General features: G+C 43.0%; 1 protein-coding gene across 4 annotated transcripts; it reads right to left on the bottom strand.

Moving 5' to 3' along the window:
• Positions 1-34,323: 34,323 nt before the first annotated feature.
• On the bottom strand, positions 34,324-120,674 carry ENAH (ENAH actin regulator). 4 transcript variants are annotated; one of them, XM_035111432.2, is made up of 14 exons: positions 120,267-120,674; positions 78,395-78,560; positions 73,970-74,147; positions 69,146-69,230; positions 57,616-57,971; positions 52,160-52,924; positions 49,169-49,461; positions 48,123-48,256; positions 47,737-47,791; positions 46,581-46,629; positions 45,341-45,407; positions 43,206-43,284; positions 40,357-40,414; positions 34,324-39,133 (listed from the first exon to the last, which is right to left on the bottom strand). In XM_035111432.2, the coding sequence occupies exons 1-14, from the start codon at positions 120,269-120,271 to the stop codon at positions 39,096-39,098; spliced, it is 2,328 nt and encodes a 775-aa protein (XP_034967323.2). In that variant the 5' UTR covers positions 120,272-120,674; the 3' UTR covers positions 34,324-39,095. The 4 variants fall into 4 exon arrangements, with proteins under 4 accessions (XP_034967323.2, XP_034967324.2, XP_034967325.2 ...); XM_035111434.2 differs by having other exon boundaries at positions 34,517-39,133; positions 52,160-52,273; positions 120,267-120,662; XM_060272972.1 differs by lacking the exon at positions 52,160-52,924 and having other exon boundaries at positions 34,517-39,133; positions 120,267-120,662.
• Between the last annotated feature and the right edge of the window lie 431 nt (positions 120,675-121,105).

Raw genomic sequence — 121,105 nt, 5'->3', positions numbered from 1 at the left:
TGAAATAAGTGCTGTTTATGCATGCAAGTTTTCCTCACCTCCTGTTCCCATGCTATTGTCACAATCAAATCCCAAATGTAAAAACAGCATGTTACAGCTGCAGTCACTGCTGCTGTGGAAGCTTGTTAGTGCATATGGGGTGTGTGTAATAATCATAGCTGCCAAGTTATCCCTTTTTTAAAGGGATTTTCCCTTATGCTGAATAGGCTTCCTCGCGAGAAAAGGGAAAACTTGGCAGCTATGGTAATAATAATAATAATAATAATAATAATAATAATAATAATAATTTATTTGTACCCTGCCCATCTGGCTGAGTCTCCCCAGCCACTCTGGGTGGTTCCCAATCAAATATTAAAACAATACAGCATTAAATATTAAAAACTTCCCTAAACAGGGCTGCCTTCAGATGTCTTTTAAAAATAGGATAGCTGCTTATTTCCTTGACATCTGTTGGAGGGGCATTCCACAGGGCGGGTGCCACAGGTTTAGCACATGTGATGTTTCAGTGAGTGGCTTCTAAGGCTACCACAGCCTACTTATTTGCTTGTCACCTGAGTACAACCTAACCATTTGGTTTCTGGCGGCCCATCAGGAAACATTCTGGGCACTCATAGGTTTACAGTGTAAGTCCTGACTAACCTTCATTAGCTCAGCACCTAAATATGTTATTGAACTGGCCATTGGTGTGCTAAGGCAGATTAAAATGTATAATCTAATTATTTTGAAAAATAAAATTTAATGTTATGGTTTAGGATTGTTTTCATTTTGAATTACATGGTGGTGGCACCATAACCTTTTCAGTGCTTGGTGCCTCTAAAAGCCTTCATCCAGCCGGTGTAACAAGCAAACATTAAAGACAGTCAAGCAATACACATGGCATGAAAACAAAAGACATGCAATTCTTTAAAAAAATATTTAGCAATGATATATTGTTGGGCCTAAACCTTGGGCCAAAAATCCTTCCTATTTCAAAGATGTAACTAACATGACTCTTTTGGATGAGCCTTTAAATACACTTGCCTTCTTGGAAACTTTCCCAAATTGTTAAAAGCTGCTTATGTAGATAACAAACAAACACTTAGTGGCTGGAGCTGCAAACAGCTTGTGCAATGAAACCTTTTTTTTTTTGGTTGTGCAAACTTGTGCCTTAGAATTTGTAATTTGAATTTGAGACTCTTTAACAAGCTGCAAAAAACAAAACAAAATCATACTGCAATATGATTACAATGTTCCAGTCTAGGTGCTTGTGGCAATTGCCCTTTCTCTATTGCAACTGTGCATTTGTAACACCCTGTTGTTGCATAAGGGAACTTTGTGCAACCCTTGTATTCCAGTGTATTATGATAAGATATACATGCTATAATACCTCTCCAACAAGCATTCAGCATTTTCTCTTTCCATGCATTGCTCCAGTTACTGATCCCGTGAGAAAATCTATGGATTTCATGGGTAGGAGGGAGTCCAATTGCTGGTGTGCGTGTATGTTTTCTAGATTAAAGACTGTTGGAGAGCCTGAACTATTTTCTTAAGACATTTGAGCCAGCATTCTTTTAAAGATGATCATTATACTGAGAATTATGAAATGTTAGGTTGCAATCGCTGAGTTTCTAAGGCCTCCAAGTTTTTCTTTCTTGTTGCAATCCTCTTTTTTAAAAAAAGTGAAAAACCAGTTTCCTCTATCTCAACTGCCTGTATTATTCGATTCATATTTTTGACACTTTGCAAAGCAAAAACTAAATTTAAAAGAAAAAACCACTTATGGACAACTGAAATATAAGCAACTAGATTAAAGAGAGGGTTTGAGACTGCTTCCAAAGCCGTTTCCTGCATAAGCAATGCTGCTTTATTGCCATGCACAACCAACCATTGTGATGTCCAAGCTAGTTGAGGCTAGCAGTGCCACAGACTTGATGCTTGTGACCCCAATCAATACCATATTTACTCGAATCTAATGCTCACCCTTTTTGGCCAAATTACGATGTGAAAATTAAGGTGCACATTAGATTCAATGGCTTCTTCTTCTTTGGTGATCACTCGTATCCGAGTAAGATTGTCTTCCATAAACACGGTTTTAACAGTGGGTCTGTAAAGTGACTGTGGAGGCCAATTCTGGATCCACACGTCCTTCCACAGTGGGGACATTGGTTTCCAGGCGGGAGTTGATCATGGTGTGGATTTGCCAAGCGTGCCTTCCTCTTAGCACATTTCTCCCTTGCATCCTGAGATCAAGTTTCTTCAAAGCCCATGACACCTTTGGTAAAGGCTGTTCTCCAACTGGAGCACTCGCAGGCCAGTGTTTCCCAGTTGTCAGTGTTTATACTACATTTTTAAAGATTTGCCTTGAGACAGTCTTTAAACCTCTTTTGTTGACCACCAGCATTATGCTTTCCATTTTTAAGTTCGGAATAGAGTAGTTGCTTTGGAAGACGATCATCAGGCATCCGCACAACATGACCAGTCCAACGAAGTTGATGTTGAAGAATCATTGCTTCAACACTGGTGATCTTTGCTTCTTCTAAAGGTAAAGGACCCTGACCATTAGGTCCAGTTGTGACCAACTCTGGGGGTGCGCGCTCATCCTGCATTATTGGCCGAGGGAGCCGGCGTATAGCTTCCAGGTCATGTGGCCAGCATGACAAAGCTGCTTCTGGCAAACCAGAGCAGCACATGGAAACGCCGTTTAACTGCCCGCTGTAGCGGTTCCTATTTATCTACTTGCATTTATCTACGTGCTTTCGAACTGCTAGGTTGGCAGGAGCTGAGACCAAGCAACGGGAGCTCACCCCGTCACAGGGATTCGAACCACTGACCTTCTGATCAGCAAGCCCTAGGCTCAGTGGTTTAACCCACAGCGCCACCTGGGTCCCCTTGCTTCTTCTAGTACACTGATATTAATTCGCCTGTCTTCCCAAGTGATGTGTAAAAATTTTCGGAGACACCGTTGATGGAATCTTTCGAGGAGTTGGAGATGGTGTTTATAAGTGGTCCATGTTTCACAAGCATATAGTAAGGTTGGCAGTGCAATAGCTTTGTAAACAAGCATTTTGGTTTCCCTGTGAATGTCCTGGTCCTCAAACACTCTGCACTTCAATCGGGAGAAAGCCGCACTCACAGAGCTCAGGCAATGCTGGATTTCGGCCTCAATGTTGGCCCTTGTGCACATTTACATTCACCAGCAAATGCTTTTTTTGGTTTCAAGGTTCTGAAAATTGAACGTGTGCATTATATTTGATGGTGCATTAGACTTGAGTAAATACAGTATATAGAATTTAGTATCTCAGGTTCCATACAAACAGCAAAGCACTGCATATTTGCATAACACCAAACCATGCCACTCTAACTGCACTTGCACGCTCTCTTTTAACCAAAAACCTCAGATATACCATGCATGCACAAACACATGGCTGATTTCTGGTAATGAGGAAGGAAGAGAGATCTGGTCTGGGATGAAGCAGAGTCATTGGTAGACCCTCCTGACCATATGCACCAACCCTTAGAAGTTGAGATCCCTTCGCCCCCCCTTAAAATATTTGAGGGTGCTGCCCCCCAAAGCTGATGGACATTGCCATTCAAATGGTGTGTGTGCACTGTGTTTTGTGATTGATGATGTGGGGTAGAGCTTACCTCCCCCCCATTTTTTTTATTCAAGTTGGCACAACCCTGCTTCTGATAGGCCAGTACTACCCAAATGTGCCACCTTGTGACATTGGGCATGAAGGCAACTGTGTTCTTTACTCTCTGAACAAGCCTGGCTCCATTCATTCATACAATAGCAATCTCTCATGTAGATTGCTGTAACAAGCTCGACGTTAGGCTGTCCTTCAGTACAGTTTGGAAGTTTTGATTAATGCAGAATATAGTGGCTCTCAGTCTAAACAGGAGAGAGCACAGCACTCCGACTTATTTATTAGTTTCTATCATCATCTTAAGGAGTCTTATGTTAAGTCATTGGCAGCTTTGATTCTGCATGCCAACTCGTGCACCTTCTGCCATGGGTGCCATGTGTTTCATGGTATTTGTTAATTATAAAACAAAAATTATTTTTAAAAACCCCAAGCTGGGAGTTGTTGTTTTTTTTGCCACTGTTGGCTGCTGGTCTACTGCAATTTTTGATTAGGCTATGTGTTTTTACTTTTAAAAGTGGATGTGGTTTTATTGTCCCATTTCAAACTGGCTCAGAAATTTTACAAATATATGGAACTTCAAAAGCCTTTGAAAGAGGTTGTGCGAAAGTATTGAGTGTTGAGAGGTACTGGAAAATCCCAGTAACAAAACACCTGCAACACACAATGTATACAAGTTCTTGAGAACAATCTGCAACCCTTCTGACCTGTTTGTGTCATTCTAAGCAATTATTTATGTGCCTGTTGCATTAAAAAGAAGTAGTGTTCTATACGTTTCACCGAAAGGTTTTGAAACATACATTTAGATTGGTATAATGCATGCCTCTAAGGTATACCAGTAAAAAGCTATATGACTTACCACACCTGTTTTTCTTACACTGTCTTTAGTCATGACCTGAAAGGACTTGTGTAATGCTCATCTTCTAAGAGCTGGACTAAATCCATTTGTTGTTGTACCCTGAAAGCAGCTATGTGCCATCTCGTGATCAGCTCCTCACTCAGCCTGTGTTCTCATTGTTAGCTGAGAAAGTGAAGGCACTGTGCCCATCTTCTAATCCAATCTGCCATCTGGATATAATTAATATGCAGAACTATGTTTCCAACAGCTATATCAGGCAATCATATCTAAGCAACAAACAAACAGGTATTTTAGAATGAACTGTAAAAATTGTTAGCAATTTAACAGGAATATAAACATACATCTCCTATTCGACATAACTATGTGAATGAATCATTAACCTGAAGAAATTATTAACATCTCCCAGTATTGTCGCATAGCGCAGAAAAACAGTTTAGATACTTTCATGATCATGAGGAACAATTGTGTGGAGGAAGAAGGTGGGGACATAAAAAGTTTCTTTTAGCCATCACAAAATCAGGCTAGGCAGGGCAGTCTCGAGCAGGTCGCCCGCCCTGGCGCTGAGGGGCGGAGATCGCTCCGGCGCCCCCGCCCTCGCAGGGCGCAGCATGGTTTCCGCACGACAAAGCCGCGCGGCGCCAGGCCTACCGGCCCGGCGCCCTGGCACCCTGCGCCACCGGGGGTCTACCTAGAGCCAGCCCTGAGGCTAGGCCAGACATATTTGATAAGAAGATTTCATCTACACCTTAGAAAACATTCCTAATGGTAAGAGCTGTCTGACAGTGGAATAGAAGACTTAGGAGGTGGTGGGCTCTCATTCACTGGGTCTATTTACGCAAAGGCTGGGCAGCCATCTCTTGGGCATACTGCTGTTGCATAATACAGATTTGGATTTTCCATAGGAAGGGGAAATCTTGATTAAATGTTAAAAAAACAGCAGGGGCTGGTATTTTGATCATACAGTAAGTGGGGTGTGGACTAGGTGACTCATACGGTCCCTTCCAACATTTTAATTCCAATATCCTGTTTGCACGGAACACTAAGCTAAACCATGGCTTCACACAAATGGGCAAATGTGGATTCATGGAGAGAAGACTACAGCTGCTTTGCTTCTTCTCTGCTCCTGATGCTGCCACCCTGATGTGATCTAAGCCATGATTTGGCTTAGCGCTACTTCTGAACACAGGATCATTGCTTTTTTCACTCCAACACAAGCAGTGGCCAAGGTTTGTTCTATGGTTTACCACTCGTTGTTTGTCCAGAGAGAGAAACAACAAGCTCAGCTTCAGATGGAATGCTAAGCCAAAACACGGATGAGATCAGAGCAGCCATGTGGTGACAGGACCAGGAGAGCAAAACAGCCACAAACTTCTCCCCAGGAAGCCAAACATTTTCTCGTTCATGTTAAGCCCTCATTTGCTTAGCATTATGTGTGAAATGGGCCTTATGATTCTGTAAGTCATGGCCAGCCCCATGGCTGATCATAATCATTATTAAAGGAGTGTTTAGTTTGACCCTTTCCCGCATTTTATCAATTCAGACTTTTCATAATCCATGAAGGACTGGGTGCTAATTGAAGATGTATCATAATTGAATATTGTAGTCACAGAACATTTGTGGGACATGTGGTAATCATCTCCCACTGAGCTCTATGGAACAACACAGACCAACAGGTCTTTCCTTCTCTCCTCCATTATTGTACACACAACAGTAATAATGCAATACTGGCTGTGAGATTGAGGAGGTAATCTTTGCTTTAAAGAAGACAAGAGAGTTAACTTGAACTGACAGTGGCATCACAGCTAAGCAGCCTTGCATGAAAACAAAGATGTTTCCTGCATATGGTTGAATAATTATGTCCCCCTGCTGATTAAAGAAAGTGTTGTCATTTTGAAGTACACCAGCAACATTACGCTTAAGGCAAAATACAGATGAAGGGACAATTTTCAAAAATGAAATCTGTATGCTTTTTGTTTGACTAAAACTACCCTTTGCTGGAGAAGGAGATCCATTTGGGTTCTATCCAACTTAGGTCCCTTAATCTCAGTGGGTCCACTCGTGAGTAGAATTTAAATACAACTGACAGACTATAGAGCAGAAGGTGGAGGTTTTTTTGCCATTTCTTTTTCAAAAGATTTTATTGTAGCTTATTATAATACAATAAGATATAAGGAAACTAATCTAAATAAAAACAGAAACACAGAAAGAAAGAGAAAAGAAAATGCAGAGTCCTCTCTCAAAGGTAGCTCTATAACATTTGTCACCCACAGTCAAGGTGGCGGTTCCCCCCCCCCTGTTGGCGGCTATATTCCCCTTTGGGACCAGATGCTGCTGGTGGGTGGGGCCAGAAGCAAAAGGGGAAGAGCCACCCCCTTGCCTCATTCTTCTATCACCTGCATCTTTCTTTTTTTCTTTCTACCATCACAGGGGTGATGGGAATTGTAGTCCCAAAACAGCTGGAGACCCAAGTTTGGGAAAGCCTGGCTTATACTGACTGGCAACAGTTCTCCAGGGTTTCAGACTTGGGTCTCTCCAAGCCCTACACCTGGAGATGCCAAGGATTGAATCTGGGCATAGGTGCCAACTCCCTTGGGCCCTGGGGACCCACAAAATTCCCCACGAAGGCACCGGGCACCCACACATTTCAGTGCCAACTTGGCCCTGCGACTGTTGGTGCCCAGGGCCATGGCTGCCATGCAGCATGCATGGCACCCATGGCCCCGGGCACCAACAGTCGCAGGGCCAAGTTGGCGCTCCTGAATCTAGGGTGTTCTCCATGCAAATAAGATACTGTGCAGCTGGGCTACAGCCTTTACTCCTGTTCATTCTCTGCTGTGGTAGAAATTAATAAATTAAGGCAGCAAGGAAAATGACAGGAGCAGACCTAAGGATAGTGTAGCTCAGTCAACCCATGCCAGCACAATCATTAAGGAGGCATTTGACTTAGATCTCTGTATCCACAGGGGCGTCACAGGTGTCATGCCTGGGGGGGGGGGTTTGACAAAAAAAACCTGGGCAGAGTGGCGTGGCGGCATTTGCACCCCTGGTGGGCAGATGTGCATGATCAGTGGGCAAATTTTCACAACGGCAAACGCGCCAATCGCGAAAACCCGCCTGCTGGGGATGCGAGCACCACCCGCTGGGGCGTGCCAGCCTGGGAGGTTCCCGCCGCTGGAGCACCTCCACTGGCAGCTGGCTCCGCCCCCTGCTTTGGGTGCTGGATCACTTAGCTCCGCCACTTTTATCCACACTTTATTGTGTCTTGAAAAGTTCTGCTGGGAAGAGGATTGTGTCAGGGTCCGGTCAGAGGGCGGTTGAAGCCCTGGCTGAGGACGTCAGGACCAGAGGCAAGATGGTGGTGTAGAAGCAGGAACAGGTGCAGGGCTGAGGGTCCAGCAGCATGCAGTCGCAGGGTCAAGGAGCAAGGCAGAGGCGGAGGCCTGGGAGTCAAGGAGCAAGGCGTCGGCAAGGCAAAGGTCCAAGGGTCAAGGGTCAAGGCGTCGGCAAGGCGAAGGTCCAAGGAGCAAGGCGTCGGCAAGGCAAGGGTCCAAGGAACAAGGCATCGGCAAGGCAAAGGTCCAAGGGTCGAGGATCAAGGCGTCGGCAAGGCAGAGGTGTCCAAGGAGCAAGAGGCAACCAGGCAGGGATAGTGTTGCTGTGGCAAAGAGCTGAAGGGAAATGCTGAGCTTTTATCCCTCCCAGCTCCTGCCACCAGGTGCAGTGAGATATCAAGTGGCCTCACCTGAGTGACCACTCCTTGCTTCTCCAGCACACGCTGAGGCAGGCCCCAGTCCTGCAAAGCACTACAGGCCCCAGAGCCTGACTCCTGCATAATAATAATAATAATGATAATAAAATAATAATAATATAATAATAATAATAATAATAATAATAATAATAATATATTATTTATACCCCGCCCATCTGGCCGGGTCTCCCCGGCCACTCTGGGTGGCTTCCAACACAATACTCCTGACAGATTGGAAGGGAAGATTCCTATAAGCACTCTTTGACTTCCATGAGCCTCTGCACCAGCTCCCAGATGTTTTTAATACAGATGTTGCAGTTCAGCTGCTCACTACATCAACTTCAACTCGGCAATCACTTGGATTAAGTGTGGTGTTAATAAGACAGGTGAAAGTCAAAGCACTGGAACGCATTATTCATTTCTAAAATTATTCCAGAAGTTTATTCTATATTTGTGAAATCAGGGAGCATTTGAACTAAAATATACTTGAGCAGTTAGACAATATGCATCAACTACAGAGGTGCTTTCCTATAAGAAGGATGGCTCAGCAGTAAACGTTTGCTTTTTAAAGGCAATGTCACAATATGTTTTATCTTCTGTTGGCATACTGAAGATGAGCAAACTACACTGACCATAGGTGGTTAGGCAAGGATTTGTTTTAAATATTTCAGAAAACCAGTCCATAAGTGGGGAAGCTGTGGGATTTCCATAATAAAAGACTTATTTTTCACTATGAAACACCACTAATGACTGAAAGTAACCCTGCGTAAAAAAACAAACACACCCACACTCTCACACAACATCCCCCCACCCTACCAGGGGCTCAGATTCAGCCAAGGAAGTTTCAAATATTATTTGAAAATGGGTATTGCTTTGAAGTAGAACTTTCCTTGTTTGGCTTCCTGTGCACAGCTGCCAAGAAGCCTTTGAACATTCACAAGCTCCAAGGGCCTCCCTCTTTCAACATCTGCACCCCCCCTTTTAAAGGTGTGTTCCCTTCTTGCCCCAATCATTAAGGGTGTTAAATTTTTTACCTATACTTTCCCATTTGTTCTTCAGTATCTCTTCTTAGCCTTGGAGAGATGTTCAACATACACAATTTCCCCTTACTTCAGAAACAGAAAGCTGATCAGAATGCTATTTCCTTTTTCAATCTCTTTTGCAGCCGAGCAAATTCTTCCATAGGATAATGAAAGATGAAAGATCTCTTTCCCATACTACGCAGAAGAGACCCTGAGTACTTTTCAGCACACGTTTTGTGCAATATTTTGGATATCGGTATGTGCTGCACAGCAGGGTTCATGTAACTGAGACGAGAGCAGAAAAAAGCCAAGGTCACATCTAGCTCTTCCTCTGCCAATATCGGATTTCTTCTCTGTTCAGATATCCTTGCTTGATTAGCTTCTCATCCCAGGGCCTATATCACATGCCTTCATTCTTAAAACACACAGGCAGAGTGAGCCGGATCATCAAGGAAGCAGTAAGTTTTATTTCGGCAATACAGTGGGGGCCAGCCAAAGCTAAAAGAATGTGAGGCAAATTCATGCAGAAGAGTGCTGCTATGGGTGGCTGCTAGGCACAATAGCTATATAGTGCCTCCACAGTTAGAGGCAGCAATGCATTTAAAAAAGCTGCTGGAAACTACAGGATGGAAGAGTGGTCTTGTGTTCGAATCCTGTTTACAGGTTTCCCACAGGCACTTGGTTGGCCACTCTGAGAACAGGATGCAGGGCTGAAAAGGTCATTGGCCTGATCTATCAGGCCATTTTATGTAGACACAGATAATGTACACCATTTCCCTCTACAAAACTATCTTCTCCCTTTGTCATATTTTATATAAGCATATCCTCTTATACCTCTATTTAAAAAGGTAAAGGTACCCCTGACCATTAGGTCCAGTCGTGGACGACTCTGGGGTTGCGGCGCTCATCTCGTTCTATAGGCAGAGGGGGCCGGCGTTTGTCTGCAGACAGCTTTTGGGTCATGTGGCCAGCATGACTAAGCCGCTTCCGGCGAACCAGAGCAGCACACAGAAACGCCGTTTACCTTCCCGCCAGAAGCACTTTGACGTGCTTTTGAACTGCTAGGTGGGCAGAAGCCGGGAACGAACAACGAGAGTTCACCCTGTCGTGGGGATTCAAACCGCCGACCTTCTGATCGGCAAGCCCTAGGCTCTGTGGTTTAGACCACAGCGCCACCCGCGTCCCTCTATTTAGCTATTAATTCCAGGAAAGAAGTAATTAGGTTCTCTCCACAAGGCACAAATGACTTGTATTATGCCACATGTGACTTGTATTATGCCAATGCTAGAATATCTGTGCTTACGATGACTGTTTCTTGTGAATGGTTCCCTGCCCCACCAACATCATCTCAGCAGTTATCACCAATCTGCTTCTCAGAAAGATTGGAGGTGTTCCCATTTTAACATCTGTTTAAGCTCTAATTATCACTGACTGCAATTTTTAAAATCTCATTGCTGTTCAACCCGCACCTCATCACTTTCTCCTTTACGCCCACGAAGAAGACTTCACTTCGTGCACCTGTCGAAATGGTCTTGAGTACTGTACATGAAAGCTTCTGCCATAGTAAATTTGTTAATTTTTCAGGGCTGAAAGACTTGGATTGTTTCTAGAGCCAGCAGTGACACTGGCTAAGGGGCCAGATTGGGTTTTGGCACTGATTCAGGAAATCAGACCACTGAATCTGAGGCTGGTTGGCTGGAAGGCAGGAGCTCACCGAATCAGATCACAGAGCACCAGGGCCCATATACCCGGAGCAGGACACTCACACTGTCACACCACTGACCCCCCAGGCCCAAGAAACTAGGTGCCTCCCACACTACCTCCCCAGTCCAATGGCGGAGAGTGTGTACCACAAAATAGGATAAATGGACATCTTTAAGTGAGAGCGTTTACCCTTTAGGAGTCTCCAGCTTTCCAAAAACAGAGTATATGAAAGGCAGACTCAAAAGACCTCTAGTTACAGGTAGGTAGCCGTGTTGGTCTGAGTCGAAGCAAAATAAAAAAATTCCTTCAGTAGCACCTTAAAGACCAACTAAGTTTATATTTTGGTATGAGCTTTCGTGTGCATGCACACTTCTGTATCTGAAGAAGTGTGCATGCACACGAAAGCTCATACCAAAATATAAACTTAGTTGGTCTTTAAGGTGCTACTGAAGGAATTTTTTTATTTTGCTTCAAAAGACCTCTGTTCGCTTTCAGGCCTTGTTGGAGGACATTGTTCCTTGGTTCTGCAGCAACCAACTTGCTTTGCTCCATGAGACCAGAACAAGGTTAAAACGGCAACATATTCATTCCCAAGAAATAAGCAGATTGGACAGCCCTTTCTCTGCCTGCTACATTATTGGTTGATAGATTAGCAGCATGCCTTCCAAGTGCTTATGAGGTACAGTTAAGTCCCCTTAGATTATCACATAAGAGGAGGAACCACAAGCAGAGTCAGATAAGGTCAGCAAACAAAAACCAAGGTTAAGGGAGTGGAATGGTGCCGGAAGCAGCACAGCTCATTGAGTCTTTGCTCAGTTTTGGAGCACAAAAATATTTGGGTATGTAATGTCACATGGGTTCTCATGACAGGAAGCTCAATGTGTCTTAGAGACTGGGTGTTCCTTTCACAAGCTAATTCCATTTAGGCACCCCATAACATTTAAACCAGATCACAAAGTAAATTTGCTATCCAGCACTCCAGCTGAAACTGGGCCCCTTCAAGTACTGAGTGTGCACCTAAAATATATCAGATAGGATTAATATGTGGCTGAGTTTTTTATTGTTTTATTGGTTGTTGTATAGTTTGTTTGTTTTTAAGGGGTGGGATCAGGGCTGCCTGGGAGTGGGCCCCAGCCAACAGAATGGCTGGGGCAAGTTCCACAGGGGGAATGCACTGGGACATCCGATCTCAGTGATCATGGGTAGGAGGAGGAGTTATGCTAAGGCCAGACCATGTCATTGCTGAGGAGGCAGGCGTAATCGTTGTTTGAAGACTATAACTGCCTCCGGGTCTGGTCTTGACCAGATGGATACTGGAATCAACAAGGGAAACCCACATGACCTGAAGGTGTTGCTGTGCAATGCTAGGTCAATGATTCATAAGACCACTGCCATCCACGACTTGATCATGGATGGAGGACTTGACCTAGCATGTGTAACAGAGATTTGGTTGGATGAAGCAGATCATCTAAATGCAGCCGTTGGGAGAGATCATGAGGGGGTTTGGGCTGGGTCTTCATCAGTGTGCGGATGATACCCAGCTCTACTTCTCTTTTAAATCGGAACCAGTGAAGGCAGTGAAGGTCCTATGCGAGTGCCTGGAGGCGGTTGGAGGATGGATGGTGGTTAATGGATTGAGGTTGAATCCTGACAAGACAGAAGTACTGTTCTTGGGGGACAGGGGGCGGGCTGGTGTGGAGGACTCCCTGGTCCTGATGGGGTAACTGTGCCCCTGAAGGACCAGGTGTGCAGCCTGGGAGATTTTGGAGACGCAGGTCAGTTCTGTATCCAGGGCAGCTGTCCACCAGCTCCATCTGGTACGCAGGCTGAGACCCTACCTGCCCGTGGACTGTCTCGCCAGAGTGATGCATGCTCTAGTTATCTCCCGCTTGGACTACTGCAATGTGCTCTACGTGGGGCTACCTTTGAAGGTGACCCTGAAACTACAACTAATCCAGAATGTGGCAGCTAGCCTGGTGACTGGGAGCAGCCGCCAAGACCATATAACACTGGTCCTGAAAGACCTACATTGGCTCCCAGTACGTTTCCGACCACAACTCAAAGTGTTGGTGCTGACCATTAAATCCCTAAATGGCCTCGGCCCAGTACACCAGAAGGAGTGTCTCCACCCCCATCATTCTGCCCGGACACTGAGGTCCAGCACTGAGGGCCTTCTGGTGGTTCCCTCACTGCAAGAAGCAAAGCTACAGGGAACCAGGCAGAGGGCCTTCTCGGTAGTGGCACCCGCCCTGTGGAACGCCCTCCCATCAGATGTCAAAGAGATAAACAACTATCTGATATTTAGAAGACAACTGAAGGCAGCTTTGTTTAGGGAAGTTTTTAATGTGTGACATTTTAATGTATTTTTAATCTTTGTTGGAAGCCGCCCGGAGTGGCTGGGGAAACCCAGCCAGATGGGCGGGGTACAAATAATAAATTATTATTATTATTATTATTATTAGTAGTAGTAGTAGTAGTAGTATATTTTTTTAACTCTGGGGTATTTCTTGAGTCATTTTCCATGTGCCTTTAGACAAAAAGCCCTATTCGGTTCACCAATGAATACGTGAAGGAAGTGGGTTGAGATCATGACTGAGTCAGCATCCTCCAAAAATGCATCTGGTCTTCTCTGCAGGGATGGGACACCCCAGGCTGAAGGGTCAAAAGCAGCCCTCCAGGCCTCTCTATCCAGGCCTCAGATCTCTTCCCAGGTCACAGTCTCCCAAGCCACACTCTTCACCAGCCCTGACTTGTACCTTCCTTGAGTGTTTTTGCCTGACTGGCATAGGTCCTTGAATTCTGACAGTGCTTCTTGCTTGCCTGGATGGTGCATAGGACAAAACTATGAATCGCCTGAGAGAGCCCTTTCCTAGGGCTGCTTAAGAAAGACCTGTGTGGCCTGAGGGAAAGCAAAAGTGAGGTAACTCAGGCTAGGGAGCACACATACCATCGACTCCTGGCAGAACCAAAAACCAGTGGCAGCTATATGTGCAGTGCTTTTTTTCTTTAAAAAATGTGTAGGGGTACTCTCATTTTGACTCAAGAAAACCACCATTTTATAGTTCAAATCGGTGGGGGGGGGATACAGTAAATGGACAAAAGTACAAAGATTCACAAAATGTTTAGGGGTATGTGTCCCCCCGCGTCCCCCCAGAGGGAGCCCAGAACAAGGAGCTTGTGCCCTCAGCTCCCAGTTGGACTGAGGAGACTCTGTCACTGCTTTTTATATAATGTTTATTTTTAGTATTAAAAAATTGTAAACTGCCTTGAGTGCCTTGGCAGAAAGGTGGTATATCAATCCAATAAGTAAATAGAGAGGGAAGTGCAAGTATGAGGAAGCTAGCCAATTGTACAAAGGTAAAATTAATATTTGTTGCTCTGCCCTGCCGACCTTTGCCTCTGGCCTCACTCAGCACTGGCATGCGGCCCCTAGAATATTGCACAGAGGGGATTGTGGCTCTTTGGGCTAGGGAAGCTTTCCCACCTAGATACAGAACAGCAGGTGAATCTGCAAGTTCAGGCGATGGGTTCTCAACCTCCTACACATTCATGTTGTCTAAACATGATTCATATGAATGTTCCAGTATTTAAATATGGCAGCAGTGGCAAGCGTGGAATAGACCCTCTTTCTAATCTAAGTGCATAAAGTCAGCTAGGTGCTGAGCAAAGCTTACTTGAGAAGAAATGCAGAGCAGGAACATAGGTATCTTCAAAAAGTATCAGGATCAATTTTCCTGCCCATGTTAACTGATTTCCCACCACAAATGCCCAACACCTCAGCCACAACATTAGCAGTGCATGTTTGTGTCACAGTGCACACAACAAAAGTATGGGTTTACCTTCATTCTTCTCTCAGCCCCATTCATTTCACCCATATTTTAATGCTTTAATTTCAGTTTATTTGCCTCCCCGCCCACTCCCCCCACTCCACTGGTTGTCTCTTTAGCCTTTTTTGAGGTACTGTATTTGCTCCATTTCACAAAACAGCCATAAGTGCCTTAGGCAGTATTTGAATTTAATGGTGGATGTTTTCTGCACAGACAGGTTAGCCTAATTACTACATCATCTCTGTCTCTATTTAATTAAAAGGCAGCCAAGGAAAGTAGTTTCTCCTTTAATTAAAATTTTGTTACAAGTTGCAGATGTTACCACTTTCTCCATTGAAACCTGAGTTCGTTTTGGCCACTGTGGCATTTATGTTGAGTTTTCAGATCAAACTATCAAGGACAAGAGATTCTATGGAACTGGAATCTCTGGTAAAAGTGAGGTGTGTCCCCCCCCAAAAAAATTAGAGATTAGATGTTTATTCAGTCAGGAACAGTATTTAAAACAAGGCAGAAGGGATCATTATAATGATGGCAGAGCAGAAATGAACAGATTTCTGATATAAAAAACACCAAAGCTGACAAGCATAACAAAAATGTATATACAAAGCTTAACTGTCACCACAGAACTCCACAGTTCTGTTAATTCCAGAGTTAACAAGTGAATTCTTTCTTTCTATTACAAATTGGTCCCTAAAACACCATTATCATCCCAAAATATTCTCCCCTAGAACTGTTCTGTTGATATTCAAATCAGAACAATATCAGTCTCAGGATCTTTCCCCTTGTTCAACATACATCTGATTCAAATACCTAGTCTGTCTGCTAAATAGTTTGATACTTGGTCAATTGAAAAAAGATCCTACCTATAACCAATTGGGTTTTCTTTCTTTCATTCTTTCTTTTTGTACCAATGCACTTTATCTCCCTATTTTTATTTAGTGTCCCAGAAGAAAAATATAATGGTAACAGAACTTGAGATTTGTGTATCATTAATCAGGTTTTCTCATAACATTTCTTGCATTCATTATTTTTTTTAAAATGATATTTATTCATTTTACACATTAAAAAAATAACACAAAATACAAATTCAGCATACAAAAAAGAAAAAGAAAAAGATCCCCCTACCCCCCCCCAAAAAAGGAAAAAAGGAAAATATAACAGCAATAAAAATAAAAAGAAAAAAAATCAATCTAATAATCTTATATCATTCTCATAACATTGAGACTTCCCCGGTTCCCCCCTCTTTGATTCCCTAATTTACTTCCTCGTAGAGCAGTTTTCACCTTATACCAGATAATTTTTAATTAATTAACATTTCCTCATTCATTATCACCATTTAATTATATCTATAAACTCAATTTTTAAATACTCATATTCTAATATATCTCCCCAACTTAGAATTTTTACCAACAATGAAACTGCATTTTAATACTTCATTCTCCCCCCCCCCTTCCCCTGGACCCAGATTCCCTAGATACCTCAGCAAATTCCATATTTCATACCAGTGTCGGACATTTCCAATCAGACCAGCCTAAATTTACATGATTAAACATTTTATCCCACTCCCACCCTTTCCAAAAACTTCCAGCAATATTTTTTAAAGCCACTCTGCTGTCTCCACACTTTCCTTGCTGTTTCCCAACACCCCCCTTCTTCCTTCCCCTCAACCCAGAGCCTTCCCTGCACACCCTCTCTCACTGGGTGTGCAGAGACCCCCCCTGGTTCTCCGTTGGAGAGTTCTTTTTTTAAGACCAAAACTTGTCCCACATCTCCCACTTGTGGGGCTTTTTGACAGTCTTCTTCCCTCTCTTCTTTGCAATTTTGAAGTTCTTCTAAATTATCATTAATGTCTATCATTTTTATTTCTTCCTCCGTGTTGTCTGCGCAGGTCAGTTCTCTTCCAGAATCCTTGTCCATATCTCCCTTCGTGTCCTCAAGTCTGTTGTTGATTTGTCGCACTTGTTCATTGTTCTTGACCAGCTGTCCCTTGATGTATAAAAGTTCCAAATAAATCTTTTGGTACTGTAAGTCCTGTACTGATGTTGAGACTGCCATCGTCCTTGCTCTCAAATCCCGTGGGAAAGCAGCAGATAATAAAACCGGATGTGACAGGTGTCAAATTCCCAGATGGAGTCCATTTTAAGTCCAGTCCTGGCTATTTCGTTAATCCAAATATCAATAACATAGTCTCTTCTTAATAATAGCAGAATATCGATCCATTCACTGATCTCTCCAGGGACCTAGTTCCAGTCTCCTGGAGGGTTTTAAGAGTCTGATTCTTGGTAAATTAATTACTTCCTCTCTCTTCCCCTGCTGGGGATCAGGTTACTGCTTCACATAACAATCAAAGTGGGAGACCGACCATTTTTATAGTCACCCACCGTGTCCAAATTTTTTTTTTAAAAAATATTGCCAATCAAGCTTTTTTACTCACACTGAGTTTTGTTTTTTCCTGATCGTTGCTTTTTACGGAAGGAATCCACCGCTCTCTGTGTGAAGACTCGGGACGTCACTTCTGGAGGTAATGCTGGTGCCCAAAATGGCTCCCGCGACTGCGACTCCGCTGACTCTCGGGGACTCTGCTGGGCTCCCCGGGCAGCGGAGGAGTCGCGTCAGGAGCTCTGCAGGGCAAATTTGGCCCCCGGGAAGCTCAACCCGGGGTTCTATGGGGATCCGCGTGCCCCCGCGGTATTCCCCCCCTCCGCGAATGCCAGAAGCCCCGCAGCTCCGGGCTTCTGCGTCCTCACAACAGCGCAATAGACCGGAAGTCCCCTTCTTGCATTCATTATTTTAAAAGGCTGCATGCAGCTTAATATTATGGTTCAGGTAAGAATCATAGAATCATAGAGTTGGAAGAGACCACAAGGGCCATCCAGTCCAACCACCTGCCAAGCAGGAAACACCATCAAAGCATTCTTGACATATGACTGTCAAGCCTCTGCTTTAAGAACTCTGCTTAAAGAAGGAGACTCCACCACACTTCTTGGCAGCAAATTCCACTGTCGAACAGCTCTTACTGTCAGGAAGTTCTTCCTAATGTTTAGGTGGAATCTTCTTTCTTGTACCTAAACATTAGGAAGAACAGTGGCACAGTGGCACAATTATTTGAACGATAATGTTTTATTTTCAAGCTGAAAGCCCCAGTTTTTAGGCAAAAAAGAAGAAAGCAATAAAATAACAAACCTTATTTTGCCTTCTTCTTTTTAAATCACATTAGAAAACTGAATTCTTCATGGTTTTTTAAGTTAGGCAACTCCCCCATTTGCGTGCGATCAGCATGTGCCCTCCCACAGACATACGTGGCATTTTCAGCGCCAAAAGGGGACGGGGCAAGGGAACAAAACCCCCACGCAAGTGGGGGCAGAGGCAGAGCTAGCAGGGGTGGGGCTAGCTGCCCGTGGTGAGCGGTGAACGTCCTGGGGGGGGGCAGTGTGGCGATGTCAACCCCCCTCAGGGATGACAACCGGGGCAGACCGCACCCACTGCACCCCCTTCCTCCGCCAGTGAGTGGAGAGATGCAACTAAACTATGGGTTGAATCAGCATATACCAGTTCAATTCAACAAACCTTCATATTTGACTTAGGCTGTAATCCTAGGCACACTTACCTGGGAATAAGTCCCATCAAACATACAGTAAATGAGATAATTGAATGGCTTTTTCATTTCTTGCTACAACTGAGCATTACAATATCTATGACTACTTGTTTTGCAGTATGATTGTATGGGTATTGGGAGGGACTTCCCTATATCCCTTGTCCCTCACATCAGAAGTCTGACTAGGATTGCAGCCCTGGGGTAATAAATGTTTTTTTATACAAAAACAAAACAAAAGGAAGTCTAGATATAAGCAAGGAAAACTAAACATTCTTTAAAACCTTCCGCAGCTTTCTTCTGATCTTAAAATGCTGCCGAGCCAAATAGATCTCTTGTATAAATTAGAGGAACTGTGCTTAACAGAATTCAGGAAGCAGGCCTCAGATTTTTACATCAGTGCTGTATCCTGTGCCGGCATATGAGGAAATGCTCCCTTGACTAGAAATAATTCAGAAACGGCCAATCCCCAGAACATTTGGGGCATGATATGCAGGTTTGGGCTGTTCCAGACAATTTCCCCCCCATAATGTAGATGCGGAGTTGCTATTCACTTAAGTCTTATTATACCCCAACTGTTCACTTTACAAGGTAGTAGACAAACTAGCATACAATTTATTGTGCATTTTTAAATAAGCAACTGACCACTGTAAAGCAGAACAGAAGCCACCCCATGAATACCATAGCTGTACATGGTCAGTCGCTGGAGGCCCCTGAATCAGATCTAGCCCTCGGAGAAGTGCTGTCCTCTGGATACCCTGTAGCCAACTGAATCCACAAGCAAACGAAGAACTGAGGTTAGGTTTGGGGATAATGGAACTTGGCAGCAGCTGTTGTTGTTTGCGGGGGGGGGGGGTAGGTAATCTCAAGGCCTTGGCCCAAGAACCCCAACTTCCTTCTCAAAGCACCATCTTTTTGCTGACATTTAGACATTTTCTCTCAAAACAACGCCCACATTTTCAGACCACCCCGCTATTATACTTTGTCTTTGGGAGAATGCTGTTCTTCTCTTCCTCCAGATAGTAATATAACCCATTGCTATTATGAGTACCGACAGCATCACTGACCTAAGTGGAGATTTATTGTGAACAATGATGAGTCACAGCTGCCTATTTTGTAAACTCTTCTTAAAATAAAAAATTGGAGGGCATTGCAGCATTTATTCTGCACTTTTTGTTTTTGTTTTTAAAGCAGCAATTAAAACAACAACAACAGACTAGTGCTTTCTACCAAATTTAAGGTAAAGGTAAAGGGACCCCTCACCATTAGGTCCAGTCGCGGACAACTCTGGGGTTGCAGCGCTCATCTCGCTTTATTGGCCGAAGGAGCCAGTTTCCGGGTCATGTGGCCAGCATGACTAAGCTGCTTCTGGTGAATCAGAACAGCGCACGGAAACGCCATTTACCTTCCCACCGGAGTGGTACCTATTTATCTACTTGCACTTTGATGTGCTTTCAAACTGCTAGGTTGGCAGGAGCAGGGATCAAGCAACGGGAGCTCACCCCGTAGCGGGGATTCGAACTGCCCACCTTCTGATTGGCAAGCCCTAGGCTCTGTGGTTTAACCCACAGCGCCACCCGCATCCCTTCCACCAAATTTATTTAGTCTTTTAAAAAGGGAGGTATCAAGCAAATGAGAACCCATGGCTTCACCTCAAAAAGGCATGAGGTCTCTGAAAAAATCAGACATGCTTTGGTGAAAACAGGAGCAGCATTTGAAAGGTCCAGCAGGGTCAGTTAGAGTTAAACTGATAGAGACAACCAACTTGATTAGGATTTCTAAGCACTAGCTAAGAGACATCCTTGACCTACTTTGCTCTTGCCATCCAGCCCCTCCCCAAGCATACCTTCTGCTAAACAGAATACAGTTAAGGCCAACTCTCAGAGGGTGTTGAATTCTGAATGATGACTTCACCAGTGGGTTTTCATTAGCAATTAAAATAGCTTATGGAGAAATTATGCATTCTTAATAATGTGACTATTATTGCATTGGCTTTCAAGAGTCTGTGTTGTATTCACAAAAGCAAGCTAGTGTGTTGATTTACACTTCTTTTGTGATACACGTGTCTGTACGTGATTCTGTGAATGTCAAAAACGGTGAACCTTGAACAATCGCAGGTGAATTTCATTGGTGCCCAAAACCAAAGATATATTCCCCATATGTTGAACATCCAGTAATCAATGCTGACAGCAATACCTAAGAAGCCCAACATTCACTGATTTTATTTTTCAGGTATTCACAGCATTTGTGTGGGATTGTCAGCTGATATTTACCAAAACATATCTGTAAACCATGAACATATCTTGATCCTATAAGATAAGCAGCACCATGAGATGGACTTAAGCTCTAGAGAATACTGGATAATTACACTAAATGCTTATCAGGATTTAGAAAAGCCCTTTCCCCCACATCTAGATTAGCTGATGTTGTGTGAAAGATCTGCAGCTGCACTTTCCACCCTGTTATTTTCTTGTTGCCATTTTGCCCCATGATGAATCTGAAAATCTTCATTCTTCTTTTTCTTTTCTTTTAGCTGTGCTAAATGAGAGCTTTTCTTTTGCAGGCGCACACAAATACACACACATCTGTCTCAGAGCTGCTGTGGTTTAGATCATTTCCTGTCAGCGAGTTCAGCCTGTTGATCTCTTGGCAGCATTGCTAAAAAATGCACCAGCAAGACTACGAAGGGCTTTTGTCAAGCGAAGCAAGCAAATGGGATCACAGTCTCTGCAAATTCTCGTTCGAGTCCAAAACAGCTGAAAAGGCTCTTAGAACCAGTTAAACTTAAAGGGCGCAAATAACTTTCTCATCTGCCCCAATTTTATGGACTTGTATGTGAGAGGCAAGGGTTGCTTCAAATCCCCCCCCCCAATCCCCTTTCCAGCTAGAGTCTTCCCAATATCCTTGCATTTGTACTGATATAAGAAACCTGGCTGTCAGGTGTTTGGGCAGCCCTCTGCACAGCAGTTCCCAAGGGGCTTGGCTGTGTGATCAAGTTCCCCACAGGGAAACTGGTTGTATAAAGTGCGTAGGCTACACCAGTAAGAAAAAACAATACAGTGGTACCTCCGGTTACAAACTTAATTCGTTCCGGAGGTCATCATCATCATCATCGCTCTTTATTCGACCATCAGTCAGGAAAGATACATTTCTCAGTACAAGATTAAAACAAGACACCTAAAAACTAAAATTAAAACATGGACAGCACTAATAAAGCTATAGAGATAAACCCGCATCAATACGGTCGTTCCGGAGGTCCGTTCTTAACCCGAAATCGTTCTTAACCTGAGGCACACTTTCGCTAATGGGGCCTCCCGCTGCGCCGCCATCACACGACTTCCGCTCGCATCCCGGGGCGAAGTTCGCTACCAGGAGAACCTAATTCCTGGTTAGCGGAGCTCGTTACCCGAAGCGTTTGTAAGGAGGACAGTACATAACCCGAGGTTCCACTGTAATGCACTCAATATTCCACTGTAATGCACTCAATTTGATTCCCTTTCCTAGTATGGTAACTTTGCCCCCACAGTTTTGAAACCAGACCAGGGAGTATCATCAATACAAAACAATGTTTCACTTATTGTAATACTGAAGTCACAAAATTTTTTGGGGGGGAGTGGGAGATTCACCACAACATAATGTTTCTGAACAAACTTTTAAGAGGCAGGCAAGTTCTGAGCAACTGCAAGGGTACGTTTGATTAGAGACTGGCATGTAACGGATACTATCTGCATGTTAGCAGAATAAGCACTGTGCCAACCACACAGTTGAGAAAAAGGAAATAACCTCAGAGCAATAACCTCAAGGCCATCATATACTAATTTAGGGTTCACAGTGGCTCAAGGGAGTGTGCTTTTTAAAATGGCTATTCGTTCTGATTTTCATTGTAGCCGTTACCTCATAACAATGCTAAGGGAAAAAGTTACCATAAAATGCCCGTGAGAACAATGAGCAGTAACAGTTGTCCTTTGTCATTGTAGGTGCCATACGAGAGTGTAACAAAAGTGAGAATAGATTTTATGCCATTGGATTTTTGTGTGTTGAATCTTGCTGTACTGATTATATTGTTATTTTTATTGTATTTTATGCTTTAACAGAAGCTGCCTTGGGGACCCTTTGAGAGTTGAAAGGCAGGGTGGTTGTGTTTTGCTTTCATTTTTAAAGTCATTGAGAGCACCTAACCACCCAATTCCAACCTTTGAGAGTCAATAGTTTCCACCCTCAGCCTCTGCTTACAGCTCTAAACTTCTGTGATGAAGGAGAGTGCACCACCTTCCTGCTTTACTGTTCAACAGCTCATATGGTCAGGAAGTTCTTCCCATCAGATGTCAAGGAAATAAACAACTGTCTGACTTTTAGAAGACATCTGAAGGCAGCCCTGTTTAGGGAAGTTTTTAATGTTTGATGTTTAATTGCATTTTTAATATTCTGTTGGGAGCCGCCCAGAGTGGCTGCCAAATGGGCGGGATATAAATAAGTTGTTGTTGTTGTTGTTGTTGTTGTTGTTGTTGTTGTTGTTGTTGTTGTCGTCATCAAAATTCCCATTAGAATTCCTACCCTCTGAAGGAACTGAAAGCAAATTTGCTCCATCATCTATGTGGCAGTCCTTGAAGATGGCTATCCTATTGTCTCTTAGTTGTATCTTCACAAGGCTAAACATCTTCAATTCCTTCAAGCTTTCCTTGCAGCAACTGCACACATTTTTGTTGTCGTTTTGAAAGAAAAGAGAAAGCTAATCAGGAGGGTTTGAGAATGAAAGCCATACCAAGCCATCTATAGGGAAGAGCCCACATATTAGAATCCTGGCTGCCACTCAACTGTACAAAAATACTGGAGGGAACAATGAAAGACAAAGCACTGCCAAAGACGTGAGCAAAACCAGCTTCAGTTCAGACACAGTCCAAGACTAAAAAGATCTCTGGAGGTTGTCCAAAAGTCAGCTTTCTAGAATGATGACTGAACTACAATATGGAAAGCAGCTGGTGTAGTTATGTGAATGTCTAGCCACCTGGAATGCATCAGACATATATTGAAAGAAATACTGTGTGAAATTAGGCAAGGGTTATGGCAGATTTTGCTTCAAGTAATAATGGCCTATCTCACTACAGCTCATTTAAAGGGTCCACGCTCTGGACAGTAGGATTGTGCAAAAGGATTATTTGACATCCACCACTGTACCCTATCCCTGTTCTTGTTCAACTCCCCCGGTTAGCATCTACCTATTGCCATTCAGATAGTATTGTAAACTATCAGTAAAAGTAACAATAAAGTGGCGTTGGAGCTTGGGGTAGGGATGGCGAGGGTTAAGCAGGGTCTTCCCAGTTGGCACTGTTGGAAGAGATCTCTCTCCTCCTACCCCTGTGGCACACCCTATATCGTTCCTAGAAACAACATTATGTGAACATACTGTGCGATATACAGGGATAATATTGTATTTTAATATTTTGTTGGAAGCTGCCCAGGGTGGCTGGGGAAACCCAGCCAGATGGGCGGGGTATATTATTATTATTATTATTATTATTATTATTATTATTATTATTGGGCAATATTTACTTTGAAAAAATTCTAATCTATCTTTAAAGAAGTTCTTTCAAGGTTCACATCAGATCAGAACAAAACACAACTATATATTCAAAACAGTGCCTTTATGGGACGTCTCACCAGTCTCAAAGCTTTGTCTAATAATCGATTATCATCCTTGCAGAATCTCTGCATTGTAATAATGTCAGTGAAGTGGAAGAAACACCCTTATTATGTGTGTCACTTTAGTTCCCACAGGCTCTGCCTCCCCTCACATATTACATACACATCATCACATAACAGCAACAAAATCATCAGGCATTGTTTTTACTAAGGGGTTGTGGCTTTCACACAAATTCACACATTTTTGCTCGGCTGTCAGTATGTTTTCACTGAACCCCCCACAATTTAATGCACAGGGCACAATCCTTCAATAAAACTTACTTTTCCGAACTTACCATTTTTTGAGGGCCTCCATTCAAAACAGGACATTTCCCAAAGATGCTGGAACAGATAATAACCACTTTGTCTTCTTCTGCCTGGGGGCCTGTTATACTGCTCTCCTTTGTTAAACCACTAAAATTATGTTTCTCAACCTAACCTTTGGAAACACTACAGTTTCTGAACAATTATAAAGAGCTTGCTTTTCTAAAAACACAGTTGCCCTACTGCTGGATGATCACAGTCAGCATAATTTTTTTTCCTTATTGGCTGAGATCCAAATAGCTACTTTAGGAGCACCCAAGAGCTTGGTTACGGGGCTAATGGGATTTTCATTTCCCTCTTTTTCTTTTGACATCAAACTTCTATGCCATGCCGCAAATTGCTTTCGAGCGCTCCCTCTGTTTTAAAGTGGTTTGCCATTTTGCTTGTCGGACGGGCTGTTGTTCAGGAAACTCAAGACCAAATTCCCCAGTGGGCATGCAGAATTAACTGCGGAGTTCTTTGGACCCCATAATAAGCCAAAATAATTTCAGAACCAAACAAGGCATAAAATGTGTTACGAACTGCTAAACTTTATAGGGATAGATTTTCAATCGTATGAATATGAGTAAATAAACAAGCCACCAAGGAACAAACATGTCGAGTGCGATTCAGGCACGAACTAACTCAGGGGTGACTAATCCTGATTCAGGGCCATGATCCACTCGACCCACCACCCTGAAAATCTTTCTGACCCACCAAGACCCCCAAGCAATTTTGGTGGTGATAGCATTTTTTTTTAAAAGTAGACACAGTGCTAGAGTGAGCTGAGCGTAGTGCCCTAATAGAGATGCAAATTTCCTCCTCCACTCTCCATGGATCAGCTGAGGGAGAGGGCTATGTGTTTGCCTACCTTTGCCTCTGTGTAGGTACTTAGGTGCGTGAGAAAGGACCCACTTTTGGCCACCGTCCATGACTGGCAACCCCAGAGGGTTGGCTAAGGGTGAATGTGGTCCTTGGCCCAGATCTCTGATCTGCAGGAGGTGGTTTGAAGACTCCATAAATTAGACTACTACACCTAGTGTAAAAATAAATAAATCAGGTTGTAATGTAGCAAGGCATGCTAGGAGGGGTAGAAGAAACAAAAGCAACATTTAGCAGTGCCTTGCAGCTACTTTGAAGTCTCAATTCCTTCTCAGAGGGCAGGCAGGGAGAGGCATTGCTATTCTTTCTGCAGCTGCTCCTACTGCTACCTGTTTAAGTTGCTTCAGGAAAGCATAGCCATGCTGAGAAGGAAGGGGAGGAGTACCGGTAGCAGCTCTAGGGTGGCTTTGCAAGACACTTATCCATGCTGGTGTTGCTCACTAGCTGCATAAATTGTTGCTGGGGAGCAGGCCAGCAATAAAGCACCAGTGTCTGTGAAGTTGACTCTTTATTCAAAGAAACGTGATCACAGCAACTCTTCCCAGTAGGTCTTACCCCAATGAAGCAAGGTCCCTGCCTTCCCACCGCTCTTCCTCCACAGGTTCCTTTCCCGGCGCCTAAGGCTCTGTCGGCCTTGTATCTTGTTGTTCCACCCTCTTCATTCCTCTTTGTGTTCTGGGAGACCAGGTGGAAGGGCAGCTGGTGGCAGCAGGAGGGGGGGGGCCTCCCTGGCTTCTTCAGCATCCTGCCTCCACTCTGCCTCTTGGGCCTCCTCTGCTTCTGCTTCTGCTTCTGGACTGCTCTCTGCCACAGCCTCTTCCTGCTCACCAAACCCTGTTACCTCTTCAGCTTCCGACACCACCGCCTCCCAGTCTGCTTTCTATGATCATTGTCATCCCAGCCTGGCTCTGAGCCATCTTCCCCTGGAGGTTCCTTCGGGGGTTCCCAAGCTGGTGCCTCCCCCCACTCCTTTGCATCCAGCCAGTCCATGACAATTACCGTATATACAGTACCATGGTGGAGGGAACTTGTAGCTCAGTGGCAGAGCACAAGATTTCATGGAGGTCCCAGTTTCAGTGCCTAGCAGCAGTTTCAGGGGCTGGGAAAGTCCTCTGTTGGAAACCTTGGCGGTTAGCAGACAATACTGAACTAGATACACCAAAGGTGTTACTTAGTCGAAGACATCTTCAGTTAAGGCGATCAGTCTATTGGACAATTTTAGATGCTCTATGCCTTTCAAATAATTAAAATACAGTTGTTTTAAAAATGTTGAAGGGAGAACTTCCTAGTTCAACCAACGCGAAGCCATCCTTGTTGTAACATTGGTCCCTCTTCAGGCACCTTGAAAAATGAATAATGAACCTGCCTTAAAAGGCCACAAGATGTCACTACTGTGCTACAGATAGAGTGCTAAGGCAAATCTAAAAAGATGTAGTATAAACACCGACAACTGGGAAACACTGGCCTGCGAGCGCTCCAGTTGGAGAATAGCCTTTACCAAAGGTGTCATGGGCTTTGAAGAAACTTGATCTCAGGACGCAAGGTAGAAACGTGCTAAGAGGAAGGCACGCTTGGCAAATCCACACCGTGATCAACTCCCCCCCCCCGGAAACCAATGTCCCCACTGTGGAAGCACGTACGGATCCAGAACTGGCCTCCACAGTCACTTACGGACTCATTGTTAAAACCGTGTTTATGGAAGACAATCTTACTTTGCTACACGTGAGAAGAAGAAGAAGAAGAAGAAGAAGAAGAAGAAGAAGAAGAAGAAGAAGAAGAAGAAGAAGAGGAAGAAGAGCAGCGCTCTTTAAGGCCTCTGTGAAAAAGAAGTTGTATTTCCTTGTCCTCCTTTTTTTTAAAAGGCTCCCCAAGCAGAATAGGCTGCAGCTATCAAAATGAGTTACAGATAGATGACCCAACTAAGGATACCCATGATCCAAATATGAACACATAGTCTTTGCAAACAAAATAATTTCAAAACTAAAACATGCATCCATTTCTATCCTCCAAAGCAAAACTTTGCATGGCTGGACAGATATTTGCTAGCACTACCGTGTTTCCCCTTTTTTAAGACACCGTCTTACAACTTTTTTGCCTCAAAAAAACACACGGTGGCTTATTTTCAGGGGGTGTCTTTTTTTTTTTTTTAAGTGCCGGCACAACTGGGTCCCACTGGCTCAGGACGCTTGGCGCTCTCTTCCGCACGCATTTTCTGCCTCTTCTATTCGTTTCCCCTCCTCCCCATCCTGAATCAAGGGCTCTCCTTCCTTGGAGGCTTCTAAGCAGAGGCTGGATGGCCACCTGCCTAGGAGACAGACACCTCACTCTGTGAGGTGGATTTAAACCTTGTAGGATGCCGGAGCAGGAGGTATACACGAAGCTGCCCACCTTCATGTCGGTGTAGGTGGGACTGCGCTGGTCGCAGTCAAAGCACTTGCGGTTGGGTGGGAGCACTGGGAGGCTGCTCATCTCCCATGGCTTCGAAGGCGGAGGCGGCCGGGTGTGTGGGTGTGCGCGCGGAGGTATAGAGGCTGCTCCCCAGGCTCTCTCATGCTGGCTGGGGAATGAGGAGGGAGGCCGGGACCCGTCCCGCTCCGAGACGCTCGTGAGGGAAGCGCGAGGGGGACGAGGCTTGGGCCTGCGCCTCTGGCGCGCGCTACCCCAACTGACAGACCGACGGAAAGAAGGGAAGGGAGGGGGAAAGGGAAGGAGGGGGAGAGGAGCGGCATCAGCTCTCGGCGAGGAGGCCGGGGCAGCTGAATGACAAGCCGAAGAGGAACCTGCGTGGCACCTTTTCTCTGTCGGGGGGGGGGGGGAAGAGACGCGATCACAAACATACAGGGGGGAGAGAGAGAAAGACGCACGGGTAGGGAGAGAGAGAGAGACGCGCACACACACACAGAGAAAGGGGGGGGAGAGAGAAAGACGCACGGGGAGGGAGAGAGAGACACGCGCGCACACAGAGAATAGGATGGACACGCACACAGAGAGTGCGGCGCTGCTTCGCGCTTTGTCAGCGCTGCAGCCGCCGCCGCTTCTGAGCGCTAACCCGACCTGGCAGGCTTCCTCCTCCTGCCGCGGCCGGCATTGCAGGAGCTGGGTCCTGCTGGCTTGTGCCCTCGGTGCTCTGTGCGGCACTGCTGCACGCTTTATCGGCGCTGCAGCAGCCGCCGCCGCTTCCGGGCACCGACCCAACCTGGCAGGCTTCCTCCTCCTGTTGTGGCCACCGTGCTGGGTCCCGCTAGCTGGCTGGGGCGCTCAGTGGTCTTGCTCCGCACGTCGCGGAAGTATGGCTTATTTTCAGGGTATGTCTTACATTTCTCAAACGATTAAAAACCCTGCCATGCCTTACTTTTTGACTACGTATTAAAAAGGGGGAAACATGGTACTGTCAAGCAGAACAATTTTTGCATGGCAAAGGATGGCAGCGTTTGTTTAGCACACTTTCCCCCTGGAGTTGCCTATGTTCCTAAAATAATGTTTGCTTTTAACAAGAATGCAAATCCTGGGCAAGCTTACAGGGAGCAACTGAACTGTGGTGTGACTCATTTCTGATTAGGCATGCATAGGATTGCACGTACCGACAGCCTCTCCTGACTTCAGTGGTCATGCCTGAAGAGCGTTTATTCCGAAGAATAAACTCAGCAAATGTTTGGGCACTGTGTGTGTGTATGGGAGAAGAAACACTCCCCATCCATTTCAGATTAAGTCAGATACTAGAACATTTTGTAGGGATGATGTGGGAAACCTCTTTAAGAGAGTGAGGCTGGCTAGCTAAAATAGAGGGGGGGGGGTTCAACCTTCACACATACTTGTATGGGGGCATTCCCATGCCACTGGGAAATAGGTAACCACATGGGTTAGTAGTGTGGTCTGGTTCTAACGTAGCAATGGATTCAGACCTTCCCCAGTGATATTCCATCTCCTTGCAGAGCATACAAACAGGCCTATTACTATGGGGGGGGGGGAGAACCCCTCACTTAAAAAAAGGTCCAAGTGGAAGAGGAATGGATCATTTCAGGTTTGAACCGTTAGGAAAGAAGTCGCCATTTGCTATCCCTGCATTTGGAATTACACCGCAGCGTTCTCTAGAGAGCCATACACTTACATCACTCTTGGGGTATTGATACCTTTTCACGCAGCTTATTATGTAATTTTTGTATAGTATTTGGACTTGAGAACGCCAGATCTTTGTGGCAATGGGGGTGGGAGTTCCAATTGTAATATAAAGCTTTTAGTGTACAGCTCATTACACAGTAGTTTACTAATTTATTTTAAGGCACAACTTTGGCTTGGCGAGTTGCATTTTTACTCCCCTGTTAAGAACGTTCAACAAAGGAACTCAAAAACAGTTTCAAGTGAATTCTAACTGATTCAAAGGGGAAATGTGTATGAGATCATTATGCCATTTCTCCCTTTGGAACGATTATACATTTTTGGGGTGTGTACCTAAAGATATGTGTGATGTGATACAGGCACACACTGCAAATAGGAAGAACAATGGTGAACAGCAGCATAACTGTTCTATTTGGATCAGTTTAATTTCTTTCATAATTGCAAAATATAATGTTGTAACCCACCTGGGACGTTATGCTGAAGAGCTGGAAACAAATTTTATGAATAAAATAACTTTTTAGGAGGATTTTATCGTATATCTGATCACAGAGTTCATAGTAAACACATTATGGTACTGTCATTAATTTTTTTATTTCAAACTTGGCAGCCCAAGTCATTAGCCAACAAGCAGAATGTGTCCTGACTTGTCAGCAACAACTCCCTTGTTTTAGCAGAATCAAACATACATCAGAAATTCTGGTTGACTATCATCCATCACAACTGGGCTGGCGCCTGCCTTGGCAGGTCACGAGTCTTGCAGGCATTGTTTCAAAAGTGCTTTTCTACATTTGAATCGTGTATCAGCACTGGACTGAAGCCAATTTGTTAGCCAGCATCTGAACCATCGATGTCTATACTTGCCAGTTCGTTTCCAAGCATAATTCAACGTGTTAGCAACTACCTTTAAAATCTCTAAATGGGCTAAGTAAGATTGCCACTTTCTAGATCAGGGTGCTCCAACATGCAGCCTAGGGGCCTTCAATGCCCTCTTTGGCAGCCCTCAGCAACATTTGAGTCCTCCTCACCCCCAGCCCTTGTGCTGCCTGCAAGATGCTAGGCCTTGAGACAGAGGCGTGAAGGCTCTGGCAGGGTCCTAGAATCCACCAGCCCCCTTCCCAAAGCCTAGTTAGCACTTTCCCAGTTTTGGGAAGCAGCCTGCAGGTTCCATGTCAAAGGACTTTTGAGCCCCACTTGATATGAACAGTTGGCCCACCCTGTTCTAGATCATCCTGTCCGCTTCCCAAAGTCTGGTGCTGACTGCAGAGGCCCTTTGTTGGGTCTGACTTTTGGGAGATGTGCAATTGGCTTGGAGGAAAGGGCTCTTACTGGACACCCTCATGCTATAGAATACCTCCGCCATTGCCTCTTGCTGTCAGTTGGCAAAAACATTCCTGTTCCAGCAAGCTTTTGCTGTGCTGGGTTTGCAGAGCCTGTTTTTATATTGTTTTCATGAGCTGTAGCATTTTGATTGTTGTAAGCTGCTCTCGGTAACGTGAATGGATTTGGAGGACAGGATACAAAACTTCGAAAAGAGAAATAATCGAGCAAACAGAAACTGGTTTTTCCTTGTGCTTAAGGTTATGCCCTCTTTACAGTCTGCCAAGGATGGTTCAGTAGAGCTTTGGATGGGGTAAAATAATACAACGTTCACTTTTTTTAAACATAAGATTAACTTTTATTTCATAAGGTAACTAGATACCAAGTGGCAGAGTAAGAAACAATCTAGAAAACCAGCAAAGCAAAAAGAATGGACATGATGGAAGAACTAGGACAGAAGAAAGCAACCTGATTCCAATGATAATTATTTAGGCAGACTTACATATTAATGCCATGCACATTAGGTATAGAAGTGATTACAGAAAATTAGCATGCATTTCATACAGTTTTAATGTGAGATTAAGGCACTTTTGCTTTATAGAGAACACACACTGTGTTTGCACTCTCCCCTCCCCCTATTTTGTCACTTTGGCAGAAAACTCCTGTCCCAGTTAATGCTACAACTGGAACTGAATTATATTAAAAGCAGAACTTAAATCAATTCATGGATATTTTACAGATTAGTGAAATATACACTTCACACATATATATATATGCACACACTAAAATTCAGCAATGTGAGCTGTAACTGGTTTTTACAAAATTAAGCTATGTATTTGTATGTACATTTTATCAAATCTAAGTCTTGAATTAGGTACTTATCAATATAAAAACTGAATTAATTTACTCAACAGCCCCCCCTTACTAGGTTATGTTAGCATCCTATCTTAGTGGTTTGCAACTTTAAGACAAATTTATGTTAGACCACAGCAGCTGCCAAGGAAAAGAAATGCAGGTCTAGAGTTCATTTTATTAAGCGACACACAAGACGTTAGGTGCCATTATAACTATAGCTTAGATTGGGTTTTATTACAAATGCAAGGGCCAACAGCAAGCCAAAGACCACCTTCCCAAAACTTGCAAGAAATTATTGCTGTTAAATGAATGTATATATAAAATTAAGCGGGGAATGAAAGGTTAATACAAGAATGTTAAGTACAAGCAATGGACTTGAATCTGATACTAGTAGAGAATTTCGTAATACCAAGCTACTTTCATGTTTGTCTGACTTGCCTGCTCTGATTTACAAGGAAGCTACCGTATCAACTTAGGTTGCAAAGGTTCTCAGTAAGCAGTCCGTTGTAGGCAGCACCATCAGCAGCAGTTATGGCATCCAAATAGTGATAAATAGTTGCTAAATGAAAGGACTTACTACTTTTCAAGTGTTGTTTTGGTTTTGTAGGTATATGGTACATGAAGTCTTAAACATAATGTAGATGGCACAGTAGCTCTCTACTGTTAAGCAAGTTCCATACAAGATGCTTTCTCAATTGCGTCTGATTGTGAAAAACTAAAATATTACTTTTCTCCCCAGATTTTGCCTGTCAGGATGAAAACAGATACTTGTGGTTCCTATTGTTGGAAAGTAACTGAAGACAGTTATCCATTTTCATGTCATTTAAATATTTTAAAACACTGAACTTCTAAAATTCCACTAGGCTAGCCTTCCCCAACTCGGTGCCTTCTAGATGTTTTGGACTACATTGGCAAAGGTTGCAATAGACCATGTGGTCGCTTATTTCTTAAACCATTGCTACTTTGGTACGTTTGTGCAAGGAAAACACTCAACCTTGAAGGAAAACGAAGCAAAGACAGGTCTTGTGCTTGAAAAGAGGGGTTGCTTTTGTTTAATTCTAAATTGGAGAGTTTTATTAAGATCTTGAAAGTGGCGATTTCAGAGAGATCCAGGTGGCATGTATGAAATTTCTGCCTCTTGAGGTTAAATTTCTCAGATAACTGCTGCCTTCCTTGTGCCTGGGTGCAATGCACTTGCTATAGCTTTTTCTTGATCTCATTTTGCTTCAGATATTGTTAAATTTTCTATCAAGCCAGATCTGCTTTTTGAAAGTTGCATGGAGAGCCTTGGAAATTAAGTGGCAGCACGAATCTCTCCAAGTGGAACATGTGCTGTTCTGTCAGCCTGGTTAAGCCAAGGTCAAGATCCAATATTCAGTAAGGGGACTATCAGCTCTATTTATATAATGTGCCTTGGAAAGTTGAAGGCAGCAATTGTCTCTCCTGCTTCCTTCAGCCTCCCTGACTGTCCAGAACTGAGAGGTGTAATGCCTTTCTCATGGGTTTCTGTCTGCCCTATTAGGTTGGGTCACACAAATCATTCAACCCAATATAAAGGTAAAGGACCCCTGACAGTTAAGGCCAGTCACAGACGACTCTGGGGTTACGGCGCTCATCTCGCTTTACAGGCCGAGGGAGCTGGTGTTTGTCCACAGTCAGTTTTTCTGGGTAGGGGAACAAAAAAGTGGGCCGTTTTCCTCACAGGGTTCACAGTCCAATCACTTCCCTGCCACCCAGCACCTGCACTCAGCCCCAGTCAAAGTGATTCTCCCCACACTCAGCCCAATGCAGTATTTCCTGTCCCTCTCCAGGTGGTTTGTCCATCCCTTTTTTGTAAACAAAGGGAGGGAAACCTGCAGCCCTCCAGATATTGCTGGACTCTCTCAACAAGCTCAGCCAGCACGTTCAAGGGTGATGGAAGCTGTAGACCAGCAAACACTTATCAAGGTCATAGTTTGCTCCATCCCTGTTGTGAACCGATCATCATGGAATCTTACAATGTTCCTGCCAACATATGTTTCTCTTTTTTCTTTCTTTCTTTCTTTCTTTCTTTCTTTCTTTCTTTCTTTCTTTCTTTCTTTCTTTCTTTCTTTCTTAAGAAAAGAATTAAAGGAATTTAATTCTGCCTAGACTCATTCAATGCTGAGCTGGTTTAGAGAACGCTTTAAGAAGGCACTGCTAATGTGAAGAACACATTAAAGGCCTTTACAAGAAGAAGGTGATCATGAAGCATTTGCGCCTGTCATGACCGAGATGGAAAGAAGAATCAAAATAACGACACTGGCTTTGTTCACCAGCTGCTAATGATTATACCATCACCCTTGGAAATGCCTCAAAGAGATGGCAAGAAGAAAAGGATGTTAAATGCTACTGGGCACAACAGCTACGGCACAAGCAAATCTGGTGACCTTGTGTTTTCCCATGGTGGCTGTGTGGATCAACACACAACTGCTAGCGCCTGCCAACACCATCTGGCATAATTGAGCAAAGGTGGCAGCAGCAAGAACAGGACAACCCACCTACCAAAGAAGAGCTGCATGAGTGACAGAAGTGGGGAGGGACATTTGCCATGAAAAACTCGAGAGCAATGACTGGATCCTGGGAAATGAACCAATTGTGGAGGCAATATGGGGGAGTGCTAATGAGGAAGCTGCAGGAACAAGGACTGTGCTTCTTGTGCTTCATACCAAAACCTTGCTGTATGTGGTTCTTAAGAACTTTGATCATGCTGACATGGTATCATTCTGCTCCCCAAACTTACACAATAATTTATATGCAGTGCACTAAACTTTGATGGGATTGGTGGCTTCTCCCCCCCCCCCAGCAAGTGACAACAGCCCTCCCCTCCTTCATGGGAGATGTATGATAGCTTGGCAGCCTTTAATTACTAGGACATAATTTTTGAAAATGAAATGTCCCAGTGTACCGGTAGTTATTTGCATAAGGTGATATCCAGTGGTTACTCATACTCCAAACAGACTCTTCAAAGTAAGATAAGTCCATTTATTTCCAAGTATGATTTAGTTGGACAAATATTTCTTTTGAGTGTATAAAGTATTTAAATCCTATTTATGGAGCGTCACACTTTACTTGTTTTTAACGAACTACCTCATGCCTATATAGTTGAAATTCCAACAGTAGTCAGCAGAGGGAAACCTAGGCTTACACAATCCAATGACCTCAAAATGCTGTTTCCTAAGTGAAAGGCATATGGTTACTTACTTAAGTGTTTTAACAATGATCCATCATACTCCCTTTCCAGCCTCAAATCAGATGTTTATGCTTTTACTGTCCCGCCTCCTCTGCTTCTGTTTCCTACATATACCAGCAACTTATCCCCTTTCTAATGTCACTGTCAAGATACCCACATACTCTCCACTTGATGGAAAAGTGCTCCCTGGTGCCATTTAATTAATGAAGCCCATAATTTCTCTTTGACCTCATTAATGTCTGATCTTGTCTTTCGAATTTAAACAGGGAGCTTTTTATGATCTAGTCCAGGCATGGCCAATCTTGGCCCTCCAGCTGTTTTGAGACTATGGTACAACTCCCATCATTCCTAGCTAACAGGACCAGTGGCCAGGGATGATGGGAATTGTAGTCCCAAAACAGCTGGAGGGCCAGGTTTGGCCATGCCTGATCTAGTCCAGGCACCCCCAAACTTCAGCCCTCCAGATGTTTTGGACTACAATTCCCACCTTCCCCAACCACTGGTTCTGTTAGCTAGGGATCATGGGAGTTGTAGGCCAAAACATCTGGAGGGCCGCAGTTTGGGGATGCCTGATCTAGTCTGCCAAATCACATAAATGACATTACCTAGAAAGTGAGAAGCGATTTGAGTGAAAGGGTGGAAGCTTGACAAAGCAAGCATCACAAATCACTTTTGCGTCATATCCAACACAAGATGTTAGCAAAGAAAAAAAAGGGGGGACTAATGGGTTAAAAGAAATGAAACAAAGGAACAAGCACAAACAACTGTTTGGACAAAATGTATGGTGTTGCTTTTGTGTAGCGTAATGTAGTGTGGTGGTGGTGTGTGTTGGCGGCGGCGGCGGCAGGGGGGGTGTATGGGGAGCCTGGATGGAGACAAAACAAAGCTCAAAAGCAACTTCAAGATGAAATAGAGCCACTTCCTTGGATTCAGCAGAAGTTTTGAATTATGAGCGTTATTTGTTACATTCTTTGTGGAGGTAGCATGTTTAGTATGCTACGAATTTAGGACAATAGAAATAGATCAACGCCAAGGAGGAGGAATCAGTTTCTCATTATGACATCAAGTCTCATAAACAATAGCAGCAGCATGTATATATTGCAATTTTATTTCATCTGCTCAAACAAAACAAAGTTAGCATTTTAAGAAATTTTAAAATGACACAATATGGTAAAAATAGCAGAGAATTAACTGAAAAAGAAAAACTCAAAAGGAGGTAAAACTAAATGCATGAAAATTCAACATTCATTAGTGTTTCATCTTCAGTTTTGATTGACACTTGATGCTTGCAAACTTTTTGAACAATGAACTTTGTTTCATGACAACTCTGAAGAGATTTCAGCACCAGCACTAAGATTTGTACATTCAGTTTGTTTGCAATTGACTTGTTAGCCACTTGTGTATGAATAGGACAGATTTATCACAGATCAGATCACAGTGTTGAGGAAAGCAATACCTTCCTGGAATTAAAAGTGATCCCCTAAAACATATTCAGCTTAAGGCATCCGCTGTACAAAAGCACAGGAACCATCATAACATTTTTTAAAAGAACAGTAATTAAAATAACCTAAGCTTCCTCTGTAGCTCATTTTAATTACAGGACTATCTAGCAATGGCATAGCTGTCATTAAAACAGCCTTAATTTACAGTTTAACTAAAATTGGATTTCCTGGAACGGTCCATTTCAGGATCACATAACTATGCATGTAGAAAGAGTACAAAGACCTGTTTCTTTTTTCCTTTCGCACAGAAATCATGTTATTTTTAGACCAAGGCACAAAACGTTTAGTGCATTAACCAGTTTCGTTCACAATCTAGTAACTCAGTTTTCTTACCTTTGGACCACTTACACCTCTAACATTCTGCTAGGCTATCTCTGAATTTTCTTTACAAACAAAATCAGACATGATTTCTGAAAAGAGTAAGCATTTAGGGTTATACTGTTTAATCAGAAATTACTTTTAAAAGATGAAAATGCCTCCTCTTAATTTGAGAGCAACATCTGTTTGCCTTGTTATTTTTAAAAATGCCTTCAACTAATGCATGCAGATAACACTTAAAAAAATGTAACCACTGATTTTTGGATCATATTTTATATGCCATACTTCCATCTTACAGAAAGAGGGGAAACAGAGAATGTCCTCAATGAAAACTTTAAGCAGCAATAAGCAGCTGTTAATTTGCTTTGGTGCCCAACACTTGGGAGGATATGGTAAATAAAGCTTTCTTATGAACTAAACTGGATGAACATGAGTAATTCAAGAAAATGAATAATTCTGTCCATAGCCACAAGTTGTTGTTTTTCAAATCAGCATAGCTCACAAGATAAATATGGCACTATTATAGCATGGAGAATTTAAGAGGCAGTGGGAATTATAGATCGTTGCACATTATTTGCCGAATTACAACATTTAAAATTGCAGGATTCCCCACCCCATCCCTTTCTGGAAGTCTGCATGGGATACCTTAGTAAAAGTTTGGACACTGGAATAGGAGATGGAACAAAGTGAATTTCATCTTTGAAGCATATGTTGTTGCCACCACTGTTCTTAAGACTTTCCATCGTGTGACTTTGTGCATCAGTATTTGACCTAGACTACGTAGGCCAGACTTGGCCCTCCAGCTGTTTTGGGACTACAGTTCCCATCATCCCTGGCCACTGGTCCTGTCAGCTAGGGATGATGACAGTTGTAGTCCCAAAGCAGCTGGAGGGCCAGGTTTGGCCATGCCTGACCTAGGTTCACTGCAGGGTTAAAGGAACAGGAGCAAGCTGTAGGAAAATGTGCACCTTTCCTGGCATGGCCTGCCCATCCCCCGGCTCCTTAACCCTGGTTACAGGCAGCACTGGCACCAAAAGCTTTTCCAGTCCTGGTTAAAATATTATCTTGTCAAGTTTGGGGCCAGTGATGATGCAACTGTTAACCAAGATTCAGAGATGGGGAGAAGGGCAGGAGGAATTTACGATGGGGAGAGGTTGGGAAGAAGTACATGATCCCATGACCTGCTCCTAGTCTCTTAAACTGGGATTAAAGGATTGGCAGCATAAATAACACCTGCACTATGCTCACTCCCAAATTAAGTAGAAACTGACCTCAATGCACAGGTTCAAGTAGCTGCTGTGGAAAGACTGCTCTGTACTACTTTTGTATGCCTCTTTTTTTTTAAAAAAATTACCTCTAAGTTTAATCATGATGCTTAACTTTATACCAAGTTAAGAAAAAGAAGCAAAATTGCTTAAGGGTTTCCAAACCTCTTACTGAAGCATTACTAATTTTGAAATACAAACAAAATGATACAAAAAATTATTAAGTATCTGCTTCTATTTAACATGGTTACTGATAAGTCACAACATTTTCCTTATTATTACACATGCATGCAATATAAGGAAAAATAGTGCAGTAATTAATACAAATTTTTTTAAATAAAAAAAGTCACCCTACCCCCAACCCTACACCTCCCAAGTTTTGCCTGGGCATTAACTAGGCCTTACTGTAAAAAGGCTACTTAATATTTGTGGCATGCAAGGATGTTTTAAATTAAAAAGCCAACTCTGTGGTTGTGTTATATTACAAAAATGTCTACATGCATAAATCTTAAAAGCTCAAAAACCTACGGTAAGTCTCTAACAATCTAACAATTTACATTTGACCATTGATTTGTTTTCTGGAGAAGTCTTAGATTTGGTAAAGCATTACAATTTAGGAAGGCATCTACATCTTTATACTCAGAACAGCATTTGCGTTTTCCCCTACAAAACTGTACGAAGGCTAACTAGAGAGGCTTCCTATCATAAGATTCCAAAACTCAATATATCATCACATCCTAGAAGATCTCTCATTCACCAATATCGTATTTTACAGCATACTCTTATCTGTTCTTTATTTTGTGAACTGAAGTCATGTTTGATCTTTAATTCATGGAAACACGCCATATGATAGGAAGACTAACCTGAGATACATTTGTACAACAGTATAACTTGCTAAACCCTTCATTAAGAAAACCTCTCTGAAAAGCCTTCCCAAGCTTTTCTCTCTCCTCTCTCTCTCTCTCTCTCTTAGTCTTAATGAATTGTGAATGTGCAGCTTCATCTCGATATGAAAACATTTCAATGCAGTGTGATCTCGTCTGACAGGTATAGGGTTTTCTGCATAAATCGGTTACCGCAACTTAAGAACATTTTCCACCAGGTTTAAAGTCAGAAAACAGCAGCAAAGGGAAATCGTATACCGAAGTGATGTCTGAAAGCTTTCAGAATCTTGCCCTTCTTCCAAGTGTATTTTTTTCCATTTTCTTCTAACAGCTCGCAAAATGTAGTCGATTTTGTGCCAAGACCAGTGGTCACAACGGCTAAGTCCTACTATGCTGTATTCGACTTGCTCAGTTCTTGCCGGATTGCTGATTTGGAAAGAGGAGGGAAATTGCTGTTAAAATCTGTAGTCTCTCAACAGAGAAAGGATGTGGTCTGTTCATTTGAGAAAACCTGTATCAAGACAATGTTTCCTCAAACGTAGAAGAAGAAGAGTTTGGATTTGATATCCCGCTTTATCACTACCCGAAGGAGTCTCAAAGCAGCTAACAATCTCCTTTTCCCTTCCTCCCCCACAACAAACACTCTGTGAGCTGAGTGAGACTGAGAGGCTTCAGAGAAGTGTGACTAGCCCAAGGTCACCCAGCAGCTGCATGTGGAGGAGCGGAGATGCGAACCCAGTTCCCCAGATTACGAGTCTACCGCTCTTAACCACTACCCCACACTGGCATGTGGTACAGACAATGTGGCTATAGGTAAAAGGTAAAGGTATAGGGACCCCTGGATGGTTAAGTCCAGTCAAAGGCGACTACGGGATTGTGGCGCTCATCTCACTTCAGGCCGAGGGAGCTGCATTATAGTGTGATAGTCCCAAAAAGACTAATAAACTGAAACTGAATTCTGACAAGATGAAGGCTCTGTTGCTAGGTGTTTCTATGGTCTGGGAATTAGGTAGACCGCACGCTCTAAATGGGATTATATTCCCCATGAAAAAGCAGGTACATAGCCTGGGTGTTTTCTTGGATCCAGCTTTGTCCAGGGAAGCCCAAGTGGTTCTGGTGGTGCTGAGTGCCTTTTCCCAGCTCTAGCTGGTTTACAGCTATTGTTATTCTGGGATGGATAGCTTTGTCACAGTAAACCATGCTCTGGTAATCTAATGTTCTGGGAGCCAGCCTAAGTACATAATAAAATGGGGCAGGGTCATTATCCAGAGCTTTTAATCTGCAGTCTGCTTTAGATTCCAAGTTTAAATTCGAACATCACCTTTTGAAGGTAGGCCAGTTTAACAGATATTTACACCACCATTTTATAGATAGGGAAGTTGAGGCAAAACAGTGACTTGCCCCAAAACTAGATATAAATTCAGGTAGGAGTGGATAGAGGCCTCATGGACCTGAAGTGAAACTCTTGATCAATTGAAACATACTCCTCCATTGTAATTGTAATTGTGATAGTGGAACATTTGGGGGTCAGGATCATGTGCCAATGAAAGGTGAGCATGTGAGGTCTGAGAATTTTCCATTTCAAATCCCTAACCCATACAATTCGATCCTTAAAATCCTGAAAATCAGTCATAGGTTGAAATACTCACCATCAATTAACTCTTCTTTTAGTTTTGTTAATTCCTTCCTCATTTCATCTAAAATATCCTATGTATCAGAACAGAATTAAAAAGTCAAAAGCTTTGCCCAAGGCAATTTAAAAGGTATCGAAATTGAAAAAGATTCAACAAGCCTACTTTTAAATTTCAAGTAGCAACACTCCAAATGAAGTGCTTCTATGACCTAGATCAAATTACAATTCCCCTCTACTTTTGTATAGAGGTTGTGCACAGAGAGAATTCAGTGAACACAAGCTCAAAATATAGAGCTAATTCCCCCCCACCACACAAATCTGGGAATTGCGCACATACTGATTGTTGCATCTATTTGTGGAAACTTGGGGATCTCAGAGGCAAGATAGGCAAGTGTGATGGGATAAGGAAGAAAAGTGTGATTTTGCTGCCTCACTGTGTGCAGAACCCCCCACCCCAGGGAATGTTATGTAAAACAGGGGCAGTATTGATGCAATGCTTAAAAAGAAGTGCTTATTTACAATGAAATTAGCTAAGCAGCAATTCTATGTAAGATCCTTACGTACTTTATAACCACTATGTATCCTTACGTACTTTATAACCACAATTTATGAAGCCAGAAACTGGTTTCAGGCCTGTGCACTTTTGCCCATGTCCCCTCTGCCATTCATTCAGAGACCCTGCTCCTTTAAAACTAGAGTTCCTTATTAAGGTCAAAAACTAGAGTTCCTTATTAAGGTCAAAACTTGGAATTCTGGTTTAATGTCTGTTAATTAACCAGGATCTGTTCAAGAAAATTGGAGATATGAAAGGAACATTTCGTACAAAGATTACCATAATCAAGGACAAAAGTGGTAAGGACCTAACAGAAGCAGAAGACATCAAGAAGAGGTGGCAAGAATACACAGAGGAATTATACCAGAAAGATATGGAGGTCTCGTACACCCCAGGTAGTGTGGTTGCTGACCTTGAGCCAGACATCTTGGAGAGTGAAGTCAAATGGGCCTTAAAAAGCACTGCTAATAACAAGGCCAGTGGAAGTGATGATATTCCAGCTGAACTATTTAAAATTTTAAAAGATGATGCTGTTAAGGTGCTACACCCAATATGCCAGCAAGTTTGGAAAACTCAGCAATGGCCAGAGGATTGGAGAAGATCAGTCTACATCCCAATTCCAAAGAAGGGCAGTGCCAAAGAATGCTCCAACTACCGCACAATTGCGCTCATTTCACACGCTAGCAAGGTTATGCTTAAAATTCTACAAGGCAGGCTTAGGCAGTATGTGGACCGAGAACTCCCAGAAGTGCAAGCTGGATTTCGAAAGGGCAGAGGAACCAGAGACCAAATAGCAAACATGCGCTGGATTATGGAGAAAGCTAGAGAGTTCCAGAAAAACGTCTACTTCTGCTTCATTGACTATGCAAAAGCCTTTGACTGTGTCGACCACAGCAAACTATGGCAAGTTCTTAAAGAAATGGGAGTGCCTGATCACCTCATCTGTCTCCTGAGAAATCTCTATGTGGGACAAGAAGCTACAGTTAGAACTGGATATGGAACAACTGAGTGCTTCAAAATTGGGAAAGGAGTACGACAAGGTTGTATATTGTCTCCCTGCTTATTTAACTTATATGCAGAATTCATCATGCGAAAGGCTGGACTAGATGAATCCCAAGCCGGAATTAAGATTGCCGGAAGAAATATCAACAACCTCAGATATGCAGATGACACAACCTTGATGGCAGAAAGCGAGGAGGAATTAAAGAACCTTTTAATGAGGGTGAAAGAGGAGAGCGCAAAATATGGTCTGAAGCTCAACATCAAAAAAACCAAGATCATGGCCACTGGTCCCATCACCTCCTGGCAAATAGAAGGGGAAGAAATGGAGGCAGTGAGAGATTTTACTTTCTTGGGCTCCTTGATCACTGCAGATGGTGACAGCAGTCACGAAATTAAAAGACGCCTGCTTCTTGGGAGAAAAGCAATGACAAACCTAGACAGCATCTTAAAAAGCAGAGACATCACCTTGCCGACAAAGGTCCGTATAGTTAAAGCTATGGTTTTCCCAGTAGTGATGTATGGAAGTGAGAGCTGGACCATAAAGAAGGCTGATCGCCGAAGAATTGATGCTTTTGAATTATGGTGCTGGAGGAGACTCTTGAGAGTCCCATGGACTGCAAGAAGATCAAACCTATCCATTCTTAAGGAAATCAGCCCTGAGTGCTCCCTGGAAGGACAGATCATGAAGCTCAGGCTCCAATACTTTGGCCACCTCATGAGAAGAGAAGAATCCTTGGAAAAGACCCTGATGTTGGGAAAGATGGAGGGCACTAGGAGAAGGGGACGACAGAGGACGAGATGGTTGGACAGTGTTCTCGAAGCTACGAACATGAGTTTGACCGAATTGCGGGAGGCAGTGCAAGACAGGAGTGCCTGGCGTGCTCTGGTCCATGGGGTCACGAAGAGTCGGACACGACTAAATGACTAAACAAATTAACCAGGATATTAAGCCCATAAGCTTAATAATGTCTGTGGGATGCATGTGTAACCACCTATGTTGGCAGTTTGACAACTGGTTAAAACCTTTTGATTAAAGTGTTTTATAGTGACTGAAGGCAGCTATATTCCGATGTTTTCTGTAGATATTTCAACAGACTGCTTTGAGACCTGCATACTAAGCATATTTGTGTTGTTGTTGTTTTTAAAATGTTTTATTGCTGTGCTTAATATTCTTTCTATCATGTTGTACACCATCATGCTGCTCAAATGGCAGAGAAATTATAGAAATAAAAGTTTGTTGTCAACCAGAAATAATTAAAGTCAATATCATAAGCAACATTAGGACTAGAGTTCTAGTATAAAATATTTACCTGTTTCAATCTATCATAGTCTACCCCTTCAGACTGTACTCCATTCGTACTGGGTTGCCCAGAGGATGCAGATTTTGGTCTATGAAGAACAAACAACCATGGTTCAAGTTAACTATGCTACCTGCCACTTCCACCAGCAATTCAATTTGTAAGAACAGTGATCTACTGTCTACCATGCCTTTACAAACCCACCCACCCACCCCAAGTAGTTAAGAAGTCTAATTATTCTGTTTTCTTGACTGATGAGCAAACTGCTTCTGCTGGACCTAGATGGTCTTTTGCTCAAATTCAAAAATATCGGGAGAATGACAGTCTGACCATTAAAAGTAGAATGCTGTGTTGTTGATTTTAAATGCAAGTTTCACTTCCGAGTGCATTCCTTTACATAAAAAGTTATATCCTGCCTTGATATAAAGTCTTTAAAGCAGCAACAATATTAAATTATAATAATGCTTTTCTGTCCATCTAAAAACACACAGCTGATGGAAGGCCATGGGATGTTTGGTTACGTGATAAATTAGTCTGTTCATTGCTGGTGAAGCTTGGACCCAAACTTCACCATCAGTCAACAAAGGACTCCTCCTTCTGTCCACAGGCTTTTGATCTAGTGGAGGAATCCACTAAAGATATTACTTTAGGCAGGCATTGTCTCAGCCATCATACCAGATGGAGCTGCCCTGGAAACAGAATTAACCTGTGCCTCCATGGACAGCTGTGGGTCTAAAATGACCCCACGGCTGCACACCTGAGCTACCCCATTCGGGACCAGGGAGTCCCCCACACCTGCCCCCCCCTCCCAAAACAGTACTTATGTCTTCTTGGGATTCAATGTCATTATCCATTAACCACCATCCACCCTCCTGCCAACCTGGCAGTTTGAAAGCACGTTGAAGTGCAAGTAGATAAATAGGTACCGCTCCAGCGGGAAGGTAAACAGTGTATCCGTGTGCTGCTCTTGTTTGCCAGAAGCGGCTTAGTCATGCTGGCCACAGGACCCAGAAGCTGTATGCAGACTCTCTCGGCCAGTAAAGCGAGATGAGCGCCGCAACCCCAGAGTCATCCACGACTGGACCTAATGGTCAGCGGTCCCTTTACCTTTACCCTCCAACTACATCCAGTCACTCACACAGGTCCTTCACCACCATCACTAGTTCCAATTTGAGTGATTTTATCTGCAATTATTATTATTTTTGCAAAATCATTGCAAGAGATCTTGGGAGTCCTTACCGGACCCCAATGGAGAAGGTGGTTCTGTTAAATTATGAATTACCTGAAAGAGTCTCATGGAACTGTTTTCAACAAATGCAATAGAGGCGGCGAAGAAAGTGTTATTCGCTGCTGCTATCGCCACTTGGTAGGCTCAACGTTGAGCTCTAACCCATGGTTGGTCCTATTCAGAACAATTCTTCTCCATTGGTGTTCTAGCCATCTCATTCCCCTGGGCAAAACACTCTGTAGTGAAATCATTTTTCAACTCCTTATTAATGCTGTACTCATACACAATCTACTACTTAGGCTTAGTACAGTGGTACCTCGAGTTACAAACGGCTTAAGGTTACAAACACCGCTAACGTGGAAGAGTTACTTCAAGTTGAGAACTTTGCCCCAGGATGAGAACGGAAATCGTGAGCCGGTGGCGCAGCAGCAGCAAGAGGCCCCATTAGTGAAAGCACGCCTCTAATTAAGAACAGTTTCAGGTTAAGAACGGACCTCCGGAACGAATTAAGTTCTTAACTAGAGGTACCACTGTATACCTTTATTCTAAATGTGTTACTTGTTTAATTCCTGAGGAAAGATTGCTATGACAATGTAAAATTAATAATTCAGCATTGGGCTTTCTTGAAAAAGGAAAGTAACCCCACCCCTCTTTTTTTATTACTGATCTTCATCTTTCACTGGATGCTTTGTTATAACAAACAAACAAACAAAATCTTTAAAGGACAAATAATTGAAGGGCTAAAAGGTATTTGATTCTTCTACTCCTTGGCACAAGATTCATTTGATACGGAACACTATCTATAGCCATAAAATACTTAGGTTTGCATTTTAATATCCAGTTTTTAAAAATAAAATCCCTCAGTTCCAGTCACATTGGGGTGGGTGGAGGTTGTCCCCTGCAAACAAAAGACAACTACCTCGAGATAATGGGTGACTTGCTTCCATTCATTGCACTCGTTCTTTCCCAAGGCTTTCTTGTTAGTTCTGCAGGAGATAAAAATCACTGGCTGTTAGTTACATACATTTGTTTACTGCTGTATAAAAGTCCTTCTCTGAGCTGTTAACAATAGTACTTTAAAAAGAGTAATCTTTATGAGCTAAGATGACTTGTACTGCTCCAATCACTTTGCGCCTGGCTGTGTACCACAGATTTAAGCAGTGACATTGAAATACTTGCTGTCTTATAATACACTCCACCAATTTCCCAATAATTCATATTGAATTTTACCCACAGCATGCTGAGCCAACGCTTTCAGTAAGTGATACACTGTGACCTGAAATTCTTCCCAGGTAGACAGACAAAATTTAGACCCCAGCCATTAGGGCATTCTGTTCCTATGTACACCCATCGTACAAACTCAATCATCCTGTGGGCCTGTCATTTCAGAGAGTTTTTTTTAAAGCTCCTGCTAAGAATTTTGCAATGCTATCATCTACCTCACTGCCCTTTACATATTTCCTTTCAACCAGTCCTTTAAAAGGACATATATGCCCCTTAAAAAAACTGGTTGAAAGGAAGAGTAAAAAAGGGAGCCCATATACAAGCCCTATTATGACAGGTTAAGATGGAAACGGTGGCTTCAATCACGCCTGATGTACACACAACACCTTGAACAGGCACCCCCAAACTCAGCCCGCCAGATGTTTTGGGACTACAACTCCCATCATCCCTAGCTAACAGGACCAGTGGTCAGGGATGATGGGAACTGTAGTCCCAAAACATCTGGAGGGACGAGTTTGGGGGTGCCTGACCTTGAAGAACCCACAAGAGGTGGTGGGCTCTCCTTCTTTGGAGGTTTTTAAGCAGAGGTTGGATGGCCATCTGCCATGGATGTCTTAGCTGAGATTCCTGCATTGCAGAGGGCTGGACTGGATGAGGTTTGGGGTTCCTTCCAACACTATGATTCTATTATTCTAGGAATTCAAACATTTCTATCTTAAGAAATTTGTTGCATCCGTATTTACAGTAGGCAACAGCATCCAATTAAAAGCTGCAGAGATTGCTATTTTGCTTGTCAAACTAGAAATCCGTTCTAGATATAGAACTAACGTTGTTACTGACATACTTGATTTTGGAAAGTGAACCTTAAAAGCAAGGACAATGAACGCATGGAATTTGTGTCAGCTATGTGAATGTCAGAGTTCTGTACAACTTACCAGGTGTGCTTGTTGAAGGAGGCTTTGAAGCAGAATGCTCTGGTTCCTCCTATTTAAATTAGATGAAAAATACAATCAACTTGCAAGTCTAGTCAAAATTTCCGGAGGTGAAATAATCAGATGGAACATTTAAAGTTTTTTTTAAACAGGGGAAGTATTTGAAGAATATTTAAAAAATAATAATGTAATAAGAACTCCATTGGCAAATCTAGACTGAGCCTGACTAATTATCATGTGAAATGACAAATATGATAGAGACTATGAATAAAATAAGGAAAAAGGTAACTAAGACAAATAACTGTGCGGAAGTACCTAGTTAATATATAATGCAGCAAGTATAACTGGAGGTCAAAAGAAAGTAGAAATAATGTAAATAGCAGAAAGAGAAATGTGTTTATATAAGTATGGGTGTTTGAATCTGTATGTTTTGTGACTGTATCTGTGTATGTATGTATTTTTAAACATAAAAAATAAAGTTTTTTTTAAAACAGATATGAAGCACCGAAGCAGTTTTCCCCATTAAGGCAAGTTAATCTCAAAATTTAAAATACAGGTAATTTGGTTCTGAGGGTCCATGTATAAGCACAAAAATGTGTAGAATCATTTTTTGGATTCCCTGGAACCCCCCACTCTGCAAGGTGGAGGGCTGCTTACCCAGGGGTGGGAAGGTGGCCTAAGAGCTCTGGCAGGGTCCCAGAGCCCTCCTCCTGCCTTCTCAAAGCCCAGCAAGCAAGGCAACAAGCTTTAGGGCAGGAGGTGCAAGTGCTCTGAGATGCTGCCAGGTAAGCCCATGATCGCAGCTGTGTAGTGTGTGCAAAGCTGTGATCACGTAAATAAAACAAGCATAAGGTATGAGTTACCTGTAATTTGGTTCTAGTTACAGGTAGGTAGCCGTGTTGGTCTGAGTCGAAGCAAAATAAACAAATTCCTTCAGTAGCACCTTAAAGACCAACTAAGTTTATATTTTGGTATGAGCTTTCGTGTGCATGCACACTTCTTCAGAAGTGTGAAGAAGAAGTGTGCATGCACACGAAAGCTCATACCAAAATATAAACTTAGTTGGTCTTTAAGGTGCTACTGAAGGATTTTTTTTATTTTGCTGTAATTTGGTTATTAGATATGTTGCATATCGTGCCAGATTAATTTGTCAACTTACGTTTTTTTCTTCCTTCGTTTCTGTTTCTGATGATCCCTTCTCAGCAATTCGTCTCCTTCAAGCAGGGACAAAAAGTGAACTCAGTTACTCCTTAACACCGCTTGCCAACGTATGGCTTTGCTATCACTCCTCGACAGCTTGTGAAAATTGTCCTCCATTGAAGGATGAAACAGGCACGAGTAAACAAACGACACTCAGCATGCAAAAACGTAAGTGTGCACACTGAAAATGTGCTCACATCATAGGCGCACCATACAGTACGCATACCAGGAATCTGAGGTGTTTATAGCTCTTCGCCATTTGCTCCCATGATGGGAAAAACACACCTGCCAAACCTGTGCAGTGAGAACTATATTAAAGATGTAAAAATTAAACCATCATCTTACCTTCTTGCCAGCAGGGCACTCATTTCTTCCATTAAGCCACTTCCTCCAAGCGGGAGGGGCCCATTCCCACGGCCAGTATCTGTTTTGGGCGAAGCAGAACTCGCTCCTCCACTGGTATTAGGAGAATCTTCATTCTTAAATTGACAAGGCACAAGATTAAAGACATGGAAATTATATTGTTAGAATGAGGAGTCAGCTTTTGTAGATGGCAACAAAGGTCTGAAATAGCCTGAGAAAAGTTTGAAGTCTTTTAATAATTACGGGTAGGTCGCCTAATTTGACTAAGTGAAAGCCTAGCCGTACCCCAGGGCTGAGGAACCTCCAAGCTGTGCTCCTTATTTTGTTTATTTGTGGGAGCAGCAGAAGCATAACAGCAGCTTGCCCACCTATCAAATTAGACCTGCAAGGGTTACATCTGAACAGCATCCCATTACAGTAATACCTCGGGTTACGAACGCGATCCGTTCCGGATCGCAGTTCGTAACCCGAATAGTTCGCAAACCGAGCGCGATGGGCGCCGCCATTTTGCGCGTGCGCAAAGCGCGATTTTCGCGCTTTGCGCATGCGCAAATTGTGCGATCGCGCGCGTGCGGCAAAAACACTTCCGGGTTTGCGCAGTTCGTAACCCGAACTGTTCGCAAACCGAGGTGGTCGTAACCCGAGGTACGACTGTACAGTCATACCTTGGATCCCGAACGTCTTGGTATTCGGACATTTTGGCTCCCGAACGCTGCAAACCTGGAAGTGAGTGTTCCGGGTTGCGAACATTCTTTGGAACCCGAACGTCCGATGGGGCTTCCACGGCTTCCGATTGGCTGCAGGAGCTTCCCGCAGCCAATCAGAAGCCGTGCTTCGGTTTCCAAACGTTTTGGAAGTCAAACGGATTCTGTTCTGAGGTACCACTGTATAGTTAATTCTAATAAAGTTATATATAAGCATATTAGTGACATTGTTGATTGCTATTCTAGCCATTCGTTATGACCCGGTTGAGTAGATGAAGACCTTAATTTGATAGTTAAAATTAAAATGTCTGGAACTGTGCTTACCCGTGATACTTTTCTGAGTTTGGCTCCAGCAAGAGCAGCTGCTAGTCCTGTTAAAGGGCGGTGGTCTTCATACATCGATCCCATGGAAAAACCCGCGGGAGGCAGAGGAGGGGCCGGGGGTGGGGGAGGAACCTGGTTCGGAAGGGGGGGAGGAGGTGGGGGAGGCGGCCCTGATGGTGGAAGAGGGGGAGGGGGAGGGGGTCCAGGGGGAGGGGGGACTGCTGGTGGTGACTGGACAGGGCCAGGAGGGAGAGGGGGTGGGGGTGGGGGTGCAGGTGGTCCTTGGATAACACCTAATTAAAAAAACACACACAGAAAAACCAAACAAAAATTGTGACAAAAAGGGAAGACTGTCAGGAAACCAATTCTATAGGCTACTACATTAAGGTGGGGGGAGAGAAACTGCACGGTCCCCACATTGGTTTCAATATCAAAGAAAAATAGTCCTTCATTCTAATATGCACACATAAATAGTAATGAACAAACAATTCAGCTTGAAATAAAACTGGATCAAACTTCTTAAGAGGAAATAGAGATGCCACAAACAAAATTCACGTGAATATTTTGAGGGACGTGATACTGAGCGGCCTTTGCACAACGTTATTTTTTTAAAAAAACAACAACAAAAAACAGACCCCTACCCTAAAAGACAGAGGTAAAACATGGTGCACACAAGAAGCAGCTATGCATAGAAGCCCAATGACATAGGAAGAGCCTGCTGGGTCAGATCAAGGACACATTTAGTCCAGTATTCTGTTCACATGGTGGCCAAATGCATATGGGAATCCCATAAGCAGGACAGGAACACAACAGTACTCTCCTGCTCATGGTTCCCTATAATGGGTATTGAGAGCATATAGCCCTTGATGCAAGTAGTCACTGATAGCTTTATCCTCCATGAATGTATCGAACCCTACTTTAAAGCTGTGCAAGTTGGTGTCTATTACTACATTGTGTGGTACCAAATGCCATAGTTTAACTACGCACTGCATCAGGAGTGAGGAATTGGATTCAGCTGGTGGGCCAAATGCTGGGTTCTCTCACCCTCCGAGGGTGACTCTGACCTGTCAATCATCAGACAGCACTATGATATCAGGTGACCCATTTTCCTCTGTACTCAAGCCCAGACAAGTGCTGCTTGAAGTTACCAATCAGCTGATCAACTCTGGCTGGAATCTGCTGGCTATGGAGTTCCCCATGAGTAAATTCATAGTGCAGTGAACCCCAATTGGTTTGCTCTCACCAGCAATCTGCTGATCAGTAGTGACAGGGAACCTCCCTTGGCAGTGCACTTTAAGATTCCCCAGGTATGCACATTTCTGCCTGCCCCACACCTGACATCACAGATGGTGGCAGATGGGTGTGGTTTGCTGGAGAGACAACAATGAGGGGGAAACTGGGAGCTGTATTAGGAAGTTCCCCATGCCTAAACTAGGTGAATGAGTACTTCATTCTGTATGTCTTTAATCTCCCAGGGTTCACCTTCACTGGATGATCTCAGGGTCTAGAACTAAAAGAGCAAGAAAAACTTGTCTAGCCACTTTTGTACACCTCTATTATGCCTGCCCCCTTTTCTAAGCTGCTCCATCATCTTCATCATTTTGCCCACATTCTGCATCTTTTCCAGTTCTACACCTTTTCTTCTTTATTTGCATTTATTGAATTTATATACTGCCCTTCATCTGAAGACCACGGGGTGGTTTACAACACAAAAACACAAAATACATAATATAAGAAAAATAAAAAAATACCCTCCTTTCAAGGTAATGATCACATCAATAATGTTTGTATCCCCACTATAAGTCTAAAGAACACAGGCTTAAATCCCACCAATTTTAGCAAGCTTAAGACAAGATACCTTATACATTTGCACCTCATGCCCGTGCTTATTTCCAGAAATATTAATACAGCATACATTAGTGAGTTAGAAGATTTTTAAATGTTGATGGAATGAGTAGTTTTGCCCCACTGCCTGGATCATAGCTGCCAAGTTATCCCTTTTTTAAGGGATTTTCCCTTATGCTGAATAGGCTTCCTCGCAAGAAAAGGGAAAACTTGGCAGCTATGGCCTGGATGAAAAATAAGATTAGATTTATTTTTTAAAAAAAACCCTAACCAAGGGTGGTCCACAATTACAGAAGTAAATTCCCTATGAAATGCAAGCTGATTTTCATCTGTCCTTGCAGTGGTGGAACACCTCAAATCAATAAAGCAGGCATCCCCAAACTTCAGCCCTCCAGATGTTTTGGACTACAATTCCCACCTTCCCCAACCACTGGTTCTGTTAGCTAGGGATCATGGGAGTTGTAGGCCAAAAAATCTGGAGGGCCGCAGTTTGGGGATGCCTGCAATAAAAGGTTGCCTGCTCCTGAGTTGTGAGTTATTTAGAGTAACAGACTCTTTAAAATGTTTAGCCCAGACTGAGGGGAACATTAAAAGGATCAATTCATCTTGTTATAAACCAGATTTGTATCACATTAAGTAAGTGCCTTTGGGATCCCCAGAAATTTCAGCTAAACATATTAAATCAATGCAACACCTGCAATTTAAAAACTATTTTGGATACACAAACAAACCAAATTAAAGTATGTTTAAATGGTCGTATTAAATCTTACAAATTATGCTTTCTGTATAATTTTTGTGAATAATACTGAACTGAGAAAAACCCAATTCACAGCCAACATTCTTCATTTAATGTCCAATGGTTAAAAAAGCAAGAAACCACCTAGCGAAACTCTTTCAGCGGACTTCCAGAAATGAAAAGAAAAATAAATAACCAGAATATACTATTTAAATTTGACTGAAAAAAACGTATCTCAGCTCTACAAAGTTTCACAATTCCTCATGACATTCTGCTGAACTTTTGCTGAGGGTATTAAGATCACCAGCTTTTCAACATGCTAATTCTTCAGGATAAATCAAGTTTCAGATGCAAATTAGTTTTGAGTGCATTCCTGATTAGTTAATTAGTAGCAGTAATGGAAACCTTACCCTGCTGGGACGGAGGAGGTTCAATCGGCTGAGAGGCTGCCTGCAAGACTGGCTCAGAAGCAGAGGAGTCTCCCAGCACAGAGTTTAGAGAGTTCTCAACAGAGGCAGGGGGAGCTGCAGAGGGAGAAGGGAGAACACTAGGCTTGGATGAGGGAGTCGAGGCATTAGGGGAACTTGGAGAGGAAGCTTGAGGTCCAGAGAGCGAGAGAGGCTGAAAGGAAGGTGGCGGCGTTGGACCAGAGGTAGGTGGCGAAGGTGCTGGATAATTTGCCATTTCTGGAAGACCATTGGGTGCAGTAGGGGATGGGGACAACTGGGATAGTTGAGCGGTTACTGGAATGGGGAGAACAGGCTTTGGGCCAGTGGCTTTGCCTGGGGGGCTGCTAATCATTACAGGAGGAGAAGGGGGAAGAGGTGCAAAACTAGAAGCAGACCAAGTAGTGGACTTGGTACTAGGGGGCAAAGGGGCTGGGGGGTTCACGGGTGAAGGTGGCCGAGAATTTTTGTTTACTTGACGAGGAACGGTGGCGTAATGCGGAAGGACGGGGTGGAAGGCAGAGCCCAAAGATGTAGCAAAACGTGACGCAGAGTGCCTTAGTGGTGGTGTAGGGGGAGAGGAAACCGATTGTGCAGAAGTCACATTAGCATAATCCGGAGTAGAGTCTGACATTGCTTTAGCATATGAAGGAGGTGGTGCCGAAGGAGGCTGGCAACTGGAGTAGTCAGGAAGTGAAGTACTATACGGGGAGTTGTCGTAAGATGGAGCTGGACAGAAGATAGAAAGCAGCAGCAAAGGCAGGATAAAAGAGGAGAGAGAGAAAAAGGGAGCTAATGAAGCAACAAAACCAGCATTCAAACAAAATGTATAAATGTAGACTATAGTTAGTACCAGAGGATTAGGCACAAGTAAATTACTGTTAGGAGAATTTATAAACTGTCAATAGATGCTTCCAATTTTGCCATATATATTTGTGCCAACATTTGAATTTACAAGCACATTCTGGAAATGCAAAAACAACAACACCCAAACCCCTCCACTACAGAGTAAGTTCTCAAAGGTAATCAGCAAAAGCAATTGGTTGGAATCAAGTGAAGTGATCTTAAGATTTTTTTAAAAAATTCAACTGAATGACAATTTCAGCATATGAACAGTACAATCCAGTGCATTTTCTGCTCAGATGTAGGTCCCATTGGCATGGTTTAGGTATCATTTTAAATCATAGTTAAAGTTAAACTATGGTTTAATGTGAACAGGGTGCTGTTGCACAGTCCTTGAAAGTCCCTGCTGTACTTCTCCCCAACAACTTCCTTTGGCACACTAGGGAAGAAACAAACCAGAGGCTGGCTTCAGATTACATGTGAACCGAAACTAGCGGCCTGTTCCTCTCCCAGAAAATCATGAGCGGAAGACAAAATTTCTTCTTGGTTTACCACTCATGGTTTGTTGGGAGAGAAACAACTCACAGGCATGGGATAGGATGCAACATACAGCCAGCCAGCCTGCTTGTTCACATTAAAGCATAGTTTAATTTTAACAATGATTTAAAATGGTATCTGAACTAGGCCATAACATTCAGCGAGACTTGCTCCCAGGTAAGTGAGAACAGGATTGCAGCTGAAAGCTCACACTTCATCAACAGTAAGTAGAAACTATGCCCCAAAAGTAAGAACTGCATGTGAAACACGAGAAATTAGAAAATTCTTCCTCAAAAGTCACTGGCTTATACAAATTTCCACTTTACAGATCGTTGATTCTTCAAGCAAATGTTTTATTAATTAGAAACAGGAAATACAGTAGAATAAAGTAGCTGAGAATTCAAGATTGCAAATAGCCATTTGCCTGCTTGCCTTTGTCAAGTAAGAGCTGCCTCCTGTTTACAAGGCAAGGCAGAATCTAGCTTTAGGACATTGGAAGAGAAATCAGTTACTGTATTTTAGAGTGTTGATGTGCCACTTATGGCTATCAAAAATATTTGCAGGAATGCTAGTAAAAAATGTGCACTTATGAGCAAATCTGCTATGTTTATTACATTGAGAAACAAAAGATTTTACACAGCTACAGGCTGTTGCCTGCAGATGCTATTACACTAGCTTCATTCAGACGAGAACAAATGCAGATGAGAGGAGATCAGAAGCTTCCATTTCCGTTTTTTATTAAGTGCATTTCAGTGTATCATCTGAAGCCTAAACTGTAATTAAGATTAACTAAAGTTAGCCAAAAACAACCAACTTCATGAACTATAGTTTATGCAGTTGGCTTTACTACTAACCACAGTTTCCCCAGGTTCAGACAACATGGCAAGATGTGGTTAATCAAATGCAGAAGCAAAAGCTTCTTAACTCTTCTCACATTTACACTGTAGAAGAAAAGCACACATTCCCAGGGAAAGCTGTGCTACTGTTAATGTTATGCCCAAACAAGAACATTGTGCTGTAATGAACTTGCATCCATTCCTGAAGTTCTAGGTTTTATACTCAAGAGGTGTTGCACGTTTCCTGAGACATTTAGCCTCAAGAAAACACACACACACCGGCCTGCACTCCTGTTCAGCAATGAAGCAAGTCTTATGCTGTAGATTTATACACAAGTCTCTGAGGCATGTAACCTTGGAAGAATATAAAATGAATAATGTCACATTCCCCAAAAAGAGATGACCCAACTTTCTGATTGTGTAAAACAAAAAAAATATAAACAGCCAGGCATCCTAAGCATTCTGTGCTACTCTATCATAGCAAAAACTATTGGCTGGGTCGTAATTTTATTGGATCTGTTGCACCAATGGTCAGTTTATATCTCATATTTTATTGGTTGGTCTTTGGAAACAAAGTAAGATTTTGAAAGTTTTTCTCAAGTTAACCATTTATCAATGTAGTCAACAACAACAAACAACAACAACAACAACGAAAGCCATAGCTCTGCATTCAAAGAAGTACTAACCGAAGAATACAGATCCATCTTTGATCCAAGTAATTTTGTACAGTGATTCATCTAAAATACTATCCATACAACTTGCTAAAAGACTCTTGCAAGACCCTTTGTGCGAGGTCTGCCTACTGACATTAAATTTTCATGCCAAACATTCAATTACGCAGACATGTGACAGACGTCAATGTCAAAGTTTCCTCTCAATTGCCAAGTTTGGCTGGTAAAACTGCCAGAGACCTTCACCATCAAATCCCTAGTGCGCTTATGGTTGGAGCCACACTGAGAGAATGAACACTGCCTAATATAAGCAGCATTTCTCTTTTTTTTTTTTAAATACATTTTATTCCGATTTTCCAAATTCAACAAATTAACAAAACCAATCTTTTATACAAAATCTTATATTCACATCTTTTACCTTGCTCCGCCGAGCTATGACTTCCCCCCCTCCCTTCATGCGGGTTTCTTGTTAATTCCCTTTTTTGCAGTTCCTTTTTTAACATATTGGTCAATTCGTAAGGTTTATTTTAATCCTGCGAGAGTTTTTAATGATCTACAGTTTTTCTCCATATAGTCCACATATTTACTCCAGTCCTTTTGAAACCTTGTCTCCCCCTGGTCACGAATCTTGCATGTCAATCTAGCAAGTTCAGCATAGTCCATCATTTTTATCTGCCACTCCACAATTGTAGGTAATTCCTGTAGTTTCCATTTTTGGGCTAACAAAGTCCTAGCCGCGGTTGTTGCATACATAAACAGTGTTTGATCTTCTTTTCTAATCTCTCCTCCTATTATTCCTAACAAAAATGCTTCTGGTTTTTTTGGGAAGGTATATCTAAACATCTTTTTCAATTCATTATATAAACTTTCCCAAAATCTTTTAACTTTTTCGCATGTCCACCACATATGATAAAATTCACCATCTTTCTCTTTACATTTCCAGCAACTTTTATCACTCATTCTATACATTTTAGCTAACTTAACTGGAGTTAAATACCATCTGTACATCATCTTATATACATTTTCTTTCAAGGCAGTACATGCTGTAAATCTTAAAGTTTGATTCCATAGTTTCAACCACGCATCATATTCAATATTATGCCCCAAATCTTTTGCCCATTTAATCATCACTTCTTTTGTCAACTCATCTTTTGTATACCACTCCAACAACAGATCATACATCTTTGTCAAAAGCTTTGTTTTGCCTTCTAGCACTTCTATTTGAAATTTGGATCTTTTATCCTCAAAACCTATTTTTCTATCTTCTTTAAGCACATCATTTATTTGATGGTATTCTATCCATCCTGTTAACACTCCTTTAATGTCCTCAAAAGGTTTTAAACTCCATCCTTTTTCAGTTTTCGTCAAGATTTCCTCATACGTGGCCCGCCTCTTTTCCATATTTACTTTCTTAACTGTTAATACCTCTGCTGGTGAGACCCACCAGGGTGTTTTAGTCTCTAACAGCCTTTTATTTCTTTCCCACACCTCGTACAGAGATCTTCTTATCACATGATTCGTAAACCCGGTATGTGATTTCTTTTTGTCATAACATAAATATGCATGCCATCCAAATCTATTGTTAAAACCTTCCAAATCTAACAAGTCCGTATTCTCTAGAGTTATCCATTCTTTTATCCAACAGATACAGGACGCTTCGTAATAAAGTCTCAAGTCTGGCAGGGCGAATCCACCTCTTTCTTTCTTATCTACCAAAATCTTATGTTTTATTCTAGGTTTTCTCCCCTGCCAGACAAATCTTGATAAAATCTTTTGCCACTCTTGGAATTGCCTCGTACCTTTAACCACAGGTATAGTTTGAAATAGGAATAACATCTTAGGTAATACATTCATTTTTATTGTTGCAATTCTTCCTAAGAATGACATTTTCATATTAGTCCATCTTTCCAGGTCTTTCTTTATTTCCTTCCATACTTGTTCGTAATTATCACTGTAAAGATTAAAATATAAGCAGCATTTCTCAAGCACAACACGCCTCTCACCCAAGTCCTGAAAGGTAAGGGAGATACAGGGCCCAAGCTGCAGGTGGAAGGCAACTGCCCAAGGTTACAGGACAGGATAGAGGCTAAGGCTGAGAGAAAAGGGATACACAAGGATAACAAGAGGGCAAGAAGAGAAACAGAGCCCAGGATAAGAGGAGGATTTAAAGTTCTGGCAATGGGATTAGCATTAAGGGACAGGGATACTGAGTTGTGAGAATTTGTAGTTCACTTAGCACAGAACTCTAGGCTTCCTTCTTAAGTGATCAACGCAGGATTTCTTTCCTAACTGATGTTACATAAACTACTTCTTAAGATTAGCAGAAAAAAGAAGACGATGAAAGCTCAAAAATTCACCACCCTACACATACTGTATATTATTTGAGAAATACAGAAAGTTTGGTTGCTGGCAATACGGTTCCAATTTTTGGAAGTTAGTTTACAGGAAAATGAGAAATAAGCCATTTTAATACGTGATTACTTTGATCAATTTCATCATGTAACAGTTCTAAACAACGCACTGCGATTCTTACCAGCGCTTGACAGTTTCCTTTCTCTTTCCCATTCCAGCTGCTCTCTTTCCAGTTGGTCCTGGTGCTCCCTTTCTTGCCTTTCCCATTCTGCTCTCTCCTGCTCCTGCCTTTCCCGCTCTTGCCTCTCTCTCTCTAGGCGCTCCTGCCGGTCTCGCTCTTGCCGCTCCCTCTCCAGCCGCTCCCTCTCCAGGTGCTCCTGTTCTAGCCGCTCTCGTTCCAGCCTCTCCTTCTCCAGCCTCTCGCGCTCCAGTCTCTCTCGTTCTAGTCTTTCCCTCTCCAGCCTCTCGCGCTCCAGCCTGTCGTGTTCCAGCCGCTCCCTTTCCAATTCCTTTTGCCGTTGCTGCTCCTGCAGCTGCCTGAAACAGAGGAAAACGGGGAGTGTTAAAATGAAGAGCCAAAACCAGATTAAAGGCTACGAACACATACATAGCGAGTCGGTGTGTGACATAATAAGAATCAGTGACTCGTGATACATAAGCTAGACACCAAATGGTTCCTTAAACCAAGGTTAAAGTAAAGGTAAAGGACACCTGACAGTTAAGTCTAGTCGCGAACGACTCTGGGGTTGCGGCGCTCATCTTGCTTTACAGGCCGAGGGAGCTGGCGTTTGTCTGCTCCGCAGACAGTTTTTCCAGGTCATGTGGCCAGCATGACTAAGCTGCTTCTGGCGCAATGGAACACCGAAACCAGAGCAGCGCACAAAAACGCTGTTTACCTTCCCACCGGAGCAGTACCTTAATGGTGACACATAGCATTCATAATGTAAGAATATTCTTCACAACTGTGAGCAAGCTACAATAATTAACTATAATGTTGTTCATTGCTCCTGCTCAGGCTGCACAGAAAAAAATCATTTTGGTTCCTGAAATTCATTCTGATTGTGCAGATAAAATATGACTGGTAGAATTATCCAGGACGTGGTATTAGTGTGTGAAAACAGTCAAGGTCCCCAGGTATGCACCTCCAGATGGTGGAGATGTCAGGTGCCACCCTGGCGCCTGGGCACCTTCACTTGATCGCAAGTGGTTGATAGTCAGGTGCAAAATGCACCTGGCACCTGGCTAATTTTGAACACAGGTAGTAATTTATACCCCACTCTTCAGACAATAGTCTCCATACCACTTCTTATTTAATTTGCATTTTTAGCTTGCCTGTTGATCCAGAAGCACCCCCAAGGAAGTTTACATAATAATAAAAAGTTAGTTCTACCCACATGGCACTGCTCTAGGATAGCTTTCAAATAATGACCAAAATTTTGGTAGGCTTTAAATGAGGCAATTACATGCCAGAGTGATGCAGGCCCTAGTCCACCTGGCTAAGGTGGAATTAGAAACTTTCCTTTGCAAGGAATAAGGGTGATAGACTGACAAAAAGCTTTAGTTGTGGCAATATAGGCTTTCAGGGGCCTCAAGGGAATGGCAGGTCTTCTTAGTTGGGAGAAAGACAGGAGAAAGGAAGAAGGTGGACAGTGGAAAGCAGACAAAACTTTGCGCTGGGGGTGGAAATACTACTGTAGCACCGAGGAAGAATTTTTAGATGGTGTCTGTGAGGGGAGGAGAGCTCCAGAATTTCTTAGAACGGCAAACTCTGACTGCTACCACTAGGCGGAGCTCAAATCATAGAATGCAGTAATAGAATCATATAACTGTAGAGTCCCACATGACTAAGCTATATAAAATATTGCACAGGTAACACCAGGCATCCCCAAACTGTGGCCCTCCAGATGTTTTGGCCTACAACTCCCATGATCCCTAGCTAAGAGGACCAGTGGTCAGGGATGATGGGAATTGTAGTCAAAAAACATCTGGAGGGCCGAAGTTTGGGGATGCTTGGGTAACACCTTATTGCCACAAAGAGGTAAATTATATAAAACTACTTGTTAGTTGTAGTGAGTATGGGGTAATGGGTGATAATTTCATGCATAAATGTTGGGAGCATCCATTGTTGAGCCATTTTGGTGTGTGTGTGTGTGTGTGTGTGTGTGTGTGTGTCCTAAATAGATTATTTCCTGTTATTACAGACATGCTAAGATTCTGTTCCCCTGCAGCACATCTGAAGTGAATTTAGCACACCCTAAAGATAAGGTTCTTATTTATTTATTTTTAAAAATGGTTACAAAGTGTCACGACAGCATATCGGAATATCCTGGGACCACTGAAGAAAGCACTTTTTTTTGGCGGAAATTCACGGGCCTGATAATGACTTTGGAACAGGAAAGGGATTTTCAATGAACTACTGCAGAGATTGGTTCCCTTTTGTTGCTTACTGAAACAATGGCTAAAAATACTCAGAATAATGAATCTTTTTGCCTGATGATGCACATACATTGTTAATAAATAAAATAAAATCTCTCTCTTTTTGCTAAAGACTATTTGCTATACAGTATAACATTTGAGGTCCTGATATCCATGCTTATATACTGTGGCAAACTGATGCAGCCATTCCCACATTACAAAACTGATCTTAGATAAGAATAAAGTGATAGATGTGAAGATAACATGAAGACATCCAAGCCAGTATCTAAGGTTGACTGGTAACTACTACCTTTTATAAAAACAACTCATGAGCGGAATCACAATTTTAAAGATTTTAGGGGTGTTTGCATATAAAATGCTGGTTCAGCATCCTTGCCATTGTAATTCAACATTCTGCGCAGCAGTGGATTTGCATACACCAATTTCCTGAAGCAGCAATTCTTAGCACCAAGCCACTGAAAATTGAATCTTTTACAGCAAACCTTGTGAATCGCTGGATACTTCACAGAAGTTATTTGAAAAGCAAGCTGTTTTCTTCACATCAGAAGGATCACCCAACAGAGGGCAGTAGAGATTTACAGCAGGGGTCAGGAAGGTTTACCGGCCATGGGCTGGATCATTCCCACGGAGATCGTCTATGGGCCAGACTGGTGCAGCGTGATGCTGGAAATTGCGTCTGTGCATGCCCAGATGCAGAAAATCGCGCCTGCGCAGAAGTGATTTTCGGCGTCTGGACATGCGCAGATGCGATTTCTGGTATCTATGCGTGCACAGATGCGATTTCTGGCGCCGCTCGGCGAGTCCTCGCAACCTGCTGCACTGAGCGGGTGGCTCAGTTCGGGGGCAGCTTGTGGACCGGTAAAATGTGGGCCGCATCTGACCCATGGGCCACATGTTGCCGACCCCTGATTTACAGCTTCCACTCATTTGTATCATTCTTCATTGTAGTTCACCTCAATTCCCAATCCAATTTAGCTAGTTTTAACTTGTTCCCTTTTAATCTGTGCATTTTAAACTTTTTCAGTTTTAAATTTTGCTCCAGCTCACTTGGAATCACAATGACCCTTCTCCAATACAGAATAACTGCACTTACAACTTTAACGTCCTTAGTAACCTTTCTTTTGGAATTTTTGCAGACGATAAAAGGGGAAAGTATCACATTCAACTATTATAGTCACAAAGTCTCCTATAAAGGTGACTGACTACATTCACACCTGCTTAGTTTCAACAACTCTGCAGCGTCAGCACTCCCCAAGTCCATTAAGACTCCTACCCTGTCATCTTGTTAGTTCAGTGCTTAAATTTCCAATTAATGTTTAAGTTATTGCTGCCATATCCCTAACATGCATTATAAAACCATAGATTTAGCTTCAGTTCATGTGGAAAACAACCTCCAAGCTAGCTAATTAGCAGGAAGAGAAATAAAAAAATTCCTTCAGTAGCACCTTAAAGACCAACTAAGTTTTTATTTTGGTATGAGCTTTCGTGTGCATGCACACTTCTTCAGCTCATACCAAAATAAAAACTTAGTTGGTCTTTAAGGTGCTACTGAAGGAATTTTTTTATTTTACTTCGATCCAGACCAACACGGCTACCTACCTGTAGCAGGAAGAGATTATTCCAGCTGAGGTTCTATTAATTTACCCACCTCCTATTTTCCCTTTGGGAAATGATTTACCTTTGTTTAAAAGATGCACCTCTCCATAAATACAAGCATTCGACCGACATAAAGATTGGTGGGCTAGTTCTGCCTAAACCTACCTCAAATATTGTTTGAGTGAGAATGAATGACCCTCAGATACTTGGAGGAAGGTTAGGATACAAATGCAACACAACCCTATGCACGGATTAGGGTTACCAGACACCCCCATTTCCCGGGGACAGTCCCCAAATTTGCAAATAAGTCCCCGGACAAATTCCATCCCTGGAATGTCCCTGGATTTCATTTAATGTCCCTGAGAAACACAGCGGCGGCAGTCTCAGCAGCCTAGAGCAGTTGGCTCTGGCTGGCTTCAGGAGCTGCTCGGAAGTCCCCATATGATGCTGGTGCAGGGGCTCTAAAATGCAGCTTCCGGGCTGCCTCCACCTTCCCTGACCCCAGCAACTAAGGGGATCCCTCAGCTGGGAAGGGAGGCTTCCCGTTGCCTAACTGAGAGATCCCTGCCTCCTCCTGCTTGCACGCAAGTAGGAATTGGGATGGGGCTGCTCCAAAAGACGGTGTGAAGCCTCACTTCCCAACTGATGGATCCCCGCCCCCCCCCTGCTTGCACACAAGTAGGAATGGGATTGGGGCTGCTCCAATGGGAAGGGAGGCATCACACTACCCGAGCCTCGCTGCCACCGCTCTCGGCCCTCCTTCTCCGCCTTCCATGCCTGACTCGCACCGCACTTCTTCCCCACCACCACTGAAGAACCAACAACTCGGGCTGCCCAGGCTCATGGAGAAAGGAGATAGAAGCCTTGGAGGAAGGGGAAACGTGGCGGTTGAGGTCAAGGCGCCAGCCGCCCCTCTGCCACTGCCATCGCTGCAGCACCAACATCCCGAACATGTATGTATGTATGTATGTATGTATGTATGTATGTATGTATGTATGTATGTATTTAAAGTGTCCCTGGATTCATTGAAAAAAATCTGGTAACCTTAGCATGGATCCAATGAAGAAACAGGATGAGTGGAAAGGCCTTCCCTTCATCTAGAAGAGAGGTTCCTGATAGATATAAGCCGATTTCCCCCTCCTTCTACAGTCCCCTGTTGCATCTCATGCCATTTCAGAAGAAATTCCATCTCCCTGGCAGTGTAAGAGGCTGCAGCAAGACAGGGGAAAGCCCCACTCAGTTAAGGGCAATTCATCTCCTCGTAAAAGTTGGATGCAACCAAGCCTGTCAGTTTTTCATAGTTACTTCCTAAGATTTCAAACCCTAAAGTGTTGTAAGGGAAAAAAAGTAGGACAGTGAAACTCCCTTCACAATAATGCAGAATCAATTAAAAGTGATTCGCTTGCCCCTGCAGTTAAGGAACAATTCCGGTAATCTCATAAATCTACCTTTTTTGTTTAGAACAGGCATCCCCAAACTGCGGCCCTCCAGATGTTTTGGCCTACAACTCCCATGATAGCTAACAGGACCAGTGGTCAGGGATGATGGGAATTGTAGTCCAAAACATCTGGAGGGCTGAAGTTTGGGGATGCCTGGTTTAGAGTGTTCTTTTCACTTACGCCCAGGTAAGCGGGGTTAATATATTAACTGCATTTAATTTATCAAATTAATTTATTTACTGCATTTATTTACTAATTTATTAACTGCATCATGTCCCAGAACTGGTCTCTGGGTGTTTGGGGATGCCTGCCTTAGGGGGAAAGGCAGGAAGATATCCTACACACACAGAGACAAAAATATAAGTAAACAAGTTTTCTAATGTAAAATGTATATTTCTCTCTGGCACATACTGCAAACCACACCCCAAGAGGAATACAGTCGCACCTTGGTTGGCAAACGCCTTACCAGTCAAACGTTTTGGTTCCAGAACACTGCAAACCCGGAAGTGAGTGTTCCGGTTTGGGAACTTTCTTTTGGAAGCCGAACGTCTGGCAGGGCTTCCGTGGCTTCTGATTGGCTGCAGGAAGCTCCTACAACCAATCAGAAGCTGCACCTTGGAAGTCGAACGTTTTGGAAGTCGAACGGAGTTCTGGAATGGATTCTGTTTGGCTTCCAAGGTACGACTGTACATGGTTCTGGTTGGCTTGTGAACACCCACAGAAGTAATAAGCGGTTCCCTGTACCCCCACCCTAGTTATAAATCTTTGGGGTTTTTATTGCCTTCATATGGAGAAAAAATGGAGAGGAATTAGCAAAATAATCCACCACCCTAACTAAGCCATTTCTGTGGGAGGGAGATGCTAGAGACAGGGATGGAACCTGCTGGTAATGACTTTGTTGACTGGCTAGCCAGAAAAGATGGGCAAGCATCTGGGAAGCCTCTTGGTAGGTGGAAATGTATTAATAATGACTGTGGGTCAGAGGAGAAAGACTGGCCCTTGCCTTTGGAGGGTCAACAGAGGAGCCTCCACTGTAAAAGCCTGACCCTTCTTTTGACCAATGCTGAAAGGGAGATAAAAATGTTCTATTAAAAAAAACAACCACCAGTTTCTTTTTTCTTTAACTCGCTAAAGCTATTTTTAGTGTCCTACTTTTCTCTTCTTTAAAAACGCAAAAATAAATTCCTGTCCCAGATTTCTAAAGAATGGAAGTAGAGTAACTTTTTAAAAATGGAAAACTTATTTAACATTTTACAATTACTTATTTTCTTGATTAAACAGCTAGTTCAGGTTAATTAAAATACCTATTCTCATGATTAAACTATCTTTGAGCTGCATTATACTCAAACTGGGCTAATATATCTCAAAAGCCAAGTAAGGAAATTCATACTTCAGAAGAAAAGCATTTACAAATTGAAAAGCTGATCCTCATTTGCTTTTAATATCCCTTTAAAGTATCAACTTGGCAGATCTTTAATCTTTCCTTGCATGAAAAGAATACAAACTGTTTTTCCTGGTTTTATTATTGTCAGTGTTGAAATATTCTAGACACAATGGCACTGGGGGAATCTTCCTTACCAATCAGTACTAAGAAGGATACTATGCTAACTCCTAAAATATACTAGAAGTTATTGTTTTATTAGCAACAATACTTCCATGCTGCCCATAACCAAAAATTGTCTGGGTAGCATACATCAAAACTGCCATATTATTATATGAACTGGGGAGGTGGGGTGGGAATCACGGCAGAGATTAAGCATTCCACAGCTGGGATGCTATCAGAGAGAAGGCGCTTCCTTTCATAGACACCCATCAGATTTCACTTGGCAGTGACACTCTACAACTTCACTGTCAAGGTAGTATATGGGTGGAGCCAATGCTTCAGGTAAACTGGTTCCAAGCCATTTATGGGTTTGAAGGTTAAAAACAGCACTTTTAATTGGTTCCAGAAATGGACCAGAAGAGTGGAGCTGATAAAATATTATAAATATTATATTTGTTTAGTCATTTAGTCGTGTCCGACTCTTCGTGACCCCATGGACCATAGTGCGCCAGGCACTCCTGTCTTCCACTGCCTCCCGCAGTTTGGTCAAACTCATGTTCGTAGCTGCGAGAACATTGTCCAACCATCTCGTCCTCTGTCGTCCCCTTCTCCTTGTGCCCTCAATCTTTCCCAACATCAGGGTCTTTTCCAGGGAGTCTTCTCTTCTCCTGAGGTGGCTAAAGTATTGGAGCCTCAGCTTCAGGATCTGTCCTTCCAGTGAGCACTCAGGTTTGATTTCCTTCAGAATGGAAGGAAGCCGCTTCACCATGACAAGGCAGTGATCCATGAAGGGGAATATTGTATTATAAATATTATAAAATATATTCAAAATGTTAACTTCCAGTTAACAACCTTTCATCCCTATACTGGACCAACTGAAGTTTCAAAGGCATGCTCAAGTACAATGCATAATGGTAATTTAAACTATTGTTGACTCCACAACTGATTAATCTTTATTAGGATCAACAAAAAGTCACAAAAATGTGGCAAACTTTTGAGTTGGGTAACTCTTAATCAGATTGCAAGATGAGCATGTCTCGCCTAGGGTGCTACAGTTATCAAGTTGCATTGCTAGGTTACAAGCCAGACTTTATTTTCTTAAACAATGTGGAAAACAGCCACGACTGCTTTATTCCAGTAGTTGAGTGGAAGGCACGTACTTTATCTGTAGTACCTGGAAGAGACAAACTGAACCTGCAATCCCCATTCTGGAACTAAGTCTACAAGCTTGCCTAATAGCTACAACATATACGGTAGCCTTTTAAAAAACAAAACCTTTTCCACATCCCACCAGACCCGGATTTCTGCAACATCTTACAGATATGGTATTCTGGAGAACTTGAAAGCTTCTCACATTTTTTGTGACTTTTCTGGTTGGTCCGAATGAAGGCATTGCCCATTTGGAGTTGTTGTTTTCCCCCTTATGTGCCTTTAAGCAAACTGCTGTAGTAAATACTGGCATGTTACTGAATTCAGGACCTTCAAAGAAGTTAACAAAGGCAACTTCAACCAAACTAGCAAGCAAGCTTACAGAAGTTCCTAACCTACTTTATTACCATACCTGTCTACACACACAAGTTTTAGTGATTTTGCCTCATCTACAGCCTGAGAGTCCCAACACATACTCTCTCCACTAGCCACCAAATATTTCTTGCCTGATCACCTGAAAGTGCTTTTTGACACATCACACATGGAAAGCTTATTTAAGAGCTTGAAGACTATCTAAAAATAGAGTCTGCATTGATTTTTCTGGGCAGAAGTGTAACCAACCTCTTCAAAGATTAAAGTCACTCTGGTGTCTTAAAAGTCATTCAAATGCTACTTTGAAATGTGCTAGTTTGGTTTACTAAAGTTGTTCTTTAAAAAAAAATACTGCAGGATAGGTTAGGAATTTAAAAGCACACAGTAACCCAAATGTCTTTATTTACAGCCTCATCACAAACATTCAAAAGCGTGGATTAGAATCATCAGCCAAATCGTACATTTTCTATATTATCCTATATTATCAAATGGATATCAGTCTAGTTCAACAGTTCCTAATGTTTTGGGGCCAGGGGGCACATTTGAAAATCGAAGAAACTCCCATTTCACAAAAGAAAAGCTAGCACTACTCAGAAACCTTCCCCTTCCAACTAAACCAAACAAAAAAAAAACAGGCAAAACACCCATTAAATACAGACAAGCTCCCCCCCCCCCAATCCAAAACAGAACAGGCAGTCACTCCAATAAATTCAAAAAACCTAACTTATGTAATTTTAAAATTAAAAAATAAAAATTAGAAGGGAAAGGGTGCACAGTAGGCACTTGGAGCTGCCTGAGGGTGAGAAGTGCTCATGAGGTCCCAGATCTAGTCTATTATGTTTTAAAAGATGTAGATGGTTACATACACCCATATTCAAATGCTCCTGTGATACAAAAATGCCTATAAATTTATACAGAGACATCCCCCCCAAGTGATTTTCAAAAGTAATACCTCTAGGTATTTTCATTAACTTTCATTGCATGAGGCCAGCTAGACTTTCACTAAGTGTGTGGAAATGGGTTAAGAGTAATTCAGCTTCTTTGGAAAAATGAAAATTGATTACTTACAGCAGAAGCCGGTCAACCTTTGGTCCATCATACCTCTGAAGGATAAGTGGGGGCCTATACACTTTCATTGTTTCTGAAGTCTGTATACTAATTCTTACAGCTGCCCTCTTTATAAGCATAGGCATGCAGTAATTACTTTATTTATAGATCAGCTACCAACTGATATAAGATACAGCAACGGATTTACATTCATGACATTCGCACCACTTCTAGCTGCTATATTAACATCATGAATCATTTAAAGATATATTATGGACTAATGCTTTATTTAAACACAACATTTAGGATCTTTTATTCTAAGAATCTTAAAATGGGGTTCCGGATATTATATTCAACAGAGAATGCATTAGAACTGAACAAGCCCAGCCATTATTTTAGCTGTTTGTTGCTATCTGTGTTGGTGTCAACCATCCTGAAAGACTCTAGAACAGCAGAAATCAATGAGGTGCCCTCCAGATGTTTTTGGATTACAACTCTCCGACCAGCATGAAGGGTCGCTGGGTGGGACTGGTAGTCCACAACTCCTGGAAGGCACCATATTGGCATGGGCAGTAGCTGCAGGGATAGCCAAACGGGAGGCAATCCACATTTGACAAATACCTTTACTTCACATTAAGAGAAGTGCTGTATGTGTACAACAACAAATGCACAATCTAAGAATATGCTTCACTGATCTGATCAATCTGATTCCTTACTTTCAAACACTGCCCGTACTTCGTGGTTACAAAAGAAATAACACCAACCAGTTATCATTTAATCCCACCCTCCTGTGTCCCTAGAACATATTCTTATGCCTGAAGCACCCCTTATAGGTCTATTAGCTGGTATCAGTGCTCAAGTGTTCTTATAAGAACTGCCCCCCTCCAAAATGTTTAATATCAGTACCCTATAATTACTTGGTTCTTAGCCTATCCTTGATGGACATCTTATAAATAAATCCCATTAAGTTTGCTGGTGCTTATAAGCGTATAAAGGATGGCTGCCTTTAGCACCTTAAAGAAAGCTGAAAATAATACAATTAAACCAGCAGTTCCCTTTGGGAATCTCCTTTAAAATACCCGAATTCCCTCTTTCCCGGCTCAATCATCTTCTTCGTCTCCTTAGTATGTTGTAACCAGTTCCTTCAGAAGTGCTTCATAGGGTCTGCTTTCTAAACATGTTATCATCTGTGTGCCTACATTTTCAAGGAACCTTTTCCAATTGTTGAAATTAAACTTAAGCTCAAGGAATCATTCCAAAACCCCAAAGAAAAACAAACTAGCATTAACAACTTGGGAAACCTGCCTGTCCTATATATCTGACTGGATGACATCATTGTATATCTTACAAAAATGGCTCCTGTAGGCCATTTTGCACTTCAAAGTTGGTATTGATTGTTTTATATATTTCCTCTAATGCTAAATATAAGACTGCAAAATGCAGAAAGTTAAAGAAAGCAATGTAATAGCAAGTATAATTCTATTAGGTCCATTAACATCAAATAGTAAACCATAGCCTTGGTAAAATGTAGTTTTACAACAGAAACTAAAAAACCATCTAGAAAGAAACACATCAACACACTTCTGTTTATTAAACAGTGCCTTTGTGTAATGCACACACCTTGCCCTGCAGCTTAACAAAACAGAGTGTGAAGCCATTGGGGGGGGGTTGTCTTATGAACCTTGGTTTGTTTTAACTAGGTCTTGGCAGTACACATGAACCCAATACTCATCATTAACTAAAACCACAAAACTATGATACAAGAGCAGCTGGAAAACAAACCAATCTTTGGAGAAATAAACCATGGTTTGTTTGATCACCTTGCTAAACCATGGCTTAAGCAAGCAATGGCTAGGCATCACATGCTAAATGGGCCCATCTGTGTGGAAATATACATGTCTACTCAGAGAAGGCCATGCTGCACTTTCTGATGTACTATGAAAAGCCTCACATGAACAAATATTTATTTATTAAATATCTACATCGCACTTCATCCAAGGATCACAGGGTGGTTTACAATATAAAAACACATAAATATATACCATAGTACCAAACAATAACTGCCCCCCCCATAAATACTTGCCCAATCACCATCATAATAGTACTGTTTTATGTAAAACCACACTAACCTTCTCTGGATTTCTAAATCTTCTTGTGATGGGCCATTTTGCACCTGTGGGGGAAGTTGTGCATTTTGTCGAGGCAACGTTGGACCTAGTAAAGCAAGTTACACTTCAGCTTTTATGCAAAAGTCACATGTAAAGTCCATTAAGAAATAAACTTTCAATTTTTGACTACTTGTTAAACTTCCAGCAAATAGCCTACAAAATACACAAAACAAACTGGGCATCACAATCAATATTGCTCCACAGCTTTTCAAAATGTAAACTGATATAATCAGCAGGAATATGATGAGTGTGGTGAACACACATATTTATAAACCTTTAAAAGATTCCAAAATTTTAAAACAATTATTTGGGAAGCAAGATTAGATAGAGTTTAAGAGCCATCTAAACAGAAAACCAAAATCAACAGGAAGTAGAAACCCAAACCCACATCAGTATAATTTTATATTTAGAGACAGATGCCTATTCCTGAGGTGAAATGAAAATTTAGTAGATGATTTTTCATTGTTAATTCTATTACCTAATATGTGCATATATTAACTTTGCAGTATGCAAGGCTTAGAAACTGAACTGACTTCTAGTATATGAACCACTACAAATTTGATCTATTACACCAATAGACATACCAATGACAAACTTAGTTGGTCTCTAAGGTGCTACTGGAAGGAATTTTTTAAATTTTGTTTCGACTACGGCAGACCAAAATTGCTACCTACCTGTAACTAGAACCAATTTAAGAGGTAAGTTTACTGAATACATTTGTGAGAGCTTAATTGGTTTGCTGGTTATTTCAAAACAGTAAAGGTCTCAAAGTGGATTTTTTTCCTAAACAAGCCAACCCAGTTTCCTCTGCTTTTTAAATTAATTTTTTATTTGAAAATTTAACAAAGAAATAGACAGGGAATAAAAAATTACAACACAACAAATATAAATAAATGATATTAACAGTAACAAAAATTATCAGTTCACATTACAGATAAAAATTATCAGTTCACATTACAGATAAAATAACTATCACTGCATACATTTAAACTAAACATATAAATTAATATAAGCCCTCCAGATGCCCTGATTTACAAATAAGATTGGCATCCGTATGAAATACAGTCAACTCATAACTTACGCACCTCTAACGTGCACAATTTCAGCTTTACATGCTTGGCAGCGGGCCAGTTGAAATCGTGTGTGGCAAGGCCCACTTAGTGTGCTGCCTTCCAAGTGGCAACCTCCCACTTTTGTTCCCTTAGCAGAGTTAGCCCACCAGACCCTTATGTTAAAACAGCTGCACTGGTTGGCAGTTAGTCACTAGGCCCAATTCAAGGTACTCTCTTAGGGTTTAAGGCCATGGGTAGGCAAATTAAGGCCTGGGGGCCGGATCCTGCCCAATCGCCTTCTAAATCCGGCCCGCAAACAGTCCGGGAATCAGCGTGTTTTTACATGAGCAGAATGTGTGCTTTTATTTAAAATGCATCTCTGGGTTATTTGTGGGGCATAGGAATTTGTTCATTTCTGCCCCCCCCTAAAAAATATAGTCTGCCCCCCCCCCACAAGGTCTGAGGGACAGTGGACTGGCCCCCTGCTGAAAAAGTTTGCTGACCCCTGGTTTAAGCCCTGAACAACTTAGGTCCCAAGTATCTGAAAGTCCACCTCTTTCCCTACAGATCCTCTTGGCTGTTAAGATCAGCTGACAGTCCCTTCTTGGCAATTTTACTACCCTCAAAAGTTTTCAGGGCGGCTGCCTGGAAAAGGACATATTATCTGTGGCAGTCCCTAAGTGGTGGAATTCCCTCCCTACATAACGCAGTTTTCCTGGGCCTCTGGCAGCTGAGCTGCATACTTTTAGGTCCCACCCCATTCCCGTGATTGTTAATTTGTTTTAAACTGTTTATAACATTGTATTTTAAATTGTTGTGAGCTGCAGGCCTTCTGGTGAAAGGAAGGTAACAAATTTATTAAATCCTCATCATCAGTAAAGGAGCTGCTAGAAATAATTGTTCTAGGGTATGTGATCAACAGTTCAAAATGAAGCACCAGCTGCAGCAGATCATGTGCCTATAACTCAGTCTCATACATGTCCTCGAAATAAAATGCAAACAAGTTCTATGGTATTTACTCCAGGACAAGGGAGCCTTTTCTCCTGTGGTTTTTCTCCTAGTTTTAGCTCGGACAGTTATTTTGCATGCAACTTTTAAAAAACAATTTTTTTTCAGGCACCTGACATATTTATTGAGATAATGTTTATTCTGCCAGTTTTTTATTTTTAAAAATATCAATCTTTTTTTACTTGAAACACGATCCATGAAGTGTGGTGAGAGATGCTTTGCGACTGTCACAAAGATAGCAACCCTATACAGCAGGACTGGTGAAGCTTTCTCCCTCCAGATGTTAATAATAAATAATAATAATAATTTATTATTTATACCCCGCCCATCTGGCCGGGTTCCCCCAGCCACTCTGGGCGGCTTCCAACAAAACACTAAAATACAGAAATTCATCAAACATTAAAAGCTTCCCTAAACAGCTTCCCTAAACAGGGCTTCCCTAAACAGATGTTGCTGGACTAAAACTCCCATCTAGAGTTTTGGCCATGCTGGCTGGGACTGATGGGCCAAAGGTTCACCAGTACTGCTGTACGTTTGTACTCTCACAATAGCCATAGAGGACTCTGTGCATCAGTATCCACCCTAGATTTTCAAACCAAGCTCCTTTTTTTAAGCCACCCTCTCAGAGCTAAACTAGATGTTACTGCCGTCACATTTTTGATGTTATCTTTTAAAAAGAAAATTTAAAAAGCAATGCAGATGATGACAGTGGATTGTAAGGGCAAGATTTTTAATCATTCCGCCCCACCTCATAGTACCAACTAAAAACATCCCAACCCCAAGCCATTATTTTCTTTGGCTGAATAGCAGAGGAACTTATTAAATAACCCCTGCCCACAGCCTTAATACTGATCAGAGGTATATGCTGCTGTTTAAATATTTAACAACAGATAATTCACAGATTTAATGTATCATCTAGTTTGTCCCTGAGGGGTTTGATGACTGTGAAGCACAGATGAATATATCAGTCACTTAATGCTATGTCTCTCCATTGTTGCAGAGAGCCCTGGGGAAAGGGGGGAGGGGTGGAATGGCTGGCTCTCTTTCAAGAAAAACCATTTTGTATACAGTATAGTTGAAAGGCAACAGGAATGCAACCAACTGCACTACAATGTATGATTAGAGTTCATTGTTATTCAAGCCTGAGAGGTCAGTTGAATTCAAAGTACTGCTGGATAAATCGGCTTGCTGGTCTGATGCACATTCATCAGATGGCACAGAGAACACCCATGTTCTAATTTTGCTGCTCATGCTCCATCAGAAGGCCACTAGGAGACTACATTAATGTTGTATTTTAAGCAATTGCTTCTAATAATGAAAGCTGGGTCTTTCCTAAAAGCCATTTCAGGGAACAAATGATTTTTAGCAGGTCTTCTAATTAAGATGTCTTTGTTTTTGACTGACAGAGCTAAGTTTTAAAAATCTGAAGCCTTGGACTTTTAATGCATCGACTTGCTGATCTTCTGCTTAGCAGTTGTTCCTATAGTACCTGTGCAAAGCTCTCTTCGCAATAAAGAAAACACCAAAGCTATTTCATGCTCAAAAGTTTATGTGGACTTCAGTTGTCAAAATGAGTTCAATAAACAGTTGTTTTCTGCACAGCTGGAGACCCATCCAAGAAGAAGGAAAACTCTGACTCCCTAAACCTCTTCTGCCTTGTGGACATAATCATTTTAAGCTTGGTTCAAACAGTAGAGAGCCATGGGCTTCAAGGGGCACCCTTAGTTGGATATCGCCCATTGTGTTATATCGCACACAAATGCTAATACTTGCATTAAAGACAAATATATATATTTCCTAAGCAGTGCCACCATATTTTAAATGCAATATTTTAAGGAATAAAGATAATGTTCTTCCTGAAGGTTTGTGGATCGAAACTGTAGTTTCATCTATGCATTCTTGAAGGCGATTCCCACGCCCTATTGTTGTTGTTTAGTCGTTTAGTCGTGTCCGACTCTTCGTGACCCCATGGACCATAGCACGCCAGGCACTCCTGTCTTGCACTGCCTCCCGTAGTTTGGTAAAACTCATGTTCGTAGCTTCGAGAACACTGTCCAACCATCTTGTCCTCTGTCGTCCCCTTCTCCTAGTGCCCTCAATCTTTCCCAACATCAGGGTCTTTTCCAAGGATACTTCTCTTCTCATGAGGTGGCCAAAGTATTGGAGCCTCAGCTTCACGATCTGTCCTTCCAGGGAGCATTCAGGGCTGATTTCCTTAAGAATGGATAGGTTTGATCTTCTAGCAGTCCATGGGACTCTCAAGAGTCTCCTCCAGCACCATGGAGAAGGAACTGGCAAGCCACTCCAGTATCCCTGCCAAGAAAACTCCATGGACAAAGACAACACGCCCTATTGAGGAAGTTCTTATTTCATTCCACCTGGTAGTTTACCTAACACATATTCTGGAAATACTGCATAGGAACTTGCTGCAATCTCTTCCCAAATATAAGTAATTACTCACTCCATAATACCCATGAAGCAAACTGTGATGCACATAAGACGGATTTGCTAATCCTTTACCATATAGGATAGCAACATTTTGTTATGTACAGTCGTAGGATTCAGGCATCTACTTCTAACTAACTCATGTCTATTGGAAAGATAAGAACTTAGGTTAAAACATGTATTTGGACCTCCTACTCCAACGCAAGATGAACAGAATGAAGTAAGAATGAACAATAAGCCACTATTTATAAACGGTTGTGGAAATTTGTAGCAGCCTTACCAGAGTCTTGTGAATTTAACACTTCTAAGGCATGCATCATGGCACTTGCGAAGACATTGGCATCTTCTTTGCTGCCAAAGTTGAGCCCATACACCTGCCTAGCATCCCGCCACTGATGAAACGTCTGTGTTGCTTGATTGTACTTCAATCCTTTTGGAATGGCACAATTTATTACCACCTAAAAAAATAGTAAAGTATAGTTATGGCTTAAAGGTGCTTTGTAGCATTTTCACCTATGCATGTGTATTCCTTCCCCCTTCCCCTTGTTCCAAAAGAATTCAAGAGATTTGCTTGTGGTCCTGCTTAAGAGGCCCAATGCCTTGGAATACACTTCCTGTTATCAGCAAATGTCCCCTTCCCTATTGATTTTCCTCAATTACATTGTTTTAATTATCAGCCATAAAAAACCCTGCAGTGCCAGCTAGGTCACTCCAAATAACAATTTAAAAAACACCACCCCCACCAATATATTACAAAACAGTAATTTTCCAATGAAAATGCGTAAGCGGTCGTTAAATGAATATATTTCACAGCGTTTGACTATATTGTTTAGCATTAATAGAAATGGAATGAGAAGAATCTTAAAGGTAAAGGTAAAGGGACTCCTGACCATTAGGTCCAGTCATGACAGACTCTGGGGTTGCGCGCTCATCTCGCATTATTGGCCGAGGGAGCAGGTGTATAGCTTCCAGGTCATGTGGCCAGCATGACAAAGCCGCTTCTGGCAAACCAGAGCAGCACATGGAAACGCCGTTTACCTTCCCGCTGTAGCGGTTCCTATTTATCTACTTGCATTTTGACGTGCTTTTGAACTGCTAGGTTGGCAGAAGCTGGGACCAAGCAACGGGAGCTCACCCCGTCACAGGGATTCGAACCGCCAACCTTCTGATCAGCAAGCCCTAGGCTCAGTGGTTTAGCCACAGCGCCACCTGGGCCCCATAAGATTCTTAAGAGGCAGTTAATGCGCAAAATGTGCACAGATGGAAGGAAATGCTACGGTAAGTACGAATCCTCTTGCGACTCATTCATTCAGACACGTATTTCTCATAGTTCCAACTTCATTTAGGGATCCCCCCCTTTTTTTAAAGGCAGAGGTACATGTATGCCCCAGTAGCAGGCATACCCTCTCTGACTAGAACAGAGGGTTAGGTGTAACATAGTATAACTTCTCTTCCATCCTTCTGCCCCAATGAGTGCAGCTCCAGGTGGAAATGGGTGCTGGGCCAGTAGGGCAGTACAGAAGAGTTGCGCCAGAAGCGGTTTAGTCATGCTGGCCACATGACCCGGAAAGCTGTCTGTGGAAAAACGCCAGCTCTCGGCCTGAAGCTAGATGAGCACCGCACCCCATAGTTGCCTTTGACTGGATTTAACCATCCAGGGGTCCTTTGTTGTTTAGTCGTTTAGTCGTGTCCGACTCTTCGTGACCCCATGGACCATAGCACGCCAGACACTCCTGTCTTCCACTGCCTCCCGCAGTTTGGTCAAACTCATGTTGGTAGCTTCGAGAACACTGTCCTTTACCTTTACCTTATAGAAGAGGGCATGGGGAGAAAAGCAGCACCTGCAGATGAGACCTGCCTTGGCTGCGTCACTTGATTTGGCTGTGGGGAAAGACTTGGGGATAGGTTACAAAGACTATTATTCCCATGTTCTTATGTCCTCTTTCTCCATTGATTTATGTTTGGAACCGTTGGCATATGCAATTAGACAGAACAGAAAGATTTATGGTTTGTGCATGAGCAAGTGGAATTTAGATTAGCTTTGTCTGAAGATGATTTGCTACTATTTGTTAGCAGGCCTGAAACAGTTATATCAGAATTTATCAGATCAATGGATAAGTTTAGACAAATTTCAGGATGAACAATAAAGTGGTTAAAATAAGAATGCCAGAGGGCAAGTATAAATTGCCTGCTGTGTGTGTCTTTCACTAAGCATTTTCACTAGGGATTTTGGTTTCTACAGATCTTTCTCAAATCATTAAATTAAGCTTAAATAGGTTCATAACAGAGATCTGGCACTACTTAAACTTAGCACTTAGGGTTAACACACTTAAGATGTACTGTCATGAACAATAATTTTTCTGAGTGGTATTTGTCAACAGGTTTCCCAAGCATATTTTCAGAAGTTTAATGTATTATTTCCGATGGTTACTTGGGGTAATTCACCACCTCGTGCATCACTTAAAATAATTTAATGATTTAATTTTCCAGATATTATTTTATACTACAAGGCATATCTCTCAATGCTTACAAACAAGTGGCAAGTTTCTTTTTCTGGGAGTACCCCCAGCATGAGCAATTTGAGAGGTGGCTCAAGTAATAACTCTTTTTGGATGGGTTGTACTGCAGTCTATACATGTAAAAAAGGGTCTACATCACGAATTTCAACAACTAGAGAGTCATTGTGTATGCTGGCTTGCCAGCTACAGTTTGATCCATATGGTGATAGTTAAATTAACTTCATGGGCTAACCCTGATTTAAAGATAATTCTTTCTATGGAAGAAGTGGCTAGATTCTGGGATTTATACATTAGATGAGCTGATAGGAACAGATGGAGAATTTTTACAGTTTTCTTTATTGAGGGCCAGTTACTATTTACCAATGAGTGCTGAATGACAATATTTTCATTACAGCACCTGTTGGTGTCTATTTATGGTCCATCTGCAGTGACTGCTTATACCCCAGGTGAGAGATGGGGTGGGATGTCTGTACAAGATGGTTTTGTTCTGTTTCTCAGCTGGTGGCTTGACATCTTTATGGTGGGCTGTACATGTGACCTATTGTGGATTGATGTCTGCATGACCTGGTGGCATGATAAATTGTGTATCCTTACTTTTACTTTTGCAGCGTTCCATATATAAGATATGTCTTGAGGGAAGGGTAACGGAGTAGAAGGTGATCAAGGGGAAGGGTAGGCATTACAGAATGAGATGTTGAAGGGATGATGACAGGTGTCTGTGCCTGATATTCCTCATCAAACTCTCCCTTATCACAGCATCAATGGATAATCTAACACTGTCTGCTGGTTCTTCTGCTGTATACCAGGACAGTTCACAATAAATGCTAATCCATGATCTGAGTGTGGTTCAGCAGGCTGACCTGGTTGAGGCTGAGTCTCACTGAGACCTGGGTGGGGGCAGCCGGGTAGGCCAATTTGACTCAGCTCTGCCCACCCAGGTACTTGGTGTGACATCAGCCCAGAATGGAAAGACTATTCACATACTACCATCATGTACCACCTTCCTTGGAGCAGCACTAGAGGGTCTGTATCAAACGCTGGGCCAGAGAGACTGGTTAAGGGTGCTGTTGGTGTACTGCCCAAACTGCTGCTCATCAGCCTCCCTGGCTGAGCTTGTCTCAAGTGTGATGCTGGAGAACCCCAGTTCTGTGGTTTTGGGTGACTTCAACATTCATGCTGAGCACGCCTTGGGTCCAGTCTGGGAGTTCATTGCCTCCGTGGCAACCATGCGCCTATCTCAAGTGGTCATTGGTCCAATGCAGGGAGCAGGAAATAGCCTTGATTTAGTCTTTGCTCCATGTGGTGTGGGGGGGTTGTCTGGAAATGGGGTGGTGGTGAATACCACTTCGTTGTAATGGTCAGCCCACTTCTTGGTGAGGTTTGGGGGTCTGCTCCATCCCCTTCATCACTTTGATTGCCCTTTACTGAGCCCTTTCCAGCTCTACAATATTCTTTTTGAGGTAAAGCAACCAGAAAACAACACAGTATTCCAGGTGCAGCTGCACTAAAGATTTGCATTATGATCTTCATTTTGTCTTCAAAACATTATCAATTACATACCTTTGGCTCCTCAGTCATGAATCTGTTGTAACAAATGTTTCTGTTTTATATGTCCCTGATACACTGACCCTTAAAGAGGTAAGCAATACACATACTGATATTGGTTTTTAAAAATCAGAATGTTGAAGTCACAAATGCAATCCTTTCTGCTTAAGCAGACTGGGACTTTTGTAAAGTTCACAAAGAAATCACACTGTGAGGGTGAGTACAATGAGGGACCCTTGATATTTTCTAAGTGGCATGATGTAAAAATACTTCAAATATAATAATCCTATTTTCTTTTCCATCTGAAACTGTGAGCTAGCTGGCTTGTTAAATCAATAAATGAAACTTTGATCTCACCTACACCAACTCCTTGGACTCTACATTCCAAAACCCCCAGATAATTCCACTCACTTGGCATTATCTATTTTTTGGTAAAAGAGACAAGAGATGATAAAAAATGTAGATTTGTGGTGAAAATCTTCTGAAAGCCTCTGACACGTTTGACTGTCCCATTATTCTATTAAGTTAAAGGCTCTGAGGTGTATCCAAAAGTTCATCTCCTTCCATCAATGAAAGAGAACATTTACATCTGACCAACTAAAATAAAAGGCCATTTTAATTACTTGAGCTTAATCACTTACCTGATGATCCTGAATCTTTCTGCCAACTACTCTAAATGTATTGTTGCCTGTATGATGATATATATGAACTCTGCTAAATCCAGTAGATCCACCAGCTGGTACCCACTTCTTATTAGCATCATCATAGACCATTACAGCAGCCCGTGCTTGGCAGATGCTCTGCTCACTGTTAAAACAAGGGGAAACAAATTATTAGAAGGGGGGAAAAAACAAGTGACGTTAAATGTCCTACATGAAAGCATAAAGCTCATACCAATGACAAACTTAGTTGGTCTCTAAGGTGCTACTGGAAGGAATTTTTTTATTTTGCTTCGACTACGTCAGACCAACACGGCTACCTACGTGTAACTACATGAAAGCAAACACCTTTTCAAAACAAAGTCAACATTCTACCACTCATTTCCCATTCTGAAACGTTCATACATACATACAGTGGAACCTCTGTTTATGAACACCTCGGTTTACGAATTTTCGGTTTACGAACACCGCGGACCCATCTGGAATGGATTAATTCACTACTTTCCATTACTTTCAATGGGAAAGTTCACTTCAGTTAATGAACGCTTCAGTTTATGAACAGACTTCCGGAACCAATTACACCCATGCTTCGGGTTAAGTACGCTTCAGGTTGAGTACTCCGCAGACCCGTCTGGAACGGATTAATCCACTTTCCATTACTTTCAATGGGAAAGTTCGCTTCAGTTTATGAACGCTTCAGTTTAAGTACTACACGGACCGTCTGGAACAGATTAATCCACTTTCCATTACTTTCAATGGGAAAGTTCGCTTCAGTTTATGAACAGACTTCCGGAACCAATTACACCCATGCTTCGGGTTAAGTACGCTTCAGTTTGAGTACTCCGCGGACCTGTCTGGAACGGATTAATCCACTTTCCATTACTTTCAATAGGAAAGTTCGCTTCAGTTTATGAACGCTTCAGTTAGAGGCCTGACTGGACTCAACCAGAAGTTTAGCATTTAGTGACACTGGTCCCAGGTTATAGAACATTCTTCCAACAGAGATTCAGGAGGCATCCTTGCTTTTAACTATTAGGCTTCTCTTGATTTATTTATTTTTAAATACAGGTAGGCCTCAACAGTTGTTTAAAACAAACCATGGTTTAATCTGAATGTTCAATATGCTAGTGCATGCTACTCAGAGAGCCCCCCCCCCTACTGCACCATGGATGAAACAAGATAGAATCTGGCTTGTCGTGTCAACAGAACACAGGCTCCTGGTTTTGTTTCCTCAAGCAAACCACAAAACGCTAGCCAGTAAGAAACCTTGGCTACCACTTATGACTTGTTTGGAGGAAACAAACCAACAGCCCCAGATTTGGACAACATAACAAGACAGACTGTGACTTGTTTAATTTGTGGTGGAATAGCAGGGATGGGATGCCACAGGAACCTCTGAACAGTGTAGCAGTATACAGCTCATTCTCATTAAATCATGGTTAGTTTTAAACTAAGGTTTAATACATGGAGATGTGAACCAGACCTATTCAACCTGCAACTTCAGAGCACAGATTCTTCTTCCATTTATAACTGCCCACACATTCCATGACCCCTATTAATCTGGGAATATATGGCTTTTAGCCCAGATTCCAAGGGACATAAAGCAGAGTGCGGCTCAATAGGATTTACAAAAAGGAGCATTATGTTAAAGAGCCTGCTAATATAATCTACTGGCCTGAACAAATAGCTGCTAGGTTCATCCTAGGCATTATCCAACCAGCACAGACCACATACTTGAACACCTTGTCGAAGAATAGAGTATTGGAGACTGGCTGGAAATTATTCAATACGGCAGAGTTCAAGTCAAACTGGGCAACTGTAAAGTAACCTGAATGTTCTTAGTAAAACCTAAAATCAAAAGTCACATTTTAATCTTTTCAGAAGACCATCTCTCACTACTACATTTATTTATTAAATTTTATTATAATTTCCAGTGTTACATAATAACATGAAGCAAACTGAAAGCAACAATGCATTCAGAAAAAATATGGAAAAAATAACATTAAAAAAAACCCTGCTATCTTGTAGGAGGATCAAATATTTTGTCAAATGAGCCATTGACCTGCAGATTTATGTTGACAGCACCTCAGGCCATTTTCAGCATTTTCATCCCTCCGCCCCCAAAATTTATATAGCAGTATAAACTTCCCATATATTTAGTTGTCGTGTCTTAAAATATTTGCCTGAATTTGTTTGATTATAATATTTAAACCACGCTAAATACACATTTGAAATATTTCAGTTCAATAATTTTTTGCTTTTGCAATTATATAGCATATAAATTTAACATGAAATGTTAGTTTTGATTTGTTCTCTAAATAGAAATTAAATAAAAAGGGCAGCAATTTTTTTAAAAAATAATCTTTCCAGAAAACCACCACATTACTCTATGGAAATGGGGGGGGGGAGTATCACAGTCAGTTATTTTATAAGTATAAACCATTTATTCAGTATAATCTTGAAGTATAAACAACCCATTCAAGTTCTGCCCTTCCCCACTAGAAAACATCCACTACGACATGGGAAAAACAGGACTAAAAATACAATAGAATCAGATATCAAAAATGAAACATAGAAACAATGACTACATAGCTCATCCTCAAAGAAACTGCAAGGACATCTGCTTCATGAGTGAGACAAACTAGCTTGTGGTGTTTGACGCATACTTTCCCAGCTGTTATTTGGATAGCTCTTTTTTAGATACAACGACCCTACTTCTAGATCCAACAGTCATGCCCAGTGTACAATGCTCTTTCTTAAAACACTTGGGAAAAGTTAAGTGAATGTACTTCAGTAAAGTACAGTACACTGAAACCAGACCATTTGCACGGTCCTAAAACATTCTCAGGTCATGGATGGTTGTTGAATAAAAATGTGAAGATAGCTTGCTAGTTTAAGAGAACACAAGCACTAGAGTCAGTGTGCATAGATGAGCGTTATGAACATCAAAAGAGTGAAGTTTTTTTCTCTATCACAAACTATGTTAATCTATCTTTAAACATTTGTTACAGCACAATCCTAGACACAGTCTACTCACAAATAACTATCAGTGCTAAAAGCGGCTTATTCCCAGATAAGTGGGTACAGGATTGCAGCATGTAAAAACTAAAGTGTTGGTGGAGGAAAAAGAGGTCACAAATTAACCTGGATTGGGGTCATTTATGAAGATTTAGGATATTATCTAGAAAACTATAACCTGTTTTATATAGCAGCCTTGCAGCAAGACAGTCATCTCTTCATATTTACGGTAACTGGCTTACTGAAATAAACCCGCACAGAATTAGTCCAGATCACCCACAAACACAAATGTAGCAAAGCTAGAGCTTGTGGTTTGTTGTAGAAGCCTTTTAAGCAGTGAGTACCAGCAAGGGACGTGGGTGGCGCTGTGGGTTAAACCACAGAGCCTAGGGCTTGCTGATCAGAAGGTCGGCAGTTTGAATCCCCGCAACGGAATGAGCTCCTGTCGCTCGGTCCCAGTTCCTGCCAACCTAGCAGTTCGAAAGCATGTCAAAGTGCAAGTAGATAAATAGGTACTGCTACAGCAGGAAGGTAGACAGCGTTTCCGTGTGCTGCTCTGGTTCGCCAGAAGCGGCTTTGTCATGCTGGCCACATGACCTGGAAGCTGTATGCCAGCTCCCTCGGCCAATAACGCGAGATGAACGCCGCAACCCCAGAGTCTGTCACAACTGGACCAAATGGTCAGGGTTCCCTTTACCTTACCAGCATGTTTCTAATCTGTGTTAAACCATAGTTATTTTCTAATGTTATGTGCAAACTGCATTTGTTTTATTCCAATGTTAAATGCCGGTTCCTGACCAAAGAGCTCACCATGTTGACTAGGTTAGCTTCTCTGACATTTAAGATATTAAGCAGATACTCAGTGGTAAAGCATTTAGGGACATGTTAGTGTTATCTCCATCACAGTTCTGATGCCGATATTCGATGCAAAGCACAGATTATGCCACTGGCCTTACTCAGACTTTATAACCCTGTCTATACTTGGTACAAAGTAGAAGTTATTTTAGTTAAGGCTGATTCGAGAGTACACCAACGTATGTCAGCTAAGTTATTTATTGCAAAGGTATTTAGTCTCTTCATACTGTACTATAAACGGAAAAGCCAAATCAATAACCCCAGAGTATTTGCACCGTCACCAATAGACAACATGAAGCCTAGCTAGACAAGACAAGAATACTTAACTTGTTTTTCCAGAGGGAATTGCAGTTTGAGAACTAAATCAAAATGTGCAAGCACAATGACTGAGAGCTTTCAATGCAGTGTATCAAAATGAAATATTGAAGAAAATACAGTATTTTACTGGTATGCATTGTTTGTTTGAGCCTCCCCCTTAACTCCTGCTCTGAATCCTTTTAATACACATTATATCTATATCTATATATAAATGTAGGCATTGCGTGCGCAGGTCACTGCCTTTCTTCGTAACCGCTGAACTGTAATGTAACAAATTTGGCCACAACATTCCATGCCCATCAGTGAGGGATCTGGCATAATTTTTCCCCCAAAAAAGCAAACCTTTCATACCTAAATTAATGATTAAACACACAAAAAGTGGTGCCCAAATTAGATGTCACCAGCAGAAGCTCTGAAGACTCCAGCAGCATCCAACAGAAGGGCAGATTGCCTACAGCTGCCTCGAAAGCCGCACCACCAAATGACATCACAAAATTCCACAGCAACCAACTGAAAACAGGCCCTTTGCAGCAACAAGGCCCAACCAACTGAAAACAGGCCTTTTGCAGCAACAAGGCCCAACATTGCCATGTGGAGGTAGGGGCCTGCCTGGGGGGGGATAGGGGTCCGAATAGGGGGCAGGGATAGATATTGGATCAGAACAGGGTGGGGGGGAGACACAGGAATGAAACCTACCCTCTCCACAGTATCTCGCCTCTGCTTTGCAGACTAGGCTGAGTGGATTTAGGGGCCTGCGTGGGTGGGGGATGGGGGGCCGAATAGGCCGCAGCATAGAATCAACTAAATGTGGGCCTTTTACAGGGCCATGCCTTTGGGTAGAATAAATGTTATTTCACATAACACACTTGGGTAGGGGAGTCAGGGTTGGGACCAGGCAAAATTTTACAGAACATGCGCATTGGGGGAATGATTGTATGCAAAATGAACAGGTCACAGGGATAACCCAGGAGGAGTTAGGGGGAGGAGAGGGTGAAATCACAGGGATAAGCTGGGGTGGGGGGAAGAGGGGGCATAATAGGTCATGGATCAGGACAGAGTTGGGAGATTCACAGGGATGAGGGAGGGGGATGAGGAGGCAATCACAGGGATAAGCCGGGGGGGGTGAGGGGAGGAGTGGGGGAATCACAGGGATACGTCATGAATCGGCACAGGGTAGGGGAAATCACACAAATAACCCACAGCAACGTGTGGCATGGCCAGCTAGTGTGTGTGTGTGTACACACATATCAGAGCTACTCATTCATTACCCTGCTGGATGGGAGGGAAAGTAGGCCTTTGGTTGATTAACATCCAATACCCTTTTAAATGTGCTGGGGAACCATGAACTAGTTTTCAATTAAGTTTTACTCAGAGTAGAACCACCAGAATTAATGAGCTGGGTTAGGTCCATTATTTTCAATAGGTCTACTCTAAACTTTAGTAGAATGCCACCCATGATTTACAATGAACAAACTTTATCAATTAAAGGGTAAATCAATTCAAAGTCGCTTTTTCTTTGCCTTTTCAGTTGTAGTTTTTCCTCTAGGGAAATGATGTTATAGATTATGCTACTGTTCTATAACCTGAAGATTTGTGCTCCTAACAAAATAATTTACTATGCTACCGTGTTTCTCATATTTTAAGGCATCCCCAAAAAATAAGCCATGACAGGATTTCAAAGGGTTGGTGAAAAATAAGACATACCCCGAAAATAAGCACTATCGCAAAGCCCCGACCGAGCGAGAGGCGAAGGCGCGGGACCCAGCAGGAGCTCCCTGCCTGCTTCCCCGAGCCGTAGCGCATCGGGGGACAGAGCCGAAGATCGGCGGGCGCTCCTTGCTGGGCTTGACAAGCCCGGGAAACAGCGCCCGTCGATCTTCGGACCTGTGCTGTGTGACAGGCAGGGGTGGGGGGAAGCGGAGATCGTTCTCCGCTCTCCCCCCACCCTCGCCTGTCACCGAAGATCGGCGGGCGCTCCTTGCTGGGCTTGACAAGCCCGGCAAACAGCGCCCGCCGATCTTCGGACCTGTGCTGTGTGACAGGCGGGGGTGGGGGGGAAGCGGAGATCGTTCTCCGCTCTCCCCCCACCCCCGCCTGTCACCGAAGATCGGCGGGCGCTGTTTGCTGGGCTTGACAAGCCCGGCAAACAACGCCCACCGATCTTCGGCCCTTTGCTGTGTGACGGGCGGGGGTGGGGGGGGAAGCGGAGATCGTGCTCCGCTCTCCCCCCACCCCCGCCTGTCACCGAAGATCGGCGGGCGCTGTTTGCTGGGCTTGACAAGCCCGGCAAACAGCGCCCGCCGATCTTCGGACCTGTCCTGTGTGACAGGCGGGGGTGGGGGGGAAGCGGAGATCGTTCTCCGCTCTCCCCCCACCCCCGCCTGTCACCAAAGATCGGCGGGCGCTGTTTGCTGGGCTTGACAAGCCCGGCAAACAGCGCCCGCCGATCTTCGGCCCTGTGCTGTGTGACAGGCGGGGGTGGGGGGGAAGCGGAGACCGTTCTCCGCTCTCCCCCCACCCCCGCCTGTCACCAACGATCGGCGGGCGCTCCTTGCTGGGCTTGACAAGTCCGGCAAACAGCGCCCGCCGATCTTCGGACCTGTCCTGTGTGACAGGCGGGGGGGGAAAGCGGAGATCGTTCTCCGCTCTCCCCCCACCCCCGCCTGTCACCAAAGATCGGCGGGCGCTCCTTGCTGGGCTTGACAAGCCCGGCAAACAGCGCCCGCCGATCTTCGACCCTGTGCTGTGTGACGGGCGGGGTGGGGGGAAAAGCGGAGATCGTTCTCCGCTCTCCCCCCACCCCCGCCTGTCACCGAAGATCGGCGGGCGCTGTTTGCTGGGCTTGACAAGCCCGGCAAACAGCGCCCACCGATCTTCGGCCCTGTGCTGTGTGACGGGCGGGGTGGGGGGAAAAGCAGAGATCGTTCTCCGCTCTCCCCCCACCCCCGCCTGTCACCGAAGATCGGCGGGCGCTGTTTGCTGGGCTTGACAAGCCCGGCAAACAGCGCCCGCCGATCTTCGGCCCTGTGCTGTGTGACGGGTGGGGGTGGGGGAGAAGCGGAGATCGTTCTCCGCTCTCCCCCCACCCCCGCCTGTCACCGAAGATCGGCGGGCGCTCCTTGCTGGGCTTGACAAGCCCGGCAAACAGCGCCCGCCGATCTTCGGACCTGTGCTGTGTGACAGGCGGGGGTGGGGGGGAAGCGGAGATCGTTCTCCGCTCTCCGCCCACCCCCGCCTGTCACCGAAGATCGGCGGGCGCTGTTTGCTGGGCTTGACAAGCCCGGCAAACAGCGCCCGCGTGCACTTTATTAAAAAATAAGACATCCCTCGAAAATAAGCCATGTCGTGTTTTTTTGAGGAAAAAATTAATATAAGACATGTCTTATAATATGAGAAACACGGTAATTAAATACAATATTTATTTGGATTTAGTAACAAATGCCATTATTGAGATAGTAACAGTTCAATCTTAAACACTAACTTTGTTTGGAAAACCAGTAATGACTCATTTTCCCCTTTTAAAATGTTTTTGGAAAATAGCATGCTTTAAGCAACTAAGATACAAAATTATATTGGTACAAAATCCTAGGGTTTTTCCCCCTTGGCACATAGCCCATTTTTGTTTTTTTTGTTTAAAAACATTTTATCTATGATGCAAAGAGAAACCAGATCAACCTTTCTGTTTATCCTAATAATAAGAAAACCAGTAGTACCTGAGAAGTTCAAGTACTGTTCAGTAAAGAATGACTTTCACCATTAATCCTAAAAGGTTCAAAAGGATAAATACAAGTGCTCAGAGAAAAGGCTTCATGTGAGATATCAGTCACTCCCTTATGTTTGTCATAAAGTCACATATGCAGGAAGATCTTCCAAATGTACCTTTAACTCTTATTTTGTTACCGGTAATTGTTTTGTAGTGCTCAAGCTTTTCGTGCTAAAAATAGTTTGCTACATATAAAAAACTGCGTGCAACAATTAATTTCTTTCCACTTGTTATCAGAGAGATCAACCTCTTTTCAACAACCATTTAAATAAATTTAAAAGTTTGTATTATCTTTCAGAAACAGAATTTCTGTACGGTTTATCACAAACAAGAACTATGGTGTGTACTTACATTGCTACAGGCAGCTGGAGCACAGCCAAGGGTATACCTGCCAGTTTCAGTGTTTGCTGCTCTTTGTCAGACAATCTTAAAGTTCTCATAGTAAATGTGTAACCCCCCGCAATGGATATTTCTCAAGACTTTTGAGTGCTCAACTAGACTAGAAGCTTGAAAGTAATGTCCCAATTTCTAATTAAGTCAGAGAGTAGTCCTGCAAGAATGTAACTGGTCCCTAAAATAAACATGCCACTGAAATCTTAGCCATATGCTATAATTCTTTTCCTTCCGGAACTCATTCTCTAAATGTAGTAGGTAACATTGAAGTGTATGCAGGACTCCACTGGGAAATTTTTCCAAGCTACTACAAAGTGACTATCACATGCATTCAGGCAAGGGCATTTTCTTCTGCATAAAGTGTTATGAAGGGATACAATCAGAAAATGGGCATGGAAGATTTCACAGGCTCTGCAGAAAAGATCAATGAGCACAACGCATCCATCCCAGCAATTCTGTTTAAGGGCAGGTTAAAAATACCTTTAAAAATAGAGCAGCACAGACAGGTCCTACTTCTGCAAAAATCATTCCTCAACTGTATTCATGGTATTTCTCCAAAGGAATCATTCCACATCGCTCCTTCATATGGGAATGATTACACTGAAACGAGTCCTACTGAATGCAACTTGATCCGCAAGGAATTAAAATACACAATATATATCCGACTGCCTCTCCCAATACGAACCTATCCAGACCCTTCATCTGAGGGTTTTCTCCTTGAGGGGAAGGTTCACCAAGAGAAAAGCCTTTTGGGTTGGGACTCCCTAGCTGTGGAATTCTCCCCAGTGAGGTCTAAAAGGAGGTCATAATTAACCTCCTTTTAGCACCAAAATAAAACTCATCTTTTATCCCAGGCATTTGATGGGAGCATGACAAGCTGGTTGACAGCCTATTTGATAAGAATGTCCTTGCTGTTGAAATTTTTGTTGTTTTCCTTTGATGGAATGATTTTATCGAAGCTGATTTTATTGAAATTTTAGCAGCTTTAGAATGCAGCTGCAGCTGGTCCAAAATGCAGACACTGCGGGTTTGATGATCAGACCACCTGGCAGGATCTTACTGGTCATATGGGTGAGGGCCCTTTTACATGGTGACCCTGTGACTCTGGAAGTCCCTCTCGGTAGAAAAGCAATCAAATGCCCTGGCTGCAAGGATTTTGGAAGAACTTTTTTCTTACTTGCCTTCCATAAGCAATGCTTTGTTGTTTGGACTATGTCTATTCTCTGCTGTTCTCTACTGGATTTTCTGGGGGGTTGCGGGCGTATTTCTATTTCTTTTGTAGAGTCATGTTTTTCTGTATGTTGTATTTTATTGTTTTAAGCCACTTTTAGCTGGCCCCACCTAGAAATGTTTTAAAATAAACAAACTCCCATCAACCCCAGCCAGGTACAGAGCACCAGGTTTTGGAAGATTGGCCTAGTCTTGGGCAGAAGAAGAGTTTGGATTTGATATCCCGCTTTATCACTACCCTAAGGAGTCTCAAAGCAGCTAACAATCTCCTTTCCCTTCCTCTCCCACAACAAACACTCTGTGAGGTGAGTGAGGCTGAGAGACTTCAAAGAAGTGTGACTAGCCCAAGGTCACCAGGAGGAGCGGAGACACGAACCCGGCTCACCAGATTACGAGTCTAATACTCTTAACCACTACACCACACTGTCTGCCCTCTTTGATCGCTAGATGCCCTTAGCCTGCAAGGAAGCAATGGGTCATTATATCACAAGATGGCTACTTGAGGCAAGTACTCATTTTTTGTGACATCAAAATTTACGTGGGTGTTTGAATATGAGCACAATATGCAATCTATCAAGTATGCTATTTTTAGCATTTAAAAAATGCTTATGAATTAAACTATTAATAGTGCAGGAAATTTTATTACTATATGTCAGGGACGTCCCACTCCCGAGAGACTGTGATCTACTCCTACAATAAAAAGCTGGCAGTGATCTACCCATTTTGGGGGGGGGGGCAAAGTTGTTGATCTTTTTTTAGGGGAGCAAGTCCAAGCTGTTGACCTTCTTTTAGGGGAGCAGGTCAACGTTGTTGAGCTTTTTTAAGGGGATGACTCCATCTGCCGCTTTTGCAATCGTGCGTGAGTAAAGGACGAGGCGAGGGGGTCGGGGTCGGAAATTAATTGACCTGCTTGCTGCCAGGGATTGACCAGTTGATCCCAGTCAACCTGCTGGACATCCCTGTATATGTTAAAAAGAAGCATCTAACAGATTCATTTTTGGCTGCAAAGGTTCTGGCACTCACCTACAATCAAAGGACAGCTTCACAATACAACGACTGCTCAGTACACATTCCAATGCTGAACACTAATGCTTGAAGGCAAGCTTATGGCGGACAAGTAAATATGTGCTTGCTAAGCATTTGCTTACTGCATATCTGCTACTTCATGGTGTTCATCCTGGGAACATGCTGCAGAATAAGCAGGATACATATTAGACAACCAATCCTATTCTGGGAATACCAGCCGGTATTCTAAGGCACCCTGGAATTGTGGCGCATTAAACCACATCTCAGTGTACTCAGTCTTCCCTTTCACTTTCTTGTAACAAACTTTGACTGACCAAGCTGTACAGAAAAGCTTCCAAGATACAGTTATACCTTGGTTCTGGAACACCTTGTGACTCCAACATTTGGCCTCCTGAACACCGCAAACCTGGAATTCAGTGTTGCCGTTTTCAAACTTTTTTTGGAAGCTGAATGTCCGACGCAGCTTCTGCGGCTTCTAATTGAGGGCAGGAAGCTCCTGGAGCCAATCAGAAGCCGCGCATTGGGTTTTGATCGTTTTCAGAAGTCAAACGGACTTCCGGAACGGATTCTGTTCAAGAACCAAGGTACAACTGTACCTACCATCTGAAGAAGTGTGCATGCACACGAAAGCTCATACCAATGACAAACTTAGTTGGTCTCTAAGGTGCTGCTGGAAGGAATTTTTTTATTTTGTTTCGACTACGTCAGAATGACACGGCTACCTACCTGTACCTACCATGTTAGAGAAGCATTACCATTCATGCATTTAGTCTATGAAATCTCTGTCAGAACTCTGCCATAACTAATTTCCATGGAGCAATTTTTGAGAAATGACTTAATTCCTCTCACAGTCACAACTGCTCAGTATACACATAGAATAGAGGGGAAGTGTATTCTTGTCTCTGGTGCAGATTTTGAGGGTACTCAGAGGGCTGCAGAGGAGAGGAGAGGAATGAAAAGTCTGTTGTGCAAGCTGGATACAACCCTTAGTTCTTGAACGTCTAAGACAGTAATCTAGATTCCCCCACCCCCAAAACAAGGGGTTAGTTACACACTGCATTTATAGACAGGCAAACTCTTAGAGATAGCATTGAAACAGTTTACCATTATAGCAGATCACTTTACAACAGGAATGTGTTGTTTTAAGCACAATTGTTACTCTTCTACAAGAACCACAGAAGTAATTTAAGACTTGCTGGTGGAATTTTTTTAAAAAGAAAAATTGTCTTTCTTCATATACAAATAGAATAATGTATGGAGTGTGCATGCCACCTACCTAAGCGTTATAAATCACTTGTGTAGAACAGCTATTAGGGAACAAGAATGCTGTATCAATCAGCAAGTGCTCTTAAGCTTTCTAAAAAGTTATATTTGCTAAATAATAAATAATTGTAGACTAGGTCATTTTTCTTAACCTGTTTGCTAATCATCTGTAGGGTTTTTGGTTGTTGTTGTTTTTGCATTCACCAGATATTTTAAAGGAGAACTGTTTCGTCTCTTGCACTGAAGAACCACCATTCATATTACTAATTAATGCTATGTTATGAAATGCTTTGCACAAATTGTGAAGTGAGAATCAGTACAAACAAGGAGGCAGGGGGAAAGCCTTAAAAACAGATGCAAAATTTTCAGTGAAGACTGCAAAACATACCAGATGGCAGGAGCTAGGCCTTGAAGCTCCTCCCAGTATTTTGACAGCTAAAAGAAAAAAAAGCCCACAATGGCTAGTACCACCTTTTAAGGAGTACTACTTGATTCAATTAAAATACAGTCAAAAGCGGCTTCACTGTAGCTCTCTATCCTCTTGCTGGCAATAGGCTGTCCGAGAGACTAACAGGGGGAAATAATTTTGCTTTTTTGCTTAACTAGTGTCAAACCGTATGGGTATGTTGTTATTTTATTTCAAAAATTGAAAGACCACCCTTCAGCTAGGGCTGGGCAGTATCTGGTTTTCAACATCATGATATACCACCAGTTAAACAACGTGATATGCCAATATACAACAATGTCTGAAATATAATGGAGCTATGTAGAGGCATTGGCTGGCTTCACGCCCCCCCCCCAAAAAAATTTTTTTTGTGATTTTTGCCAGCCCCTGTTCTTGTGATTCACTGCCACTTGCAGGAGGCAGGGGAGAGGTGAGCTGGCAGAGTTAATTGGGGCTGCAGAAATCGAGAAAAGCATTGGCTGGCTTCATGGTTTTTTCCCACTGTGATTTTTGCATAGCACACACACACACATCATGATTTGTGATATATTGCCAGGTGAAAAAATTATGAAACTGATATCACGATATAGACTTCAAACCACTTTGGATGATATATCGATATATTGCCCAGCCCTACTGTGGAGGAAGCTTCTGAGATCTTCAGAACTTGAAGAAGCTGCTCTCCCAGACCACATTAACTTACTGGGTATGTAAGGGATAAGGCAAGTCTTTCAATCTGCATTCCAGATCTTTATTGCCATTATTATTAGTGCAGCATCTGTTAATGAACATTTTAATGACGCTCCAGGAAGAAACTGTAGTCCTAGTACACATGCTGCAGCACCCTTAATGAAGGTCAAACAGGTGCTGGGGAGCCTTATGTTCCATAATGTAAGAAAGGTGGGCTATAAATCACTACACATAAATAGTAAAAATAATGGTGACTTGAAGTGTTCCACACAACATATCAACCGTTTTCATCTATTTAAAAAATGGTACAAATTGATGTTATTATCTACAAGGTGCCTGAATTCTCAAAGGCAAACATTTTGCACAGGGGTTCCATTCCTGGCCCCTGCGCATGTCGGCGGAGCATGCATAAGCCTGTTTCGCCCTCTTCCATGTCCCAAAGGACCCACGCATCGCCTGTCTTGTGTCAACTGGACAAGTGCAAAATGGTTGCGGCCTGTACTTAAGTGAACACCTTTCCTCATAGGAACTATCCCATTGGCTGAGATTGAGGGAGGGAGTTTCCTCCCTCCATTCACATAATGAGACATTGCCTCCCGTGTAGAAGTTAAATCTGCAGCACACCCAAGGCAAACTTTACTACAACCCAACCACGATTCAGGAGACAGGAAACATTCAGACATGTGTCTGTACTGTACTTATTATACAGTAGTAATAGAGGCAGTGTAGTAAAGCGGCTAACACTAGTACCTGAGAGACCATGTTTCAAATCCCAACTCAGCCATAAAGATCATTGGGTGACCTTGGGCCAGTCACTACCTCTCAGCCTAACCTACCTCACAGGGTTGTTTGGGGGACTAAATGAAGAGAGGCAGAACCATGTACACCACTTGGGAGAAAAAGATGGGATGTAATAAATAAATAAATAAATAAATAAATAAATAAATAAATAAAGTGCTTTAGATTTTGTACAGTTGGATGGTTTTTTTGTTTTTGTATTTAGTTTCTACTGTAGGCTGGTTTGGATACTGCGTGGGGTAAATTAAGCAGTAAGGGCATTTTCAAATCTTAAAACGTTCACTGCTTCTTAAAGCTAACTGACGTTTCATAAATAGAGCTCTCATTTCTATCATTCCAGGGCTAGATAAAAAGCAGTAGTCATTCAATGTGTGCATACAGATGAACACATTTAAAATCAGTTCTTGAAATGTCAAATCTCATAATGGCACCGTCTGTGCCTTTTCTATTGTGTAGTTTCATTTAATTGCTATGGCACATATCTCTAAGTTCCAAACCAGCACAGTATCCCAATGCCGTTATGCCACAGAAAATTGTTCAAAATGCATATAAATGTTCAGACAACACCAAATATAGAATTATTCTTATGGTAAGCAAGCCTCAACAGCTCAGTTAAGAAGTCAGCCAAACCATGGTTTGGCCATCAGAAATATGCTTCCACTAACCACAGTTAGTACACAGGGTACCACCCAAACCAGAATTAGAAATCCATTTTGAATCAACATTGAAGGAAATCTCTAGTTAGCAGTAAACATAATTTGTGGAGTTTAGTCTTCAGAGCTAAGTATTTTTAATTTTAATTATTTATAGAAAATATTTGTAGCAGTTTACAACAATATAAAATATAAATGCATAAAACATATTTAAAACAACCAAATAAAAAAAAGTAAAAAATTGTCCAGTAGCACTTTATAGACCAACTAAGTTTGTTCTGGTATAAGCATTCGTGTGCATGCATGCTTATACCAGAACAAACTTTGTTGGTCTATAAGGTGCTCCTGGGCAATTTTTTACTTTTCTAATTTTTATTTCGATGGCTTCAGACCAACACAGCTACCTACCTGAACTTAAAACAACGAAGATATCCAATTCACCTAAAGAACAGACAACTAGCACACCATCAAAAATATCCCACCTAGCTCTGACAAACTGCACTCAGAAGCTTAGATTAGCCCCCAAAGGCTATGATGCAAAAATAACATATATATGCAGGACAGGAAGTACAGGAAGGAAACAGAGCGCAAAAGGGGAGAAGCAGCCAATCGTGAGGCACATTCCTATAAATTGAGCCAATAGTTTCAAGGTACATGTTTTAGCAATCCACGTTACAGTCCAAGCATTCAATTGTATGCATCCTTTAGATGAGCAGCATTATTTCCAAAAAACGCACACTTTAATGACAAACTCTCTGCTTCATGACCACAGGAAATAACCTATATTACATCATCTACCACTGACCTATATATAATTGGTAATGCTAGTAAAGACCATACTACTGACTCACTCCACTAGTGTGGCATATGGCCAATATTCTTTTAGAGGGATTACCATTCAATTATTTCCATGCAGACTTGAACAGGAAGTATTTTATCACTTCAGATGCTGTAACCTTCTAAGACAAAAATGGACTCCCACAGAAGGTAGTGGAGGTTTTTAAGCAGAAGTTGGGTGGCCATCTGTCATAGATGCCTTAGCTGAGATTCCTGCATTGCAGGGGGTTGGACTAGATGACTAGAAGGGATACCTTCCAAATCTACAATGCTATGTTTCTATGACCTTGCTCACATTTGTTTATGTAAGTGGTTTTCAAGTTGGAACTGTGGAATCCTGGAGTTCTTTGGAAGCTTATCAGGGAATCATCAATCAATACTGGCAGAAAGGCTTTTCTGAAGACAGGCTTGTCCACTACATTCCCTACAAACATTCCCTACAATGTAGATAAAGATGACTGAAAAGATACAACCAATTGTATAGTGTGCCTGTCTGTTTGTTTAAACATTTCACTGAATGTACATGTACATCCAGCTATTCTGTCCAGCTCAAGAGATTCCTATCAGGCCCACTTAATTGTTAAAGCATAAGTAATCTGTGTTAAGTGGCCCTGGGTATGCATTCTTATGGATGATTGAGATTTTCCTATTTTAGACTATGCAAGACTGACCTTAGCATAGTCCGCCTCAAAGCATGAAACCCAAAACTGTTTGCAAAATGCTGGGGTTCTGTGACAAATGACAAGAGAAGGACAGGATTCCCTGGATGTGGAAGACAGAGAATTTGAAAACCAGTTTTAAAGTGACAAACAACATCTACCCTATTCAGAGAGACATGTTGGTCTCAAGAAAATGCATTAACCCTTGGGGCCCCTTCCTACTCTACAATTAGATGATAAACCAACAAAGGAAAGATATGACAAATGTGAACAGCATTAGTTTCAAAACTTGTTCTTGGGTGTTCCAAATGCACTTTAAAATCACATTCAAACACACTTCTTCTTCTTCTTCTTTGGTGATCACTAGTAGCCGAGTAAGATTGTCCTCCATAAACACAATTTTAACAATGGGTCCGTAAGTGACTGTGGAGGCCAATTCTGGACCTACACGTCCTTCCACAGTGGGGACATTGGTTTCCAGGCGGGAGTTGATCACGGTGTGGATTTGCCAAGCGTGCCTTCCTCTTAGCACGTTTCTCCCTTGCGTGCTGAGATCGAGTTTATTCAAAGCCCATGACACCTTTGGTAAAGGCTGTTCTCCAACTGGAGCACTCGCAGGCCAGTGTTTCCCAGTTGTCAGTGTTTATACACTACATTTTAAAAGATTTGCCTTGAGACAGTTTTTAAACCTCTTTTGTTGACCAGCAGCATTACGCTTTCCATTTTTAAGTTCGGAATAGAGTACAGTGGAACCTCGGTTTACGAACACCTCGGTTTACGAACTTTCGGTTTACGAACTATCCTAACCCGGAAGTTAGTAAACCGAGGTGCGCGAGGCCCACTGAGCGTCCGATGCCTTCGAGGAGGCCGGGCCTTCGCTCCGATGCCTCCTGGAGGCCCGCAGCGAAGGCCCGGCCTCCCCGAAGGCATCGGAGCAAAGGCCAAACCTCCCCGAAGGCATCGGAGCGTCCGATACCTTCGGGGGGCTGGGCCTTCGTTCCGATGCCTCCCAGAGGCTGGGGACCGCTTTCGCGGCTGCAGCCCAGTCGCGAAAGCGGTCCCCGGCCTCCGCAAAGGTATCGGAGCCGGGACTTCGCTCCAATGCCTTCCGGAGGCCGGGGAGCGCTTTCGCGACTGGGCTGCAGCCGCGAAAGCGGTCCCCGGCCTCCGGAAGGCATCGGAGCCGGGACTTCGCTCCAATGCCTTTGCGGAGGCCGGGGAGCGCTTTCGCGACTGGGCTGCAGCCGCGAATGCGGCCTCCGGCCTCCGCAAGGGTTCGGAGCCGGGACTTCGCTCCGATGCCTTTGCGGAGGCCGGGGAGCGCTTTCGCGACTGGGCTGTAGCCGCGAAAGCGGTCCCCGGCCTCCGGAAGGCATCGGAGCCGGGACTTCGCTCCGATGCCTTCCGGAGGCCGGGGAGCGTTTCCGCCAACACCTGCAGTTGGGCCAGCCCGCCAACACCTGCAGTTGGGCCGGCGGGGGACCGGGTGTGCCCTGCTCAGCCGCCTCCTCTCGGCGGGGGAAGAGTAGCGCCGCCAAGTCCCCCGCTTGGCAGCACAGAGGCAGCGCCAGGAGCCACCGGGGGCCGCCCGGCTTGTCCCGGGCCAGGTAGCAGGTGAGGAAGAAGAAAGCGCAGGCGAGGGTGAAGAGCGGGCTCAGGCACTGGCCCAGCCCCACCAGCAGCGCCCCCGGAGCCGCCGCCGCCGCCTTCCTCTCGCCCTCGCCCCAGGCGAGCCAGCCCGAAAACAGCAGCGCAGCCAAAGCGGCAGCCAGGGCACCCAGCCCCACAGAGAAGGAGCCCCGCCGGCAAGTGGCCCGGAGCAGCGAGATGGAGCCGAGTGGCGGGCTCTGCGGCAGCGGGGTCGCGTGGCCCTTCACGTAGCCGTTCCTCAGGCTGGGCTCCGCGCCAGCCAGGGCAGGAGGCGGGCTGGCAAGTTTGTTGTTATGCCTGTGAGGAACGCTCCCCGGCCTCCGCGAAGGCATCGGAGCGAATGCCCTGCTGCTTTAGGGGGTGTTTTTCCTTGTCTAGAACGGATTAATCAACTTCCCATTACTTTCAATGGGAAAGTTCGCTTCGGTTTATGAACACTTCGGTTTATGAACAGACTTCTGGAACCAGACTTCTGGGAAGACGATCATCAGGCATCCACACAACATGACCAGTCCAACGAAGTTGATGTTGAAGAATCATTGCTTCAACACTGGTGATCTTTGCTTCATCCAGTACACCGATATTAGTTCGCCTGTCTTCCCAAGAGATGTGTAAAAAATTTCGGAGACACCGTTGATGGAATCTTTCAAGGAGTTGTTCCATTTTTCCCTCAAGGTGGTGTACACGGTTCATCTTCCCCCATCTTCTCCTCATAACAACCCTGTGAGATAGGTTAATCTGAGGAACAGTGACTGGTCCAAGGTCATCCAGTGATCTTCTTGGCTGACTGACATTTTAAACCCTGGTCTCCCAGGAGGCCCTAGTCTAAAACTTAGGTAAAGGGACCCCTGACCATTAGGGCCAGTCGCGGACAACTCTGGGGTTGTGGCGCTCATCTCGCTTTATTGGCTGAGGGAGCCGGCGTACAGCTTCCAGGTCATGTGGCCAGCATGACTAAGCCGCTTCTGGCGAACCAGAGCAGCACACGGAAATGCCGTTTACCTTCCCGCCGGAGCAGTACCTATTTAATCTACTTGCACTTTGACGTGCTTTCGAACTGCTAGGTTGGCAGGAGAGTCTAACACTTAAACTACTACTATTTTATTTCATTACTTTGTTATGTTTCAGGCGGCTCTCGTGCAGAACAGAAGAACCATCATGCCGCCTCAGTGTTTAACAAATGTAACAACTGTAAACTCACACAGTTCAGGAACAGTCCACAGGACAAACCCCCCCCCCCCAATATTGGAAGGTCTGGGTTTTCCAGCAATCCTCATTATAATCACAGGCCTAGCAGGCCTAACTATTACAGCTGCCAGCTTTAAATGTTAAGCCTATTAGCCGTGTAATCTTGTGTACTCCAAAGTACACAAGTACACTTAGTTTAGTGTGGCTTACTCAAAGGTCTCCGCCCCTCCAGGGTTCCTCCCCCCCCCAAGGAATCAGAGACCGCACCTACGTGTCTGTCTTTGCTCCTTCCACTGCATGCCTCTCCTGGTTCTGGAAGAGCATGGGGATATAGAGCTGGTTGCAGCAGGAGGAGCCTCTTCACGAGCCTGACTCCTCTCTGCCTCTTGGCCTCCCTCCTCTCCTGCTTCAGCCTCTGCCTCTGATTCTGGACTTCTCTCTGCCACACACTCTCCCCGCTCACTAAGCCCTGCTGCCTCTTCCGCTTCCGACACCTTCTCCACCCAGTCTGCTCTCTCTGACCACTCATCGCCATCCCACCACAACTCCCCGGGCTCTGAGCCTTCTTCCTCTGGCCCAGTAGACCTGAAGGAGCATCTCCACCCCCACTGTTTAGCCCAGAACTGTTTAAAAGGCTATTTGTAGAGTAGATGCTGAGAGACTGTGAGTTAGCAACAGCCAAGACTCCATCATAGCATGTCTATCATAGTACAATGTAGAATTTGGTGTGCTTTAAAGTTTTTATTTTCTCATGGAGCACAAAGAGCTTACAATAAACAATGCAGCATAATGCCAATAATACAAATAAGGCATTACTGGTGTAAATCGATACTCCGAAACACTCATTTTTTTTCTGCCAATGCTCCATGTATCCAATTAAGCCCTTCTACGTTCCAAAGCCATGATGCCAGCTGCATTTGCTTCTAAGTGCCTCTAGAAAGTCAGGTTCTAATCTTGCCAATTTCATCTGAGTATCTCATGGTTTAAATCACAAATTACAGATGCCATGAGAAACTCCATCACAATTACAGGTTAAGAACAAAGTACACATTACCCTAAACACACCTCAAACGGTCAATGCTGGAGGCAGAAAAACAAAGAGCATTAATTTTAAGATGGAATTTGGCTGGGTAGAGGACAGTAATAGAAACCTCTGGTTGAGAGAAAGCCAGGATGCTCTCCGTTCCTCCAGCCAACAGACTTTTGGCATTGCTCCTTAGGTTACTGAAACTGGGAGAGCTAGATTCGCCACTCTAAGTCTGACCCATTTTGTCAAGAATCCATCCACCAGCACAGTTCTGCCATGAACTTGCTAAAACAGAAAATGCTAAATGTGAAATTAGTATTATATTATTTATTAGACTTGTGCATCACCAATGCCAAAGCTTCAAGGCAACTTTCAACAAACAAGTAAGAAGTAAAATTAAAAATTACATAAATATAATTACATCTCATAAAATCAACCACCACATAACTACATATTGGTTAGAAAATTCTACCTCATACAACTCCCCCCCCAAACCCAGCAACCCTGCTGTAGCTGCTGACAATGGAATTTGTTGCCAAAAGTTTGGAAAAGTGAAGTATTAATCACAAAGAAAAAATTCCATATTGTCAGTGATACTGCAGGTGGGTATTTTAAAATAGTAGGTCTCTGATCAATTGCTGCAGCACAGTGAAGAGTTTCTTGTTACCAGCATTTTAACTAACAGGGTCCCCAAACTAAGGCCCGGGGGCCGGATGCGGCCCAATCGCCTTCTAAATCCGGCCCGCGGACAGTCTGGGAATCAGCATGTTTTTACATGAGTAGAATGTGTCCTTTTATTTAAAATGCATCTCTGGCTTATTTGTGGGGCATAGGAATTTGTTCATATTATTTTTCAAAATATAGTCCGGCCCCCCACAAGGTCTGAGGGACAGTGGATCGGCCCCCTGCTGAAAAAGTTTGCTGACCCCTGTCTACATCATATTTAACATACTGTATTACATTAACTCCAGAGTGAGTTACAAAGCCTTACAACTTTGAGAGGAGTATTCCTAGAAGGCAATATATGACTTAGCCCAAAGTAAGAAGTAGTTTCATTTACCTATCACACTTTCCAAATCTCTATTTTGATGATATGTGAATATTATTTCAAGGTTGCAGATCATCTTCCCCAAGCCATGAGACTGAATAATTGCAGATTTGGTTGCTGAGGCAGCAGTACTACAAGGACAAACAGTGAGAATCCCATAAAGGAATTAGGCTGTTCCAAACAGGCTCATTTCCTATCATGAGGCATTTCACAAACTGTACATATTCCTATTTCCATGTGACATATTGACCCAGTTCAGATCATCACCATCCAAATGCAGTCACTTGCTATAAAGTGGTCCACAAAACTTTACTTAACTAATACAGCACAAAGAATAGAATTTAATTGGAGAGAGACAACAAGTTGGATTGGCAGTGCTTTGAAGGGAACCTAACTGCAAAAAGAAATAGCTTATTGTTCCTTAGTCACAAATGAGGGGGTTTTTTTCCAGGGCGGGGGCAGGGAGAACAGTGCCAGGCTTGCAAGTTATAGCAACAATTTTCTCTCCAAAACTGCAAATCAGTTCTTGCACTTCATGTCATCATAGATGAGAAGTTCCAACCATAAGCTTGATATATGCACATTCTCTGTATGTAATATATTTTAAAGAATGGCCAGCATTCCTTGTTCAGTAGTTAGACTAGATACAAACTACTATGGACAATTTTTAGAATATTCAGGCTACAGGTTTACTGCCAAGAAAATCATTTGAAGTGGGGTTTTTTTAAAAAAAAAAAGCTAGGAAAAATAGTTCAATATATATTGGTGCTCTGTGAACAGGTGGAAAGATCAGATGCACCTGCCTAGTCAGCCATTTGGTACAGCTGCAAGATTAAAGACACAAGTACTGCTAATTACGTCTCAGTGAAATTAGTTATAATGTATTCAGAGTTATTCTTCAAACAAAAGGCACTTTAATTCTAAGATTCTTCTCAACAGAGATTTTGCACTAAAACGAGCTTACTGATATATATTACATTAGAAGAATATATAAACATCTACATGCAATTACAGACTATTGTCTATTTTGATACAAGCAAACTGTGAAATTGTAAATCAATGCTGTTTCTAATCTAGCATATGTTTTCAAATAAGAGCTCATAATACAAACTTCCAATAGCGCTGTGATGCTTTATGCCAGACACTATGAAAATCAAAGCAATTTTAGTACCACACGGATAAATAAAAATCATTGAACAGCACAACAATCACATGACCACAGAAACAGCAAAATTTAACCATGAATGTTCATTTGGCACAAAGCAGTCAAACAGATCTATTTTTAAAATTATGATTTGTACTCAAAGCCCATCCTTCACCCCACGGTCCAAGGGTAGGTTCCAAAAATAAGAAAACAAGAGTGGTAAGCACCACCTGTATCAGCATAACAATTTAAACCATGGGTAGGCAAACTAAGGCCCGGGGGCTGGATCCGGTCCAATCGCCTTCTAAATCCGGCCCGCGGACGGTCCGGGAATCAGCGTCTTTTTACATGAGTAGAATGTGTCCTTTTATTTAAAATGCATCTCTGGGTTATTTGTGGGGCGTAGGAAGTCGTTCAATTCAACCCCCCCTCAAAAAAAATATAGTCTGGCCCACAAGGTCTGAGGGATGGTGGACTGGCCCCCTGCTGAAAAAGTTTGCTAACCTCTGATTTAAACTAATGGGTGCAGTTCCAGGTGAGATGCAGTTCCAAGACTGCATGCAAGCGTTTTCCCATGTCACAATGACTTCCATCATGTTGGGCATATAACATCACCAGTGGGGTCACGAAGAGTCGGACACGACTAAACAACTAAACAACAACAACAATGTGGCAGGGCTCACGGGTTTTATGCCTTCTAGCATTTTAAAAAATGTTCAAGATGTGACTGAGTGAATGCAAGCAGCATGAAACTGTTCCTCCACTTTAAAGGGGAAAAGCAATGACGCTTTATGACTGGCTAAGTACTGGAATTATGCAATACAGTACTACATTCCTACCTTTGAAAGAATACCAACACCAATGGCAGATTTTCAGTCATCTGATCGCTTATCATGGCACAAATAAATGCTATTTTATGGGTTATGCTATGGGGGACGGGGACGGGGACGGGCCCAGGAAAACACCTTAGCTATGCACAACAGTAGCATACAGTCATACCTCGGTTTAAGTACGCTTCGGTTTGAGTACTTTCAGTTTAAGTACTCCGCGGACCTGTCTGGAATGGATTAATCCACTTTCCATTACTTTCAATGGGAAAGTTCACTTCAGGTTAAGTACGCTTCAGGTGAAGTACATACTTCTGGAACCAATTGTATACTTAAACTGAGGTACCACTGTATATTTTATTTATTGTATATACAGTCCAACTTTCCTCCAAGGAGCTCAGGGCAGCATACATGCTTCATCAGCACCAACACTTTATCCACAACAACCGGAGAACATGATGAGAGTGCTACTGTGCTCATGGCCCTGCTTGTGTGCTTCCCCAACAGCACCTGGTTTGCAAGTGTGAGAACAGAAAGCTGCACTAGGAAGTCATTTGGTCTGATGTACTCATGTTCTTAAGTGGATTAGACTGAGAGATATGCGGCCACCAACCGTTTGGCCTCATTTGGAATTTTGAGGGTGCCATGGGCAGGTTTCTTATCCTGCTTCCACACATACTAGGGGGGGAAACAGGCATGCGCATGCACACATGTGGCATTCAGAATGCAATAGAATTAAAGCAGATTTCCTGGAGTGTCCCTGGTTTTGCATAGGGTCACACAAAAAACCCACCATTAGATTAAAGCTTACATTGGTAAACTGCACAGTAAAAATCAGAGTTCCCATTCTTTTCAGCACCACCGAAACACTGATCCAAGACACAGGTGCTCATTGGATCTTCATGATTCCCCCCCCACACACACACAGTTAAACCCATTGTTAAATTAGAGAACACATTGTGGACACAGAGCAGGCCTATGATTTCATGGCAGGGTGTTCTTTGGGGGGGGAAGGTAAATTAGGAATAAACAGGCATGTGGGGGATAAATCAGGATTGAGATTCTGATATGTAGGTATGGGGGAGGCGGCAATAGTAATCTCTTCCCGTGTGCCATGGTCTTGCTATTGCATCCTGGTGTCGCAAGAACAAAAAAACCAAAACAAAACCAAGACCTGCAAAATGCAACCACACACCACAAATCTAGTTTGGCCCTACAGCAGAATGAAAAAGCAAATAAAAGCCACAGAATTGCAGGTGTGAGAGAGATACCTGACTGCCAAACCTACTTTGGTGAATATAGATTCCTCTTTGCAAGCAGCAAGCATTTCTGTACAGATAGAAACTTGTGTTGGAAATGCACACAGGCCAGTCCTAGGACATGTGGTCAGCAAATTGTAAGAGAATCATGTAATTCTAGAGTCAGCTGAAAGATTCTTTAACATGTCAACAAAGACTCAAAGGTACAACCTCCTATGTTGGATAGTATTGTGATTACAATGGTGCACCTCAGGTTAAGGACTATTCTTCCACTGCCTGGGAACTGAAACAAAACATCCCTTCTTGGATTACTACTGATAGACATGGAGCGGCTCAACAGTGCATCTTCATTCCAAGGTAAATGAATGTGCAGTTCTAGAACTATAATACATGCTCCTTTCTCATAGACACTGGCATGAATGATTCTTTAGCATTTATCTATAGCAGAGTGCTATATTGCATGCATGTTTAGACAGTGGCACAGCCCTCAACGGGTCTTCCAAAAATAGTGAGGAAACTCCTGAGAAACTGCTAGATCCTCATCTCAATACCACTATAAAGTTTCCACCCCAAAATGGGAAAGTACTACTGCCCAAAACAATAAGGCTGGCATTTAAAATCAAAGCACATTTATTAAAGATAGACTGGTATTGCCCTATGATCTTCCAGACAAATGTAGAATTTAATTAAAAGGCAGCTAGCTGCTTTTTCCCTCATCCAAGTTTGTTTTATTACTTATGCTGTATCATGTATCAACATGCATCTATTAAAAAACAAAGTCATAAAAATAATGAATGGAAAAATGAGCAGGCAAGATATAGCCTAGCTATATATTCTCTCCCTTCAACTTTCTCCAATCCACTGCCTTAAAACCATACCTTGTGCCAGAAAACCTGAAACAAAAAGATCCAGAACTTCAAGATTTCATGCTCAATATGTTGTATGTAAACCACCCAAGACAGATACATATTCAAGCCAACATTCTTACCTGTCAATGACAATCTCCAAGTTTTCCTCTGCAACATGTTCCATCATCCAACTATAGTTATACATATTTTTAAAGCCCTTTGAAAATTTAGATTAAAAATTGCCTTTAAAAAACTTTACACAGGGGGAGAGGGCTTTTAAAGTTAAGCCTCAAATAAGTAGATGATCAGCCCATGCATCGAGTCCCAAATGTCTGTTTCACCCAGCTGAAGAGAAACGGGTGCTGCAAACTCTCAAGGCAAAGAAATTTAAGAGTAGATTTAGCACGGCATAAAACAGAAGTTACAAAAATGCAAATTACCAAAGTTAAAAGCTTTAGAAGTTTAGTAGTTCTGAAGCTGTGATCTATACAATATTGATCAAACATTAAAAAGCAGCTTTGACTTTTAAAAGCTGTTTTAAGTTTGCATTCCCTTTCTCAGACTGGCTGCTATTACCGGTATAATCTTTCTCTGTGAGACAACCAACGGAGTATCCTTACGGAGTATCCTTAATATTGTTACAGCCCATTAAAGAGCACTGGTGCAGCCCAATGTTAATAGGAGAAAAAAATATACGGTACTCAGGCTAGCATCATCAGGTAGAGAGGCAATATAAAATAATCTTTTCCTGCCCTCCAAGGAGTCCTCTTTTCTCAGCTCTGAACCATCCCTCGACTGTCTGCCCTTACAGGCAGGCTTCTGTAACAGGGTGAGGAAGCTTTTTCAGCCTTTTCAGGACTGGATCGACAACCGGCCACCCACCTGTCAATCACATGACATCAGACAATTCAAATTTTAAACAGGGAGTAGGCACAACTTTGCTCTTTAAAAGCCAGCAGCAGAGCCTTATCTCCTAGCTTAGCACTGTGGGAACACTTAGTGCTGACGTGAGGAACCTTTAGCCCTCTAGATACTGCGGTAGTACCACTCCCATAATCCCTAGCCATTGAGCAGTCTTGCTGGGGATTATGGGAATTATAGTTCAGCAACATCTGAAGGGAGAAGGCTTCATCACTCCTGACTTAATGCTTAGATCAAAGGTAACAACAGATCTCTGTGCCTGATATCATGACATCATGATGTCAGGTAACTGATACGTAGGCATGGCCTTGTAAACCAAGCTGAGAGGCCTGGGAAGCCTAAGTAGCCCCACAAGCTGGATGTTCCCCACCCCTACCCTATAAGTATCGTTCTTGGTTGTTCAGGTTTCTTCCTCCAGCACTCTATTCTCTGTCTTGTTTCAGATGTATATTCATTTCCTGAGACTGTAATAGAACTCATTTGAGCACAAGGTGGGGTACAAGACATCAGATTTTAGATGAGGTGCCATGAGGCACCTATCTAGATGGAAGTGAGGTGGTGACAGTGATAGGTGTCTGTTTCTTTCACAAAAATCATGCCTTACTAGAAAACAAGTTTCTACCATGCAATCCATGGTTTCCAGCAAGGGCTGAATGAATGCCATGATTCTCTAGAAAAGAGAATCTATTGGTTGCAGCAAATTGGTCTACTGGTTGCAGCAAATTGTGGTAAGTTTGTCTAATATAGGACTTAAGAAGAAAACCTGTTTCTGAACCTCAAGCACAACCCCACACCATTTCTTGCAAGTTCTTGCAAGGTCAGTAGACTTTCAGGGGGGCACAGTGAACTGACTAGTAGTGGGTGGGAAAGTCTATTGATTCCAACCTATTCTGTGTGTAAAACTCCACTTAATGATTGTTCGGATTCAACCCATAAATCAGCATTTCCCCCCGTATGGTTGGAAATATAGGTGTGTCAGTCTTCAGAGAATAAAGACTACTGTAACTATGTCACTTTTTATGTAATGAGGGTTATAACATACATTAAATCAGGGGTCAGCAAACTTTTTAAGCAGGGGGCTGGTCCACTGTCCATCAGACCTTGTGGGGGGCCAGACTATATTGGGGGGGAATGATGCAAGAGTACCACGAGCCCTGGTGGCTGCTTACCTGTGTCTTGCGAGTGGTAGGGGCTGGCAGCGGCAGCGGAGGGATGATGAGCGGTGCACAAAAGGGCTCTGGAGAGGGGCTTAAAATGGTGGCCGCTCGAGTGCTGCTGTGGCTGGCACCAACAAAACCCAGCCCCTTCCTCCTCTAGGCATGCGGGGAGAAGCCAGGAGGAGGGAGGGAGGAGGCGCCGCCACTGTCACCACTGTGAGGGAGAGGGAGGGGGAGGGAAAGAATGTGTGCGCTGGCAATCCACATGGCGATTCCTGGACCGTCCGTGGGCCGAATCCAGAAGGCTATCAGGCCTGATCTGGCCCCCGGGCCTTAGTTTACCTACCCATGCATTAAATGATCTAAATTTGTATCCAATCTTAAACAAATTAAGGTGTTGTGTCCAATTCTTCCATTTGCAGAAGAGCCTTGTTCTCTCAGCTAATGGAAATGGAGGGGAGGTGGTTTTAGCAGATTCCTGGCTTCCCCTGCAGTTCCCTACACCACTTTCCACGCTGCTCTCTACCACAATGCCTCCAACCTTCTGGAGCGACCGGGGTGTGTGGGAAAGAGTCTTATCCCCTCTTCCATTAGCCGAGGCTTCCACTGGATCAAAAGCTCTTCTACCACCTGAAGGCACAACAGGATTCAACCCTGATGTTACAACAGGTATATAGAGGAATAAAATGAATATGCAGAGCAAACAATTTAACATATTGTGCTCCAAGTAACACTGTTGCATGGCAACAAGAATCTACTGCAGGGAAGTAGAAAACCTTTTGATTTGCCAATTTACAGTTCTTTCTGGAAAAAAAGGGAAGTCAAGCAGTAGAGGAAACTAAACCTAGGTCTTGAGGAAAGCTGCAGTTCATCTAATGCAGTGTTTCCCAACCTTGGATCGCCAGCTGTTTTTGGACTACAACTCCCATCCTCCCTAGCTAGCAAGACCAGTGGTCAGGAATGATGGGAACTGTAGTCCAAAAACAGCTGGAGACCCAAGGTTGGGAAACACTAATCTAATGCACTGCTTGTCCACTGCTAGAACTGCCTACTCAGCCTGCTCTTTGACTCTCCCATGCACCCAACAAACCATATTTTCAGTGCCTTCAGAAATTGTGTCCCACTTATATTAAGCTTACTCCGATAACAAATAATTCTAAAGAATAGCTACACCCTCGGTAGAAATTTACCATTTTCAGACATTGTGAATCCATTGGGTTTTTTAACGGACATTTTGATAAATTCGGAAATATGCAATACTTATTTTGGTATCAGAGCTAAGATTCCTTCACTACTTTGAGAGCATAAAATTTATTCAGTTGGCTCCAGAGAAAAACTAGTAAAGGAAGAACTTCTCCCAGAAGCATCCATACAAAAACCTTTTCCAATGCTCTAAATTAGTTTGTATTTGCTGACCTCAACTAATGAAATGTTCTCACTAAGTATGCATACCAGTAGCTCCAGACATGTATATGTCTCCCTCATCTTAGTTTTGATTAACACACAGTTTAATCAAGCTATCCAAAAGCACACCTTTAATTCTACAGAGAGTCTGGTTGCAGGTAATAGTTCACCTGTAAATCACTACCACCATTTTTTGCATCCATTCTGCACCCATGGCAACTCCTTGTCACCTATCAAGACCCTTTCACTTCTGGATCATGAGAGGAAATTCTCACCAGGTGTAGTCTGGCCTATTTAAGGAATAGGTTTCCACCTAGGTTTCATTCTTGGAGTTCAACTGTTTGGTTCAGATCAGGCTGCTCTAGCCCCCATCATGGTCAGTCTTGGACACATTCTTGGATGGGCTGTTCTATGGGTCTAGGAAGAGGATTACTTCACCAGACAAGCTGTTCCAACCTTCTTTCTTTCTTTAGATAGCTTGGTCCCCTTTTCCTTCCCTGCTCCTTGATATTCCTTTCCATTTTCTGGTTTGTTGCTCTGAACTTGCTTCGGTTAAGAGATTTTATGGAACGTGCTTCCTCTCCCAGTGATACTCAAGCAAGTTTCACAAGGTTATAAGCTTCAGGGACTTGCATAGCTTGGACAGCCACAGCTCCAGCCAGTCCAGGGACATTAATCAGTCTGGTGCTAATGATGAACTCCAGGCTCACTCTCCCACCACCTCCTCCTCTCACATCTAGAAGGACCTTGTTGAAGCATCCCTTTCCTTTTGAACTCTGCTCTCTTCTTCCGCTCTTAAGTCTATTCCCACTGGCACTAGCAGTGTGTATTTCGCACAATATTGGAATTGGGCATTTAGTCGTGGTGACACCTGCCCTTTTGAACTCCCTCACTGCGTATCAGACAGGTTGATTCAGTAACGGCTAAATACATTCCTATTTTAAGGAGTCTTCAAAAATATTTCTCCCAGTTGGTATTTGTCTTGCATTTGAATTGATTTTATGTATGTGCTGTTATTGTTTTTGGATAGGCAACTGTTTTATATCTGTAAATTGCTTCTGCATGCCCCATGGGAAGTGATTCATAAATGAAACTAGCTGTACCCGGCCACGTGTTGCCTTGGCTTAGTCAGGGCCCCCGTTTCCCAGGACAGGGGGAGAATTCTGAATTCTGGTTTGTTGTTGACTTCCTCTATTATGACTTGAATTGGTAATCTCCCTTTGGGGTACCATGTGTCTAAACTAAAGATATATTATTACATGTATCAGTCAAGTACAAATGTACACAGGTGTGTTTGCATGAATGTATGATCTAGGACACATGTGATATCCACACAATATACTTAAAGCTCTCTTATATCACTTTAACCATCAACACACCCACCCACATCCTTGGAACTGTAGCTTGTTAAGGGTGCTCAAAACTGTAGCTGTACTTAAGGAGTTTCTCAACCTTAATAAACTACCTCCACAGCCTCTCTCAATTCAAAGACCCACCCACACTCACCCACACTGCAGGGCACACTCTTGGCCTGTCCCCTCCTGCAATATAGGCTGATGGGGGATGGGGGCTTAATTTGAATCCTTTGTCATGGAAGGTTCAGTAATGCAGTTTTATTTTCAGGAACTCCAAACTCCCCTTTCTTTCACTGGCTGGTAAAACTTTTTTTATTCTAGCAGGCTTTTGCCTGCTGCAGTCATTGTTAATTGTCATCTACATTGTTGTTACATTTAAATGGATTTTAATGCTATATGTTTTATCTATTGTTGTTGTTGTTGTTGTTGTTGTTGTTGCATTTAGTAATTTATATTTGTGATTTTATGCACCTGAAATACAGCATATATATTTTTTATATAAGAAACACACCAGTTCAACTGAATTGCACCTGAAAACCTATTAATCAGTAGGACTCTTATTACATCAGTGTGGTTTGCTCTCTTTGGCCAGGACAAGTTACTACCGGTAATAACTGGTGTTCCATATTCTGGATCAGCTGATATTTCTGAATGATAGTCAAATGTAACTCAGGTGCAGGGCATAATAGTAAATTTGCTCAGGTAGTTTATCAGTGAATGTTTAACACTGACAGTCAGTTCAGCGAGCTGCTTACTGAGATTTTAAAAATACCCAAATGAATTCGCTTTGGCAAATGGGAAAACTCCTCTGACAGAGTGTGATCAGATTTGCTTAAGGAATGTGCCCAATATCCACCAAATTATGCAGTAAAAGGTGGGCTGGTATTAGTGAACACTGCATTCAATTTGCAAAGTTGCAATAACATTAGTGGGCTCAGTGATCAATATAAGTCAGGCATAGGCAAACTTGGCCCTCCAGATGTTTTGGGACTACAACTCCCATCATCCCTAGCTAACAGGACCAGTAGTCAGGGATGGTGGGAATTGTAGTCTCAAAGCATCTGGAGGACCGAGTTTGCCTATGCCTGAAACAAGTCATGTCAAATCCATTATAAACATGACTCCCAATTCCAACTTCTAAAAATGAATGGGCAATAGATAGATCAGAATCTACTGGTGGGTCGGCAGATGACTTGAGTTTCCAACTCATAATTGTTTAACAACAGCAACAACAAAAGCCCTCTTCTTTCTTCTTTCATATTAGGCTGTTAGGATTCCTGCTGATCTGTAGTAAATTTGTACTTATTTTTGCAAGACAATCAATAATAATGTAGTCACATTATATGTGAAGGTCCAGTTACAGAGGCAGCATGAATACACAAATTCACATATAGCAAAAATTTACCTGGCTGCTTTCTGGCAGGAATGTGGGGGATAAAGTCCCCCACAGAAGCCCTCTCAGTGTCTCCACTATCTCCTCTTCACTCCTCCCCACATGGCAATTGCATATTGCTTTCCCTCCTCTCCAGGGTATTGCAGTGAGAGTTAGGCACAGAAACCCAGTTCCCACACCAATTACCATGACAGTGGGATGATCAGCTTCGATGATTCTGGGCAATGGCTGGAGTGGAGGAGGAGGAGAGACAAAGGTGGAAGGGAGGAGAAGGAGGGATGCAGGCAGAAAGAGATGTAGACAGAAGTGCCAGCTCCATCCATCACAGCCTTTTTCTTTAGCCTGCATCTCTCTCTGCGGCCACCCTCCTCCTCCTCCCTTCCACCTTTGTCTCACCTGCACAACTTCCCTGCTGGTTGCGGCAGCCAAGGGAGCTGGCATGGGGCCCCTGGAGAGAAACAAAACACTGAAAGCTACAAGCTGGAGTTGAGCACATGTAATTGATTCAGCGCAAGTTAAATGTGTATGTGATGCGACAACACCATATATAGCTCATGGCATGGCATGGATAACAAACTCTGTCCCTTGGGTCACCATTTGGTACCTGACTCCAAACCCACCATTTTGCACCCAGCTCTGGATTGGTGAATCTTAAAGAGTTCTAGTAAACAAAAACAAACAAACAAACAAAAACAAATTGGATCCCTCAACCCTGACATCTGCACATGCTTGCTCTGTAAGACAATAAAATTGCACAAGCCACTACTTCTTATCAGAACAGAATATATATTGCCTGCAACGTTGTTATCAAGCATGCCAATGCAAATTCCCTGGGAACGGTTTAATAATGTGAAAGCAGAGGTCCTTTGGAGAACCTACCAGCCAAAATTGTTTTTAACTGAAGAAGTTGGGGAATCAAACCTAGGCCTTCAGCATGCGACGCATGTGCGGTACACCTATGCTTTCACATTTTCACTCATGACAATGAATGCTTCACGGCTCAATAGCAGATGTAGCAAACGACAGCCTTCCTCACAAATTTGGAGATGAAGAACTGGGCAGGGACCATCACAGCAGTTGGGTGGCATTCCACACTTCCACAACATGATTGCTTAATTTAAGACGAGGGTCACAATCCTGGACTTAGCTCAGCATGACAGCATGAAGACCAAATGACTAAGGCCTTCCAGGCGTAATTGCAGGGCAAAACATTTTATTATTCTTATTGTTAAATTTGTATACTGCCCTTCATCTGTAGATCTCAGGGAGGTCCACAACATCAAAATACAATATGAAAACACAAAATACATAATTAAAACAAGAACAAACAAAAAACACCCACAAACCAATAACCACCCACACACAGATTTAAAAGGGTATATATACCGTTTCTCATATTTTAAGACATACCCATAAAATAAGCCATAGCAGGATTTTTAAGCATTCAAGGAATATAAGCCATACCCCGAAAATAAGACATAGTGATAGGCGCAGCAGCAATGCCAGCCGCGGCAGGAGGAGGAGGAACAAAATAAAGACATCCCTTGAAAATAAGCCATAGTGTGTTTTTTTGAGGAAAAAAATAAATATAAGACGTGTCTTATAATATGAGAAACACGGTAGGAAGTTAACCAGCCCAAAGCCTGCTTGCAAAGGAATGTTTCTGCCTGTCCATGTCAAAGGGAAGCACTTTTGCAAAAAACCATGGTGTTGAGTATCCCCATTATAAGTATTTTTGTGTGTGCATGTGTGCTCGAATGCATACGCATGTGCGCACACACATGTTATTTTTTTAAAATAACTTGTTTTGGTATAGCTCCAGACCAAGACTGTTGCTGCTGCTGCTGCTGCTGCTGCTGCATTTGTTTATTAAATTTGTACACCACCCTTCATCCAAAGATCACAGGGTGGTTCACAACATAAAAATATGACATGAAAACACAGAATACATAACACAAAAACAAACCAATACCCCCTCCCAAAAACACATTTAAAAGGCCACAGAACAGCCATGTCCAAAGTCCATTTCGGGGGCCTAATCTAGCCTGCCGGTTGGTTTAATCCAGCCCCCGTAGCAGTTTATTTCCTGGGGTAGTATCCTAAAATAAACCTCAATAACTTCAATCCTAAAAAAGCTCAACAACTTCAATCCTTTAAAAAAAGGTCAACAACTTTGGCCGGCCCTTCCGGCCCTTCACTTCATCAGATCTGGCCCTCTTTGAAAAAAGTTTGGACGCCACTGCTATAGAAAGTTATAGAACGTTTAATTAGCCAAAAGCCTGGTTATAGAAAAATGTTTTTGCCTGGTGCCTAAAGATATGTAATGAAGGTGCCAGGCAAACATCCCTGGGGAGAACACTGGTTCATGCTAATCGCAGTTTAGAACAAACTATGGTATAAGTTGATAAACCATTGGTCTAGTCATATTTACAGTGCTTGTCTGCTTTTTCTGCCTTCCCATCTCTACAATGAAGCAGTTTTTGGAAGTAGAAAAATTGCCTCAACTGTAATTTGTCAATTCAACATTATGCTAAACCAACCATGTTTTTCAAACCCACTTCAACAACACATGGTTTTCAATTCCAGTTTGCAGCTATAGTTCTTCAGTTCATACATTATATTAAACTACAGCTAAAATAAGATATGTCAGAAGTACCCACAATTTTTTAACTGGAATTTGTAACCAAGCCAAAAACTGTTGCCAGATTGCTGGCCCTATACCAACAGCAGCTGCAAAGAAGACCTCTGCACCCTCTTTCCTGCTTGAAAACGTCGAGCAAAGCTTGACCTGGGCTACTGCTCTGCACGTGTCCTGTATCTCTGCACAGCAGCAAAAGCATCCTCCCTCTCTTGCTCCAGAGTAGAAAATGGAATCGCTGGGGCTCTGGACACTTCGCCATGCAGTTGCCAAAAACCCAAACATGGACATAGGAAGGAAGCAGGATGAGCAGAAACCTGCCAGGCAATCCCCACCCACCTCTCTATCTGCAGCACTTCCAAGTATGTGAAGAAGTCCTGCTCATCATGCTCACCCAACGGCAATTCACTATGGTGAATAAAGCTGCCAGGGCCTGTTTCACTGGACGTTCATTACAACTGAATCAATGTTTGCCTAGCGCTGCAACACAGATTTGATCCTGGGGTTCATTTATCAAAGTATGGTTGGAATTTATGACTGAACACAGACAATGTCAAGGTGACACTGAAGTTTTGCCAGTACAGTTGAATTTGAACTTTTATGGCCATGCACTCCTGAAAAATCATAAGATAGTTCACTGATGAGAGCATAAGCTTACATATTTATTTGTTTATATTATTTTATTTTACATATGGCACATGTAAGACCCCAATTCAGTATGTCACATCGACTTAAAAGGGCACCGGACAGTTGAGCAGAAAAAGACATCTGCATCAAACATTGTGGATCCAACATCCTCATGGTGGACTCAACAAATGGACTAAAGCATTTCCTAGGAAGTTATTGTTAGTCTGTATCTCTGTCCCCTGCATGTCACATTTCTGAAAAAAATTCAACAGGCACACTTTCCTCAGAGGCTAACAGGGGGAAAGGGCCATAGTTCAGTGGTGGAGCAACTGCTTTGCGTGTAGAATGTGTCACATTCAATTTCTAGCCTATCCAGGCAGGACTGAGTGAGAGCCCAGACAGAAAAACTCTAGAGAACTACTGCCAATCAGTATACACAATCCTGAGCTAGATGGTCTGATTCAGTATGAGGTAGCTTCCTAAATGTCTATAATCGTATGAAAGAAAATCCTAAAGTAGGAAACAATGACTGAAAATAGCAGCGCCATTCAAGTCAAACATTTAGCCCACAATTGTATCAAAAAGAAATGTGACTAGGATCTGCACTGGATTCAAGCATGTTCAATTATTCATCCTAATATGGGGAAAAACAAGACAACACCCTTGTACTCTCAACCACTGTGAGGCAAACCTATTTTCCCCAGGAACAAGCAACACTGACATTTCCCTAAGTTGTATTACAATTTGATTTTTCATTTTATGGTATGACTACTATAGCCGTGCCAATAAATATTTTCAACACACTATGAGTTCAAATTGTTTGTACTGTTGCCACCCTCTGGTAAGGTCTTCTCTCCTTTTATCAGACATTGCATTAAAGCTTGGTAAAAATGTATAAACATAGACACAAGTGATAAATTACATTTCTAAAATAACATGAAGCATCTTGGTGTATCAGATTGTTCTAAAGTAACTGAAAATACTTTCTTTGAAAAGACACAGTAAGTTTGTTTTCTTGCTAATGTGCTGAATTTACTGCTTTTGATACTACCTATGATTGTACTGGGATGCGGGTGGCGCTGTGGGTTAAACTACAGCGCCTAGGGCTTGCCGATCAGAAGGTCGGCGGTTCGAATCCCTGTGATGGGGTGAGCTCCCGTTGCTCGGTCCCAGCTCCTGCCAACCTAGCAGTTCGAAAGCACGTCAAAGTGCAAGTAGATACAGTGGTACCTTGACTTACGAACTACTTGACAACCAAATTTTTCGACTTAGGAACGGAAACCGCAGCAGTTTTAGATAGGGCTTTTTCGACTTACGAATTTTTAGATGGGGTTGCTTCGACTTACGAATTTTTTCCGTTTCCAATGCATTCCTATGGGAAATCGCATTTCCAATGGCGCTTTTCGACTTACAAATTTTTCAACCTACGAAGCTGCCTTTGGAATGGATTAAATTCGTAAGTCGAGGCACTACTGTAAATAGGTACCGCTCCGGCGGGAAGGTAAACGGTGTTTCCGTGTGCTGCTCTGGTTCGCCAGAAGCGGCTTTGTCATGCTGGCCACATGACCTGGAAGCTCCCTCGACCAATAACGCGAGATGAGCACCGCAACCCCAGAGTCGGTCATGACTGGTCACGACTGGAACCTCAGGGGTCCCTTTACCTTTACCTTTATGATGGTATATTTACGGTACATATTAGCAAAAACTTATTTTTACTTTCAGCTGAAATTTCACATTATGGATGTGCACATCTGCAAGGAGATGGATATTTAATAAATGATCTCAAAAATTCTGCATAACCTTTAGAAAATTATCTCTCCCAATTACCCCTTCCCACAGTGAAATGTAGGAAAACATGAAGTTACCAATCTGTAAGAACTCCACACACAGTGAAACATTACACCGATAAAAACATTCCTTTGTTTTACAGAAGTGGCCTGGTTCAAACATTACACTAAATCATTGGTTCCCAAAGTGGGTGGTACCACACCTTAGGAAGCAGTAGGATTGCCTAGGACAGTGGTTTTCAACCAGTGTGGCACCCTGGGGTGCCTTGAATGATCGTCAGGGATACCATGGGCAACCTTCTTTTCCTTCCCTCTCTCCTCTGATGCCCCTCTTGTGTCTCTGCCTCCCAAAGCCTTGTGTGGCTGTTTCTTGCAGCAGCCCTGGCTACAAGCTCCCCAGGTGAATGGTGCCTCTGGGGCTGGCCAGAGGGTGCTTCCCAGGCCCCTGTAGGGCAGTGTGATGAGGCACCTCTCTTTGGGGCAGGGGGGCAGCTCAGAGACCAAGGGTGGCAGCAGTGGCTGCCTGGAGGACTTCCAAGGAGAAAGGATAAGAAACACACTCCACAAAGGAAGGTATTTGAAAATCGGTGAAAGGCTGCCTGCTCAGCAGGCAAGGGGTGACATAACAGGGCTCCTGAGCCCCACAGGATGCCACAGAAAGAATGTAGTTGGTCAAGGGAGCTATGGACCCAAAAAGGTAGACCTGACCTTGGGGGTGCTAAGAGGCAAGGGGGCAGCAGGGAGGTGCTGGACACATAAATGACTTTAAGACTTTGAAAAGCTGGCATCCCTGGATCAAGTTCACCAATTTTGTTGAATTAAACTAAATAGTTGTAATTGGATTTTTAATAAATGTGTAATTAATTGCTACTGTTTTGAATTCTTTTTGTGTCGTTCTCTTCTTAAGTGGGTGGTGCAAATTATATGCTGTTCTGTTTACAGTAATGCTTTTTACAGGGTTGGGTAGGGGGTGCTGCACTAGAATTTGCTCTTGGGGTCTGGCTTCTTGACTTATCTGAACCCAAGCTTGCAGTTTGTTGCCTCCAAAGAAACCATAAGGGGCAAGTCAAGAACAAACCTTGGCTTCTGCCTTATGACTTATTTGGAAATAAACAAATCACAAGTCCAGGTTCAGATGACACAATAAGCCATACCAGGTGCAAGAGTGGGGGAGGAGTGAAGCAGCAACTTTGATACTGCTTGTCCATGATCAGAAAGCAAACAAACCTAGGCTTCAGACTGTGGTTTCTTTGGAGTGAAACCAGAATGTAGCCCATACACAGAGACATTTGCTTATCTGCAGATTGTGGCTAAGTGTGGCATCTGATTGAAACCACTAGTGAGGAAAGCAGAAGGGGGGGGGGATGTTTCAGAAACCATACTCAAACTCACGCTTTGGTTTTCTCATATTTCCAATGACAAAGTAAGAAAAAACCCTGGACATTTTATATAATATGATACATATACCTTCAAGATGGCCCATTATTTGTTCATTCAAGCAACACCACTTAACGAACCTGAGTTCAAAGGAAGCAATACATATAATGAAAAATTCTACATTGCTTTTTTATTGCTGAAGTGCTTCTCTTTTGTATAGCCTCTGTATTGCCTCATCCATCTTATAACCAAGTTTTCATACATGTTATTAGTTACATAAATGCACTAAAATATCTAAATTACTTACTATTTCAACATGTGCAAAGCTCACAATGGTCTACAGCACTTGTTCACTCAGATAACTAAAGCTAAAAAAAACCCACCCAGCTATTCATATAGACTGCTTTACAAATACTTCAGATTTGACTCAAACATGTTATCCCACCACTCTGCAGCACTTGTTCATACTCAGAGACCTTATTACTGAAAGGTATTGAGTATCACCAACATTAGACATAACCATTTTCAAAGGCACCAACAGTAATTGTTGCAAAGGAACTGACAAGCTGGAACGTGTCCAGAAGAGGGCAACCAAAATGGTCAAAGGCCTGGAAAGGATGCCTTATGGGGAACGGCTTAGGGAGCTGGGTATGTTTAGCCTGGAGAAGGGAAGGTTAAGGGGTGATATGATAGCCATGTTCAAATATATAAAAGGATGTCATATAGAGGAGGGAGAAAGGTTGTTTTCTGCTTCTCCAGAGAAGCGGACACGGAGCAATGGATTCAAACTACAAGAAAGAAGATTCCACCTAAACATTAGGAAGAACTTCCTGACAGTAAGAGCTGTTCGGCAGTGGAATTTGCTACCAAGGAGTGTGGTGGAGTCTCCTTCTTTGGAGGTCTTTAAGCAGAGGCTTGACAGGCATATGTCAATAATGCTTTGATGGTGTTTCCTGCTAGGGGGTTAGACTGGATGGCCCTTGTGGTCTCTTCCAACTCTATGATTCTAACTCCTCGACTGTGTATGTTCATGCCTGTGGTCAAAATCTCTAAAAATATTCAATGTTTCACCATACTGGAAGATGAATAATCTCCCCAACACTTCACACAAACAATACAACATTTACCAAGATGGCAAAGTGGAGGGAGGTCACCACCTGACTGGCCTACTTGTCTAAGTGCCCACAGCAATGCATTTCCTTGACTTCGTTTCATTTTTTCAGAATCCTAAGCAACGAAGAGGAGAGGAGGTACAGACTATACACTCTTTTCTTGTACTTGTCTCCTGTCTTCACAATCCTTCCAGAGTAGACCAATGAGAGGAGACTGAGAACCAGGAGTCCTCCTGCCCCAATTCCCATGGTGACTTGCAGTTCTAAACCAGAGCAAAACCAAAGTTGCTACCTTACATATCTGTACTGAATAGAAATAGTGATTTCACTACTTCCTGGGAAAACACACAATCCATACTTCTGCAAATTCATGACACTGGCTTAATAGGACCATGCCACAGAAGATGTTCTTGTAAATGCTAAAAGAATTAATGAGGTTTTTAAACAGCTGTTCTTGTTTTGTTTCATACATATTTTGCTATTATAGAATTATATTAATTTACATTTATAATATTGCATTGCTATTATATTATGTTAAATTACATTTCAGAGGGATTGTTTGTACCTGAATACTGTATAGTTATAGCAACACCTATTGTTTCAAACTGGTATTATCAACCCATTATGAACAATAGGCCACAAAACTTGAATACCACTTAAAGATACAGCAGGGACATAAAGTCACTACTAAACAGTTATGTTCTGGCTAGGGTAAATTCTGTGCTCAAAATAATAAATTAGCCAATAGGTCACTGAATACTTTTTTTAAAGTATGCGTTTTAAATAGTAACAAACTTGTTTGCTCTCCCTTCATGTACTTGCTTAGTTATAACCTAAATCCAAAGAATGTACATTCTAGTCTCTAAAAAGTAAAGTTTAAGAAAACTACCGTAATTGTACAAGTTATATTATAAGAAGTTAGGACAGTAAAATGACTGACTGATAAATCAAGAGCAGCCAATTTAGCATACTAATGTCCTCACTTCTGAAGAAATGTTTGCCAGGAATACAGCTTACTTCAACTAACTGACATATGTTTAAATGCATAGTAGCCCATCAACACCAACACTAGAACACATATCAATACATCTTTTTGCCATGTGTTCAACTCATTACAGACATACCCTACAATTAATGGGAGGCACTTTTAAAAGGGTTTCAGTGTGTCCACAAAAGAACTCACAACTATACAATCATCCTAAAAAAAACCCCAATCTCTGTAGTATCTGGGCATTCTAAGACACATCAAACGCAAACAAAAGTTTTAGAAATTTTGATCATTGAACTTAGAACATCAATTATCAGAATATTATAATTTCTAATCTGTTGCTAATATTTTAATACACACTACTGGAAAAGTAAATGGGAAGATTTCAGAAACACTACTATGTAATCCATAATAGACTGAACTAAACGTAACCAAATACATAGGGCACTCAGCTCTAATTCAGTTAGAACACACAATTGTGCGTTGTGTGTTGTATAAATATAGCTGGTTTCCTCAATATATTTGCAGAGGATTTGTAAAATACATTTATAACTCGCTCACACACTAGGAGGACACCCAACAATGAAATGAATGAACAAAACCACAGATTTATAAATGGACCAAGTGAGAGCCACGAGAAGTACTAAACGTGGGTGCAGGCTGCCAAGACTGCACAGTTTATGTACGTTCTCTGCTAAACTTTTTTTCCAGAAGAAAGTACTTAAAATTCCTGGTGAAGTCAAGTTACTTGACATTTTGCCTCACTAAAAGAAGTGGTGGGCCATATCATGTGAATCTTATTGTATTACATTCTAAAGGGCTTAGCAACTGTTGGTCATTAATCTTTAACACAAAGGCAATTCAAATACAATGGCAAGTATTTTTTTTGGGGGGGGGAGTAATTTAGTCCCAATCCCAATAGTTTAACCTACAAGAATAGGGTCCCCCTGGAGCCTGGTGAACAGCCTAGCAAGTCCCCTGTCCAAAGTGTTGCGTCAAAGTGGTGAAAGAATATAAAATACAGAAATTAAAAACCGTTTAGCCATGGAGGGGGGAGGGGAGATACCCACGTCACTACTGACAATATGTGAAGAAACCCCTTTTAAAGCAAAAACAGAAAACCCACCCAAACACATATTCGTCATTGCTAGTGTTGTGTATGTGATTTTCTCCTATTTATCGATTACACAAAGAAAAACCCAGCAGGGGCTGCTGCAATGCAACATACGCCGATTTGAGATTGGAGCGCGCGGGGGGGGGGGAGTTCTTTTTCACTTCTACGCCTTGAATTCTGTAGCTGGGGCGAACAGATAGGTGATTCTATGCCTTGCTTTTAACCGCGAATAAAGGGCACCGAAAATAGCCCGTCCTCTTCCCTCCAGCTCCAGTCGCCCCTCCCAAAGAAAATAAAGGTGGTTTTTCAACCCTCCAAACGAACCAGTGTCACCTCTCCCCCTTCCTTTCTGTGCACCCCCCCCACACACACACCCCAAAAGCTCTTCCACAACCCTTGCTTCCAACAAAAGCTCTGCACGCCAGATGAGGCATTATTATCCCTATGGTCACACCATCAGCACAATCCCTTTTCTTTTTCTCCTGCCGGCAAACACGCACACGCAAACTTCCCCCCATTCTAGAGAAAAGAACAATGCGGGGGGGGGGGATAGGGAGAAGGACATGCAACTACAACACCGCGGGAAATCAATGCAAAATTTGGAAGGGGGGGAGAGGGGAGAGAGGAAAAACATGGGGGTGAGAGAAGAAACCTCCCCCCAACCTGCTTTTCGCCGCAGCTCCTTCGCTCCAAACCGGCCGACACTTCCCATATCCCCCCCCCGCGGCTTCCCTATTAAGGACCCCCCCCCCGCCATGCCCATCCCGTCGGGGTTTCCCCCTCGAGCCTCCAGTCGCTCCACTCGGGAGGGGGGCCCTTCCTAAACCCACCCGCGCAAGGCTTCCCCGTTCTCGGCTGCAACCTCTTCCCCCTCCACCACCCCAATCGTCGCAACAACAACAAAAAAGCCCTCCATGGACATGGACCCACAAGGCCCCCCTCTCGGCATAATGGTTCCCCTCCTTGCAGAGGAGGAAAGAGTAAAAGGCTCCCCCCCACACACATACAAATGCATGCATGCATGCACACGCACACACTTCACCTCATGTTGCTGCCCAGGGGCCGGGGGGGCGTCTTCCCCCCCGCTTCTCGCTCTTCTCTCCTCAGGAGCCGGCTGGGTTGTTCTCAATAGGCGATGAGTGCGGAGGGAGGGAGGGAAAAGAGGAGGAAGAGGAGCAGCGGGGAGGGGGGTCCCCCCGCAGGCGCCAGCCAGTCCCTGCCTTGGCAACCCTGAGACTGGCTCGCCTTGCCTTGCCTGCGCCCTCCGGCTTGGCTGCTTTGGCCCAACCCGACCACAGCGGGGAGTCCAAGGAGGGAGGGAAGAAAGGGAGGGAGGGAGGGAGGAATGGCGCACGCGGGGGGGGAGGAGCGGGAGGAGGGGAGAACAAGAGAAGGTGGGAGCGTCGGGAACGCGGGGGGCAGCGCGCAAGCGGCTCGCTCGAGACGCCGGCTTGCATGGGGGAAGGGGGGCGGCGGCGGCGGCGGCGCAGGCAGGCAAGGGGGGACGCAGGGGGGACGCCAAGGGGGCGGAGCAGAGCAAGCCGCGCCTCCTTGGCTGCTCTGCATTCCCTGTGCATTCCATGCGGGTTCTGCCGAGGGGCGGGGGTGGGGGGGGAGGTTGGTGGAAGCGCCGTAGAGAGATGTGGGATCAACCAACTGCGGAGGAGGAGGAGGAAGCCACTGCGGTGAGCTCATACGCTTTGGCGACCCCTGCTGACCGCCCGGGTGGTTCCCTTGCGCACCTTGGGCGCGTGTGCCGGAGTGGCGCGTAGCTGAACCCCCACCCACCCCCCGCCGCCATCGCAGAGACGGTGGTGGTGCACTTCCAGAGCCCACGACCGAAAAGGCTGGAATCTGCAGTCTCGAGAAGACTGCCTCTCT

The sequence above is a fragment of the Zootoca vivipara genome, chromosome 3 (assembly GCF_963506605.1).
Source record: "Zootoca vivipara chromosome 3, rZooViv1.1, whole genome shotgun sequence".
Classification (NCBI taxonomy): domain Eukaryota; kingdom Metazoa; phylum Chordata; class Lepidosauria; order Squamata; family Lacertidae; genus Zootoca; species Zootoca vivipara.
The sequence above is the reverse complement of the archived record's forward strand: the minus strand, read 5'-3'. Positions and strand labels throughout refer to the sequence as shown.

Coding starts and splice junctions, on each gene's coding strand:
- ENAH (XM_035111432.2), bottom strand. Junction 57,972..69,145: donor GATTTAGAAATCCAGAGAAG/GTTAGTGTGGTT, acceptor CCTCTGTTTCAG/GCAGCTGCAGGAGCAGCAAC. Junction 45,408..46,580: donor TCCTTCAACAAGCACACCTG/GTAAGTTGTACA, acceptor TATCTCCTGCAG/AACTAACAAGAAAGCCTTGG.